The following is a 121,896-nucleotide window of genomic DNA, read 5'->3' on the forward strand; positions in this document are numbered from 1 at the left end:
AAGCATCACACCAGAAAGTATTTTGCACATATTACAAATATAATTGCAGAGCGAAAAAGTGAATGATGAACAGTAATAAATATATTACATCGAGACATCAAAATCTAAAAGAGTACAGGACTGAAAAGTAAAGCTAAAACTATCCTCACATTTAAATGAACTACTTATTAAAAATCCAAGTTAGCATAATATAGTATTTTCTCCCTTTTAGTTTCACAGCTGGCAACCTGATAACCAGGATGACTTCAGAGTGATGCATACACAATTGCTAGCTCCATGAAAACAAGTTCAGTGCTCAGTAATGTCCAAATTAAATGTAAGGAATGATTAGGAAGTAGAACATAAAGCATTGCTGTGCCACTGTATAAATCCATTCTGCATCTGACACCATTGAACACTGGCCGTGACTCTTGTTTCCCACCTTGAAATGATGTGGCACTGGGAAAAGTAGAAAGAAGCATCCAAATTATGGAATAGCTTCATATAAAGGATGACAGTAAGGAGTAGAAGTCCTCAGTCTAAATAACAGATAAATGAAGAAAGGCTTTGAACTCTTGCCAAATCACAGCTGGCACAGAGATGCTGAGTAGATTCAATGCTTCTCACTGTCCTGCAGCTCTGGCACAAGGTGTCATTAAATGCAGCAGGTTCCAGCCAAGCCGAGGGTGTACTTCTGAGTCCTGTCATACCTGTGCTGTGGAAACCTCTGCACCTGAACACATCATGGTCTTTTCAGTCACATACTGAGAGAGCAACTGGACAAATTCACAGACGAAACAACTTTCCGAGCCACCAATGCTGCTGCTACAATGTTTGAGCTAAGTGCAGCAGTGAAAGCACAGCTAACCTAAAACATGCATATACAGTCTCAAGAGAAACTAATGAGCCTGTTTTATTCTATGCTGTGTTTCCAGCAGAGTTATAAACAGCATCTGACATCTGAGCGATGACAGGCATTGCTCTGCAGAGATTAATGTACAGCAACTGAAAGGCAAGGCCATTATGCCTCCGCTTCTGCTGATTCACGAGAGGAAACAACATTCCTGCAAGTCCCCTTTTGGGATACCACTCACCATCGGCCCACATTAACCCCTGTGTGCTATGCTCCTGTAGTTAGATGGAGTTTTTTGGCAAAAGATTGGCTCGTCTGAGGTCAGCGGTAACACTGGGAGCACTCCCAGGGGCTGCACGTTGTGCTGCTTAGGCACAGCAGACTGCCAAAGGAGAAGGAAGAAAACTGCTGTGCCAGAGTAAGAGACAGACTGGATGAAGGCAGAGCCTCCATCCCCTTGGAGAAAGGGAAGGATAGATCCCAGAGAGATCAGAGCCACTCCTCTCAGATGCACAAGTGGTTGCCCACAAATAGCAGTGCTGTCATAATGCATTCAAGACTGAGCATTTTGACTAAGTTATTTTGAGAACTGTCTTACTGCCTTGACAATGTGAACAGCACATATTTGGATTCAATACAGGTAAGAGATTTGCTTCATTAAAAGACATATGGTGACAAGACTACTTAATTAGAAGCCTCGGTGTATGACATGCGTAATATTTGATGACATTTTCATCAAGTAGGTTAAGGCTAAAAATAAAAATTTGACAGCTACTAAAAGTGTACATACTTCTCTTTAGAATAATTTAAAGATGATCTCAGAAGTTCTTACAAGGAAAAAAAATCTACCATTTCGTATTAATTCTGAAATAGGAAAAACAACCTCTCTATATAAATTATACCAGATTTCTTTCCTGTTCTTTTGCAGGCACATTAGTAGAGGTGCAGACATTTCAGTCTCTATGACAAACTTTCATTCATGTTGCCAAAGGCATTTTTTACCATTTTTAAAGTACTGACCAATTTAAATCACTGGAATATTTTGTCACGAAAGATATTAACTACGCGCATTTTGAAGTCTTCTCCTAACTTTTTTTAATCCATAGCTTTTGTGGACTGACGTCAGTTGACCTTTTCAGGACAGGCCTACAGGGCAACTAACCTTGCTTGATCATCAGAGCTGGCCAGGAAAGACCAGGCAATGCTGAAAGCAGGCTCAAATAATCCCTGTGGAAAGAGAACTGCAGGAAAGAGTTCGGCTCTTTCTGTCCACTTCTGGAACAAACAAGGACACGAGGTTCAACACAGCAAAGCTGTTATAGAATATCCTGGAAATAGTTTTTATTTGTAGGTTCTTGTTTGAATAGTACAAAAATATATTTAGAGATAAATTCAGATGGGTGTTATTGCTTGTTATTTCTTGGACCTGAAATTCATTTCCTCACTCTGAGTGAGGAAGAGTTTCTGTATAATATGCTTTTTTTGTGCAAGAAAAATGTATTTTGAGTCATAAATTGCTTGCTAGCCTAGAAGTTATGATTTAAACAGCATACATAGAATTTTCTGAGTCATCAAAATACAACTGAAGAATTATTATCATAATTTATGGAGAATTATGAAAAATATTGTTGCAGTTATCAGAAAATCTGCTAAGCTTTTCATTTCAATGAAAAAGAATGTCAGTTATTAAGTCTGTGGATAAAAGACCCATTTCAGTGGGCATATAGCTGCATAAGCTCTTCCAAATATATTAATTGCTCTGTTGATTCATATTGTTGGAACTATTTTTGAGTGTACCTGAATCAAAACCAAAGCGTTATCAAACCTTCATCAGTGGATATACAGAGATTTGAGACAGATTGGTGAAGAGTCACAAATAAGCAGGTTAAAAATTTCCCCCTATGAAAGAGTCATCACAGATAGGAAGTAACAGCGTGGCACAGAAATAAAGCCATGAGACCACTAATGGATCCCATTTCCTTACCACTGACATTGTTGTCATATTAAATTAATGACTAGACAAAGTATTACCTTCTTACTTATGCATTTATATGCCATAAATATTTTACAATGAGTGCTTATATGTAGATCCCGCAATAAAATGTTCACAATATTTTTGCCACATCTACTGGTGCCAAAAACTTCTGCTTGAAAAATGGAAAGACATTCACATAGAGAAACAAATTTTCCAGAGGATATTAAACTAAAATTAAAAAAAAAAAATTAACAAAAAATAAAGAGACAGAGTGAAAAGGCCAAAGACCCTAGGAATGACGTACTATCCATGGCAAAGCATTAAGGATTTATGTGACACTTCTCTTTACAGGCATTTCCAAATTCTGTGGGAGAGTTAAACATTGTAATAGTCAGTTACTGTTTAGGCAATGGTTCTGGTATTTGTAGACCACGTTTTTTAAAAAGTGACTCAGCCTATTCTTACTCTGGATTCAGTTTTTGATTAGGAAAGACAACAATAGAGAATTAATATGCAGGAAAAATAGATGTTTGAGTAGGCTTTAGTCTTAAAAATCCTGCTGTCATCAGCCAGTTTTATTTTTTTTAACTTTTTGCCAAGCTCCCAATTTTGCTACATGGATTTTAACAACTTTGCTGTCGTGCATATCCCAGCTTTCATAGAACAAATTTTGTTTGGCACTGTCACCCTCATTGCATGTATTTCTAAACTAGCAACAATGCAAGCAGAAATTTAAGCCTGTCCTGACAAATGTGAGAGAGCTTCTGGCACTGCTGTGTCCGTTGTCTGCAATAATTCTGACAGATCACAGAGCTCAGACACTGCATCACACATGCTTAAATTATGGAAAAATTCCATTGATGTAAGGATAATTCTAAAGCCAGAGTATTTGGCACAACCCTTGCCTTCTATGCCAGGTCCTTGGGAGGATTCAGTGATGGGCCAAAAGGGCTCTAAATTAATTCCAGACCACCTTGATGTAACCCTGCCTTGAATGTAGTGAATGAGTATCTAAAAAGGTCTGCATTAGTTATTAGTATATCACTATAGAGTCACACATCTGCACATCTGCTTTTGATTTTAAGAAGTATGTATCAAATAAATTTGTGACTACAAATGTCTCATTCACAACAGATTCCATGGCATGAAAATATTTTTAAGCTGTGTTTATCACATCATTAAGCAAATGGGAATAATGATTATTCAGACAAAAGTTGTTACCAAGTGAAAGGTTTCATACTTAGAGCGCAGATATGAAAAAAAATAAAAAAATAATTGACTGTAAAATCAGAAGACTATTCCTGCATTTATATAGACCCTTTCAACTGTGTTTTAATACTTAATAAACACAGGAAGATGTTTTCCAGATTGGAAATTGAATACATGCCTTAGGATTTTGAAGGGACCAGTGATAGACACTATCAATTTTTTGTTATGCAATTCAAAATGCATTACAGCAATACAATTACCTGGACACCTTCTTGCCTCACAGTGAGCAGTGAATATGACTGGATTTGTATTTCTTTTTGTATTACACAAAATCACATGGGTGAAAGTTATAAAATAATCTCTTCTCAAATAGAACACTCCTTTTATTGAATTCTGTATTCTCACTATTACCTTTACGCAATACTCAGCACGTTATCTAGATTAGTTTCAGACAAAAATACTCTTCTTACCACTAAAGCAAAACATTAAGTTAATTTGTTTAGGATCTTATTTAGAAAATCACTAATTCAATGTAATTTGAAGAATTCCCTGGTGCTGCTTCCCTATCAATAATAACCAAGCTTCATTGTGTATGTAGCTTGCCCTTTCATATTGAAGACTCATGAATCATTTCTTCAGAATATATTGAACCTGGGTTTTAAAATCCAGTTTCTGGGTTACACTGGTTAGGGCATTACCAATTTTTTTTTTCAATGACATACTTCAGTATAGCCACAGTTTTACTGAGATCTTGAACATGTAGTTGATACTGCCAAATTTAAAACAAATTAGGAAAGTATATTAAATATTTTTTAAATCTGCTTTTATTGAAAGCTGACAGTTACATGATTAAATCTCCAAATTCCATGTCATAACATCTGCCTAATGAATTTAAAGGATTAATCTAGATACTGAGTATCACCCTCCAGCAACATATTTGTGAATGATCTTCTGGGTTTTGGCCTAAATCTGATTAGCCACAAAGAAGGAAAGAAATTTAAAAATATGTCAGGAATTGGTATAACAACTTCACTATGCATATTTATATTTCCACAAAGTTTTTAGTAACACAGCATTGTACAATTGTAGTATACCAGTAAAATGACAGCAGTACTTCATTCTTAAGGGCGGTTTATCTCTCCTTTAGCAGACTTTTGAGCATTGGTTAGAAATTCATCAACTTTCTCTGGTTTCCAGCCAGGGATGAACTCATTATACACTCAATTCTGCAAGGTGAAGCGAATGTGAATTTCAGAGAATGTTTCTCAGCTTTTAATCTGCACTGCTGCATAAGCATTATCACTGTTTTAAGGTCTTTTCTTGAAATAGTTGATAACCTTTTTAACATGTATCTGTCTTTGCATGTGTGCTTCCATACTTTTTCTTTCTTAATGCATACTCTTCTAAGTTAGGCTGGGTGATGAGGGATCTGTGATCAACATTCACAGATACTTCTAAGTTCAAGTGACATTTCTGACCACTCCAAATTGTTGAGAAACAGAAGAAACAACTATGATATTCCAAACCTACTTGAAAACTAGCAGATATATGAGAAAAATGTATTAACAAACCCTTCAAGATACAATTACTATTGTAGCAACAAAACCAAGGAGAGTACTAGCCTGGAAGAGTAGTACTAGAAGAGCAGTCAAATAGATTGGGCTGATAGAGGAATCCAGCACCATCCAGGAAAAAGAGCAGAATTCCTGAAAAGGAGAACAAGGAAAAAACAGTCTTTCCTGTGCGTCTACTTGGCCAAATACATTTGGTTTTTACTTGTTCTTCTATTAATTATGGTATTTCTCTGAAGAGAAAAACAATCACTCTGGGCAGTTTAAAAGGAAAAGGGACACGAATAAATTTGTCTCCTTTAACAATTCATTACAAAAGAATCTGGAAGCCACTCTGGAGTAAAAAGACTGGCATATCCATGGGAAGAGTAGGTCTTGGTTAACCACATTCCTTGTAGAAAAGTCTCAAGAACATTGGCAAGGACTTCCTGCATGTGATATGGATGCTTGACTGACCTGATCTGTTTCCCGGCTCATTCAAGAACCCGGGCAGATCGCTAGCAAATGTGTCTGATACCTGATATATTTACTTCTGGAGAGGACAGCATTCATTCCTTTCCATCTCAAGTCTCTCAGGCATAGTTTCTAGCCAAGGAAGCAAGAGTCTACCACAAAGACCTGGGAGAATGGGTAGTTAGAAGATTAAAATAATAAAGTTCCTCAGACTCATCCATGGAAAAGTCTATGCTTTAAAAAAAGACAAAACCTGACTAAACAACCAGTAGAGGAGTAAGTAATTTCCTATCACTTCTGCTTACTTCTGGTGTGATGTTCTGGCTCACCCCCCTTGGTGGACTGCAGTGCATCTTTGGAAAGGATGCTCAAGAAACTTCCTTTATAATGGCTTTATTCTTCCTGGAAACACAGAAGCCAAGAAAATTGCCTAGGAAATAAGGGGGCATTGAAAGCACAGACTGCTGTCCCTCCTGCGTCAAGTGAGGCTTGCAGGATTGTTCTAGATGATATATGACCCTCAATAATTGGAGTGTCAAACTTCTGGCAAAAATCTTTAGGCAGTAATCTGATAAAGGTCACCAGATGGTCAAAGATCGTGTGGATATAGTTTGAGAAGCACACAAGGTGGTTCCAAATGTGGAACTGAGATGAGGCTGAAGAGTCCAGTCTTTTATGGAGCACAAGTAACTCCCGAGTTTTTAGAGAAGTAGCCTTGGAAAGTACTTCTGATACACTGAGGGGAGCTAAAGATGTTGGTCACAGGGAAATCTTTTCCATAAACTGCATAATAACTGGCAATAGGCTGTTTTAGGGCTCTCTGGAAAACAGGTAGTGTGATGTTGCAGGTCTTACAGACTTCTCCAGTTGCCACAATGGTCATGGAACTCACACACTACTATGGTCTCCTACTAAATTCTCCTACAGGAAAATGCTGTTTTCCTTCTTCCCTCCACTCCTTTCAGAACTCCCATAATAAAATGCATCAATCATGGCAAGGGGACACAGTAATAAATAAAAACAAAACTAAATGTTTGTGTAGCTGTTTTAGGGCTCTCTGGAAAACAGGTAGTGTGATGTTGCAGGTCTTACAGACTTCTCCAGTTGCCACAATGGTCATGGAACTCACACACTACTATGGTCTCCTTCAGGAATCAGAGTCCCAGGTATGGGGTTTTGTCTTTGGAGTACTGCTCTTTCTCAATCTGATTGAAACAAAATGCTCAGAAGCAATTCTCTAGTTGTGTTGGTGGGATAATAAGGTATTTTAGTCCTATATATATATTATATATCCTATAATAAGATATTTGGTCCTGAAGAACCCAAAAACCTAATTAACAAATGCTCCTGACACTAGTGCTAATGATCACAGTGGGTATAAAGAGGAAGTTGCCAAGGAGTATTGGCTATCATTGTAAAGGGAATGATCATCTGAGATTACAAAACAATTGCCAAGATCAATACACCTCTCAGGACCCCAGAGCAGAACACAAACAATATAGACTAAAAAACCCACTAAGCTGTAAGAAAACTGAGAAACTTTCCAGGTTGGGAGCCAGAATTCCACAGTGTATGACATGAGGAATCATTTTGATTCAGTGGACAAATCAATTCAACTCAATTTGTAGAAATAGGTTTGTGCTTATTGTCCCATTGTCATTAAGCAGGGGGCTGATACTTGTGCCTTCCCCTGCTGCCATCAGTAAGATTGTCTGGCCTGGTACAGAAAAGGCCCTCAGGGTGAACAGAAACAGATCAGCTGACAAGGAGAGTATGGAATATTTGCCTTATTCAAAAAAAGTGTCTTTAGTTTATTCCTAATCATCAAGAAAGCTTTTTAAGGTGTGAGCTCTTCAAGCTGTATAGCCTATGTATGAAATAACGAGGTGAAAAGGAGGGGAGAAAAAGAAGAAATGAAGAAAATGAAGAATGAAGAAAAACAGATGGCAGGTTTCTTATCAGAACAAAGAGCTTTTGACTCTTGGAACATATTGTTTGTATTCCATATCTAAAAATTTTACATTTGCATTTGTGAACTATTCCTGGTGATTTAGCAATCAAAAATACATGGGAAGTATCCCATTCTACTGGTTAAGGTTTGCATAAGTTAAACTTCTGCATGTAATTTTGTCACTTAATACAAACTTTTCAAGTAACTTGAAAAGCTTGGCCTGACTTCACAAACATCTTCAAAACCATCTAAATTATAAAAGTAGTTTATCCGTGTTTCAGGTTAATACAAACCAAAAACCTAATGTGTTTGTGGATGCTGCTGTGGCAACTGGAACCTTATTACCTTCCACATAGTAATCAATTATATACTCATTTCACCTATGTCCCAGGTCAATATATTCCTGTATCTACTATAAAAACAAAGGCTTTTAGCTAGGCCTCTCAGAAGCATGTTTATAGATAATTATTGTCCAAAGCCTGAGTATAAAATATGTATATATACATATTAAAGCAGTAGTCCTGCCTAGCTTCTCTAAGGCATTTTTACTTTGCTAGGCAGTAAAGAATCAGGCCTCTCAACTCAAAAAGCTGAAAATTACTTGGTTATTTTAATTTACATGCCAGATTAATGTATTTTACAGCTATTCTAAGTTTTTCTGTTCAGAAATATGGTAATGTCACCATTAGATTTGGTACAGACCTGTTTGTGGAGGAGATCCTACTGAGGAGGTAACTAAATAGGTTACATCTCAGGATTTCAATTAACACCATAACTGTCTTATGTACCTTTTAACAAATCCTAAACTACTGAGTCTGGAAAATTGTCTTTTTTCTTCTAATATATCAGAAAGCACTGAAAATTTAACTGAACTTTTCCTTTAAACCAGAATGCTGTTTTCCTTCTTCCCTCCACTCCTTTCAGAACTCCCATAATAAAATGCATCAATCATGGCAAGGGGACACAGTAATAAATAAAAACAAAACTAAATGTTTGTGTAGCTGATGTATTCCTTGCTTTCAGCATTAAAAACAACAAGTATTTAATATTTAAATGATCAGTACTACTTAAACAACTTCACAGTAAAAAATCAAGGCCAAAACTGAAGATCATAAAACCTTGTTTAGACCCAAATGTTAACAGCACCACCTGACATGTGATGATCTCTTTTTAATACAAAAGTGCTTTAGAATTAACAGCAGCAATTTGAATATATGATGTACAGAACTTCAGCTGAAGTGTTTCACTCAGCTGTTTTGGTATCTGGGAAACCTCCTGGTACATAGCTATTTTGTAATTTTCAGATATCAAATAATGAAAGTAGTGTGTAGTATTTAAAATCCCAAAGATTGCATACATCTCGGAGATTTACATTTAGGAAACTGCTACATTGCAATAAGCCCTACAATAATTAAGTACTAAATACCAAAGTGGCCAGGAATCACAAACTTTCAAACTGTTACTAAGCACAGACTGGTACTAAGCAGTAATTATTACGAATTTTAGTCTTTGTAATTAGCAGCAGTCACAGAGAAACAGATTACAAACCAGCAACTTTTACAAATCAGTAAGTAAACAATAATAAAGGGTAATACAGGTTCATGTTCCCTTCATTTACTAATTGTATTGTTTGTTCACTATGCTTTTCTCTCTAGCAATATATTGGCATAATACAGTATTCATGTTTAATAAACATTCTAATTGTAGTAAATATGACATTTTTAATGTAGCAATAAAAATACCCAAATAAACATAGCACTGCGGTTTGTTGGTCAGTGCTACTGAACACTGTAGCAGTGAAACTTACTATGCAAAGTTGATTGCTCTGGAAAAAATATTTGAATGTTGACTAAATAAAAACCTCTGTAACTCAGTTCATTGTCAGTGTTGTGCTAATAGTTATAAGAAAATAAGATACATGTGTTTCATATAACTTTCAATTGATATTATATTTTTTCCAAATGTAAATGAAATACCATCAAGGTTGAAGCAGACAGATTTTCAAAAAAACCCTTGAGATTGTTTTTTTCCACAGTTTCATATAATCTTACATAATTACAGAATAATTTAGATTGGAAAGGACCTGTGAGACCTTGAAGTCCAACCTTTGACTTATCACCATTGTGTCCACTAGCCCATGGCACTGGGTGCCACATGCAATCATTTCTTCACCTCCAGGGATGGTGACTCCACCATCTCCCTGGACAGCCCCTTGCAATGTTTGACAGCCCTTTCAGTGAAGAAATTTCTCCAGATTCAGGTCCATCCCAAACCTCCCCTAGCACAGTTTAAGGCTTGTCCTCTCATCCTGTCACTGGTTGCCTGGGAGAAGAGGCTGACCCCACCTGGCTACAACCTCCTTTTAGGGAGATGGAGAGAGCGATTACATCACACACAATTTAACAATCACAACAGGAAACATTATGGAATGGCATAAATGATATTGCAAGTGCGTGATAAATAGGAATTCAGTTAATGATGTAAACTGAAACACAGCTCTTGGCTTACACGGTGTTTGAGTTTCTTATATTAAGCATCAGTCATTGCTATCTCGTTACTACTAATTGAGCATAAGTGCAAAGGTATCATAATATCAACTTCTGGGTTTCCCTAATCAGCTCTGGTAAAAAACCTATTGATGTGTCCAGTTTGCTTCTTTTCAAGGTCCTTTCCTCAAAGGTTGTTGTAAATTCAAACTCAAAAACTCCAAAGCAAGGGAAGAACCCTTGTAAATGTGTTGCTTTTGCTGTTGCAGGTCAACTGTTACTCTTTCATTACAAAAAGGTCTAGCAGGTGCACATGGCTGATTGTTTCTACACCATTACTTTGTATACCAGCATGCTGGGCTCATTTTAGCTATAAATAAGCACATAAAATTTAATCAACAGAAGTTAATAACATGCATTATCTAGATTTAGAATTGTAAAATTTCCATAGCATACCCTCATTTTTATCTATGTAGTCAGTTCAGACATGTTGTTAACAATTTTCTACAAGATCCTACTTATTAAAAATATCAACTGATAAAAACACACATCTTAGAAATGTTTAAACACATTTCCACATCCAGTTCTTCCTCCTCTTACTGTAAAATCATGCATTAGGGTGATAAGCACTAGTTTTGAGTACAAAAATAACTGGGTTAAATGATCCAGTCACTTATGTGTTACTTGATCTTGTGACACTGCTTTACCTCCATTTGCTTGCCTTTGACAGCTAAATACATTAGGATTATTTACAAACATTGAAGGTTGTATCATTGTGCTGTACAGAGGTGACAAAAGCAGCAGCCCCATCAGAATTACAAAAACATTTCACTTCCTCATGTGGTAAATTCTGAGCTGTCTTAGTGGGTACTGCTTTTGATGCCTTGAGAAGGCTGACTTAGAACAGTGGCTAGACAGAATTAAGAATAAAGTAGTTATTTGTTGAAATGCCTTAAAGGATGCACCTTGGGCAGAGCCTGGCCAGGGCTACACCCAAGATGGACCTAGAAATGGTCACAAAATGGACAACTGGTCATGAGGTCTCACATTTTTAGAAGTTTAGTTCCATCTGCATATTGGGGTTAGTTGTCCAATCACAGCTTCAGATTATGAAGTCTCATCCTTGCTTTCTCTCTTCAGTCCACCCTTGTTTCTGCTTTTGGGCCTAAAACTTGTAACGATTGTCCTTGGTATCAAGCTAGAAAAGGAAATTTTGTGTCTACCTACTCTGTGAAAAGAGCTCACTAACACTTAATATGAAGCTCAAAGCTACACACCTGGGCAGCGGAGAATATGAGAAATATGAAAGCTAAAGCTTAAGACATCGCTTTCAATAAACTGTGGTTCAAAGAATTGGAAGGGACCCACAAGTATCAACGTCCAGCTCCTGGCCCTACACAGGCCAACCCCAAGAGTCACACCCTGTGCCTCAGAGCATTGTCCAAATGCTTCTTGAGCTCTGTCAGCCTTGGAGCTGTGACCACTGCCCTGGGGAGCTCTTCGAGTGCCCAGCCACCCTCTGGGTGAGGAACCTTTTCCAGATATCCCCTGGCACACCTCTTGAATGAATGGCCAACAGGACTTTCAGCTAAGATGCTAAGAGCAGGCTGATAAATTACTGCAATTTTACACAGTATTGATTACAAATGCTAAGCAATCCTATTGTATTATATGAGGAACAAAAGGGACTTTTAGCTAGAAAAGTAGACTTAAATGGGAAAGATTATTGAACCAAGTTGTTTGAAACTGGAACACTTTCACTGTGTGTGATGGCTTCCTGAACAACATAGAAGGCTCAGGTTATGTGTGATGAGGAAATTCCTCTTAACAAGTAATAAAAATAAAATTAACCTAAGAAATGCAGGTGCCATGCTTAGGTTTTAGAGGACAGACATAAACCACATAAATGTATAATTTTAAAACCAGACAATTTCTGTCTCCTACCACAATTTATTCCTGTCTGCTTTTTTACTCAGATGAATTCCTTCTGTGATTAGAATGACAAAATACTTCCACATTAATGAGCTGATTAGCTTAATTGCATAATTTTGCTGTTTTTTTAATCTCATGTGGAATCTCTAGCAGATATAATTACTAAGTCACAATTACAGGATTCTGTTACATTTCTCCTTCTTTGGAACATGTTTTGTTCTGAAGATTTGCTTACATAGGCTGTCTTGTTAGACCTTTGTTGCTTTGAATGCTAAAAAAAATATTAATCTCCAAGACCAGAAGGTTTAAGAGTCCAGATTTTTTTTATTCAAGAGGTAAGATACTGTACATATTTCCATTATCATTCAGACATCTGCAGCCTGATACTTCAAGATGAAGGTTCCAGTTTTATTGAACTATGAACAAAAGAATTAGTGACTCTGTTTATGCTACTTTCTTCACAGTCCAAGCTTGTCCAAGTAGGATAAGAAAGCATTAAAGTCTGATGAATTTCTAAATACATTAAGGTTTGTAAGATTTTCATGCACAAAACTGAATGGAATAATACAGCCAAGCAAAACAGCTGAGATTATATTCAAGCATGTGCTGAAACAGGCCAGACCCTGAAGAGGTATAATTCAGCAAATTTCTTTACTGGGTTGTTTTATGCCTGCTGACAATATAATGCAATTTTAGCAATTTAACAGAATTTAAACGAATGTTAATTAACAAGGACCTGTCTTACTGATTTAAGGTCAATAAAATGGTTATCTGAAACACCTGGAAATGAGAGCTCACTGAAATACTCAGCTCATTTTTTTCTCCCCTTTCCCTCCCAATAAATGACCTGATTCAGACTGATTTTGATCTTTTTCAAAATATATTTATGCATCTGATGCTCATGCATTAAGTCAGACTTCTCTGAAAAATCAAACCAGCTCCCTAGTTAGATTTAATCTTTATTAATAAGCAGAGTCTATAAAATGCTTCTATTCCCATTCAAGACAGAAATTTCAATTAGCAAGTTAAGGACTGAATTGACATTGAAATATTAGTATGTATTCTTAAGTTTAATGCTATTTCACTGAAGGTGCAGATTTTATAATAAAACACGATTCAGCATAAAATAAACTTTTTATAGAAATGCTACATATGAAGAAAGTCACTTACCTTCTGTTTTATTATTAACCTCCAATTTCACTTATAGTATAGGATGACAAATTGTACTTGAGTAATTGGGTGAAAAAGTGAAATCTGGGAATATTTGATGAATTTCTACATTTTTACTATTAAATCCTCCCCCAAACTATACCACTATTCTCTAAATAAGCTCATGTAAAAAAATTAGTACCATATATAATTACATAATTCTCAAGTATCTTAAAGCTAGAACTTTAACAGCTTTGTTGAATGTGATACACCATTATCTTTATTTTTGCTAGGATATAAACATTCAAATTCATGGTGCCTTGGAAAAAACAATTGCCAAAGACATCCCAATTTACTTAAATGTGTAATTTCTGAAAGTTTCTAATTTTTTTTCTTAATTTATGCATTATATATCACATAAAAATGATGTTTTCAAAGGTTATGCAAATTCATTAAATTTTTCCATAAATCCAATATGAATTGTTAGACAATTAATTTTATTTGAAGGAACATGCAGATTATATGTGCTGAAATCACATCAGCATTAATAGATTCTGTTTGTAAAACATTAAAAATCATTGTTGTAATTTTCACCCTCAAAGTGAGAGCCTGGGTACGATTAGAACATATTTCAGCTGTAGAGGTGCACATCATTATGTGCTTATCTGGACTTGCACATGCTGGTCCCTGTCCAAAGGGTCCCAGTTTGTTCAGATGAGAAGGATGATCCCTTAGATTTAAAAAATAAAATAGTGGAAGCATCTGGATAGCACCTGGAAGTACCAAAAGCCAACACGCTGCTGCTTTGTCTCATAAAAATAAAAACGTGGGCACAGGAAAGATTTTTGTCCTTGTAGTTTCTAAAGTGAATTAGTGTTTAATTAACTTGGTACAATATTTCTGATATTCACTGATTTTTTTATTTGTCAAAGATCATCTCATGGATATTTTCCTTCACTAGAAATGGGAAAGCTCATCTAACAATGGCCTTCCACAGTGACTCCATCTTTCCAGTGCTTTCCAGTGCATTGCCCATTCTTTTTCAACTGACAAGCACTACATCCATTAAAGACACCTTATCATACAAGAAACAACTTACTTTTCACTACTCTTTTCCAGTTTTCATTCCCATGGGCCTGTTTTTTGACAAATTCAACCAGAAGATGTAATTTGTAGTAACTCGGTCTGTGCTGCCCCATGATGAGGATCACAGCCTTGTGACTTACCTTGAAAGTGACTGCTTTGCTTGATGTGGAATGCAACCGAATCTCTCTTTGCCACCCTTAGACATGACAGACCAACAACACCTAATGGCAGGAATACTGACACCATGCTTGTGAATACACTTGCACAAGAAGCCTCTTTCACCAGTGCATATTTTTAATTCCTCCAATAACTGCATTTTGCCATCTCCTTCAGGACCTCGTTCCCATTATGTCTGGTTGCCTACAAACCACCGCAGCTCTCTCTCTGTCTTCACACTGCAGACATAGAAACACCTTAGCAGCTGATTAGGCTGCATTTAAGAGAGAGCACGTAGCACATGGAAAAACAGGAGATGATCCAAGCAGCTGCAGTTGCTGGCTGCAGCACATTTCTACAGAGTAACCGCAGTGATTGCCACCACACAAGCTTAGAAAGATAAGGCACAATCCTGGTGTTTCTCCCAGCACTGAGCTTTGGTCAAAACTTTTGATTTCCCTAAGTGAGCCACACTTGCATGGCTTTTCTGGAGGCATAATGTTTCTTTAGTTTGTTGTTTGCTTGGGGTTTTCTTGCTAACTGGTTATGTTGTAATAATGCCATTTCTCTGTTTATTCAAGCATCTGATGCACAACTGATAAAAAAGTTGAGGCACACCCAGACAATTATTCCCTATGTAATCCTAACTGTCTTTAAATTAATTGACAAATTAGTTTCTCAAACTCTAATATTCAAAGAAAAGCTAATTCAAAACATGGTATTTGGCCATCAAACTCCTAATGGATATGAATGAAAGGAAAGCAACAAAGGCAGTAACTTATTAACTCAGAGCTTGAACACAAAGTACTCTCTTCCCACCTTTTCTTTCCCATGCTCTTCTCACCAGTAGAATATTATTCCCATCAATTTACTGATTCTTCAATCATACACAAGATTTTCTACACAAATGATCCCAGATTATGATGAGAAAGCCAAAAAGGAGACTCTAGAAAGCACTGATGTGTCTCATAATTTCCTGGACCATTACTCAGTGAAAGTTTCCAAATTAGGTACCAAACAAATTATTTCTTTCCCGATGAAAAAAAGGGCAAGGACTACAGTCTGGGCACATTTACATGCAAGAAAAATTAGATCTGATTTTTATTAATTGGATGGTTAACAGTACAAAATGCTTGAAGAGAAACTTTAAAGGGGACTTTAAGTAGAATTTAACTAAAAATTCTGTGCTGATTCAAAAGAAAGCACAAGAAAGTTTTATGAAGTGAGCAGATGGGGAACTATGCCTAAAGATATTAAACAGATGCAAAAGCTGTCCACACAGTGAGAAAATGACTGGAATGGCAGCACTGCATTAAGAAGGAATAATCAAATGTCTGTATTTCATGTGTCTGAAGAACAGGAGAAAAAGGTGTTTTGAGGTGAAAACAACAGTAATTTTCAACAGAGCATACCAAGACTACAGAGCATTGTCAAAAAAGAAATAAAAATGTGCAGTGCAAACAGAGGGCAATTATTAAAACAAAAAAATTAAAATGGATGTGGTAAGATTTAGACAGGTTCTGGATGTGTGGGTCAAAAGAAATAGGCCAAAATGGGTACCAAGATTACAGCCTTGAGTGAAAAGAGGCATTGTTATGTTATCTGTTCTTTTTAGTTATCCTACACTAGAACAGAGAACAGACAATGCAAAAACAAGTCAGTATTTTGAAATATAGACAGATTTTGGTTTAGAAATTATGAAATAGAAAATGAAGACATTTGTTTGTGTATGGAGACCATGATACCATTAGCCTGTTAAACAGGTGCAGGTATTCTATCCTATGGTGCCTTAAGTACTAACCAGTTCCAGCAGAGGCAGGGGGTTCAACAGGGCCAGGGGTCCTGCCCCTTACACCACAAGAACCCCCTGCAGCTCCCGGCCTCTCCATCCTTCCTGCAGGGCTCAGTGTGAGGCTCCAGCTTCCTCCTGTGCCAGGGGCACTTGCTCCAGCTGGCACTGCCACCAAGGCCTGGGGCACATCCCTGCCATTGCAGCCTCAAGCAGGGCCCCCCTCCACTGAGCACCATTGCTGCTTCTTGGCCCCCACTGCTCTCCAACTCCCAAGATCCCTGGAACATCAAAGAATAAGGATAAGCAGCCCCTTGGAATGGGCAGAAAGTCGAGCAGCACTCCTGGGCAAAGCCTCTGGTCCTTCCCAGAGGCACCTTACTGATGAGGCAGTGCCAGCCTTTCCAGAGATGGCGAGGACAAGAGAGAGCAAATGCCAACAAGCATTGCAAGCTATGCCAAGGGACATTTGGGTTGGACATTAGGAGGAGTGTTTGCCCAGAAAGGGGCCCTTGGGGGTGGTGGTGGGGCAGTTTCTTGGGCCAGCTTAGTCCTGGAGCTGCTGCTGCTGCTGCTGGCAATTGTCCTCAGATGGTGCCTTGGCAGAAGGCTCTGGAGATGCTGGGGAGAGGTGAGGGAGTGGGATGGGTCAGGGGCCAGGATGAAACAAGTTCTTGAACCAAGCTGGTGTCAGGCAAAGCACAAGAGCCCCCATGGAGGAGGAAATCCTGGCAGATCCTGGGAGTCCTGGGCCTCTTGGGCAGCACTTTGCCCAAGGCCCCAAAGCAGAGGGGCTGTTTCAGGCCCAGGGAGAGAATTTGGATGAGGGGCTGAGCCCTGATGAAGTTTTTCTTAGCATTAGCATTCTAAGAAGTTGAGAGTTTTTCAGGTAAAGGTTCTACCCATGTATTCCTCTCACTGCCTCATTATAGATTTTTCAAGTAGTCCAGTTTAGTAAAGTCCAGCTTTTCTACACATTGCTGTTTTATTTTCTTGATATTCCATCCTTTATTAAAATCAAGTTCCTTCATTGGAAGAAGGAGTATGCTGCTGTTTTCTAGGAAATGTTAACTTCGATGGCTTACTCATTCCTACAAGCCCAATAGGACAAAAGACTACAAATCAGCTTTACAATTTCAAAAACTACTCCTTCAACTCTTACACATTAATTTTATTATTGGCAATGGTCTGAAGCAATACCAAACCCGCACATAAAACAAGGAGAAGATAATCAGCAGTTGACATCACCTTCTAAACTACATTTTAAATTTAGTTTAAGGTCTCTAGATGCAAGTTTGAGTGTGTAAATGGAGACATTCACACAGTGGCACTACCAGTTGGTAGTTTTGGCCTTTCCAATGAGTTTCCTTTTTAGTTTTTCTTTCACCAAATTAAGGAAAAAAACAAACAAAAGCAATTTTTTAGGCGGAGAAAAGACATGGTCGGTTTTCAAGCATTTTATTCTGCCCTTATTATAACCTAATGGGAAAAATGTGAGCTTTTAGTAAAACCTCACTGTGATATTGCAGTTGTTCTAGTACTGTGATGAATAACAGGCAGGTCTGCAAGACTCCTGTAGCTCATCCCATGAGAGGGTCATTGACCACTTATCACTGTAGGGATCACTGGGAATAAGGACAGTGGAAAATGTGGAGGTAGCTGGATAAATAAGTACTTACAATTTACTTAGCCAAAAAAAACACCAAAAACAACCCAAAGCTATAAAAATAGTTATCCTCTGAATTAGGAGAATTTAAATTAACTGTTTTATGACTGTTTTTTGTTCATATTCTTAGGTTAAATATTGTCATTTCTATCTGAAATATTAATCATTATGTTTTTCAGAAATGAATGACAAAGTGATATACACCTATCTTCCCAAAATCTGATTTTAAGTGTTTGCAAGTTTAATCACTTAGGAAGCAAAAGGAACCCCACATGTCTCAGGATCAATAGAAACCAACCAACAAAATTTGACAAAGTATATTAAATTATCAATAAAGTCAGTAAATATTTTCCACTGCAGAGATAGATGCCACCAGCTTATGAATTTTTCTAGTACAGATTTAGTGAAGAAAAAAACAGTGTTTACTGCCAAATCAGTCATGAGTTGTTCTATTCCACTGCCAGTATGCTGTGGGTATAAACACCATATTCTTCATAGTCTTATCCACAAAAAATCCCACTTTAAAATTAAGTCTGGTTTTGAGTTTGACCAAAATAATGAAAATACTCTATTAAAACACAATGATGGCAGCAGGGTCAGTCTTTGCAATGAAAATCTAAGATTTAACAGTATATTTCTGATCAGATCTCCGGGGCTGAGTATACATGGTTATTGTGGTGGCTTGGCCCTTGCTGGCAGGCAAACTTCCACCCAGACACTGGCTCATTTCCTCTACTCAGGAGGAAAGGGAGAAAACAAGAAAAGCAGAAACAAGAAAGCTGCCTCAAAAATAGGGAGGTCACTGATGAAACCTGCAAAATCTTATTTATCACCATTTGAAATGAATATTTAATTATATTAGTATTTATTATTATTAGATAGAGACAGCCAACCTGACTCAAACCACTAAGCCAGTCATCTTGTTTTGGTAGTGAGACTGGAGGATGACAAAAAATATGACATTCCCCTGACATAAATGTCTTCACACCAATTTTAAAAAAACAATATATTTTTCTGTATTTCTTTAAGAAATAGCTAATGAAAAGTCATTTCTTTATTCTAAAAATTATTCTGTTACAAGGAGCAATTTAGTTAATGCTCTTCTAATTTACAAAAGGCACTAAAGTACTCCAAGTTTTCTTTATACTGAAATTCTTCATGAGATTGGAAACTCCTCAAGATGGGGTCCTGTAATGTGGTAGGCAGAGTGTTAATAGACAACCAAAATATTACTAAAGACTAACTATATTCCATTTATATATTACATTTTGGAATGTATACATTTCTTCAGCACACATATCACTGAAATTAAGCTAATTAATTAACGATAAATGATCTGAAAAAGGATGGAAAGCTGGTAAAGTATGCTGTTAATACCAAGTTATGAGAGTAAAGATAGAACTGACTGAGGGAATGTGCTTACAACCTCACAATGCTGAGTTCATAGGCAGGTGAAATGTACTGTAGATAACTGTAATGTAAACACAGAAAAAAAAATCCTAATCTTACCTATAAAATTATCTAGTGGATGTAGATGTTAACAATCAGAACACAAAGTCTGGGATCTATATACTTAACATTGTGAAAACAGTGTTCAATGTTCAGCAGAACCACTTTCAACAGAACCACTTTCAACAATGCTCAGTTTATCTGCCGTCTCACTTCCCTAGCAAAGCAAAACAAATGAGAGACAGGAATTACAAGGAAAAACCCCATTATTTGGACTGTGTTTCTGTCTTGAATACTGGGTGTAACTCCTGATCTTCTCTACTCCAAAAGCATATAGTAGTGCTCAAAAAAAGAAAAAACCCAGTAACATGAAAATAATCTGAAAAAAAAATATGTTCAAACTCTTCAGTTTAGAAAATAAATGCAAGACTGAGGAAAGATGTAATATCATGAATTGAAGAGACATGGTGACTAGAGAGCAACTGTTCATTGTTTCTATCAAAATGAGAAGAATATCAATTAAGACAAATAGGAAACTTTAAAAAAAAACTTATTTCACATTTGTGTAGTCATGCTGCATTGAGTAATGACCTTCTCTTGTACTACTCTGCCAATGCTAAAAAAACCTATGTGGACTTAAAAAAAAAAACTGGGCAAATTTTTGGATTAAAAACCCACTAAGAACTGTCAAGAATAAGACACCACTTCTGATCCAGGAAGTGTTGAAGCCACAGATGGTTGCATCCTTGGCATTTAGGGATCATATGATGTCCTATCTCTGTGCCCTTCCTCAGGCACTTCCTAGTTCCACTGCTACAAGTATCCCCAAATGTGTTTTAAAGAAGATTACACCAGCGAATTATTTCTGGAATGCATTTATTTACAGCTGAATTCAAGATAATTAAAAAATAAATAAAGAATATGCATAAAAGCAAGGTATTTCTCAGCCTTAAGAGCATTTACAGGTATACTTGATTGTGGTCCAATTGATATCACTAGCATATAAACACAAGAAAATGTAAGAATATAATCCCAAAGGAACTACACATTTTCCTTTTTCTAAAACTTTTTAGAACCAGTATGATGGCACAGAACCTTTGTTAAGTGTACCAAGCCAGGAGAGAATTTTTTTCTTGTTTTTGGAAAAAGAGTGTAATTTCTAAGAGAGGAAGATGCATTATGGTATCAAAATTCCACCAGATTGATCTGCCTTTTAAAAAAATAAGTCATTACCTACTTCCCTCCCACGTACAGGAGTTACTCGATTTGCCATTGCATGCTGCATTTTGTGTCAGGAATCACGCTTGATGATTTCTGTTCACGGCCAGGCCCGTGTCCTGTGGCAGCACTTCCTGCCACCCCACAGCTTCCAAACCAGCTGCAACTCGGGGGCTGCTCAAAGGGAGGCAATCACATGCAATGGGACCAAATCATTTCAACAGTTCCTTGTTTCAGTAAAAAAAGGGAAAAAGTGCAGCCACTGCCTTACCCGAACTGTTTTCTGAACCAGTGTAAGTAAAGCAGTACAACATTATGTGGAAACATGGCTCAAAGGACCTTTGTTCTAAGTAACAAGGTAAACACGCACAATTATAATAAATTTCAGAAGTGCTTAGCAGTTACTTTTCCAGAAACAAACAAAGAGAATGAATGAGCAAAGGCATTACTCAAAATCCCATTAGCTGCCTATTTTCCTTTACAGCAGTCTAAACACTTCCACCGATCCTTTCCAAAATTATTGTTTTGATCCATTCCAAAGGTATTAGCTGTGCAAATAAACCTGGTCGTGCGACGCGGTCTGGTCTGTAACGTGGTTAACGAAGGCGGAAAAAAGAAATAAAAATAAAAAAGTAGATAATTAGTCTAATCCATACTTACTTCTCGGGTGCTAAAAAAAAAAAAAAAAAAAAAAAAGGGATAAAAAGGAAAAATTGATGCTCCTCAGAGGGAAAACACTTGGATACTCTGCGCGTGCTTTAGAGCCCGTAGGAACAACTTTTCCGCGGCATTTCGAAGCGAAATGACAGATAGAGCACAAAGCCGCTCCGGTTCAGCGCTCCTGCCCCTCCATCGCTTCCCCCCGCGTCCCTCGCTGCGGCTCGGCCCGAACCCCGCACGCTGCCCTGGGGGGGCGGCCGGGCAGACACACACGTACAGATTTGTATTTTGGGAGAAAGCTGGCGGGCAGCGCGGTTCCCGGCCCGGGGGAGGAGGGAAGGCGGGCGGGGAGGCGGGGGCTGTTCCCCGCCTCGCTCCCACCCCCGCAGGCTCCGCCGCTGCCGCCGCTGGGCGCTGGGAGGCGGCAGCGAGTGCCCTCCGCCGGAGCCGTTTGAGGAACGCGAGCGGGCGAGCCAGACTTTTACCTTTTCCTCTCTTTTTTCCCCGTCCTCACCCACCATGCCGCGGGCGCCGCTGCCCGCGGGGGACGAGCGGCGGCTCAGCCCGGCGCCCTTCTCTTGAGGGGATGCGGGAGGCGCGGCCGGGGCACAGCTAGCGCGACCCGCGCCTCTCCGCCGTCCTCCCCCTGCCGCGTCCCCGACCACCATGAGGGAAGAGCGAGAAGCTGCGGCGGCGGCCGCCTCCCCCGGCGGGGCCGGCAGGGCCCCGCAGCCCTGCCCGCAGCCGGACGGCGGCGGGGCGGCCGCCCCCGCGGCGCTGCCCGGCGGCAGCAGCGCCGAGAGCCTGCGGAACGGATACGTGAAGAGCTGCGCGACCCCGCTGCGGCAGGACCCCCCGAAGAGCTTCCTCTCCCTGCTGCTCTTTCCTACCGCCTCCTCCTCCCGGGCTCGGCTCGCCCTGGGCGTCCTGGCCGCCGCTGTCCTCTCGCTCCTGGCCTTTCCCGGCCGGGGCAGCGCCCGGGAGCAGCGGGACGGGAGCAGCTGGCGGAGCCCGCGGCCGCTGCACGCCTTGCTGTGCCTGACCCGCTGCCTCAGCCCCCTCTTCAGCATCGCCTGTGCCTTCTTCTTCCTCACCTGCTACCTGCTCGGCGGCCGGCGCGGGGAGCACGGCGGCGGCACGACCCGCTGGTGGCTGCTGGCGCTGCCCCTGTGCTGCTTCTCGGGGGACTTCGTGGCGCTGCAGTGGCTGCTGCCCGCGGAAGGGCGTGAAGAGGAGCCGCAGATGTTCCTAGGAAGGCTCCTGACGGTGCTGGTCTCGGTGGCGGCGCTGACCGTGCCGCAGAGCTCCCTGAAGTTGCGCCGGAGCCTCCTCGTCCTGGTGTTGTGCAGCCTGGTGTGGCTGGTGTCGCTGAGCAGCCTCCAGGCGCTGCCCCCGGCGCTCGGGCCGCTGCTGGCCGGCACGGTCGGGGTGGCAGGCTGCCTCCTGGCACTCTGCGGCGGGGAGCACGGCATCTTCTCGGCACAGAGCCGAGGAGCGCACCACCAGCATCACCGCCACCCACGGCTCCCCAGCGTGGAGGAAAAAGTGCCTGTGATCAGACCCAGGAGGAGATCCAGCTGCGTGTCCCTAGGGGAAACTTCGGTCAGCTACTACGGCAGCTGCAAAATGTTTAGGAGACCCTCGTTGCCTTGCATTTCCAGAGAGCAGGTAGGTTTCTCCGAAACTTGCAGGAGAAACTTTCGGAGGAATGAGCGCCGCTCCATAAGCTTTTCCTCACCGCTATGTGTGTCTGTGCTGGATGTCTGCTCGCTAACAAACTCCTGCTAGAGGAATGGAGGAGAATGTTAGTCCCTTAGCGGGTTTCTCAGCTCGGTTCTGCAGAATCGATACAACCCTCTCTTTCTGCGTGGGTGCTAAATCATAATAATGTGTTTGCTGTAGGACAGAAGGCTCGCTCGCTTTTTATGCAATCTCAATTATTAAACAGCAGTTCTTATTGATTAGAGCAAAACCTCAAACCAGTCAGTTTCAGCTATCGGTTACCTTGTTATTTTGTTTCTTTTCCGAAGCCCCCACCTCCTCCGCGTCTGGCAGCCTTTCCGGGCGAAAGAAACCACAGCTTTCTAAGCTGCTCGGCGCTTCTGGTTCTTCCCGCTTTCTATCGACAAAATCATTGTCTAGTGCTAAAGAAATACCAGGTTTTGAGGGATATTATTTATGGAATGTTGGCGTTGTTTGAGTGGCAGCTGTCCTTCTGCCCTGCAGATTGCTGTCGTTCGTTCCTCTCTCTCCCTTTCTCTCCCCCGCTGCTCCTCGCTCCAGCTAAGTTAACGTTAGTTTTGGGTTGATGGGTTTTAAGAAACTTTTTACTGAAGAGAGAGCTGTTCAGTAGGGGCTGGAGGGATGCCCGAAACGCTCAGTTTTCTTGAATGGAACTCTGTTGGTTTCTACCTCCCGGAAAACTTTTCAATGAGTCTTGTTTTTTTGTAGCGTAAAACCCCCGTGCGTGTGGGGGAGTTTGTTTTTATTTGGGCACTTGCACGTCAACTGCGGGAACATCGAGTTGTGTTGGAACCGGCCCGAGGCTGCTGCGAGTGGATTGTCAGCCCCTTGTAGCAGGGAGAATGAGGGGAGTGTATTTAATGAACGTGCAAGTGAGCAGTTTCTGCGAAGTGATTGTTGCTGCAGAATCCCCCGTCTGTTCCTGTCCTGGCTGAACCTCACCGGTGCCAAATGAAATTCTCTAATTTTTCCCTTGACGTTTGTTCTATAATGCAGGACTTGTGTGAATTAGGTCTGAGGAAATACGAGGTGAATCTGAAACGGTGGAGTAGTTTTCGAGCATTTCCCCCTCCCTGAGTTTGCACAACAGAATTAATACAGTAATTGTTTACAGTGATTAATACAGTAATTGTTTCTGCATAAAAGGTTAAAATGCAAGTATGCTGTGACGGTCTTCAAAAATAACAGTAAGTTGCAGATTATCTAATGCATACAATGAAAGAAACATTAAAATGTTTTACTAGCAGTTAAGATATATAGGAACTATCATATAATAATTTATTTTCTCTGTTCCCTTCTGGATAGTAAATGCTCTCTTTTGCTGTCACTTCGGTGTGTAGCACAGAAACCTCAGAAAATGTGATTTCATTAACCTTTCTAGATGATAGAAGATATTTGTTCATATGCAAGTTACTAAAAGCTTCCTTTGACATTCAGCTCACTTCTTTAAAGGCATGTGCATATTTCAAGTTAGGGCATTCATTATTCTTCAAGTAACATCATAAATGTCAGCTATAACTAAATATGTAGAATTTATTTGTAATGCTTAAATCATACATGCTCATAATAAAATGTAACTTTTTGGTAGACTTCCAGAAATTGATATCTTTGTTATCACTAGATGTGAACAACAAAGAGATATGGAGTTCATAATTTTCCTAATAATCTATTATGCTTTACAATAAATATTTGTGCTTTGTTAAGCACAGTTTAAATGAGATTCATAGATACATGTTCTCTGCTGTATTTTATATGCAATTTTACAAGGATAACACAGGTTAAATCCTCTGATCTCCTGTCTGACTTGGAGAAAGATCAGACATTGCAGAGCTGATAAAACATCAATTGTTTGGGCAGGAGTAGGGAGAAGTAAGCTTGTAATGTGTGACTTTATTTGAATAAAGAGTAAAAGGTTTTTATATTGCTTCCTTGAAACTGAAGGAATGTGTGTACTTAATGCTTTTCAGAGAGCATCTGTTTTGTGGCTTTTCTTTAAGGGATGATTACACATTTTCCAAATCTTTATAAAGCAATGCAGTGTTTCTTTTCCAATATTAATATTTCAAGGAGTTTAATGAAGATTGTTAGGAAGGTGTTGCTAATCCACCATGACAGAAATACTTTGATGAACGAGAGATAAGCTATTATTGTGATTCTGTTAGATCTATTTTGTGTGATTGTCACAAACCTCTTATATGGAGAAGAAGTTTATGTAAAATACAGAATAGCAGGTCAGTAGGGTACCCCAAGGATCATCTGGTCCTACCTTTCTTGGCAAAATCACTGTCTAGACAAGTTGGCCCAGCGCCCTGTCCAGCTAAATCTTACTTGTCCAGTGTTGGGGAATCCATTGCCTCTCTGGGGAGATCATTCCAGTGGCTGATTGTTCACATTATTAAAAAAAAAATTTAAAAATCTCATTTTGTGTAGATTTTAGTCATTATTTGATGAAAATAGAGAGTGTTAGTATTGACTTAAATTTTCAGTAACATGTTGATTTGAAGTTATATGTGCTCTCTGTCTACTTAAGTATACAAGAAAATAATTATATTTATTTGATTGTTTGGTTGGTTTTTTTTTTGTTCAGCCAGCAATTCCAAGGGGTCTGTGAGCATGGAGATGAAATACTAACACAGAGGGGAATGTGCAACCAGCAGCACATGCACACATAAATTGGATGGAACTATCATTTTTTCCTGGGGTACAAGTGGAAAGAGGCCCTGTAAACATGATCCTGTAAAAGCTTGCAAATTTGAGTAAACCTCATGACAAAGATATTGCTTTCTGGACTTCAACAACTGTGGGAACTATAAGGCTGGAAGTTGATAAAATTAGATTATTCTTATTAGATTATTCTTACTTCAATATTCATCTCAGACCTAGAGAGGAGTTGCAGTAAGACTGAAGTATTGATTGGTTTTTCAAATTTTGTGCAGGTCTTATTTTGACTGCATGTATTAATTGGATGGTAATCTGTTAGCTCCACCTATTGCTGCTGATATCAAAGGATTTATCTTTATTGACTGTTGCACATTTAGCACTTAATTAGTGGGGGTTTTTCTGCCCAAAAGCCAAATCAGGGTATCTAAAAGGTGCTTGTCAGTATTGCAGACCTTGTAAACACTGTCCTAAAAAATATACTAGTAAGACTTGTTTTTTCTTTAACTTGATAGTTGACATATATATGACAGCTATGTGTATGAAATCTTACATAGGAGCTTCTCAGATCCAGAAAGAATATTCATATTTTTCCTTCAGTAAAGAATAGGCCTTCCTAATTAAAGACACATGATACATGTCCCAAACAGTCTGCAAACAGAGCTGATACACACTTTTCTGGTTATCTGACTAGATTCAAACACGTAGGAAAGCTGGGATATTTTGTGGACAAAGACTGCTTTCATGTTGCACTCTGTTAATTACAGGAAGAATTGTCTTGTGGTTAGGGTTCGATTGACCACCACCTCTCCCCAGTTTCTGTTCCAAGCTATCTCGTACCTTTGATGTATAACCTTAGAAAAGTGAGGACTTGATTTCAGGAGTCTGAAGTATTTGTGTAACTTGAAATTAATGCAGTTCCTTATTTGCTCATGAAATTTACATCTATGTCTGTTACCGATTTGTGAAACAAATTACACTTTGTCCTAAAGTTTTCAGGGTATAACTTCCTAGTGCAGAAACTGTCTGTTAATGTGTATTTTAGAATGTCTTAAATTTGTTACACTCAGATACTGTTTGCAGCCCAGAAACAGGTGAACCTGTACCTGTTGAGTGCAGCCAGTAACAAAACATAATTCTGCTTGCTGTGTGTTTGACAAAACAGCTCTTTGCTATTTGAAGTTTTCCCTTCACGACTCCAAGCTGTTACCACAGCTGTACCTGCATGGCAAGATGTGTTTCTGTTGCTCACCCAATCTTCCTGTCTCTGGGGTCTGTCTTATGGGGAAAAAATCAAGGTAGCAGTGTGTGTTGAGCTGTGGGTGGAATCAATTCCAATGGGATGCAGCTGAGTGCAAGGAATGTGCAAAGAGAAGGATTATATGATGAAAGCAACACAGTTGGAAAACTGTTTCTGCAATCATATTTTGGATGAGCAGGATTCTATTGTTTTGTCTGGTTCTCTCTGACATTGACAAAATAGTTTGAGCTACATGAAATGTGAAATGAGAAGGCTCTTGGTAAAAGTTCCATATCTCGCCTTCCCTCTCGCCTTCCCTCTCGCCTTCCCTCTCGCCTTCCCTCTCGCCTTCCCTCTCGCCTTCCCTCTCGCCTTCCCTCTCGCCTTCCCTCTCGCCTTCCCTCTCGCCTTCCCTCTCGCCTTCCCTCTCGCCTTCCCTCTCGCCTTCCCTCTCGCCTTCCCTCTTGCCTTCCCTCTCTCCTTCTTTCCCCCCTTCTCCCTCTCCCCTCTTTCTTTCTCTCTTGTAGGATTATAGCCCAAAGAAAGGATGATTGAATCATGGTTTGTCAGAGTTTAAGATGTTATCCTCTGGCAAAGCTTCACCTGGGACTGGCTGAGAATAGCAGAGAAGGATTTTAGGGAGACTGAGTGCACTTAAGAACACTCTTAGCTAAATTTACCTTAATCTGGCTTTTAGAAACCCAAAACTTGGTGGCAGTTTATGTTTATATTCTGCATAAGTAAAAGCAGGCAGGAGTCCCTGAGCTGTCCGTGTAGCAAAGGAGGTTGACTGTTGCTTCAGGTGTGTTTTCCTGGAAAGAAAACAAGTAGAGAAAGGAAGGAGATCAAAGATCACTGCTGTGGAAATGCTGGAGAAATTGGTTGGAAGGTGAGGGAAGCATGTTACAGAGCACCAGTAGGAAAGAAATGAAAGAAACTGTGAAAGGAGGTTCCAACAACTGCATGATTGACTGTGTTGAAGAAAAATAGCAGAATAAACTGCATAAAGTATTAATATTCAGCTTGGACCTGGGAGATGTTTTAAATTTATGAAAGAAACTACTAGAGATGAGAAACAAAAGGTGCACAGGAAGGTCTCTAGGATGAAAAAGAGGGGGCAGCCTCCATGCTGGGGTTTGTGAACAGTGTATTCTGGGTTGTTAAATATGAAAGTGAAGAGAATGGCAAGAAATCTGATATATTTTCCTGAGAAAAAGACTCATCTTTTGACACAATGTCTGTGTGTGTATCTGCTTGATAGTACAATTCTAAAAATTGAACTTGAGCAATGAAACTGACTGTAGTATATTTACCTTACAAGACCAAATCCCAGCAAATTTTATGCAAAAAACACATGAGTGGGAAGTGAAGGAACCCCCTGGAATATGTCCCAACACAGGGCAGGTCTGCAGAGTGAGCTGAGCTCTCAGAATTTCCACGACAGTGTCTCATGCCAGGAGTGAACACCAGAATGATGCTGGTGGGGTGGGCAGGCTGGCACAGCCTGGGCCCTATGTGACATTTGATTGAAAAATTATATTTCTAGAAGAAGCTTTTTTTATTCCTGTTTTGCTCTTCTGATATTTTAAAATGAGAACTTCGTTCAGTCTTGCCACTCTCACAAGAAATCACTGAACAAAGCTAAATACAACTATTAGGTTATACCAGTTGCTGAAGATGGGAAAGAGTAACTCTTGTACTTTTGTGCAAAGACTGAGGATTACAGAAGGGGAAATTGGGGGATGTAGTCTGTTCTATTGTTGATGTAAATGTTCTGGAGGAAAACAGATGAGAAACTTGTATCTGCCAAACCAGAAAAGAGAGGACAGACCACAGGAGGCTACAGATGGCTACAAAATATGGAATATTTTGCTGGCATTTCACTGATTTTTTTTTCCAGGATAAATCTAGGTGGAGAGCAAGCTGAAAGAATAGTTGAAGATCAGAATAAAAGATTGAAAGGAAATGTTGAATTTCAACATGTCCTTTCCAGTGGCTGAAAACAATACTCAACAAGATGCAATGACACTACAGAATAAATGTTAATGGTGGAAAACAAAAAAGAAAAAAAAGGGGGGGGATGACTTTCCTTCAACTCAGTAGCAGAAATAAAAATTTGAGGTTAAGGGTAGGGCTTGGATTGTTCAGGGCAGACTGTGCAATAGTTACTGAAGCATAAAAAGGATCAATAACTAAGAATCCAGTGGCAGTAAAATTGTGCTAGAGCCTTCAAAACAGGAGCCATGGATGTTAATAAATGAGAGTTCACAGGGTAACAAGTCAACTGGCAGATGATGATATTTGGGGAAGGGAAGTGTTACCGATATTTGTGAAAGAAATAGGTCAGGGAACTCTGTGCTTAAGGAAGAGCAGTTAAGTGAATGGCCTTATTGATGAGTGTGGCAAAACAAACTGTTCCAGGAACTAGAAGGGCCATAACAAGGCATGACTGCAGAAACAAAATGTCAGCTTCCAGAGCAGTTTTGTATTTGAAAATGGATCATTCAGCTGTGGGGAAGGACATCATTCATATCAATACGGGCAGCTGGTGAGGAGTAAGTTTTGATGTGTTGGGCCTCACTTTTTCACACAGAGCTTTTGTATGTAGCACGTTCCTTTGAAACAAGTGCAAATTTACTGGGAGAGGGACAGACCAGGGCACAGATACCCAAGCAGTTTTTTTAATGTCCCTCTATTTGTCTGATAGGTCAACATTTATGAAAAACGGTGCTGTTGTGCAGAACATGAGTGACCACCAGTGCTCACTTCAGTTTGTACAGGGGTGGGTGAGAAAACCTGGCATATTTCCAATTCAATGCCTGATCAAATGGTAATGTTGACAAGTTTTGTTACCCAGTATTGAGTTGCCAACCTTAATGTCCCATTATGCAAACCCAAATACCTTCACTAAGTTAAAGGCATGTTCTATTTGTTGTTCATTTGATAAATAAAAGTTTGTTTTATGGAATATGAAAATTATATTTTCCCTCTATAATTTGCTGGCTTTAAGTTATTCAAGATACTGTAGAAAAGCTCCCATATGAGGCTATATTTGAGTGCTTTGGATTTGGTTTTGAGAGATCTTCCCTCTTTTATGAGAAAAATCCCAGGCTTTTTGGTGTGAATTAGCATTACAGGTATGTTGGTTTAGCTGTGTCCATGCTGATGATGGTCACAGAAATAGGAATGGGGTTTAATTTGGGGTGAGTTCATTCATTGTCCCCAAAGCAGCCAGTGCTCCCACCCCAGAGGAGCTGTACCTCTGAGGGGTGCTGATACAGCAAGCCTGTGTCACACCTGCCTCTTAATATCTACTGTCACAATGGTTTTATCATCAAAGCTCATAATACAGAATGAACTTTTCTAAAAGTGTGTGAAAGCTTAAGTTACAAGAGGGAAATTTCATCAGTTTTACTGAAATAACAGCTAAATTATGACTCCCTGCATAGGCACTATGGTATTAGTGTGCCTCTTTAACCTTCATTACAGGTCATGCTTCATTTGTTTTTGGTTAATTAATGCCCTTTAACAAGATAGGAGCTAAATTAAAGGGTAAAAAAGACATTCTTATACTAGGCTTAATGTCTGCATGACTTTTTTTTCTACTGTGACTTAGACCGAAAGGCCTGTGTTTCCATTTAGGGTATTTTTATTTTTCTTAGAGTCAGTTCATATTCCATATTCAATCACAACATATTTTTAAGGGGTTTGAATTTATTTTTTTTTTCCTCCTAAATATTGTTGTGTGATACCTGTTTGCCACTTCAGGAATATAATTTTGTTCTTTTTGCCTAGTAGATTCTCTTAAAAGAATTCTAAGTTTCTGAGTACTCTAAGTTATTCATTCAAGAAGTACAAGGTTTTTAAAGGAGATTTTCTTAGTACCTTCTGACTGTCCAGAAGATTTTCCATCCTTTCTCAGAAGCTGTTGATACATTTTCTGGTTTTGGATCTTTGATGACTGCTCAGCAGTGGCCCTTGGATTTCTCATTATCTCCTGTGTGAGGGCTGTGTGGTGGCCAAGGAACCTCACACCGTGTGTGCTCTACAGGCAGGGATGGCCTCTCAGCTGGGCTCGTACCTCTGGAAGTGAGCTGACTTCTTGTGAGCTTTCTCCAAGGCAGGGAGAGATCTCTGGATTCATAGGATGCTCTTAGTAGTTAATAAAAACCAGTGTCATGTGTGGCTTAACGATGCTAACTTAAAAAAAAAAAAATTCAAAAAAAGGAATGTGCTTTGAGAGAACTCGTGATTATTATGTTGATTATCATTCACTGTGGCCATAATTTAATTTGATTTGCCACCTAGACAGTGTAATGTGTAAATACACTCTTCCATATCTGCTCTTGTAATTCCATAGTTCCCTACACATTCTCCCTCCCCCATGGCGTATGAAATTAAATTTCAGTTTATTTAAACTGCATTTCTGTGGATACAAGCAGTTATGTTCTGATGTGTGAGTAGAAAGGGTGGGAAATTTGTGTTGACACCTGAAGGTGTGATTAGCAGGCTGAAAAAGTTTAGATCCTGCTGTGCCTGTGAAACACCATCTGCTCTGGCAGCGACTGCCCTGAAGGAATTGGCTCAGACTGGAAGGAGTAAAAGGCACACGAGTACAGTTTTCCTCTTGGCCAGTCGGATCTGCAAGAAGCAGACTTCATTCTGCTCAGGGAAAGATGAATATTGGTACAGGTTTTACTCTTTCCACTGAGATTGTCCATACAAAATGGCACTGAGACAGAGATGTAAATAAATCATTAATGATGACATGATTATTCCTAACATGTTAGTTTAGGATGGAACAGTATATTTCATATCTCAACTGGAAAACACAAACAACCTTGTCTTGTCCCCCCTGCATGCATCCTCCTTCTGTCCTTGTTTCAGCTAAACAACAAGCATTTTTGGGGCAGCAGAGTATCCTTTTGGGGGTCACTGGAACATTCTCACAAGCAGATTTCAAATGAACCTTGCAGTGAGAGGATTTCCATAGATTATTCCCACAGATGTTTAGGCATCTTCTAGTTTTTCTTTTTTGTTTTGTTTTGGTTTTTTGTTTAAAGAGTAAAAAAGCCGTGTAATGTTACTTAGGATCTTTCTAATGATCAAAGAACTGTAATATGTGTGTCTGAAGTTAAAATGAGTTATTACCATGATGTAAATGACAGCTTTTTGCTGTTATGGCAAAGCACAGTTGAAAGTATTTTGATTATAAATATCTGTTAGCTTATTTTTAGGCAGTTGTAGAAAGCATTAATTAGAATTTTTATCAGCATTTCTTACTATTTTTTATTCAGCTCAGCAGAGTATTTGCAGGCTCCCATAATCCAGAAAGTCTAATTTTTCCTTCTGTTTGGAGTCTCTGCTTGAACAGGTTGAATTGAGAAGGGAGAGTTTGGGGCAGCTTTTGTGTTAATGACCAGTGTTTTTTTGTCACTGCTGTTACTTAATTTGTTTTTCATAACTGGCAGCCTGTTCATTATATGCTAGAGAATTTCAAAGAAGTTTGAAAATAATAAGTTTGCAAGTGATTTTCTGTGATGTCAAGATGAAAATAAGAAAGTGGGAGCAGATGAGCAGAGGCAGATGTGATGCTGGCTATTGCTTTAAGTGTGATCTGTGTTTTCAAATCCTCTGAGGTAGTGACTGTCCTATCAGAGACATCTGAAGAATGGTCTGATGAAGAAAACAGTACTTTATTCTATGTGTGATGGAAAAGAAGTTTTTATGAAGAGCAAAAATCAGAACTAGGTAAGAGACCCTCAGCTTCAAACAGTCTTGTTAAAACTGAGTAAAACTCAGTACTTACATGTAAAATTTGCACAACTCATGATTAGGCATAACATTTCAGGACAAATTAAGTTAGAAATTGATATTACACCTGTAAACATGCAATTGATATCTTGTTTAAGAAAGCATCTCTCAACTTCAGGAAATTTTTGAACTGTGTTTCACGAAATAAAGAGATGCCAGTTCAGGTATCTGCAAAAGTCAGTACAGCTTCAATAATGGACCTCTAAAGGTATATTAAGCCCTATGTAATTTGTCTTTTATGAGAGTAGTTGCTGTTAAAATCTCCTTTCTAAAGATTTGTAAGTCTTCCATGCTTGCCTTAACACTTGTTCTAGTAGGAAGCTCCCTAGAGTCAGCAGAGCACTTAAGCTCTCAAGTGGAAAAGAACATGTGTTTTGCAGTGTTTAAGGATTGAGATTATAGTCCTTACTTGTTTAAAAATTCACAGAGCTTAATGTAATTTATAACTTTAACAAGCATTAACAGTCTTGAATACATTCCTAGAGCTGTGTTTCTTTCACCTGTCTGGTGATGGATAGGTTTGGTGTGCCTTCGGGAGCCACTTTTTAATTTTTAACTATTTGGGTCTTTGAAAGTACAAGGAAAATAATTTTCCAGGAGATTAACGTTCAAAAGTAAATTGCTTATTTGCTTGTAATTTTTTTAAATATAATTTTTCTTTCTTTGTCCTTGTCTTTACCTTTTCTTCATTTACAATAATTTGAATGCCTCTTCCTACTAGTGTGTTCTTTCTTTGTTGTAAGATCAGTACCATAATTTGGTCCAAAATTACAAGTGTCTGTTTCAGAAGAGAAATGAAAATGTTCTGACTCAAAATACTTTACTTTTTTTGCTTAGAAACCTAGCAATGAAATTATTGTTTAAAAAAATTGTGGAATATTTTGGAGTTAAATATTTATTTGGAGTCACAGCATTAAAATGTTTCTACAATCTATTACTTGCAACTGTCCATTACTGAGAAGTTATACACAATTCAACTACATTCAAGATGCTGCATACATTTATTTTTTACAGTCATGCATGCCTTCTCTTTTACCTTGATACTGTGTTTTATTGTGCAGTTCTTTGTTCATTTTGCTATTTTAGTTCTGCAAGGCACTCACTGATCTGCTTCCTTCTCTGTAAGTGCAACTGCAAATTTATTTGTCAGATCTGAGCTCTCAAGATGTGGCCTTTGATGGCTGGGAGCTTATTCCTTGCTGCCCAAAGAGCATCTGCATGTGTTCAGTCATTTCAGAACTCAAAACAATCCCCTGTTTGTTTAATTCTTGGATGGAGGGGACAAAGGTTTTCTAGCTTGGTTTGGTGGTTTTGGGTGCTTTTTTTTTTTGTTTTTTTTAAGAAGACTAAACCTTTAGACATCTTGTTTATGATTTGCCTCACTCTCTCCTATTGTAAGCGAGCAAGGAGGGAGAAATAGGGGTAATACTGACCCAAGGGCTGCAGTTGTAGCAAGAGAAGCTGGCTGACTAATGATAATATGGAGTGAGCCGTGCCTCAAAAAATAAATACTGAACATCTTCCTCCCTTCACTTCACCGTTAAAAACGGAGATAAAGACTCAGAGGATTTGTGTTTGTCATTGTACTTCCCTGCAGGGTTTGAGAGCTACAGGAAAGCTTGGCCTGATCTGCATGGTACTGACAATGAATTTAGTTGAAGTGTTTCGTTCTGATTACAGCTTGGCTTGTAACAGGATCAGTGGGAGCAGAGGAATATTTTTTGTCCTGATACCTTGAGCTTTATTTACCTCCATTAGGCTAACACATTGAAGTGGATTTTCACAGAACTTTTCTTTCTTTTTAAAGAAATTTTTAACTTTATCTCCAGTATCTGAGTAATACTTTTGTTCAGCATATCTGTTAGATTTCCAGCTGTGTCCCAGGTCTGTCTTTTTCTTCCCATCAGCTCTGATTCACTCCCTAAAATGTTCTGCAGTGGTACCCCTGCAGACTTCAGTAAGAGGGGTAAGCCAAGAAAAAACTGAGTTGAAAAGAACAGCTAGTTCCCTGCCTTTCTCTTGTTATGAGCATCATTTGGGATGTCACCTAGCTTGGTGACCAGAGCTGTATTTTTCTTCTTGTGTCCCAGAGTGCAGAGCTGAGAGAAAACTACACTGTGATGGCAGATTCCATAGTCAGTGGATTGTTATAAGCAATTCTGAGGATTGTAAAAGTAACTAAGTCAGTAGTATTTGGATAGATTTCCAACCCTTGTAGAGGCTTTTGTTCACATTTGTATATAAATGTCTTTTAGTGCCCTCTGACAGAACTTGAACGTGGATGTTCTTCCACCTGGTTCCAATCCACTCACCTAAAAACTCATTTTATCAAAGGTATCCTCAGTGACCATTTTATGTTTTAGTTTTGGAGAACTTGTCTAAACCTTGGATCCCATGAGCTGAAGCCATCATGTGGCTCATCACTTTTCTCAGGGCTCCATAATCCACTGCTGAATACAGTTAGGGTGGGAATCTTCTGTAGCTTGCTAGCCAGTGCTGGTTTGCTTCCTTCCCCTGTAGAGACATTAGGGTTCCTCAACATGCCTTGTGCCATCCCAGGTTTTCTGCTTATCATTGCCTCCTCATCCCTGAGGCTGCTTGGTCTCATTCTGGAGTTTCCATAATCGCATACCACACTACTTCCTTTATGTTTTTCCTGAGCTGGCTTTCCGTTCAGTTGAGGAAAATTATCTATGGGTAAAGAAAACATTTATTTCTGTTTTTCTTCTGCCTTCCTACAAACCATGTGGGTACTGTAGCACAGAGGAATAACATAAGAGGAATGCAGGTGAACGGGAAGAAGCTAAGAAGTGATGCAGAGAAAAATCTCTGTTAATAGAGTAGAAAAGCCATGGGTATGATTTCCATCCATACAGATGGAAACATCTGTATTTTGAGAAATACACCACTGAGATTCTAGACAATAGTTAATTGCTGACTAAACCAGAACATTGATCATGTTGTGTTAACTTTTTTGGTTTCTTCTTTTCTACAGAAGTACAGGTGACAGTACATAAATCCATGTCCCTCTTGGGAGGTTTATTTCAGGCTGCTCTCTTTCCCTGGGCTTTTTAGCCCAAAACTCGTTATTTTATATTTTGGAATATTGTTACATTATGATACTGGATTCGAGCAGGAGGGCTTCCCAAGGAAAAGGAGAAATATAGTGTATTAGAAAGAGTGAGAGTGCCAGTTAGGGAATTCAGGATGTTTTCCATCTCCTTGCAGAGCGGTCCTGGCGTGATGCAGACTGGCCCCTGAGTGAGTAAGCTTTGAGGAAAGGAATTCTGAGAAGCCCCTGCCATTGCCTCCTGCCTGCACCTTCACATTTTTGATGGCCAGCTCTCTTTGGTGCTCAGGAAGCTGCTGTGACAGGTTGTTCTGGCTGGCTGTCATCCATTTCAGAATGCTCGAGGGGGATTTCCCATTTGCAAGTACAAGGAGGAAATCACTCCGTGAAAGGGGGAGACTTTTTCACCACTAAATTTCATGTGCATTTTTCCTTGGCAAAGAATTGCCCAGAACTTTTAACATCAACAACAACAATAATTAATTTTGTCTCACCTTTTTGCTTGCTTTGTGGCCCACAAGCATTCCCACAGTACAGAGAAACAGCCGGGTTTTACACCGGATAAGCACTGATGTCAGCACAGAAAAGGTCTGTGCTGAAAATAGTTTGTTTCATGTTTATTCATGTCCTGAAATGACCAAATTCAAGTTCGCATGTAAGAAGTAAACTGTAAAATAATCTAATTTTTGTGTGTTCAATATATTGCCAGAAAGGCCAGCATTTATTCTTTTTTATAATTTTTTTTCCCCAGGATCTGCAATTTCTCTGCACACTGATGAGATCCATGCTCTCTATATTTTTTCAGATCAGACTGTGATTATTTTTTTATTATTATTCCTTGGTATATATACTGTTTTTTAATACATATTTAAAATAAGTTGGTTGCTTACACATGAGCATACAGCTACTTATAAATGAGTCTACATCTAGGGGAATTGAAGGAGAAGCAGATTGATAGATAATCTTGATATTTGTATTTAGTTTACTTTAAGTATAGTGTAATATCAGGAAAATTCTGTAGCTATTAAGATCAGAAATATGAAATGTTTCAAAAAATAAGAAAATGCATAACTCATTGTTTTATGTAAAGTCTGCAGGCGACTAATTTTTTTTAAATTTAATTAGCGGCCGAAACTTTCAGTGGTGCAAGTAGAAATTACGAATTAAAAGATAATTTAAAATTAAAATAATACAAATTTTTTTTAAAGTTTCTTTCTCATCTTTTCCTTCCCAATTAAGAGTAGAAAAGGCAGCGTTGCCAAGCTTTGAGAAAAATTCAAAGGTCTGCGCAAAGCCTGGCTGTACAAAGTTATTCGGAGCCGGGCTGGGTGGAGAGATGGAAGTGAAGGGTTAAGCTGAGCGTTTCTCTGGCTGCTGAGTGAAACAGGATGCAGTGAGTGCATTGTCAGACTGCTGGTGTGAGTGCAAACAGATGAGGAAATGCTGGATCAGGCACTTCAGCAACTCGGGCTGTTTCCACGGAAACCGCTTGCGTCACACTCGCCAGCAATTAGCTTACAGTTCTTTTATTTTTGATAGTGTTGCAAGCCGAGCTCGCCTCTCACAAAGGGAAACACTGGCTCCATCTCAATCCCTCTCCGCTTCTGGCTGCGGCCACGGCGCTCCGGAGAATCTGCGGAGCGCTGCTTGCGGGAGTTTTTCAATTTATTTTCCACTTTCCGTGCTGCTCCTGTTTCAGCTGAGCTCGGTTCTCAAAAATGTAAAATCACGTTTTTGTGATCTGCGTGAAAGGGACCTTCCCTAGCCGCCAAAATTAAGCGCTCTGCAAGTTTCACCAACATTTTGGGTACCTTTTGCAGCAATTAACCTGAAGTGCGCTGCATATTAAAATATACTTTTCAAAATTAATGTTACCAGAGGCTTAACCTCTAAAGCAAGGGATTTTTTTCCTAAATCCTTTTTTCCTTTGTTGATTAAAATTCAGTTATCTCCAGTGGTTACCTAGCCACTGATATAAAACAGTTAGTGTTGAAAGCAGTGTGTGTTTTATCTCAGAAAATCATCCTATCTTCTGTATTTCACTTAAAAACTGTAAACAAATTTACACTAACTGGCTTAATATTGATGTATATTGTTAGTATGGGTATTGCCTCGTGGCTAGCTATGGCTGGGTTTTTTAGGGAAAAAATCACACAGTGACCAACAGGTTAAACCAGAAATATTTGTGTTTTTATTTTTCCATGGATTTGTTGCATAGGCAAACACACAAATTAACTTAGATTTTAACAAAATGGAATTATAGTACATAGCTGAAGGCCAGAGTTGTTAAAACATACAGGTTAATAGAGAATACACATGTTCCTCAGTTGGTGCAATGCTTTAAAAGTCAATATAATTTGAATGTTTGAATATTTGGATTTTTAAATTATTTTCGGAGATTTTAATCCTTATTAAAAGCATAAAGGAAAAAAGAGAAACCAAACAAACCACTGAACCTTCCCAGTTTTGAGCCCTCTTTTCCTCTCTCCTTCCCCCCCAAACCCTTGGATACAAGGTTTAGAATGAGTATCTTCATTTCTGCACACTTATGATAAATTGCCTTGGCTGTAAGAGTCTGGCAGCCCATATTCTTGGGGCATTTTTTGGACTTCAGGCCAGTGTCATTTATGGTTAGCTGGTCACTGGGGTTGCATTCCAAATGGTGATCACTGTCTGTGTGGCCTGGGACCTTTGTACAGGTTTTTCTCCAGTTGCATTTTACTTAAATTAAAAATAAATAAATAAAATTGTGTGGAGGCGGCTAAAACACCAGGGGTTTATTGGCCATTAAAAAGGAAGAGCACCTTTTTTTGCTGATATTTCAGAGTAGTTTGGCTGCCTTGCCCAGCCTCACTAAGACATTGCATGTGGTCACTGCTTGGTAAGGGCTCTATTTGGTGCGTGTTTGTATTGGCTCTGCTGCAAGATGTGAAGTTTTACTGCTGAAGTCAGTGGGTATTGGGACTTAAATCTGGGTGATCAATAAAGAGCTCATGTAGGTGTTAACAAAGCAAGATGTGGAAATCACAATTTTGAATTTTGTCCTTCACTTTCTTTGCCCCTTGAATTCTGGACAGTAAAATGGAGGCTTTGGTGTCATCACGTGTCATCCCTGTTGGGTTCGATTACGTCCTGTAATTCTGCCAATTTTTAAGGGCAATTCCTGCAAATTATGCAGTACATCAGGCATATTGGATATTTAGTTTAGTTTAGTATTTTAGCCCTGTAAGCCTCGTCAGTTTTCCTTCGATGAAGGAAATGGGAGTTACATGATCACATACTTATGTTTCTGCATAACTTTTAATATTATTTAATTATCCGTATTTGATCTTCATTCTGGCACTTGTTAGCTGTTTTCAAAGTGCTTTTATGAGCTGACAATACTCAGTTGTTGTTTTGTGGATTCTCAGCCAGACTGTTTGGTATACATGCATGTTTCAAAAGATAAGTCTGTAATAACAGATGGAACTGGATGCTACTTGGCTATTTCATCTTTCAGGCATTGCAGTAAGAGACTGCATGTTTTTCAGCAAAATCAGTGATGTTTTGTCCAATTCCTGGGGAAACATTTGGTTTATATCTGTCAGTGTCATGACAAGTCAACTTGTCTCATACTGTTTGTTCTGTAACAGAACCAGAGAAGTGGGTGCTATGAAAGAAAAGGGATTAAGGTCTCTAACATCTCCTTCTGATTGTGATTTTTACAAATCAACAAAGTGGTTTTGCAACTCTTATGCACTATTTTGTAGAAAATTCCACTGAAAACATGAAGAAAGTGACTGACAGTCTTCTGGGGGTTTTTTGGGTTTTTTTGAAGTGTGTGAAGCTAAAATGGCCAGCAGTCAGATCACCTTGCATGGAAAGTTCTGTGCATCAGGAATGTTTCCGTGCTTTCCTGAGCAGCACAAAGGGATGTTTTCTTTGTTTAGTGTCCTCATCTTATTCCTAAATGGCTATCAGAATCCCTTAAATGGGCTTTTAAAAATTATTAGTATTAGTATTCCCATTGTCTAATTTAATAACTTTCTTCCAGGTCTTTTTATTTTCAAACTATCTTTGCCAGGAATATTTTTTTGTTTCCATGTAATCATTAAGACCAACAGAGGAAATTATGTAGATATATTTCTGTTCTCCAGCCCCTTTCTCCTGATATTAAATCTTCCTCTTTCTTATGAATAAGAAGTTTCTCTACGTCTGCACCCTTGAACATCACAACTTCAGCCTGTGGTAAACCTGTCATTGGGCTTCTTTGTTTGGTTTGGATTTTCAGAGGTTAAAAGCTAGGGGGAATAACAGAGGCATGCCACAGCCATCTCTAAGTTTTCTTGGCATGTCACAGGTTTTCCTTTACTATTTTGTGATTTTCACAGTTTATTTATTTGCTGTGTCCAAGTAACTAACTTGTTCCCAGTTTCTTCAGTGTTAGGCTTCCTCCCAATGTCTTTGGTGTCCACACAGAATTTGAGTCCTTAACAAATCCATAGAATGTGACAGTTAGCTCTGTGTTCCACAGGATTTTAGCACGTTTCTATTTCTCATTGCTCTAGATTACAGTTGCAGATGATTTTTCTCAGTCTTCATATTGCTCTACAGTTTCCTTCTGGGATAGTAATTTTATAAGCATTTTTCACTTAAGTGTTATCCTTTGTCTATTTTGCTCATTTAGAGGAAATGTTTTTGTTAAGATGCACACTGGAGGCCAAGACTTCAATGACTTTTAAAATCAAGTGATTTAGTGCTATCAGTAACTTTTCTGTACCTTCTTCCTTTCTTCCCACCCTCCTCCATTTATTTACTTTTTAAAAATTGGAATGCTGACCTCCTGTATTTGCTATATTCTATTTTCCCACCCAAGTCTTCCTCATTGTTCCTTCACATACTGGTGGGATTTTTCTTTGGGTGGGTTTATTTTTGGTTGTTTGTTTTTTTTTTTCTCGTAATAGCAGCAGCACCAAGTAAAATGTGTGGTGCAACAGCAGGTTTTGTTGGCTGGGAGGTACAATTGCAGCACAAGTCTTGATTAAAATTATGAGTTCTGAGGTCAAAGCATATTTTTTTTGATGCTGAGAACTATGTCCAATTTAGATTTAGTTTCTATATAGCCACAAAAAGTGAGTTTTTTTATATTGACCTTTGGACATACAGTTTCTAATCTGAACACCTCTACCCAAATATTCCAATTCCCTGAATGCTTTATGGCACTAACAGGGAGAGGAGTGGTCCTTCCCAGCCCTGTCTGCTCATTCCTGCCCTGGCACCATCCCCCATTGTGCTGACACAAGCATTCATGAGACTACACAGCGAACTAAATTGGGGAACTAATCCGTGTTAAAAGTAATCAGTTCTTTTTTGTAGCTCCTTGCCACGTGTCTGTGTAGAGGCTTTTGCTGCAGAAGGGAGGGAGTGACCCAGGGATGGGAAGGAGCAGCAGAGGGAGGGCAGGGCTGCAGCTTTATTGTGGCCATGCCAAGTTGTGCTGATTTAGGAGAACTAATGGCACTGCCGTGTAAAATGTGGATGTGTTTAGAACTTCCCAATAAATCAGTCAAAAGAGCATCCCCTCGTGCACAAAAGCCTCTATATTCTTTTTCCACATCTTCAGTGAGCCATATATTCTGTGCTGTTTGTTTGATGTAAAGGAACAAAGCACTTCAGAGTTGGATGGCTGAAATGTGGCAAACAGGTAGTTAAAATGAAGCAGGCAGATATGGTACCATGCTTGCAACACACACCAAGTTTCCACAAAGGCTTTGAATGGAAAGGTGCAATTTAGATATTTAAGTGGGACTTGTCCATAAATGGAGCAGAGGGTTTGTCTGAAGAACAATTTAAGATTATATGGTCACAGACAGAATCATACTGCATTGGTGCATCAGTACAGAATGAGCTGGTAAAGGGCACTTGTGAATTAGGCTCTTCCAAACACCAGAATATTTGGCACCCTTTTAAAACAGTGCTTTAATACTGTTCTGTTTATGTGAAAATTCTTCACTGATGTTGGAGCGAAATAAAACGAAAACTTTATAAAACTGTAACAACACTTCTGTGAGTCACCTTCTGCGTCTTGGCCTCTCGTCAGTTCATCATGCTTCCATCTACGGGACTGAATGTGTAACGTGGTAGTGAAGAAAAGCTCTTACCTGGGAGTGCAGAAGTGGAAATCCTCTCATGCTGAGGCAGCAAGTGTCTGTCCCTCTGATGTTTCTGGGTGATGATTTTTCTGACATTTGTGGGTACCTGAAGTTCCAGTAAGTTGCTGCTTCAGGAAGTCAGGAAGCTTCTATCCAGCTCGTTGTAGTAATCCTCCAGCTCCTAATTTTCACATTGCCAAAAATTCCCATCCGTGACAGCAGGAAATAGGAAAATATGATGAAAATGTCAGTTTCTCATTAATATTTCAAGCCCAGACTGAATTTCATGGGACAAATAGTTCCTATGACTTTGTCCCTTCCAGTTCCTTTGTTCCCTCCAGTTTGCAATTTTCCATGATGTGGAACTGGGCAATCCAATTGTGTATCTCTTACTGCTTCTATAATAACTCCTAGTATGTTCATTTTGTAGTGTTATCTGCTTATCTGTTCAGTCTGCCACCCCTTCAGTAGAATCACCAGTGTAAGATTCATTAAACCACCAAGACAATCTTTTGCAGAAGGGATTGGGAGCAGAGATAGAAGCACCATGTGTCTCATTTCAGCTTTTGAACAAGTTCAGCTGCTGAGGACTAGACAGAAATGACTTTAGGTATCTGTTTCTTTTGTGAACTTTTTGTGTTTTCTTCTACTGTCTGTTCAAGGTTTGTGATCAAAGAGAAAATCGTGTGAAAACATCTGTGGCCCTGCTGTTTGGAGCTGTTAGCCCTATTCCTTTATGAAATCTGAAACATTAAATCTTGCATTGTGCAACTAATGATGCATTCCTAGCACAAGGACTGTTACTTATCACCTTATTATTATTATTATTATCTTTTAAAATAATTCTCAGGAAGATAAGGAAGAAATTTGCTCTTGATTAAATTCCCATTTTTTAAACAAAAGCACTAACAAAAATGTTGATTACATAAATGAAGACAAAGATCAAACTCAAACCTGTGAGAACTGAGAGGGAAGTGAAAAATAAACTGGAAAGAAAGCTTTAATCACATAAAGAGGAAACTTTAGAAGCCTGAGGTTTGTAAGTAAAGCCTAATGTCAAGCTGAATTCAGTCAATCATTTTTGATCTTCCATATAAATTATTCTTAGCCAGAAGATGGAGTTAGAACACTTTAATTTTATAATGTCAAATAAGCAATTTTTAGGGCTTTATCTATTTGATAGTGATTATTCATGGTGATGTATTCTAGACAACGTGGTGTGAAGTATGAAGGATGTGCAGGGTCCTCTGTCACCAGAATTCCCAGAATATCAGAGAACCATGGAATGGAAGATCATCTCATTCTATCCCCCCACCATGGGCAGGGACATCTTCCACTAGACCAGGGTACCCAGAGCCCCATCCAGCCTGGCACTGAGCACTGCCAGGGATGTGTTCTCTAAGACCTTAGTATGGCTTGTTGGCAGAAATACACCGAGGAGCTGAAATAGAAAAAAGACTTTTCAACTGAAAACATGATTAGAAATATTTTGTAAGAAATAGTTGAGCAGAATTATTCACTGACTGAGGCAGTTTGGCAAGAGTCATCCACAATAATGACTGTAAAGATCTATAAATGACCCTATAATATCTCAAGGAAAGGGGCACAGTGGCTCCTCTTTGAGGTGGCCCTAAACCAGCTGTATGTAATGCTGCTAATGGCACACTATACTGTGAAATCTGCTCAGGAGACTGGGTGGGCATGGGTGGATATTTTATGCTGAATTCCATTCTGCCATTAATCTTTCTGATAAATTAAATATTTGGAAAAGTAGCCCACAAGACTTTAAATATTTTGCCAAATCTCCTCGTTGTGGCTGACAAACTATCAAAAGTTGGATGCTCTGTGAATTTAGCCGATGTTTCCTGTAAATGCTCAGTGCCATCAGGGATAAAACCCCAGGCCAGACCAGGCAATTGTAATCTGATTTCCCTGCTTTATTTTTTAAACCTTACTGTCTGGCGGCCTCAAGTAAAAAATCTGTCTTTCTTATATATTACAGGCTTGGTTCTCAATGCAAGTGTCCTGTGTGCAGATTTTAAGTAATTAATTAGCTTGGTTACAGCCCTGTGTGAGTTGAGGAGAAGTAAATCTTTTATCTATTGATCAGAAACAAGCACCAAACAGAAATGATTTCAGAGTACCTTAAGTGTTTGCTTTGGTATTTAATATATAGCTTGATTTATGAGATGACTACAGATTTATTTGTTTTGTTAAAATGCTAAAGAAAAGCTATCATAGATTTGTATTTTAAGGTTTCATTATGTAAAGAAGAGTTTTAGTCTCTCTTGGAACACTTGTAAAGGATTCATATTTTGACAAAATGCTTAAAGACAATACTTTCAGAAGGCAATATTTTGTCAGAAAATTTCAACTAAGTATTCAAAATGTTTCAAATTTTCAATATGCAAATTAAGAATAGTGACATGATAATTAATGCCGTTCATTCTACAGCTTCTTTAAGTTCTTTGTGTAGCTTGATTTGTTTTATTTGACTGAAGAATTGCTGCATTCTGCTGTGCTGGTTACTTGGTAATGATTGTTAGAACATTTACTTTGAAGCTTGATTTAGAAAAATCTCCTTATGCCCCAAAATTTAAAAATTTTGTAAAAGGAAAAAAATAAAATTAGAATGTCCAACATTCACAGAAGATGCCTGCCTTCCCCACCCCATTTTCAGATCTGTTTGTTTAATGACTGAACCATTTTGATGCTTAAATATTGTAAAGTTCCCTATATATTCACACTGCATTCTCAGTGAGGTCTCTTGAACTTCAAGAGAGCTACACAACTTTTTATGTTATTAAAATTGCAAATGTCAAAAATATAATTAAAAATTATTGAAATGAGATAACAGCTTTTGCATTTTGACATTTAAACCATGCTGCTTAGTATTCTTCCTAGTTTGATAACAGATGTGAACTGTACAGAATGTCTTTCTTTAAGCAGTTGTAATCACTTTTAGTAACCATTTATACACACTGAGAAACTGCATTTTCTAGTTTGCAAAGTAGTTGCTTATTTTCTGTGGCCTGAGGCAATTAATTAAACTGTTTCAGTGTGAAAGTGGGAGTCAACATTGTTTAAACATAGTAACGTGACTCAGTCTTATGGCGTTAATAAACCTGAAGTTTTCTGCATCAGTGTTTTCAACCACCAATATAGATTTTTTTTTTCATTGAAGAGAAATTATTTGAATGGTTTTATTCAGCACTTCTTTTATAGGTAGTTTTTTCTAGTCTTAACCAACTTGTTTTTGGGAGCTCTTAAGTTTCCTCTGAACATCTTTCAAGATTGAATCTTCTGAACTTGCACTGGTTCTCTCAAGAAGCTAAATCATAAATATGCCGCCATAAAATTAATGATACAAGACAAAAAGTCTTGAAGAAATAATTTCCTATTTCCTACTTTATTTTCCTGTTAAATTCCAATATAAGACATTGTCCTGTCAGGTTACAACAACCCCCTGCAGCACTACAGGCTGGGGGAAGAGTGTCTGGAGAAGTGTCTGTCAGAAAAGGAGCTGGGGGTGCTGCTGACAGCAGCTGGACATGAGCCAGCAGTGCCCAGGTGGCCAAGACAGCCAAGGGCTGGCCAGGATCAGCAATAGTGTGGCCAGCAGGGCCAGGGTAGGGATTGTCCCCTGTGCTGGGCACTGGTGAGGCCACACCTGGAGTGCTGTGCCCAGCTCTGGGCCCCTCAGTTTAGGAAGGACATTGAGGGGCTGCAGTGAGTCCAGAGAAGGGAACAGAGCTGGGGAAGGGTCTGGAGCACAAGTCCTGTGAGGAGCAGCTGAGGGAGCTGGGGGTGTTCAGCCTGGAGAAAAGGAGGCTCAGGATCACTCTGTATCTGCCTAAAAGGACATGGTAGCCAGGTGGGGCTCCATCTCTTCTTCTGGCAGCCAGCAATGAGAGGAGATGGCCAAGTTGCCCCAGGAAAGTTTTAGATTGGACATTAGGAAAAATATTTTCATGAGCAGGGTTGTAAAGTTTTGGAACAGGCTGCCCAGGGGAACAGTGTAGTCATCATCCCTGGAAGTGTTCAAAAACCTGTGGGTAGGCTACTTGAGGACATGGTTTAATGGTGAACATGGTGGTAGTGCTAAACCTAGTTGGACTTGATGATCCTAAAGTTCTTTCCCATCCTCAAAAATTCTATGATTCTGTAATTGTATCTGGACTTGCTAAAGAATTTTTGTTCCCTTACCACAGATGTTTGTTTCCCAGGTTGTCTCTGAAGTAGCTGTTCTGACCTTTTTGTATATACTTCTCTAGGGTAATTTATTTGGGATATAGCCCTCGATTTAATCGAGACCTTAATGTAAATGTAAACAAATGTATATATCAACACATAGTGTATGTGTGCATGCATTGTAGTTTAATTCAAATACCTCTCTGTCATGCAGTCATTCATAAAATCATAAAAGGGTTTGGGTTTGGAAGGGACCTTAATGTTTTACTTCCACCTGCCTGCCATGGGCAGGGATGCCTTCCACTGGACCAGGCTGCTCAGGGCCCCATCCAGTGTGGCCTTGAATGCTTCCAGCTTCTCTGGGCAACCTGTTCCAGTGCCTCATCACCCTCACAGTAAAGAATTTCTTCCAAATATCTAATCTAAACCTGCTCTCTCTCACTTTGAAACCATTTTCCCCTGTCCTGTCACTACAGTGCCTGGTGGAGTCCTTCCCTGGCTTTCCTGTAGGTCCCTTTCAGGTACTGGAAAGTTGCTATGAGGTCTTCATGCAGCCTTGTCTTATCCAGGCTGAACAGCCTCAACTTTGTCAGCCTGAAGTATTCATCCTTAGAATCTTTGAAATCGTTACTTATTTCAGTGAAATTTGACAGAGGATAAACATCTGGCTCCAAGTTGCCAGGTAATCCAGTTGTAAGACAAAACTTCTAAGGATTTCATCATTTGTGGTCCTCACAGAGGCACTTACCCTTTTACTGAAAAAGTGTTTATTGTCCCAGTACTCCTAGTTGAGATGTTTATTCAAATTTTGGGAAGATGCTCTTTTATGTAGTGCAACATGACAGTGTATTTCCTTTTATGTTTTAAGGACTTAATTTGTTGCTCCTCAGTCTTTACCAGTTATGGAAACGAGCTGTCAAGCAATGACAGCACCAATATAAATGAAATGTTGACTTATTTTTTGGCTAATTTTTTTTTTATGCTCTGTGCCTTTGTTGCAGAGACTACAAGTTTTTCAGTGCAGTAGGCTACTGGATAGAAATGGCAATGGCCCTTCTTTGGAGGATGAGCTTGAACAAGTTTTGATCTGCCATGATTCACTGCTGCTGCTGGGATGTGAGGGAAAATTGTCCCACTGGTATTTTATTTTGTGTTGTACCTATTCAGAAATTAGAGGATAAGTCACAGTCTGTTCTTGTGGAGCCCTGAGTAGTGAAATGGACAGCAGGTAAAAGGAGGAAGCAAAGAAGCTTGCTTTTCAAGCAAAAGATGAGTTTCCATAGAACTTTTTTCACTAAATGACCAGAAAACATGAAGATTTATTAGCATTGATTATCACTCATTTTCCTCAATCTTTTCTGATGCTCAGAGTTATTTTTGCCCCACATTAAGACATGGAACTTATGTGCTTGTGAAGAATGTTTCTCATTATAGCTCCAAGTTCACATTTTGCTTGCAGATAAGACATTTTTTGTTTATAGTTTATTACATTGCTCATAGGCATGTGTCATCTGTTTAGGCAGTGAGGTGATGTTTTTGTTTGTTTTAAAATTAACTAGCTAACATTTACAAAGGAGAGGGTGAAGAAGGGGAAAAGACACGTACTTAAAACTTGGCCATTTCCAAGACCAGTTATTAGAACAACAAAATAATTCCTCCAGTAAGTCTTACCTCTTTGTGGGTCACAAAGCTGCCATTGTGGGAGCATAATTCTGACTAGAATTTTGTGTAGTGTGTGCTTAGTGCACAGGCTGCATTTTTTGGTAACAACTGGACATTTGTTTCTCGCTCTTTCCTTCCTATCCCAAGTCATATTGAAAAGATTATCCAGGTGGCTTCTGAAAGTTTCTATTTGGGAGGTTTCCCAGCAGTGGGACTTGGGGGAACAGAATCTCCTGCTGCCACTGTCCATGGAAGCACGGTTGGAACTGTGCTCTAGCCCCTGAAAATTCTCACAGGACAGTTTGAACAGCAAGTTGTTCCCTTCAGCGCCCTGATTGGTTCCAGACACAGCAGCAGAAAAGTGATGCTTTGTTCTCCAAGGGTGGCAATGGCAATGCCATTTTCAGCTGTCATGATGAGAGGTGTGATGGGAAGTAAATTCAGAATTCTGGAAAAGTTGACTTTAGAGCCCAGGTACAGGCATATAAATCACAAAGCAAGCTGAGGCGATTTCAGAATTATATCTGAATCAATAAGGTATTCCTGAGTTTAGCAGAGCAGTTTTTTTTCTTCAGATCTTTCTGCTTCCAGTTAAACTACTTAGACCTTTGGATGGTGTTGAAATGTTTCAGTTTGGGATCATAATGATATATTCTTGGTCCAAATTACCTCTGGGCTTTATCCAGAGACAATATTCTTTAGGGGTACGTTGGAATCACCCCTAAACTGGAATCAGAGCTTTCTCCCATTCCTGATAGAATACCAAAAAATACTGAGATGAATAAAATCAGTCATTATCTACTTCAGATCAAGTTGGTTTTACTTGCTCCTTTTGCTTATCTTGGTTTTAGAGAGTTGTTAAAACTCTTTGCATGCCAGGAACTAACTATTTAAAAAGAGAGGTTTACCCCTGTTTATTGCCTTTTCTATAGTTTTTCCACTTTCTATATGGATGGTGGGGTTTATTTTTTTGAGAAGTGAAGGGGGAATGTCCCTGGTTTTGATCACTTCCATTTGATATAACATATATTCCACTTAGCCTTCCTAAATTTAAGGTAATGATTATATTAGGCAGACTGTGTTCTCTTTCTGTACATTTTTTTTGTTTTGCTTTGTTTTTGTTTGGGTTTTTTTGTTTAGTTTTTATTTTCTTTATTGGAGCTCTCAGGTCTGAGTAAATAATTACAGTTCAGGGGTTGAGAAGGACTGTTGAATGTGGGGTTTCATATTGGATATCTGTCAAAAGAATATGAAAATAAGCATTCTGGGTTTTGTGATATTGACTCAAATTATTCCGTGTTCCTCTCTGCAGTGTCCTTTTTTTGACCACTCAAGTTTTAGCTTCTTCCTTCATGTTTTCTCAGAGCCAGCAGGAGGACTGTGAGGACACAGGATACAGACTCCCTCTGTAATGATGTCTAACATTACAGTACATTCCTATTAGGCCCAGCTCTGATGAGAAAACTGCTTCATTTCCATGGACTGGAGCTGGAGGGTGCTTTACTAGAGGTATCATATTTCTATCTAGCACTTTAAATGCCATTTTTTAAACTTGTATAGAGGATGCAATTTTTTTTTCCTTTATTCAATAGATTTTCAGAAGTGATTAGAAACTTTATAGAATGTTGTTATAGAGTGGAAGGTATCAGGCTACTTGTAAATGACACTGGACTAATAAGTAAGCCTGTTCATAGAGTTTTCACACATATTTATTCAAAATTAAAATTCCATAATTGTAAAGATTGGATCTTTGCATCTGTGTAATTTTATGTTGTTTATTCTTCAGGGTGATCTAAATATTTTTTCTACTGAACTATTTAAAATACACCACTTCTGAGTTCCTTAAATACTAGACTTCCTAAACAGCTGACTACTTAGAAAATAGTGATGGGATGATTATTTCTATTGGTACAGGTTGTTTTGTGACATCTTTTGTTTTCTTGCTGTGGGAACAACAGGGCTTTGTCCCTGTAAACAGTTACCCAATAAAGTTGTTACTGGATTTGAATTTTCATTTACAGATTATACAGAAGTCAAAGAAGCTCAAAGCTTACATTTCAAACTGACAAAAATGACAACTACTTTTTTTTTTTTTTTTTTCTTTTTCTTTTTTTTTCTGGGCAGAGTGAAAACCTTACCATTGAAAATATAAAAAATAAATCTATTGCTCTAGGTATTCACCAAAAGATATTTGAGCAGATAAAACGTCTCTGAAAGCCCCGTGAGTTTTTCAAGGAGCTCTTTTGCAGTTTACATTTATAAATTTGTATCTCCTTTTCCCAGAGCTCTGGTGAGCCCTGCAGACTTCATTCTTTTTCAATTGTAAACATAGTTTCGGTACTACCACTTTTGCACCAAACGCGGTTCCTAAGCGACTGCTGACGTCAGTTGGTGCAGCACAAGAAGGTTTGTGTGTTTATCTGCTGTGGGCAGACTCTTAGAAAAGACGAAAGTATGTAACTAGATTAGACCAAAGAGATTACTGCTTTAAATAAGCATACATACTGTTTGCAATGCCTTGCTCCCCTTTTTTTTTTTTTTTAATGTATTTTATTTTGATTAGCAGTTGTATCTCCTGTTGCATATGCCACAGTATCTCGTTTGCAGGGGATGATAAGGAGGGTATATATTCTCTTTGCTATTGCTTTAAAGGGGCAGCTGCTTTCCTTCTTTTCTGCAGCACAGTTACAGTGAGAATTTAAAAGGAGAGTGTGTCATAGCATGAAGCTTTCACATACCTGATCTCGAGGTTAGAAACAGAGCTGTTAGAAATGAAAGCAGGCTTACAATTTCCAGTTTAAGTGAAACATATTTACTTAGAGATTTTTGGCCAGAGTCTATACATTTGGAAAAACTGGAATGATACTCTTGGAATGTTTTACTGCATGCCTTTGTGTCAAATAGAGTTGGAGTGGAGCTGGCTAAAATACCTTGCTGTATTTTTTTTTTTGTACTTGAATATACTTGCAGCACACCCACAATGAATCAAAATTACCTGTAGCAAAAACTCTTTGTCTGAAAATATTTTTATTAAAGTAGTAGGACTGCAGTCATGCTAGGTCAAAAAGTGTTTTTGTCGTAGTAGTACTGAATGGCATAATAGGGCAGGAAGAAAAACAATAAGCATAGAATCTCCTCTTCAGGTAGAATAAAAGGAAGAATAGAAGCAGCAACTTTCAGAACTAAATAAAAGACAAGTGCAAGTGCTCCAAATAAACTTAAATCAGATTAAAATAATAATAAAAAAAAGTGCCTGTGGGACATAGGATCTTAGCAAGCATAAAGGTGAAAAGGTCAGGCTAAAAAAAGGTCTGGTTTGAATGTGTCTGTGGTGATAGTCCTGCCCATCTTGAAGTTCCCATCCATCTTTTACTTGTCCTGTACTGTTATATTGTGCTATCCTCTTGCCTTGAGGACTCCATGGCTGGAGACTGCACAGCTTCTCTGGGCATTCTGCTGCACCTTGTCTCCCTGCTTGTGTGCCCTCATAGTGAGACCTTTTTTCCCTGGCCTCTAGACTGAGCTCTTGTTTCAGCATTGCCTCACAACTTCACCCTCTGCACCACAGAGTACAGCCTGGCTTTGTTGTTGTGATGGCCTCCTGGTAGACACTAGCAGAACTTTTGTCCCCAAAGCCAAAAATCCATTGATTCTCCAGCCTGGAGGAGCCCAGCTCCCGCAGCCTCTCCTCACAGGGTAGGTTCTCTGCTCCCTTTAACCACATTCTTAATACCAGATATTTTTTCAGCTTTCAATAGCAAGGGCAGACTTAGAAAAAGACATTTGATTCAGTAAACTGCTCTTAAACAAATGGTGATGTTACTTGTGATTTTCATTAGTATTAAAACATAAAAATACCTCAGACTAAGAGTTCATTTATCTTAATATTCTGTCTCTAATCTCTGATCCTTGTCTAAGGTCAAGTTTAACATCTGTTCATAACAGTTAAATATCTTCTACATCCTTGACTTGAAGATGTCATATTAAACAGACTTTTGGGGCCAAAGGGTGTATTAGAACTTTTTCTGTCTGTCCAATGCATCTGCCTGCTACTGCAGTGTCTCTAGAAGCAGCACACCAAGGGAAAAATCAATAAAAACTATAATCACAAGTTGCTGCTTATCATCTTCCCGTCCATTGCAAGGGCTAATGTGCAATTAAGTGCATTAAAAGTCATGGGGGAAAAGAAAGTAGCTGTAATCAGAAGCCAATGGAAGGATAAAAATATGATCACATATGATACTCTTCTTTCTTTTCTCCCATAGCACCTTCCTACACTCTCCCAGCTTTCACCTGTTTTCAGCTCAGGGGACTTTCTGGTGTGGTTTAGTTCTTTAGTTGTGAGTGCTGTTCAGTCTCCTTTTCAATGTATGGACCTTTCCTCCTTTGTCCAGTTTTCCTTGAACTTATTTGAACTCTTTGCATCCTTTGATAAAGCAGGTTACTTCCTACCTGCTGGGGAAGAACTGTCCCTTTCTGGTTTGGGCTGGCTAGTTTCTAGCCCATGCTAGTGGAATCTGGTTCCTGTGCTGTAAAAAAGTGCTCTAAATGTGTTTAACTTTCTGCTGACCAGTTCCTTGGGCAGAACTTGCAACAATCACGAGTTCACTGTAGTAATGTGCACGACAGCTAGCAGTGGTAATAACTGATTGATTTAAAAATTGCTTTAAGGTGCTTCAGAAGCCCTCTTGACACTGCAAAACTCATGAGATTTTATATTTGGAGTATAATTATTGCAGTAATACACAGGTTTTCTGTTTCCTGGAGGTTGGGAACTATTTGCCATTAGGATTTTTTTATTGCAGGCTGATGCAACTCAAAGTTCTGCCCAATGATAGCAGATATTCTTGTGGAAAACCCCTGGACACAAAAGAAGAGCAGAAAAATCCACCCACAGAGCTAACCATGCTGTTACATTGGTTTCCTTTTGCAGGGGAATGTTGTTGATTTGGTGTTGTGAGATCAGTTGGAATTACCTCAACTGTCTTTACATAATTCCTGAGAAGTGGGTGCACCTTGGACATAGAGTCTTGAGTTTTTGCAAGCATTTATTCTGCTCTTGTTCACAGACAGCAAATTTTTGAAGATTTTGTGATGAAATGGATTATTCAAAAAGTTATGCTTTCATTGTCACTGAGTTCAAAAAGCAGTTGCAGCAGATCCCAAGATACAGGTCTATAGACAGAAAAGGTCACTGGTGCCTTGTTCATTTTTATGACTTGTGATCTTTTAATACTCCAGTTTCAAAATGTTGCTCTGGGATACTGTACAAAACAAATTTAAATTCTAAAATGATTTTTTTAAAATGAAGCTCTTTAATTTGTTAAACAGTTCAGGCAGTTACTGTAACCTCTTCTTGAATTAAGGGTATAAAATAGTAAAATTAAATTTTCAAAACACCTGTGACTTAACTGTAATTATTTTAAAATGAGACAAAGCAACAGGCTTTTATTATATTTCTTAATTGCAGTACAGCCTATAACGACCATTCTGGTCTCAGATTTCATAGTTACCATCCTGTATATTCTGTTAATTTGTGAAACTGTAACTGGGCTCCAATCCATAACCTGCTCTTTGTAGATTTATAATAGACAGACTGAGAAGTATTTGTTTCTAGATTTGCAAGAATACCCATGCTGACTCTTTATAACTTATTGATGACTTATTTGCTGGATTTTTATAATAAGGAAATAGAATAATTTGGGAAGATGTGTATGCTAGTATGAGATGCTGGAAATGAAATAATCTCCCACTGATAATTGGCTATCAGTGAGACTTTATTTTTGTTTGTATGAAGATTAAGAAAATACATATTTGTTCTCTGATCCTGTAAATGTCTTCTTCCTAGATTTCATATGACTTTTGCTTTTATTCCAGGTATAAGGTTGGGCAGCTATAAAGCTTTTGTCTTCAGAAACACCTTGAAAGGCTAGGAGACCTCAGCAGATACACCTTGGGTTTGGTTAGCATGTGTTGGACAATTAACAGAAAAGTTGGCTAATAGCGTGCATTTATAAAGTTACAAATCAAATATATTTGTACACAAGCACTGAAGATGATTTTGTTTTTCTCTGTATCCCAGAATAAACACTTCTGTGAGGGATAGATCACATATGGCCGCCAAAAATAGGGAAAGGTTTGTACCTACGCTAGATATGGCTGAAAGAATTAGTTTCAGCTCAGTGTGTTAGTGCCCAGTGTAGTCTTTGAGGTAAATCTGGACATGTAGGCTTTATTTTGTGATTTCCTTTTGTTGTATTCTTTTTTGGATCCAGCAGTTTTATGTGGTGTTTCTAGAGTGGATTCACAGCATATTTTCTGAAGTATTAGTTATTCTCTCTCTGCTCTTGGTAGCTTTGCCTCATTGCCTTATTCCAGAAACCGACTGTTCATCTTGGCCAAAAATTATTGGTTGTCTTCCGTGTTGTGTACATCAGCTGGTCCTGAACTATTTGGGATAACCAGTGGTTGTCTTCCTACTTTGGGTAACAGCAGTTGCAAAGGGAATTCCACCCCTGGTGTAAGAGCTTAACTGCTCATTAACATTTGGAGTTCTAACCCTGAGAGAAATGAGGCTTGAAATGGAACTTATCACAAGGGAAATAAAATTGGCAACTGCTCCAAGGTGAGACGGGGACACGGGATAACGTTTGTTCTTTCATAGAAAACATCTGCTATTGACACACGACGACTCTGTGACCCCTTGAGGTTCCTTTCAAGCAGAATTATCCTAGAAGACTATACCTGTTGGTGTGAAGTTTTGTGTAGACACAGCTAACTCGTGCAGGTACTGCTGAGGGCATGTTTGCAGTAGCACATAATTCTTCTCAGGCTGTGAATCCTGGGAAAGGAGCTGAGCAAATATTTAAGTATTGAGTCAATGTTGAACTCCAGCCACTCAGTGGCTACTGAGCTAGTACTGCCTGAGCGTTTTAGCTTACAGTTCTCTAGTTTTCTAGCATGCTCCTGCTAGCTTTATGAACGAACTGGAAACATCTCAGTACCTTTGATGACTGCTCATAACTCTCCTGTCACTGTAGAAATAGGCCATATTTCATTACATATCCCATCTTTCTGTTCATGGAATTAAAGTGGCAAAAATCAAGACTTATTTCTATTACCAGGACCTGGAACAGTCTGTTGTCTCATTGTGTTAGTGTAAACTTACCAGCACATATTAAATCTGTATTTTAGAAGGTGGTGGGAACAGAATAAATGTTTAGAGTTCTGAAAGAGGCATTTAAGGTGCCTATAACATTTTCTCGTTCTGTAGCACAGCAGTCACAGCAACTGTGTGTTCAAGTCACATTGTGCCTTTAAATGTCATTGAAACCTGAATACTTCTGATAACACAGCACAAACTTCTAGTTGCTCTGATGTTTACCTCAGCATTTTGATTAAATCTTGTGAATTTTGGAGGAAAATGTTCGTTCATATGCTTTAACTCTGTTGCAATGCCCTCTGACTGCAGTACTAGTTACCTTTAATGTCAATCACTGAATTCTTCAAAATTAAACCTCTTGTGGATGTTTTAAATTTAGTTCTCTTATCCCTATCCTGGTTTGAAACTTCTGTTGATTTTGGATGCTGCTCTTAAAGGTTGCTGAAGGAAGTCATGATAGAATGAGCTTTGAAGTATATTTTGCTGAGCAGCATAAATCTGTGCCTTCCTTTAAATGTCCCACATAGAACTATCAGAAATTTGCATCTCTTAAACTGGAGAAATAAGTGAGACCATATGATTCTTGTCCCTCACTACAGGGTATGTAATATAGAATGAATAAACTGCACACATGCAGCTTTTCACGGAAACCACCCCTGTGGCCCCCCTGCTTGCCACAAAACCTTGCCACACAAACAAAGGTCCTTGCTAGGTGTCATTCTCCTCCATCAGAAGGGGTTACTGACATCTCTTTGGGGCTTTTCATCAAAAAAATCAAAAAAGTTTTTTTGATGCTTGTTAATATCTTCATTATTATAAGGGTTGAAGCAGCTGTTTGATGGACTGGACCACTAAGAGATCATTACTAAACACTGCAACAGAAAATATATGCTTCTAAGGTCTGTAACAATTCCTCATTGCATCAGTAGTACACTAGATTCATGTTACAGGATTTAAAAAGTTGGATAGTCCTTTATGCCAGGCTTTATTCAGAAAGTTAGAAATTAAGTGTGATATTATGGGAAGAAATAACACTCTAGCATAGTTTGAGTCTGAACAAAACAAAGAACACTATTGCCATTTTTTACAAGTTGGCTTTCATGTGGGATTAAGAATAGCGAAAATCTCACAAGTCTCAAGAATCCAGATAATTATAAAATGTTGGAGGTTGAATGAGTTTGAGGTAATATCAATATTAATTTTACCTGAAGTTTTTTCTCCCCTCTGAGGTCTTGCATTTTGTGGTACCTTAAAAATTCTAAGACTACATGAATTAAACATGTATTTATGTAGATTGTGCAGATTTTGCATGAAGGTGGGGTGCTTGGATGAAATGTTTAGATAACATCAATGATTGTTTATTGGAGCAGCCAACCAGAAAAGGAAACACAACTGATAGCTTCTTCCTGAGGAATATATTTAGGATCTCCTTCAAAATAGTGATCAGAGAATATTTCTCTGATAGTAATGATTGTAGTGTCAATGATCATTCAGAATTCATGTTGGAGCAGTGGAAGGCAAAATATCTGTTACATCTGGGCTCAGAAACACTTTTAAAATAAAAGGGGAAAGTAAATGAAATAGAATCCCTGCAGGCAATATCTGGACTATTCCAACACATCATACTGGAAACTTGAGGCAGATGCATGCCATTTATCAGAACAAGATGTAAAGATAAAAAGACAAATGCCATGATTAAAGAGGATGCTAAAAAGGGCTCATAGGAAAAAGTAAGTATTCTTAAAATAATTGCATTAAGAACAGACAAAATAAATGTAATAGTTCAAGGCAGATCAAAAATAATCTGGCAATCAACTTGTAGAAAATATATTTAAAAATATATATTTTTATATATATTTTATAAAATATTATATATAAAATATATTATATATAAAAATATTAATGTACAATAGTATTTGTACAAATACTATTAGAAACTTGGAGCCTCCTAGAATGCCTATGGGACTAGCAGGCTCACATAAAGAGAAGGAGCCATCCACACAAGATGAGGCCAGAGCAGGTAAAGAAAATATTCTTTTTGAAGAAGTTCATGGTGGGAGAATCTGGAGAAAATGCCTATGCTGGAAGCTTACAGGCAATGTTTTAGAGGCTTTAAGTCAAATGTAAGTGTTGCAAAATACATTTGCCAGCAGAAGAGCAGCAAACTCTCAGATCCAGATAATGCAAGTCCAAGGTTCTCAAGACACTTGAGGAAAAACCACCCAAACTTATGAATGTAATGTTCAGCTTTTTACTTAAATTTGATTAGGTCCCTGTTGACTGCAAGTTGGCCAATGCAAGCAATTTAATGAAAGTTTCCAAGAAAGCTCTAAAGAGCTGTTGGCCAATAATTATGACTTTCATAGCAGGGAAACTGGTAGAAATCATAACAAATGTTAAATGACTCACTTCAGAGAAAGATGTTTTGGGGCAGAGTCAACACTGCTTTTGTAAGTCTTGCATCAAACAAGCTTGTGAGAATTTTTTGAAGGAAGTGCAAGTTTGTAGATAATGAAGATCCATCTGCTACAGTCTGCTTGGATTTCTAAAAGATTGTGCACCTTCCACTTTGTCACCTGAATTACCAGTTATCAGGAATTTGAGGAGCTGGAAGAATGTGGTTTGATTGGAATGCCAAAAACAGGGGCAAGAATTACAGGATATACAGTAGGTACAGGAGTTGCTTTCACTTTATGCATTTTGTTAATAGGAATGCATGGAGTCCCTCTTGAACAACTCAAAACACAAGCTTGTAAAGCTCATTTTTAAATAATGCCATGGATCACGGAAACATAAAACCTGGGCTGAACATAGATGTACTTGAGTAAATGTTTGTATGGTTTGTTTTTTAGCTCTGCACATAGGAGATCACATTTGTTGGATTAGATAAAGGATTCTGAAGTGAAGTCAAGCTTCTGTTAAGCCTGTCTAGCCAAAATTGATTAGTAAATTGATTTCTAAATTACAATCTAATTTGTCTTTGCCTCCCTTTTCCAAACAGAAAGCTACTAAATTGACACACAGGCTAAACTTACCTTTCTATTTCTTTCTTTTACCTTCATTGGTTTGAATATTATCTCAAAGTCTTCTGTTGTAGGACAAGACTGGAAGTTGAAGAGAAATGGCCTTTAAGGCAAGGATGTGTGGGGTGTTGTCTTTCTGAAATTCTGCTCTCAGCTCTATTTTTTAAAATGGGTTTTTTTTTTGCATATGATCCATTTTCTTTTATCTTTATAGCAGAGTACCTGGGGACTTAATCACAATGTGTATGATCTGATCTGAAGTGGACTTGGCCTGCAGTTTCTTCTCTGAGCTTGGGCTGTGCCCCAGAACTGAACAGTTTCCTCTGTGCTTTGTCTCTCCCTTGCCTTGTCTTGCCTGATTTGATTGCAGTAGGGATAAGAACGGGATGTGGGTGTGGAGAAGAAAATAAGTCCAAAGTTTTGGCAAGCAGAGGGGAAGAAGTTGGGATTGAAGGAGAGGAGTCTCAAATGGTGGTTTGAGCTTGAATGAGGGTGGGATAATTTTATGTCTGGAGTAATGAGATTGACATACTAGACAAGGTGGTTTTGGTGAGAGGCTCGGGAAGTAAACAGCTGGAGATATCTGAAGAATGAAAGCGGAATAAGGAGGGATGGGGTGGGTCTGGGTTAATGCTGAATGGATGAGGCTATAAAATCTTATATTTGAGCCTGTTGAGGAACATTAGGAACCTGGATGACACCATCTCCCTCTGAGAAAGGCTCTCGGTGCTCTCCAATACTCATCCGAAAAAGAAGCCCTAACCTGACTTCTGCCATTCCCTGCTCCAATGGGACAAATCTGTTGGCTTGTCACTCTATCAGTGTGATGACAAATGGTGGAATTCTAGAGTTTTGGTGTGCTTTGAGAACAATTAGGAAATTGCAATAAAAAAAGTTAAAATAGGCTGTGTTTCTGAAAGATGAAAAAAATTAAATAATGCTGGAAATAAAAATGTCTATTATTTTGCCACTTCTAAATATATAATTCCACACACCTCTTCTGTCCCCCTTTTCCCTCCAAATACTGAAATTTGTGGTACATCATGGTAAGCAATGAAAGATTTTATTTTGTTTTGTTTTGTTTTCTTGCTGTAGTTCCCAGTTCTGTGACCACAAGTAAGTGTAAAGAATTGAGTTAGAGATCAGAAAAAAAAGAAGAGATGGACTTCATCGTGAAACAGTTAAACATTGGAGAACTGAATTTTATTCTGACTTTGTCACCAAAATTTCTTTGTGTGTGTGAGATCCTTGGCCTTCCTCTAAAATGTTGTTATTCCCAAGTGGTTCCTAGTTGTCTGTGTGTGTTTCAGTTTTGTTATTTGTTAGGTTTGAGCTTTGTGACTGTGGATCTGTTTTGCAGTAACAGGAACCATTCCTTGCTGTAACTGAAGTCCATCAATCCTACTTTGAGTGGCTGAAGTCTAAGTTGTGGTGAAAGAAACTGAACATTCAGTTAGGCATCCAAATTTAGCAAGATTTCTTTTTTAATCTGAGGTACTGATGAGTAAAGTGCTGCAATATTTGGCAAGCATTTTGTTACTTACTTTGTAAGAATGTGTGTGACTATTCAGGTGTTATCAGGGGAGGCACTATACCAAAAGCAGAGGAAGTGAAAAGAAAAATGGCTGAGCAGCTTTCAAGTGTAGTCAGCAATTTCGGGGCTGTACCCTGAACAATCAAGCAGCAGAGTACCCTGCTCTTTCTGTGGGCCTGATCTCTTGTTTTTCAAGTGTGACAACTCACACTTGCTATAATCCTTGCGGGCAGACAAAATTCCTGTCCCATTTGCCCGTCTGCAAGTCCCTTAGAACAAAGTCTGAATGTTCTGACACTGAGAGTGCTCGTTTCTTCTTCTATTTGGACACACACATTAGCATGATGTTTCCCAAACATAATCAGTGCATCGAAGTGGAGGCTACCTTCTGTGACTGAGAACTTCAGAGATGCATTTTCTCCATGGGATTTTGACAAACGCTTTCCAGTTGCTGGAGTAAGTGATGATGAGCTACTCGCACGCATCACCAAAAAGGAATGTGACAGCTCATTAATTGTTCTGCTGCAACAGAACAAGTTCTGTCAGTCATGAATCGAAATCTTTGTTAATAACACATCAGCCAGCACGTGGCAGTGGTACTGTGATTCTAAAACATTAACTGTAACATTTTTAGTGTCTAGAGCAAAGTCAGTGCTGCTAATATAATTTTATTTATTAAACTTTATTAAATACACACACATATATATATATATATATTTTATGCCATCTAGATTGGACTGTATAGGGGATTTTTATATATTTCAATTCAAATATTGGAGTTTTAAGTGCAGTAAAGCATGTGATGCATTTAAGAAACCTGCATCTATGCTTTGCAGCTTTGCCTGAAATGTTACCATACTAAAAGCCCTCAAATCTCTTCCATTGCACAGGATTATCATAAAACCTTTCCTTTTCCAGCAATCATTTTTCTCTTTTTCAGGTACAACCTGGATGTGTTTGGTGAAAATAATCAGTGGTGGTAATGAGAGATATGCAATAAATTCTATAGTTGATGAGACTTCAAGGGCTATGCCTTGTTTTGTTTCAGAGTTGAAAATATGGTTAGAGAGGGTCATTTTGTAGTTGTAGAAACCCAATAACAAAGATTCTTTGCCTGACACAGCATTGCTATTGCTGATAACCGATCTATTTAAATTTTCTTTCTGTCTTTGTCTTTAAAGTATTTCTCATAATGCTTTTATCTGTCTTGGAGAAGATATTGTTTTAAATATCATCATAAAAAACACATTAGAAAATTAATCTGCATCACAGCTTGGAAGGTTTACAGTAAGGAACATATGAGGTCACACTGAAAGTGTGGAATAGAAAGAAATACTAATTGTTTCCTTACTCTAAAATGGTCTAAGTTAACCTTTTATCCCATGATCGTGTAGCTGTGTGGGTGGCTGTGTTGCCATGGCTTGGCTGGTTTATGGTACATCAGCTGTTCTGCAGTAATTGCCCGTGGATTTGCTTTTATTTCCAGTCCAGTTAGACATTCCCTGTGTATTATCTCTGAGGGGTGATAACCTGAAGTTATTTTGGTTTTTAAAAAGAGTAAGATGCTTCTGTAGGAGCATTTGTGAAGCAGCAGCTCAAGCCACACTAATTGTCTAAGAGTTGTGTCTGAGGGGCCCTAATGCTTAGGAAAATGTCCCAGAGAGCTGGGGTAGAGTCACCTCCATGTGAAACTGCAGCAATCCTCATATCTTGAGTCAGGCACTATCACCCTGTTTCTGCCATTTGAGGAACCTGGTAATTCACTTTTCCTAGAATTACAAGGGATATATGTTGAGAGTTTGGGATTCATCCTGCTGCTTCAAAAGTTTATTTTAATTTTAGGGCTTTTATTACTTTATTCATAACTTCCAAATGCTTACTTTGCATTTTCTTGTCAATATTCCAAAAAAATTTGGACTACTGCTTGCACAGCACATATAAGAAAGTTAAATGGGTTGATTCGATTTATTACAACATTAATGTAAGGAATCTCAGCATTTCTCTTTGGTTTGATTAAAGGTTGAGTTAGCAATTTCTATCCTGTTGATTTGATCCATTAGTTTCACAGTGTCACAGGTGACTGACAGATTTACACAGATGATAAAAGTCTCTTGAGATATGTATATTTTTTTTTTTAAGATTTCATCATTTGACATATATTCTGAAGGTTTAGGTCTGAACTGATGAAGTCCAATGAGTATCTAGTTGTAAAGCTGTTTCTACTTCTGTGGCAAGCAATTTCTGTCATTTACTACATTGTCCTCTTCAAGTTTTTTAAACTGTGAGAAACCATCTCACAGCTTTTCCTGCCTTCATCAGTGCAAACTCTGCTCTTCAGAATGACAGCTTGTGTCTGCTCACTCTGTAAGATGCTGATTTCTCAGCAGTTTGACTTCTTTTCCTTTCCTACCAGCCTGTAGAGATTTGGTTCAACATTTGCATGTTAATAATATCAGAAAAGTCAAATTTGCATCTTTTACCCCCAGTAATCGTTTTGTATAGGGGCTGAGGATGCAGTAATGAGCCAGTTCTGAGAGGGCAACTCATGAATATAAATAGTCCCATTTTACAAGTATTTTGCCAAGGTCAGTGGGAGAGAGGAGGGGGGTCAGAAGTAGATCCTTAGTCACAATCACATCTGGAGCTGAAACAGACTCTTTCTTTGTCTGTAGAAATTTGGCAATGTCTTAGGGTTGCCAGAGTTTAGATGCTAAAATCTGGGACGCTGTCAGAGAACTAAACTGTGCATACATAGATTAACTGTGCATGGAAAGTACAATTTATCTGCATAATAACCACTTTTTCTGGGTGCCTTGATTCCTGTGTGTTCAGAAAAACAACAGTTACTTCAGAAATGAAGGAAAAGCCATATCATAAAGGCTTTTCATAAGGCTTTAGATCTGGCCACTAGAACATAACTTCTTAATTATACAGGACATCTGGCAATCCTATGAGGTTCAGTCTGCATTTTTTCTTCATCACAGAAGAAATATTAATGCAGCAGCAAAGGCATTCGTTGGATACAGTGATTATTCAAGATAGCAATACTGGCACTAGGTTTTGACCTCTAAACTTGTTTCTGCTTGGCAGGGGCTTTTGGTATTGTCTAAGTGCAGACTGGTGTCTTCTCAAAGGAAAAATATTTTTGTTTTCTCTTATCTGTCAATCTGTCCACTTAAGTAGCCTTTGCTATCATAATATTATAAAAGGCAACTCACAAGTTGTCTCTGAGTGGAGAAAGAAAAGCCTGTCTGAAAGTTCCAAAAAGGGTGGTGTTTATGTGATTCTTTCTGCACTTTCTCCGTTGAATCTCAGATTTTAAATAATGTTTTGGGAATTTAAGGTCTGCAGGGGAAGAAGGTACAGGTTGTCCTAAAAAAATAAAAAAAATAAAAAAAATAACAAATCAAGATGACCATAAGTTTATATTATTGCCACAAAAGCCACCACAGTCAATTGGCATAGTGGGTGGCACTCCATAGAGAGTATCTTCCAAACAAAATAATCGCCTTTAATTTTTTTTTTTTTTTTCTGTATACAATGTGTCAGACTGATGGAGTGCATAAACTTTTTCTGTTTTTTTCTTGTTGTTTCACTGAGCAAATATTTTGTGTTTGACAGTCTTTGTACATAATCAGCCTGGAATGATGCCATAAAGAGGAATCTCTGAAGGTGTGCTTGAGGAACGAGATCATCAGCCCTTAGTTTTCAAGTGCTGAATAATCCAAGCATTTTGTCCTCATGTCATCATGCCCCCTGAAACATTTCCACAGGTTGTGTGAGTATGGAGCTCACTGCTTTCCAAATTCAGGGCCTTTTATGCTACAGCTCAGCACAAAACCATGGCTCCATTTTAATCTAAAGCCATGTAGATTTGGGAAACTTGGAGCACTCTGGAATTCCCTAATGGCCATAATGACGTATGGAATGATAGAGCTGTGGTAAAAGGTTTTCAATGAGTTTGGTTCTCCCTGCTGCAGCAGTGCTGTTTACCTGAGCTGATTGAAGGCAGGAGCTGCCTTAGCATCCTCTGCCCAGTGCCTCAGAGCCCTGGGAGGAGCCCAGAGAGAGCATTAAGCTTCTTGAGTTATCTGATTTATGATGTCTTATGTGGTTTGTCAGAGCGGTAACTTGAAAATAGGCTGCATCCTTAGACCTTCCAAAGTTTCAAATGACACTGTTTGAATTCAACAATTCAAACAGTTGTATTGTGTATAAAACTATAACCAGCATGGTGTTATCTTTGGTATCATCAGGAGCCCTGATCGTTTTAAAGTTAGAAGGTTTTTCAGGAGCTTTTTTGGGAAAGACATTTATTAGCCTGCTTCCAGAAAGGTTCATTCAAGGATGAGAAAACTGTGGTGTGAACCACGAAAAATTAAATAACTATAAGCCATCAAGTAATATTTTAAATCTCTGTTTTAGATCAGTGCCACAAAGGAAGAGGAACTGTGGCAGGAGGTATTAGAATTTTAATAAAAATTAGGAAATTGATGATGTGAAAATCAGCTGTAGGATTTTTCTCTTTACTTTCATACCCCTGGAAATACCTACTGATTACATTTGGTTTGTGTTTTGATAGTGAGTATTGATATTCTCTCATTTTTTGTTTCAAAATGTAATAATTAATATAGAAAAGCAAAAAAGTAAAAAAGTTCCTATTTAAGCATAATTAAGAAATCAACTCCTATCCCAATTCTAGAGTTATTCAACATGTCTAGATATGGATGTACAAGCACATTTGTATGTTTTCTTTCACAAAGTGATATGATGATGGGAAAAAAAAAAAAAATTCTTGAAATTTAAAAAATCTGATTGATGTAATTTGGGACTCTAGACTTGCTGTGCTCCCATCACAGTGGTTGAGGTTGAAGAGGACCCTGGAGGTCTGTAGACTCTTAAAAACAATCAGGTATTACACTGAAAAATTAACTGGTAAAATATATTCAACCAGTTTGTTGAAACATGATAGTGAGGCTTAAAACCTGTCATTGTAGAGTAAAGTTCAGTTCTGACGTCACACTTTTGACCTTCCTCGGTTTGTAGCACTTTGATTTTCCTGCAAATGTCTTTGTCATTGTTTTAACTTCTTTAAACACACACGTGCTTATAGCAGAGGAGGTGGAATAAAGAAGGAAAAAAATAAATAAGAAAAAAAGAGTTTGGTATTATTATGGATAAAACATTGAAGGAAATAGATCTTTAGCCATTTTATACAATTTAGTCTTATTGTTATGTGGGAATCATGTAACTTTCGTTTCACTTTTCAAGTTAAGCCTGATCCTCACTCAAACGGACTGCATTACAAAAAACTGAAATCTTACTCTTTTTACAGATTACACAAACCACATTTATATTGCATAAAGATGCGTTTTGTTTTCTTTTCTTATTATGCAAAGTGATTATTTTGGGATTTAAACTTCCCATAAAATCAGGAGTATTGTGAAGTGGAACGGAAAATTTCACAACTGTGCAAGCCCTGCTGTGGCTGGCTAGAGATGCCCATAAGCACTTGCAGGATGCTGGTGTGTACAGATGGCTCCTGGATTTAAAAGTGGTCAATCCTTGGCTTGAACCTCATGCCATGACTTTATTAAAGCAGATGGCAGGCCCCAAATAGGCATTTCTGTCAGCTTTATCCTCTCTGTATAAATAATGAGGTAATAGGCTGCCTGTAGGAGCTTTTTCTAAAGCCAGTTATTAGTTGGGTAAATGCTGTGTCATAAAAGTTTGTGGAGTTATTATCTATCTAAATATTTTTGTAAAGGTTTTGATTGTTTTTGTTTCACTCCTTAAAGGTGACAAACGCATTTGTAAGTATTGACAGTGCACTTTGTATTGAGGCTTACAAAGCTAAATTTAGGGTGGTGCAAGAAACGAAACTGCGCCAGGGCTGAGGTCAGAGATAAATATTGACCTTATCTGAGTCTGAGGGGCAAATGCATGGCCTCAGCATTTCTGTGTGATGTGGGAATGGAGAGACTGTGCAGTGGCAGGAGGGTGACACAGCTCCTTCGCATCCCTTCAGGGCTCTGGGGAGGTTGCCTGGCACTTTTTCATGCCCTTCACAATTCTGTCATTCTAGATTCATGCAACCGATAGATTTGAACTATTATATTTCCTTTATTAGAAGTTAGTAGAGCAGAAAGAACAATGCCTTTGGAGGAAGAGGTATGTTTATTCAGTAAATAGTGTTGGTGGTATAATATGTATTTTAGCTCAGTTTCCAAAAGAAGTGAAGCTTATATGATTCTGCCTTGCAGGAAGGAAGGTGCAGGATGGTGTCTGTGCTGTCTGTATTTACCTGCACATCTGTTCTCTCTTCCTAGCTAGCTTTTGAATGTGTTGCATCATATAAAAAAACTGATAGAGGAGTAGATATTTTACTGATGATCCACTTCCTTTAAGTTCTGGGCTTGCAAGTATTAATGATTTCATGGCAAGCTCCTGTCTGTGCTCTAGCAGGTAGAGATTACTGTGGGAGAAAGATCTCACAAACATTGTGAATGCATGGCAATCTCAATTTCAACTCAGTATTTTGGTGTATTGTTTTTGACTGTCCCCTTTTGCTCTTCTACCATCCAATGTTCCATGACATGAATTTTGAGACATCAGTCTTGAATTTTTGATTCTTAGTTTTCTCACTAGAAGTGAAACCTTTCCGAGAGATTTGCTAAAATTACAAGGAACAGAGTTTCTGTCAGTAAATCTTTAACTACACTGCAGGTGCTAGGTAATCAAGCAGGAGTTTCCCTGTTGCCTTGTTATCCTGCGGTTTCTAAAGATGAGAAATTCTTTATGGTTCTGTCTTCCTCCAGCTGCTCCCTGTCTACTCTGAAAGTGTCTTGTTGAACCAAGCAGCTTGGTTGAGTAAGCATGTGACTGTTATGTACCTCTTACAAGATGTCTACACTTTTGGAGTCAAAATTTGCCAAATTGAGTTTGATCTCATGATTTCTAATGTTCTGCTTTATTGAACGTAATGAATAATTTTTGATTTTTGCACAAGTGTGAACAAATTGCTTTGTTTTATGAATAATTTGATATATTTTGCAGGGGGGAGAGGAAGTAAGAGAGATGGCTGATTTAGGCATCTTCTCAGTTTGTCTACATTTGAAACTAATATACTTTATACCCTTATTTGGGGAAGTAATGTTGGGGTAGAGTTTGTATCAGAGGTATAGTTGTATTCTTCATTTTAGACTGTCTCCTGTTGTAGTGATGGGTGCCAAGCAGCGGTATTGTAATAACATTTTGACAAACAAGTATCCCTGCTGTGTCAGGAAACAAAACAGAAAACTGCTACCAAACAAAGCATATTTACATGTTTAATCACGTTTCTGGTTTGATTTTTATATTATGCCTATGGACAGTCTGTGTTATTCTTAATAAACCTGGGGACAATCTCGTAACACGCAGCTCCTCCAGTTAATCTGACAAAACACAAAGTGTAGACTAATCTTTTTTTGCTCTAACATGGCCTGATTTCTTCCTGATGAAGGCCCCCAGAGACTGAAACATGTGTAGACCTTAATTTTCCTATATTTTGGCAATTAGTGAAACTTGCTGTGAACAAAAGAGCATTGAAAAATTAATTTGATATGACACAACTGTCAAAACTTACTCAGATGTGCTCAGCTTGAATCTTGCTTTCTACCTGCCAAAAAAATAACCCTGGCTGCATTTCAGTTTGTGTCTAGAGAGGATTTCTTTATTAAATTTTAAATTATTCATTCTTTTTCTAAACAAAACACACAAAACTCAGATGGTGATATTTGAAAGAAGACAATAGAAATAATGTTCTAATTTGCTCAGATAAGTAGGGTAAAATGATGTCACTTGTGTAAATCATTATTGACTCATTTTTCATGAATAAGTACCCCGTGATTTTTGAATGAAAAGTAGCATTGTGTGAGTCCTGGGGCTTAAGCAATTATTTAAGATATTTCCTGCAATTTAGATATTGGCATCTTGGTTCATATTTTTTGAAGAAACTTACTAGGAAGGAAAGATCAGGTGGTGCTGGAGCATCCATGAAGTGGAGTTGAACACTGAGAGTTCCTTCAGGCCCTCTCATGCTCCTTCAACCCTGTTCTGAGCCCCAAGATTCAGAAATGCTTGCATAATTGGGTGCTGCTTTGTGATTTATTAATTGCTCTCTTGGGTATCTAGTTGCACGTGAGCCAGGTTGGCCACTCTCCCAGCTTGCATCACTGGCAGCTGTTTTGCTCCAGGCAGATGGCTTGTGAGAGAAGCACCCATAAATTAGGGCATTGCTACTTTGTTCAGACTATTCTGAGAGCGCCAGCCTGATGAGATGACGTTTCAAAGTGGGTTTGGCACACCCTCCTAAATTTCTTTGAAGGTGTCTAAAGAGCACGTTGGACAGTCATCTCTATTTATCTCAATCTCCAAGAATTGTGGGACGGTGCTGACACTACAATGTAAGCAGCATGAAAATGTTAAATTATATTAAAAACCATTGGTGATGCTGTCTATATGAAAGAAGGTGGTGAGAAAAAAGTTTTATCAGAAAGAGGAAATAGCCTTTATGTAATGAAAGTAAGAGCATTTTTAAGGGGTGTAGCAAGAGAAGAAATGGAATAGCATACAATAGGAAAACTTCAGTGGTCTACCCAAGTGATTTAGACGTTTGTATAACATTTTTCTTCTGGACTTAATGCTCACAGGTAGAATTTCAAAAGCTAGAAACCTAGAAAACTACTTCCAAAGAGTAGTATGAGACTCGTGTCACTTCCTTTTGATTAAGAATTCTGTTATCGTGCTTCTTCATCCATGGTTAAATTCCATAGGTGTACACATATCACTGCTTTGGAGACTGGAAAAAATTCTTCCCCTATCAGGACCCATAGACACTCACATAAACCTTGCCTTTCTATGTGTCTTCTTACTGGCAGAAACCAGCCTAATCCTAAAAGTTTAATCCTAGAATCACCATTTCTTAAAACTATAAAACTATCAGCAATTTTAAGCCTGAGCAACTTACTACTTTTGCTGTCTGATTAATCTTTTGTTCCCATATTGTAACATCTGTTAAAACAAATTGCTTTTTTGCAAGACCAAAAAACTGGTCTTTTCCAGTTTGTGCCTCAAAGATTCTCATTTTCACTTAAACATGTCTTAGAATCACCTTTATTATGGAGTCTGCTTCAGAGCTGGATGTCTCTGTGTAACACCTTTGCAATTAGGCTTGTGTTTGAGAAATGGGATGTTTGAGCTGAACTCATCCCCAGGAATTAAAGGATTTTTTTGGGAAACATCAATATTTTCCTCTAGTGAAGTCCTAAACTTCTATGCTCTGGTGGCAAGTTGGGAAGGTTTCTAAATCTACTTCAGGCTCAGTTAGGACCTGCTATAAAGGAGGGGGAGTGTGTTCTGAGAAAGAACTGGTCTCTCACCAAATTTATCTTGGAGAAAATAGTTTTTGCTTCTTCCTTAAGGAAGAATTCTCTTAAGTTAAGCTGTCAGAGCTTTTGATCAGTAATATTGGTCCAATTTTGGTACATGGACTGCTGTTAAATCTGTGTTTTCCTGCCTTGAGGTGAAGCACTTGGGAGCAGTTCTGATTACAAACTGCCCACAGAGCCAGTCCGTCTGTCTTTATTGCGATTTTATTTATAAATTGCTTTTTAGTTGATAACACATTTAAATAGTTCAGCTTTTGTGGTTATGGCAGATGCTGATCCCTCAGCCCCTCCCAGTATTTGTGATGGTCTTGAAATGCAAGTTTTGTTTCTTTTACTCCTGAGAGAAAAAGCTGAAGTGTAACACTGATCTTGCTGCTCTGCTGAACTTGCCATAGGACTCCTCCTTGTACATGCCAAAGTTCCTGCAGGAAGTTAGAATCTGGACAGAGATATAAACTGGCTCTGTAATTGTTCAACACAGAATTAGTTTTTAAAATGACATTAATTTTTGGAGGAAGTCTTCTGTGCTCCCATGTAGTCTGGAGAGGTGAGGTGATTTAGTGCAATAATGCCCCATATGACACAATCTAGAGCAAATATTTAAAGCATTCATTCACACAAACTGTCTTTCAACTAAAATTAACTTCTGTGATAAGACCCAGACATTATCATTACAAATAGGTTCTAGAGTAAACCAGTTGGTAGTTATGGGATGGGTGCAGAAATTACTATGTTCTGCTCTGTTTTACGTAATTAAAGAATAAAATTAGTCCCTCTGGGCTTAATATTTCATAAGTGTTTGTGTATCCTGTTTTGTCATCTGCTGTTAAAGCTGCTGTGGCTGCTTTTCCTCACTTGTTAAAAGATACTTTCAGCAGTCAGTGGCATAATTGAAGCACAGGGGAACAGAGGCAGCTGCCAGCACAGAGCTCCAAAGAAAGAAGGGTGTCCTCCCTGTTCCATTTAACCTGGAGTTAGTAATGGGTCTTTAATGAGCATTTCTGACTGATAGCTGCTTAACAGAGGAGACAGGGCAGACCTTGTTGAAATCTGCAGCTTCTTCAAGAGGGCAAGTGCAGGAGCAGACACCGATCTCTTCTCTGTGGTGACCAGTGACAGGACCCGAGGGAACTGCCTGAAACTGTGCCAGAGGCTGGATATCTGGAGAAGGTTTGGATTTCACCCCGAGGGTGGTTGGCCACTGGAACAGCTCCCCAGGGCAGTGGTCACAGCTCCAAGCCTGACAGAGCTCAGGAGGCTTTTGGACGATGCTCTCAGGCACAGGGGTGACTCCTGGGGTGTCCTGTGCAGGGCTTTGATGACCCTTGTGGGTCCCTTCCAGTTTAGGCTCTTCTGTGATGCCATGGTAACTGTCTTCTCTGAGCAAGAAAGAACCACTGCATGTGTAGGCCTGGGAAGATTGAAATTGTAATGGCCTGATGGAGAGAAGGGGTTGAAATAAGGGCAAACTCTAATGGGTTTTTGTTGCAAAAGTGTGTAAGCAGAGGAAAAAAAAAGAAGCAGCAAATGCAGCGGGAAATTTTCAGGTGAACTGGGCTTGGGTTTTTTTGTTTGCTTGCCTATTTTTTTTTATTGTTTCTTTTTTATGAAGTGTGTCTTCCTTAAAAATTGAGAGATTTTTGGTAGTTTGTATTGTTTTTTCCCCCATCAGCTTCCTCCTGACTGACCTTTGGGTCAAAATCCCTGGCAATATGCATGGCGCTTCTCTGATGTCTTGCTGATCTAATTGTCCTTATTGGCCAGCTGACTGTCCTTGTCAGAAACAAATGCAAAAAAAGTTAGGCAGTATAGAAAGGCAGATTGAAAAAAAAGGAACTTAAAAAAAAAAATAAAGAAAATAAGAAAGTTACCACAAAATCAATAATTCTGTGTTTCCATGTATTTTAGACAAGGTTTTGTTCATCTGCTTTTACATTTCTGAGTTTCTGGCATCCTAATTTTAAACTTTTGTCTGCAAAGTATCTTTATTTACAATGGTATCCATGACGTATAAAATTATATGTCAGTGATTTTTTGTGATTTTTCTTTCCAATTTCATTAGCATAAATAGAACTTTTTCTATATACAGTTTGTTTATTACTCTCTTCTTTCTTATGGATCATGTGATCATCAACCATGACCATCAAATTAAAAAATAAGCAGTTGTGTAGATAGAGCAGATCATGCACCTTTGTATGAAAATCTGAGAAGTCTGTAAAATACTTTTAAAATATTAAATAATCCTTTTGAAAGAAAATAGCAAGTTTTGGAATAGTAATTTAGGATCTCACAATAATATTTTCCTTCCTTATTTCTCCTTTGCCCTCCTTTTCTCTTTTTGCTGCTGCTCATCTAAATTTGTTCCAAAGAGTAATATTAAAATTATCAGAGGATAAAGAATGCAGAAAGAACTAAACTTGTTTTCATTTGGAAATTCAATTAGTAATGAACACACTCAAATTTCAAATGCAGCTTCTGAAGGTCTCTAGCCAATTTTAAGGAAAGTGCTAATCTCCTCAAGAATACTTGCACATCTTTTCTGAATTGAGGTTCTTTTGAGCTGATCAGTGATGATGTTCAGAGATGTCTCTTCTGCCTGTTACTATAGCACTGCAGCTAGAGTTACAGTTGTGACAGTGCCTGTCATCTTCAGATTAGACCTGCAGTTTCCTCAGATCTTCAGAAAGCAGATTCTCATTGGATGTGTGATAACAGGTTGATCAATGTGTTTGATTAGTTTGGTGTAGTTGTAAGCAGGTTCTCTATTGGCTCGCTGTCTGCACTTGGTTCATTTTTGTGTTTGATGTTTGGTGCTGCATTTTGTTACTTGAGATTTCTGCTGCTGGAAGTGCTGCTCTTCCCCCTGTTTGTCTCTATTGAACCTTTCTGACTATTTTTAGTTGCCTGACAGATGTTCACATTTTGAAAGTGTGATGAAAAATAAAAGAGATGAGATGCATTGCATTAAAAAGCAAAAGTTCTGTAGCTTACTTTTTCCATGCATTTTCTGAACATTATGCAAGGCCATGTTTTAATGTCTCTTCATTTATTCTGTTACTTAATTTGCTGATGCTCTAGCATGACAGAGGTGATAATACTGTTAGTGCAATATGTTTTAAAGAGCTTTTATAATGTGATTAGATATTTTATATACTATTTCTGTGGAGTTTGTGTGCATATACATGTGTACATACACAGATGCATAGGCACATCCATGTATATAAAAATATAGACAGCCTGAAAAGTAATGTAATTAGGCTTTTCCAAGCTGTTTGATCTGTTCTGTATTTAAGTTTTGAAGAAGCCACATAGTTATTGCTGGAGGAGGGCTAGATCATTAATGTCACTTATTCTGCAAAAGGAGCAAATGGATTAAATAATACCTGTACCTTGTAAACAAATCAGGTGGGTAATGTATATTTTATAAAAGTATATTTCTTTTAAAGTGGATGACTGTGTCATGTGGAGCTGTCTGGGTGGAGCAGGAGACTGCTGCTGCCCTTGGCAGCATATTGGGTGGGAAGAAGAACATTCCAAACTACAAAAGTGGAGGAATAAGAAGAGAATACTGAGAGGGGATCACACCAAGGCATATAAATATCTCCAAGATGGATGGCAAGAGGACGGTGCCAGACACTTTTCAGTGGTGCCCAGGGATGGGACAAGGAGCAGTGGCCACAAACTGAAACATGAGAAGCTCTACCTCAAAATGAAGAGCTTTACACCGAGGGTGTCAGAGCACAGGATCAGCTCCCAGGGAGATCATGGAGTCTCCCTCTCTGGAGACATTCAGACCCACCTGAATGTGTTCCTGTGTCACTGCTCCTGTGACCCTGCCATGGTGGGGAGCTGGACTGGATGATCTCCAGAGGTCCCTTCCAACCCGAACCATTCTGTGGTTCTGTGAGATTTACAGAACCTCTAATTCAGACAGAAATGGATGAGAGGAGCAATTCTATAAGCAGGCCTCATTAGGAAACTTCCCAAGGATATAAGAAACAGTACAGCTTCATGCAACTAGGAAGACTTCTAAGAAGGGCCCACTTTTATAATTACTTTACTTTCTTTACATTAATTGGAGATAATATCACACTAGCCCGCTCAGCCCAGGCTTTTTATCTTTAGCAATAGTCAGTAGTGGCTTTTCTTTCAGAAGTGGCTCTTTCCCTTCTGAGGTTCTCTACCATGTTTTGGCAAATCACAATTTGGGCCATCCTTAGCTAGAGGATATATCTGGGCTGTGGTGAGTAGCCATGGATTGATGAGTCTGTGTGAAGTTTTTTAACTTCTTTGGCTACATGTTTTTTCTGTAAAAAAACAGCAGCAATTACTGCAATAACTTATTTATGTAGTGTGTGAGAAATACCTCCTTAGGCTTGTTTTAGGCCTGCTGCCAGATGGTCTCATTGCATGGCCCCCATCCTAGTGCTTGTGAACAGCTCAAAAACCCATTCCATGACACAACAGAGCGTTACAATAATCCCTGTTTTCCTCACACTTGAGGGGTCCCAGTCTCACAGTCTGTGCAGCTCCTCACAGTAGAAACTGCTTCATCCCTTTGATTTCTCTCACTAGCCTGCCCTTTTTTGTCCCCTCAGTACTTCTGTCTCTGCAGCTCAGACTGTGGGTGTTGCTCAGATCTACGTGTTCCTTTTCAAATATTTCATTTAGCATCTTTGAGAATTGGGCTGAAGCGATTGACTCCAAGATCTCTTTTCTGGTTGTTATTGCTGTAATATAAGCCCAGCTTCCTATATAAATAGTTTAAAATTAATTTTTGTCCTCAGCATTTACTCATTAGTGCAGAATTTCAGCAATGTTTTATTCCTATTTAATCACTATATTAAGCCTATTGCTGTTTTTTCACAATCAACTCTATTTCTGAATATCCTCAGGAATTTTGTGTTGTCAGTGCATATTGACACTTCAGACATCTATTGCTCTTTCAATTCATTTTGAGTGGGCTGATTAGGATAGAACCCAATCTGAATCTTTGAGGAAGTCCCTATTGGCAATTTTTTAAATTATTATTTTATTTTTTTTTTTTATTTGTGGTGAACATTCTACTCTCATTCTTTATTTTTCACGTTTTAACAAATTGTGACTCCTGAGGAGAGCCATTCCTTCCTTCCCATGTAAATGTGATTTCTTCAGGATCATTAAGGGGAGACCATATCAGAGATGTTCATTGTGCTTTGTTTGTGTTTGTTTTTTAAAATCAAAGCACAATGACTGGCTGCTCCACTTTTATTGGTGTGTGCAGTCTCTTTCAGAAAGTCCAGTAGATTTGTTTGGCAAGGTATTCCCTTCTGATTTCTGTCAATATTACATTTACATGGTGCAGCTATAAATTAGTTTTGTGGGGTTCTGCCCCTATCTCATCCCCCCAGTTTCTGTCCAGTTTTTCTGACATTTTCCTCACATTTTTCTGGATCCTTTTGAAAGCTGATGGTGTAGCAGCTGTTTCTGGTCCTATGGTACAAGACATAGTTTGTGATTGGTTTTAACACAATATATTCCTTCAAAGGTTCCTAGAATAAAATCTTATCTTACATTAATGACTAAATACCTGATTATTTGTTTTGTCCAGACATTCTTCTACTTTAATTTGTATGTGATTTACAGGAGTGTTTGATTAGAATCAATTTTTGGTCATCATAAGTTAACTGATATGTTAAAAATACTCAGAGAAAAAATTCTAATTGTTTCATATCAGTTTAAATTTAGTAATGAAATGCTGTAGAAGTAATTTTTGTGTGTATTAATTTGAGAGTAAAATTATAATTCCTGAAATGGGTAAAATGTTTGTTTTTAGAGCATGAGGTGCCTATCTTTCAGTTTAAAACCTTCAACCTATATAAATATTTACCTTTTTAATAAAGATTATGAGGTTTTGGGGATTTTTTATTTTTTATTAAATGGCAAATTACAGTGGTCTGATAAGTTTTGTCAAAGCTTTCCTGCTTGTCTCTCTGGGACAGTATTTCTCTAGTCAGATATTGCTGGGAGTTTTGGCATCCCATTGTTTTTCTATGGTTAAAATCCTTGGTATTTTCCCCTTTTCTGCTTTAGAGAAAGTAAATCAAAACATATGCAAGTTCTATGAGATTCTAGTCGAGAGATGAATTGGTTGATAAGAAGATAGAATTAATTGCAGATGAGTGTAGGCTCTTTTTTTTTTTAGGTTCATCTTACTAGTAACTATTTTGAAAGCACAGTCTGAAAGAGATTTCATAGCAAACACATGAAACTGTTAAAAAAAGGCTGAGAAATGAAAAAATTAGTGTTGTTCCCCAAGGAAAAGTTCCTTTGCATGCATTTATAAAATTTGATGGATTTATTGGGCATGCTACGCTGCCACTTTATTGTAAGTAATACTTGTCCCAAATGGCAAATTATATTCTCACTGGCAATGTTACTCTCTGTAGATGTTTATGTAACTTTCACTATTGTGATGACTTTGCTAAAAATGTCTTGCAGTTTAAAAGAAGATTCCAATGCTTTTCTGCCTGTATAGAAAAAACTGGCAAGCTCTCCTTGTTATCTTACAGTCACTGGAAGACACTTGACCCATCTTGACCTCTTTCTTTCTTATTAGTTTCTCCATCATGAATCATGCTACCAAAATGAAAGAAAAAAAAAAAGAAGGATTTTGTTGAGTCTGGGTATTCATAAGATGTTTATTCTTTTGGAGGGGAGTGGGAGGTTTGGGTAATGATTTTACTCATCAAAATCATAAGATACATTATAGAAATAAAAGTTTGATTTTTTTTTTAAATTTCCTTTTAATGGAGGGGAGGTTGGATTAGGATTTCACTCATCAAAATTGTGGGCAAACTTACAGAAACAAAACTAGGGAACAAGTCAGCATCACTATTTTTCACAGCTTTTTTTGTGCTAGGCTTTGATTTGATGGTATTTAGAAACTTTTGCAAAAAGAATGCTGTAGGTAACTGTAACTTGTGCCCTGCAAATAGGGTAGCAAAGTAGCTTAGAGAGTAAATCAAAACAATGGAATGGAAATAGGCTTTTGGATGCAATATTCCACTACCTCTGTGTATAGTAGGTTGCACAGTTATGTCTTCAAGTGTGTCAGAGTCCTGTGATAGTTGAAACAGCAGAACAGAACATAATACATAAAAAACCAGTGAAGAAAAGAACCTCTGATTAAGGAAATTTTGATTGTGGGACAGAGATGATTTTTCTTTCCTGGAAGTGCACCTTTAGTTACCACATTAGCAGAATGTGAAATTCAGTTTACACCTACGTAAAGGGGATTGCATTAAGAAGGATGTGCTACTAAAACTTATTAAACCCACAGTATTTCACAATGACTTCTGGAGTTTGAGGCTGGTGGGATTCTTTTCCCCTTTTTTAGCTGAAATCTGAGCCTGTTCATCCCTCAGTCTTTTCACAGAGAACACCCTCACCAGATTAGTAAATGGTAACCAGGACCAGAGGGGTCTGACTGCCTTTTTTATGTGATGAACTGATCATGAGGCAAGGTGCAATGATGCTTGTGACCCTCCCACACCACTGGTGGTAATCCCTTTGTTCACTCTGCACATGCAAGATAAACAAATATCTGTGCAAGACTTGTATTTTGGGCAAAAAATGGATTTTCCCAAGTCATTTTTTTTTTTAGTTAGTCCTCACCTAATCCTACAAGAAGTGGGAAAGCATCATGGTTGTTTATTTTTCATTTAGAACAGCATCACAATGTTACTATGCAGAAAAAAAGAATCTGCTTTTTTTCAGATCTGCTGTCATTTGATTCTTTTCTCAGCTGCTTACAAAGCTGCCAATTAAAGTACTACTTACCATGAATACATTAGAGAAAAGTAAATTGGCACTTTCTGTAGAATGCAGCAATTTGCATTCCCCTCTCTTTCTGAGAGCAATCTGTATTACATTCTTCAGAGTTTCAATATATTTCTCCCCCTAAGAGATATCATCTTGTATTTCCTGGCACTTCAACCAGAAGCTTGTCCATTAAGATAATTTTCCTTAATACTGATTTAACTTTCATTAATGTATTTGCTCTTGTAATCAGCCTCATAATTATATTCTCATCTGTTTTTAAATTGTTGCTTTTCAGTCTTTAGCTTGAGCAACTGAGAATGGAGTCAGTTCAGCCCCAGTGTATAACTTCCAACCAAAGCACTGCAGCAATATTTGCTTTCCTTTATGACATAATATCTTCTTTGGCGTCTTGACCAGCTTCTTTCAGCTTACTTCTCTAACTCCAGTCCCTGTAAAATTTCTTTTTGGGTCACCCTCAAGTCACTGAAAGAAAACAACGCTCATTTGTGTAAAGCCTGTACCCTGTGGCAATTTTGTAAATAAAACCCCCTAAGACGGCGATTAACACAATCAAATGAAAATTTGTTGTGCTGAAGGTGCTGTGTCTCTGAAGTAGCCTGAGGGATATGAAAATGCAGCTTCATAGTCTGAAAAAATTTGTCTTGTGCCTGAAGTCAGCTGTGGAACAGCTCAAAGCTTTTGCAAAAACAAATTGTTCAGTGGGTGAACTGCATGAAAGTGCTGCTGGTTGTTGGCTTCCTCGCCGTACAACAGACCCAGAATGAAAGGGAACTTTGCAAAATCTGCAGTTGGCTAGTGAAATGCCTTTGTGTGTGGTGTTGGATCTGTCAGGATGTTATGTTAGGTCTGAGAAAGACAAAGGCAAAAAATCCACTGACTTCTGTAATATACATGCAATATGTGCTGTAACATATGGCTTCTCTGTGTTGATGTTTACTTGAGAACATCCTTGAGGTGGCTGCCGTGGCTAATGACAGGATACTGGACTAGATGATCATTTGGTTTAATCCATCTGATGCTAACCGTTCTCAGATTCATGGTAATTTTTGACTGAGAGAGTTGAATGGTTTCATTTCATGCTTCTTGTTTTAGAGAGGGAGTGGGGAGAGAGGAAAATATAAGTATTTTTATACATATCTATGAGACTTTAAAGAGAAAACTTAAGAGAAATTAAAGAGAAATTAAGAGAATTAGAGAAATAAATTATTAGAGATAATTTAAAGATAGATAAATTAGAGATAAATTATAAACTAGAGAATTAGAGAATAAAGATAATTAAAGACAAAACTTTGTGAAAAATTCAGTCTGCTTCTTTTTCAGCTCAATTCTGAAAAAACTCACTTGTGTTCATATGGAATAGTTTCACTTTGTTGAAAAGAAAAAATCCAAGATTCATACCTGTACTTCAGGGCAATAGGTGGAAAAACAGCAATTGATTGAATAAATGTAAGTCATAAGAAGGAGAAATCAGTTCATCTCTAAGTGTTTTTAGTTAAGTTTCGTTAAGATGCATTAAGAATACATCACCATGCAGTGAAATATTTCAGCATAAGATTTTTGCACATCCTTCTATTGAAGGAAGATAAAATGTGAGGTTGTTCCCTGTGTCTCTTCCAACATGATGCATTAACAGTATGTCAACACAGCAGTAAAGGCTTTTACTGTGTATAATTGTGAAATAATGCCAATAGGTAAATGGGAAAAGGATGTTTGGGGAGCAATTTCTAGATCTTGCTTTCTGCAAAATAAACACCACTTTAGAAAAAAAAAAAGAAAAAAGAAAAAGGAACGGCTTTGGGTTTTGGATGACAGTAAAAGTGGTGCAGAATGCCAGAACACCAAAGCACCGGAGCAGAGCAGTAATCCACCTAGCACTATTGCTTTCCTTTGATGCTGATTAGAACCACATGCTCCAAAGGAAAATGCTTATAATGGGCAATTAAAGAATCTGCACATAGCAGCCTTTTTCTTTTTTTTGTTTTTTGCCTCTGCCCTCCCTCCCCCAGTTGCCATAAATTACTGGTTGGCCTTTACTCTGACGTGCAAGTCTGACAAAACCTAGAAGGAACAGGAAATGACCTAAGTGTGGTTTTAGACAGTTTTTTTTTTTTTTCATTACCTACATAATAAGAAAAAAACCCTCTACTTTCTACTTTTTAGAACCTTTTTGAAACATTTAAAGATCTTAAAAATATATATATAAAAGAAGATCACATCAAATAAAACAGGCAATAAGAACTGAGAACTTTTTGCAGCACACAAAGTAGATGCTGTCCTGCTGATAGTCCTGGGTACAAAAGCAGAAGTAGCATGTCTTGTTAAAAACAACCAAATGAAACAAACATGTAAAAAAAGAAACAAAACCCCAGCCAAACAAAAAAAAATATTTTTCTGCTTGCAAGGAGTAGTATTAGTTGTAAGAATAAGCTTGCTGAAGGCTTCTTTGAAACTTTAGCATACACTGGAGCATTTTTGCTCTGTTTTTGTATTGGTGCTGAGGGCAAAGTCACTGAAAATAGTAACTAAGCTTGTGAAAACTCTAAAGTGACTTATTAAAGTTTACTTAGGTACAGTTCTTGTCAAAGATTTGTATTTTCAGGGAAGATCAGGATACTGTGGAGTCTGCTGGAAACGTTTTGGTGGCGAGACACCTGCACATTCCAGTCTTGTTCTTACGCGTCCAGCCAAATATATTGCAGGTACTCTTCAGTGTAGAGAAGAGTGCTAATTAAAGCAATTAAGAAGAAGCAAATCTCTTTTCATTGAAGGAAGATTTTAGGGCTCTTAGAAAAAGCAAAAGTAATGTCTTTCATAAAAGAGTGCAGCAGAGTCAACAACTGAGTCGTTGGATAGGGGATGTGACTGTTTCCATCAGGATGTGTGTCCAAACCTCAGAACCATGAAAGCACACACAGCTTCTGTTCAAAGATTGTGGCTATCTGCAGGCTTCACAACCCATTGGCCATTTTACAACCTTGGATAAATAAATTGTGTATAGAGTCAGGAAGTGATAAGTATTCGGGTTCCAAAAATACCCTGGGTTTTTTTTTTTTTTTCCTCCTCCATTTATTTTCATGGGAAGGTTTAGGGAGTGGAGAAATACCATCATGATTCTGAATGCCCAGGGTATGGTACCAAGGGCTGTATTTTGCCTTGATCACAACAATCTACTCAAGTGGCTGCTGTTTTGGCCTGCAAGATTTCACAACACTACGTTGTCTTTGTTATCTAAATAATGCTGCCTCTACCTGGAGAGTCATTCTTTGGTTGCATCACCGTTAGTTCATACTGAATACAACTTTACTTAATAACATAATGATTTTCAACATCTGCCTTTCCTACAGAGAGGGAAAAGACGTCTAATAATAAATAAGATCCCTAAGACTAGGAGGTTGTATACTGCTCTGGATTTGGGGTTTTTTTTGTTGTTGTTATTAAATTACATGAATAAAAAATGGTAATTGATTGTAAGCTGCTACAAAAGACTAATCTAGAAATAAAAGCAATGGATCAATCTTGTTTGAAAGGCAGTCATGAAAAGAAATGGGTATGTAATGCAACCTTTTTCATATTTTACAATAAATTTATTTCTCATCTAGTTGTAGAATTTGGCTTTTGAATGAGGTGATTTTTTCGCAGAGTTGATTTCTGAATCAAGTTGCTGTGGTGTTGGTTTCATTGTTTAGTTAATTCTATGCTTGGTTGCTATGGAAATACTTATTTACGGAGCTAATGCCTAATGGTGTCAACCAGATGCTACTGGCAACTAGGAATCCTTTATATTTGATCAGTGAAAGACTCAGTCAGAAGTAGAAACTCAATTTTGTGCTCATTTTTCTCCATTAAAATTTTGGAGCGTGGAATGGATGTTCTCAAATAGGACAAGTTTTCTTTTCTTTACAAGCATGAGAGCACACATTGAATCCCCTAAAAAGTATCAGTGAAACTAAATCCTATTTTAGGTTTAGGGAGTCATATAACAGTGATACAAATTTTAACATTGTGCGTGGCCTTAGACAGTGAGCACGTTTCAGCTTGGGGAATGGAGAATACTGTTGGTTATATTCAACTTTTGAAATTGATTTTTAGATTTCTAAAGCTCTGAAGTACTTTGTTGTTGTTGTTGTTTGTTTTGTAGCTGTGTATTTTAAATCTCTGCATAAGCCTTAGTATTGTTCTTACTATAACTTTTCACAAACAATTGTGGAGCTAATAACTAAGCTGATACAATTTGATATTTTATAAGTTAAATTATTGAGAAAACATCATTGCACAGTTATCTAGTCAAATGTATTTTGAGTTTAAGATGAAATTTTTTTTAAAAGGCTTAAAAATGCTTAGTATACTTTCATGGTAGTTTCAGTGGTAATAATAGTATAGTAATTTTCAGCTTGACAAAAATACAGTCTATAATCTTTTATCATGCTTAAGCCTTTGGAAGTTGAAAATACTCATCTGACAGGTCTTTAGACAAATGGAGTTGTGGTATTTGTATAAAGAAGATCTAAAAAACCTCCACCTTCCATGGCATCAACTCTTCTGAGAGACTCATCCATTCCAGGCCCTGGGACTGCTGGGTGCCCTGCCATAGGAAAGATAACCTTCTCTATGGAAAAGTAATTAAAAACAAAACAAAGCAAAACCCCCTGAAGCCCTGCTGCTTTGCTTTGATTCTCTTCTGCCATTTCTCATCTGGTTTTAGTTTACTTAGACTATAAACTTCTCAGAGGAGCACTTATTGCCTCTTATTTTGTGAAAAGTCAGCGTTGCCTTGCTGCTGGAGCTAGAAGCTGCTTTAGGGGAGGCCTCTGTTACTGTTACCTCATTATTTTTTAAACATGGTTCTGATGTTGCTAACAATGTGTGCTTTGGCCAAGTGATGGTTGGGTTGGTATTCTTGAGTTCAGGTAGCGTGGGAACTCCTCTGAAGTACATGGAAATATTGTTTTTATTGTTGGAGAAAGCATAGGACTGATGCCCACTGTCAATTTTTCTGCAAATATCCACTAAGTGATGGGTATTTAAGGTCTCCTGATCTGACTGAACACACCACAGAATACGATGTTCATTTTTAGCCCTTTAATAAACTTATTTTCAGTGAGGCAAATTCCTTCTCTTGAGGCTCTTAGTCTGTTTTGAGTGACAAGTTTCAGCTTGACCTTTGCTGGCTGATGATGGCCAAATTGGGAAAAGTCACTTGTACTTAAAGGGGTTCTGTAAACTGGCTTGTCTTCTTTTAACCATGTTGAAATTTATTTCAGAGGCTAAATAGATTCAATTATTGTAGTTAAAAGTAATACAGATCCTGACTGTTACAGAACAAGGCATGGTATATGTGTGGGTTTTTGGTTTAGTTAGGTTTTTTTTCCTATTTGAAGCTGTTTTCTGTTGAAGCTGTCCTTCAAACCCCTGGTCAGCTTGTCAGGCAATTCCATAAAGCCAGGAAAGGTGTTCATGGCTCTCTGGATAAACTGGGAAGATTCTGGGGTTGGAGCCAGGCTGGTATGAGAACTTCTCTTCCAGTGTGACTGGTAATTTCCTACACACTTTTCTGCTGGGAGTGGCTATAAATTTGCCACCTTTCAGAAGTTCATCTGCAATATTAGAGCCCACTGAAGTTTGATTTTCCCTGAGGAGCTCTGAAATGTGTGATTGCTGCGATGTTGCAGCTGACGATGGACGCTCAAAGCCAAAGTGTGTGAGTTACTAAGCAGAGGAATAAGTTGCAGCTTGGAACTTTTATGACTCAAGCCCATCCTAGATAAGGTGTTTCTTGATGGAGGAGGTGAGGGAAGAACGTTATGTGCAGTGGATTACAAAATCTTAGTATTACAGAGTACAGATCTTTCTGCAACAAGTCTCATGGTTGCAAAATCAGAAATTGCTGAGGCTCTGCTGAAGACCTATTTTAAGGTCTCTTGGTCTGCTCGCAGTAGGTCAAAATAACCGGTGTCATTTCACTCCTGTTGTAAGATTAGCAAGACTCTGGCAATACTGTGTAACTTTTGTTGATGCGCAGCAATGAAATAAAAGTTCGACTGCTACGCTCTCAACAAAAAAATAATGCCAGAAATTCAGCTTGTTTAGCATTCCAGATTTAACTTGCAAGGCATGGATTTAAGCTACTAAAACTAAGTCTGGTAGGTAGTGAGAAAAAGTAAAATTTTCTTAGTGCTAAGGAGAAAATTCTTGTTTAAACGGAGAAATGAAATTTATCAGCTGACAACCTTTAAAATCGTCACCCTCCTTGTCTTGCAAACCGTGGCAATTCTGCAGAAGGTGTGTTAAGGAATATCCTGCTGCTTTCTCCCGAAATTGTTTTTGTTGGGGGAGGCTTTCTGGATTTTGAGTGCCATCTTGTGGTGCATTTTAAGGAGAGGTAACCCCCCTGTCACTGCTCATCTGCCAGGGTTTGCTCAGTGGAGAGATGTACCGAGTAGGATTTACCATGGAAAAACATTCATTGCTTACAGATCTGCATTTTATTTTTTTTTTTTCCAGTCGTGCTTAACAGCAGAGATTGCTACTTTTCATCAGTTGATTTTAATTACTTGGTCATGTGGCAGGTGGAATGACCCCTGAAAATGTGACAGGCTGTGGTAGCTTGCCAGCTGCGTTAATATACTGCCTTGTCTTATCTCAGGAGACAGGGCTTCTAATTAATGGTGATATATAATGAATTAAAGAAAAATCTGATAGCAAAGTACATGTCAACTGATGTTCTATTCATTTCAAAACTGCTTTAGTTCCTTTGCTGTAAAATTGGTATCAGTGGAGAAGCTTAAATCTTCTGGTTTAAATGACAACAGAAAATTTTCAGTGACAAGTCCAAGCTGTGAAATTTTTCATTTAAATAAAACTCTGCATAAAATGATGCCCCACCATTCAAAATATCAAACAATTATTTGCACTGAAAGTAAGATTGGAATATTTTTTCTGCCTTGTGTTTACTGGGTGAGCATGGATCACAAGAACCTATTTACCATAGCAGGGCTAAAACCAAAAGGAAGGGTTTGAACCTTTTTAGTCACAAAGATTGGCCCTCAAAATTATAGCTTATGTGAGCATGTGTATGTGCCTTAAAGGATGAATAAAGGAGTTGAATAAATGGTTTGGTTCAGAAGTTTTCTAGAGTAAGACATTTATTGGTTTGGTTTCTTGTTTGTTAGTTGCAGGGTTTTTTAAATTATTATTGTGAGCCCATTTATAGCAAATAAATAAAATTAGCTAACATGCCCAAATATTTAAAATAAAAATAAAATGCTCTAAGAGGGAAACCTCTTTTCTGTCCCCCAATGGAGGCTGCAAGATTAGGAGGGAGCTGACGCAACTGTGTGGCCCATTAGTATCAAAGGTTACTAACACAACTAACAAAACCCATGTGGACAGCTGATCTTTGCTGCTGATTGAGGCAAAAGTTAATGAAGCAGATTAATGTGGTCTCTGTGTGCGAGGACAGAATGAAAGCAAAAGATTTTCTGATGTTCAATACAGTAAAGAAACGTCAATCTAGGAAGAGAAGCTTCACAATGAAGAAAATTTAATAAAACCGCTCAAACAAACAAACAAATGAAAAAAAACCCAATGCAATCTGGCAAGATATTGCTAAAAACAAGTGCATCATGGCAAAATGGGTATGGCCAGAGAAGCTTGGTCATTATCTTACTGTTTTTCAGTTAAAAAAAAAGACATGGTACCTAGATTATTCATTTTAAAAATCCCCCAAACTCTCAAATACCTAAATTCTTAATTCTTGGTTTTGATCTGCTTGCTTTACCCAGTGTGATTTTCTGATAGAGCACATGCTCATGAGTAGAACTCCTCACTTTCCTTGCAGGTGGATGTCACAGCTATTAACTTTAAACATGGTTTAGTGACATCTCTGTGAAGATAACTGAGAGAAAAGGAGCCTTCAAGCGCCTCCCTTGCCTGAGAGCTGCTGACACGACCCCGCCTGTGTTTCTTTTTGGACACTTTCTGCACCTTCCTCTGGACAAGAGCCAGACTGGAACATTGAGTTTTCTCCATGGAGGTGCTGTTAGTCCCAGAGGAACAAAAACATACCTAGTTCTCACCTATAAAAATAAGCAGAAGAGTTTCCAGGATTGCAAAACGTGAATTATCGAGTGGGGTATTGGCATGTTATTTGTGCACTGTGTCAGAGAGTGAATAGCTACGTTTAATTTGTGAATACACATTTTGCAAATGGATTAATTTATCAGAGAATAATTAGAATCTGTCGAGAAGTCATGAAGGCTGAAAGCTTTTGAAACAGAGCAGACATCTGAATTTCATTCCTTGTATGTTGTTTTCATTTTTTTGTCAGTATAGAAGACAAATTAAGTGAGTGTTGTTGACGTACTTGAAGCTGATAGCATCTTCAGATTGTGTTGCTGACGTTCTTTTGTGGGTTTGGTGGGTTTAGTGAGGTTATTCAGAACGTGGGGCTTTGTAGCCACGTTCAAGGAAAGCCTAACAAAACCTCCTGCAAGAAAATGTTCTTTTAAATACCAATTCTTAACCCCTATTTGGACAGAATTTTTCCCCCTTTAGAAGTACATGATTTAATATAATACTTTCTTCACTGCATTTACAAAAATTGCTTCTGTTTGAATGATTCTGGAAAAAAAATTATATATTTTGGAGGTTTTAGGCTAGATTTGCTTTTGTAGGTTGAAGTGACCAGGAGCAGGAAGGCACCATCAGCACCACATTTAATGTGCATGTTGAATGATTTATAAGCAATCTAAAAATATTGAGATAAGGCCATATTATTCTGTCATCACAATATCTCTGTTACATGCAATTTCTTTAAACTTTTCTTTAGGGCTCTTGCTGGGTAGCATTAACTTAGAATATGGCCCAAATTATATATGAAAAAATGAAAGGAGAAACATTTCTTATTGCATTACATAATCAAAATTTAAGCCATTGCTGTTTTTCAACGTTAGCACATCGCCTATTAATATTTTCTTTTTTTTTTTTTAATCTTTACAGATGATACTTTGGGATTGGGATTTGAAGCAATGGTGCAAGCCCTATTATCAGGTCAGTATATTATGAATTTAATAGGGGGGTTTTTGTGAGATGTGGCTGAGTACAGAGTTCAAAACTGTCAAGTTGTTCAAAACTGTTCAAACTGTCAAATTTCAGTTTTTCTGTTGATGCTATATTTGCCTAATTTCCCCTCTTTCTTTTATATTGTAGCAAGCTCTTCTTATTCCTGCTCAGAGAATTATGCAAAATTAAAATTAATCACTTTTGTTTGGACAACTTTTTTTATTATTTCTTTCAGTAGAATCAGGGTTAATAAAAATTATGAGGTTGTGGAAATTGTGCCTGTGTCAGGGGCTCTAACATTTTGACTGCCAAAATTTGTTGATATTGTTGGAAGAGAAAGAATACTAAGTTTAATGCTGAGACAAAGTATTGAAAATAGAGATTAAAAAAATTGCCAACAGATTTCAAATAGAGACAAACTGAAAGCTAGTGTTGAATTGTGAATTACTTTTTACTGTGTGACAAAAACCTGCAGACACTGCTGTCTGAAAACACATTTTCTTTGAAAGAAATTATGTCACACTGATTTTTAAAACTTATTTTTGTTAAATTTGCAGTGCATAAGATATTTAAAAGAAAGAACACCATGAAGTGTTTTGACAGGTTAATGAGTTTGCAACATTTCCATCTATTCCAGGGTGCTGGCAGTGGGAATGGAGTTGATCTCTCGGTTCTGAACGAGGCTCGGAACATGCTCACGGAGCTCCTGAGCGACCCATGTCTCCCACCACATGTGATCTCTTCCCTTCGAAGCATTAACAGCCTCATTGGTGCTTTCTCAGGAGCATGCAGGCCAAAGGCCAGCCCATTCACACCATTTCCTGGCTTCTTCCCCTGTCCTGAAATAGAGGATCCTGCTGAGAAAGACCGCAAGCTGCTCAAGGTCAAATGGCTTTTATTTTCATTCATGTGTGTGTGTCGCCATTCAAAAAACAAACAAACAAACAAAAAAGCAAAAAAAAAACCCCAAAAAACCAAAACAAACAAAAAAAAACACAAGAAAAAGATAGATAAAGGAAAGTTAATCTAGTGAGACTCTCCTGCATCCATAGCAGGTTCTCTACTGAGTACCCATGGACGATGTTTAAGGTCAAAAGGGAGTAGCTGTGAAAACTCGTTGAAGGCAATGGAGATAGGAAATAAATGCAAATTCAAGTGGTTGATGGACAGACAGGTACAAGCACTGGTCTGCACCCTGACCACATCATTCCTCACAGTAACAGCAAATATAAACTGAAGATGTCATAGTCTCATGACACGGGACAAACAAGGCTGTTCTTGATTCTTCCACATTCTTTATCTAACCATTACTGTCAGCGTGGCTTTTTCACTGACCTTTTTTCCCCAAGAAATTTACTCTTGTGGACCACAAGCCAGCCATCATACAGAAGCAAATCAGCTATGTAAAAGGAAAAATATCCCTTCTTTGTCTTCAGCAAATCACTTTGTGAGACCAGTGTAAAATCTACTGTCACTTCTCCATTACTCAGGGTTAATAAGTGAAAGCAAGAGTGTAGTTACTATATGAAATGCTGAGAAATATGGTGGGGAAAAAAATTAAATTTACAATGTAGAAACTCAGCTGCAGAGCACCAGAACCAATAATTCCAGCCCAGTATTGACAGCTTGAGGCTGCTCTGGCACATGCCCTGTAGTTGTTTACATTTCCAGGAAGTGGGCAACCTGGCCCAAACTGATCATCCTGCTGGCTTAGGATTCTGGAGCCTGTTTCAGCCTGTGAAATGTCTGTTGGGAACCATATTTTGGGGGGAAAAACTCGGTGTCTGCAGGTCATTCTAGGGAAGATCCTGCAGAACCACTGAGGTATGAAATTCCTTGTGATGTCACATGGATACCTGCAGAAATACTGGCAGGAATCTCAGTCATTCAGCGTGTTTTTCTTTGGGGATTTCTTTAAAAGCTGCTAAGGATAGGCATACCTTTTGATTTTTAAAATTTCTTTATAGCTAGTCAAAATAGTGTGAAATGAAAAATATTAATTGCCAGAGACCAGTTATAAAGAGTATGTGAGATTGAAATATTACGGTTTTTCACAGCTATTCTCTTTTTCTCCTTCCTAAAAAGTAGCTTTTTCCTCAAGTTTTGGGGATTTTCTGTATAGAAATTTGCCTAGTGCTTGCCACAAGCATTCAATAATTGTTTGGCTTTGGTATATGTTTAAGAGTAAGCCCACATATTTCCCCTTATGTATGTGACTACAAGAGAAAGATTTCTTTTGTTTTAAAAACCAGGTAAGTGAGCAAAAATTCCAGGTTACAACACAGCAGAGAAAATATTATGAAAGTATTTCTTCAAAATGGATGATCTTGAAAGGTTCCCATTCTCTCTTGCCCCGATTTTCAATATAAAAGGTCTCCTCCAAATTTTTTTTCTTGTGGATTATGTACATCTTTATGACTGGCTTCCAAAGTGTGTTTAATTATAATTTTGAAGTGGATTAGGGAGAACTGAAAGAGGGCAGGGTTAGATTGGGTATTAGGCCAGCCTGGAAGGGGCTGTGAGCAATCTGTTCCAGGGAAAGGTGTCCCTGTCCACAGCAGGGTGGGTTGGGACTGGAGGATCCTTCAGGTCCCTTCCAACACAAACCATTCTATGATTCAGTGACGAGCTGCCTGCTCTTCCTTTCCTAGGAAAGGAATTAACAACAAGGAACAGAATGTAACTGAAACTGGGCTTCAGACCATGGGCTAGTCATAACTGGTTATCTGATGCTAGTCCTTCCCCTTGGGTTTCTTGGAAGTGTGAATTGCCCAGTATTCAGGAAGAAAAATAATTAAATATGAGACAGAAATCATTGCGAGGCTGCTCTGCAACAGAAACACTCTCCACTTCCACCAGGACTGTCCTGAGAACTGTCCCAGATTTCCTTGTGTGTGACAGTAGAATGTTGGCCAGCTGGGTGGATTTCTGCTGTTATTAACAGCCATGATTTTATCAGATTTCACAGTCTGGGCAACTAAAAGTTGTCAAGGCAAACCCCTGTGTATGCACAACTCTTACCTCCTGCCTTTGTCCTTGGAAATCCCCAGCTGGTGTAAGATACCATACCTGTAGTGAGGTACCACATCACATTTTGCTAGAAATATTAGCAATAAATAATAATTATTATTATTGTATTACTACTATTTTTAATATTTAAATTTAAAAATAAAATATTTTAATTATGTTAACTCATCATATAAGAATAAACAATATTTATATGAAATAGAATTTTATATCATATTAATACCTATCTATTATTATTATTTTATATAATATATAAATATATAATATATAATAATGACAATAATGTTAATGATAATATTGTTAATAATGTTAATAATAATAATGATAATAATGATAAGAATGATAATAATGATGATAGTAATAATAATAATAATAATAATAATAATAATAATAATAATAATAATAATAATCCCTTCTTTATAAAATTTTAACATCTGCTTTCACTTCCATGGATTTTAATCATGGTGAAATTACTCAACAGGGATTGGGTAGCAGGAGCAGCCTGCCAACCCCACAGCTGAGGCGACCCTCAGGAGTTTCTGGCTTGTCACCTATAGAATCAACATCATCTAGATGGGAGCGCAGTAACGCCGGCAAGAGATCCCATCAGGAATACAACACACCAAGGTAAGCACTGAGCAGCATTTTTTAAGGGCAATAATAAGGCTGGAACTTGGCAGCAGAAGCATTTCATGTGAGGTCTTGTGAACTAAGTCTCCAAAATTCTGCCAGCATAAACTGGAGAAGTTAATTATGCACTATGGTTTGTAACTCTGGTTGATCTTAAGTAGAAATCAGGTCGTTCTGAGGCAAAACAGTGTGCTCTGTCATAAAAAGTAGGCCTTGATATAAGCTTGGGGAGGAAATGAAAAAAGTCCAACATAAATGATTGCAAAACAAACTAGTTTTGTCTCTAAACTTGTACTGATTTCCTCCTTCTTTTTTATTTAATATATGTATCACTTGCCAACTTCCACATACCCACACATAAATAAAAAGGTGAGACAATTTTCTTGTGGTTGGCAGCCACTGTTGTGTGTATTATAAGGCTTATTATTCCTCCAGTCATCAAGCAAGGTGTAAGATACATTAAGGTAGTAATCTCTTCTCCACTTGTTAGTAAATATGGTGCAAATAGAGCTTTTATTTCTAGAATTAAGATGTCATTCTGATTTAGGATTAAAATTATTTTTTTTCTTTTTGTGTAATGTTTTATATTAGTGAAAATTCACACTTTTAATTTTACTTAAATGTATGAATGCCTTTGCTTCTGAAATCTGTAAAAACTGTGTGTGGTTTTTGTTTCCTTGTTTTGTTGGGTTTGTTTGTTTGGGGTTTTTGTTTGTTTGTTTGTTCTGGTTTTTTGTTTTGTTTGGGTTGGTTTTCTTTTAAATGGTTCTACATGGGTAATAAGGAAAGTATAACAGATGCATTTTTAAAAAAGAAAACATGGGTTATGCTCATAACTGGTAACTAGTAATAGTGGATGGAAATTTATATACACACATCCAAGAATTTACTTATCAGTATTATATTTAATATTAAAGTGAACCACTTAAATAATTTGGCCCTTTCAGTGGTCTTCCCCCCTTGAATAAAATATGATCTCTAAGTGTTTACATTGTAAAACTTAATTGTGGCTTGTGCATGAAGTAGAATTGAAGACTCTAACCTGAGCAGTAGTAGTCCTTAGAAGATTATATTTTCATGCTGATTTGGTGTCTGGTGTCCCCTATTGCATCCACTGGAAATAACCAGGGACCAGAGAAATTGCTTTAACCTTAGCAACCGTGGGATTTCTGTTTGAGGCTCAGCCCTCCTGCTGCAGTCTCAAATTTCCGTTTACAGAGGGTTTCCTCACTTTCCTTACTACTCAAAAGCAGCTCTTGGGAACTTCTGTTTTATTTGTATGCAGGTTTTTGATTTGGTTTCTCATTCAAACACAAGCTCAAAATGTAAAATTCTTCCTCACGTTGAGGTGAAGCTTCTCGTGTTTTAGTTTATGGCCATTGCTCCTCCTCCTCCTCCTTCTGTGCACCACAGAAGAGTGTCTGGCACCATCCTCTTAGCCCTCCTTTGAGATATTTATATACATTAATGAGATCCTCTCAGCCTTCTCTCGACTAACCAGGCCTAGCTCCTGCAGCCTCTCCTTGTATGGGAGATGCTCCAGACCTCTCTTATCATCTTTATGGCTTCCACTGGACCCTTTCCAGTAGTTGAAGATACACAGAAATAAATCCGTGTTTATTCTTGAGCTCTTTTTTCGCATTCATGTGTTTAAACTAGTGATGGGAGATCAAGTATTATTTCTGTGCTGGAATTTTTTTTGCAATCGGCTTAAAAAAGATTAAATCTCTCTTGGTAAGCACTGTTTTCCCCTCCTGAAGAGAAATAGTTTCACATTAACTATTTTCACTTTGAAGAAAGCATACACAGGTATTTTTAATTGGATATTGCATTTCTGTTCACTGAAGGAAATGGAATTTTAAATTGTGGAGTGAAATTTTGTCCCTGCAACAGCAGATGGCAGGATTGAGTAACTGAGCTTAAGGACGCGCTTTGATGTCAAAAAACAGCTTCAGTTATAAGTTTATAATAAATAAAACAATTAATTGAACACGCAAAATTTATGTGTCTGTGTAAGGTTTTCATTGTCTTTCCAATGTAATCAATCCTCAGGTCTGTTAGGAAACAGCCTGCTTCAAATGTTCAAGGAAAGAAGCGTGTTAGAAAGTAAAACCTCTCACACAAGGTGTATTTACTGCATCATTTTAGCACTGTGTTAAGGTTTTTGTTGCTTTCAATCAATGCACAGCAGTTTTTATTTCATGTAATTGAATTATTTTCTAGCTGGTTTTGAATGTGACTGCTTTGTCGTATTCTCTCTTTCTTGAATGGTGGTGGACCCGTCACAGGGCAGTGTAGCTATTTTAAAAGCATTTTATTTAATAAAAGTGGAAGACAAACTAGGAAACAAAGAAAAAAAAAAATCCTTACTGTTTTTTTTTTCAGCCAAGGATCTCACTCAAATGGGTCTTTTGGTGCAAACTTGCTGACAATACCAAAGCAAAGATCATCTTCTGTGACCTTGACTCATCACATGGGTCCCAGACGAGCAGGTAGGACCACGCAGTTTGTGCAGTAGCAGGATGGGACCTCACGGGGCTTTTTCCATGTAAACACAGCACTAAAATAACATCAGCATGTCCCTCGTTGTTTAAATCCAGCCTTTGTAAACAGCAACCTCTTTGTTGTCACCTGAACCCCGTGCAATGTTTGTTTTGGAAGGTGCTTCTCCCGGCCTGAGCCCCGTGGGGTCACCGAGCCATGGGTCTGTCTCCAGCGGGGCTTTCAGCAACTGGTCACCTGTGGAGTTCCCTGACACCGCTGATTTCCTCACCAAACCAAGCATTAATATACACAAGGCTCCAGGACACACACCTAGCTCTCCAGATTTTCAGCAGCCAGTTAAAACAACTCTAGGTTATATGTGTAGCAGGTACTGTGAACTCTGTTATCATTTCAGTCACTTCATATCGGTCGAAAAGAACGCAATTAAAATCAAAACAAAATTTAAAAAATCAAGACCTGTGCCCCTACTAGGATTGGAAAAGGGCATAAATCTCATAATGATCTGTAACTGTGTTATCCAGGGGAGAATAAAGGATGCTGAGTGTATGTCACTGCTTTGACACAGCCCATCCTCAGCAGCTGTTATGGCAGAGGAACAATATTCTATGGAATTTTAGAAAAGGAGGGTTTCTTACTTGGGGATTGGATTCTGTTTTTCTGAATACTTTCTTAATTATGAGCTCTACTTTAATAATTCAGGGGTCTAAGTCTCAGGGAGGTGATGGTTGATTATTATCTATTATCTATTATTATTATCTAAGGACAGACTAAATCTATGTCTGCCAAATTTAGAAGAAAATACTCAGGTCAATTGTTGAAGGAGCCTTCACAAACTTTTTTTTAAAAAAGTAATCTGCAGATATTTTTCAGTAGAAGACAGAAGTAGAAAAAGAAGAAAATTACTGAATATTGTAAATATTTTTCATGTGTTCTGTAAGCTGTGGACGTCAGATACTCAAGCCTGTTCCAATACCAGAACCAGATTTTGCAGAATACAGAGACAGAAAATCAGGTGGGATTTCAAAATAGACAAATACTTCATATCAGTTTCTTGCCTTTTTTTTTTAAGCCGGTTAAATTAAAATTTTACTGTTTCTACATAATGTTTTTTCCTATATTTTAGCCTACATATGTATTGTAGTTTGTTTTGTGTTTTAGAATAATCAGAATAAGACAAAATATTGCCTGCTTCATAGTAAGGATTTTAAAACAGGCTTCCACTAATGCCTTTATAGTTCTGTACTCCATGTATGAAACCAGAGCTCTACCAACTAAGCTAAACTAATCACTGAACAATTTTTTTCAAATAAAAGCTATGCTTTTTGCTTTTCTTAATCTTCAAATAGTTTTTGTCTAATCAATTTTGTCCTTTATGACTTTTTTTGCAAATTTCTTAAATAAAATGGTTTAGAAATGAGCTGTTATTTATATTTCTGTGACAAATCCATATGATCAGTTACAAAATTATTAGACAGTAGTAATTCAAAAATCAGTTATTGATTTAGTATTTCTGAATGTGTTTTCTTTAAGGTGAAATTGCAAGTGCTAATGCCTCCAAAGAATCTTTCCACCATACGGAGAAGAGGAAAGATGAAAGGAAGGAAATGATTGATCAAGCACAAAACAAACTGTTTGTAAGCATGTAATTGCAAAAAAAAACCCAAAACAACAAACTTGCAATAATTTTTCTCAATTCAGTGTTTCTTTATCATTTCTAACTTGCTGTGAAGAGGCCTTTATGTCACTAAAATAGCAATTTCTAAAGGGTTATGGTGCATGGGTGGAATTCAAATTTTCGTTGAACAGTTGTTTATCTTGCATAAATGTCACTAGCAAATGACAGCAAGGGTTGTGATTGTATTAATTTTTGTTGATCAATATTGATTTCTGTGGATTTAATGTTGAGAGGGTATGCTCAAACACCGACTGGCTAATGTTGTCTTTTGGAAGTTTATGAAAGATGCAGCAGTTGCAGTGAGACTTACAAATGAGTGTTCAATACAGTGCTATTAACTTTTTGGGTTTATACATCAGGTGTTTTTAAAGCTTGTCCAATTAACCTATTTTTAAAGCTCAGTAAATCTTTAGTTAGCTTTTGCATATTTTTGCTTTGTTTTATTAATTCATCTTGTTTAAAAATAAATAAGAAGGAAAATTTAGCACCTTCTCAGAAAGCCCTGGAATCTGCTGCCCAAAACAGGAAAGCTCAAGCCTTCAAGTGAGCTATTTGTGATATTGATTTATGATTTTCTCATAGCCATAGTTGCAGCACCATTCAATAAATTCACTAATGATTTATCATTTTCAAGGCTTTTTTTGCCAACACAACTGATAAATTGGTTTTCATTGTTATTTTAGAGATGATAAAGTATCTTAATCTCATACAGGTGGAACAGAGTTCTACATTAGAAACAATGTTATTAGCCCATGATTCACTAATGGAGAAGATGAACAATTGGAACTTCCAAGTTTTTGACCTTGTAAAAGAAATGGGAGATCAGTCTGGAAGGATCCTTAGCCAGGTTTGTTGTCCTTTATTTTATGAGGGAGGGTATGTAAAGCTGTCCTTTATTTAAACCATAAAGAAGTTTTGCAGTCAATATTTATGTGAATGCTATCTTGAGAAGCAGAAATATGACTTTTCATACACTCCATGTCATTGTAAACCATGAAAAATGGTTTATCTATAGAGAATGTGCTTTGTTTTTTCTGAATTTTATCCTCAGGGTGGATAGGTTAGACTCACACTGACTAGCTTTTGCCATAATCTGCCATTTCCCGTGCAAAATTATCTCCTGCTTTCAGAATTACTACTCTGTTTGCCAGCCATTGCTTTTTTCTTTACTCCAGTAAAATATTTCTGCCAACACCACACTTGTGGGGGAAAGGAGGTGATTTTTTGGGCAGTCTTTTGCCTCTTGATCCTACAAACAGTGAGATTTTTTTTCCATTCTGCTTTCTGCGTGTCCCTTTTATCTCTTCCTGACTTACCCCTAAGCTCTTCCGTGCAGTTTTGTGTTTGCTGAAGCCAAAACTGCTGGCAGGTGCAGGAGTAGGATTCTGTTTGCTCTTACCCAGCTTTTCCCACCCATCAAGGTCATCTGGAAGCTTCTGTCCCTTCTTTAGAGTGGATTCAGCAGTTCTGATCTGACCACTGAACAGTTTTATTTCCAGTATCTTGGTTTTCCACTCTGCAGTGATGTCCCCTAATTTTGCAGCTCCTGTTCCTCTGAGCACCTCCCATGCTTCAGAACTTCTTGTTCCTCTCCTGTGTCTAGGAAAAAAAGTTATAAAAATGAGTAGAAGCGACTTGTTTTTATTTTTTAATTTTTTTATTTTTAATATTTGCAGCTTTTGGGGGGATTAGGCTTTGCTAAGTTCTACATGTAACCCATAATATACGATTTTTATACATACATGGATATTCTGAGTACCTTTTGGAGATACTTCTTTATTTACCAGCTCATTTTGTTAAAAACACTCAAGATAAATCATAATAAATACACAAAATAGGGCCTTTTTGCCAAAGTCTCAAAAACAACCACAGCACTGAGGGGTTGGTGTTGTTTGTTTCTCTTTGTTTTGTTTTATTATTAATGACTCTGCTGTTATAATTAAATAATTAGAAGTTTTGAATAAGTCAGAATATAAATTTCTTCTTTTTGGGTCACTAATGGAATAAAGTGCGACTTATTTAGCCTCATGAAAAATTTTGGGGTATATTATTAAAAATCATAATTGTTGTGCAAAAAGCTGCGCATAGAATTATCAGTAATGAAATAAAATCTTTTATTATTATTTATTGAGAGGATCATATAAATCCACATTTATGTGCTAAAAAATTATTAAATAGATCTCTATGACAATAGAATTCTGATAATCTTTAGTGGAATATCAGCGATTTCCATGCCTGTCAGCAGAGAAAATTCTAAAAACAAGAATATTTTTAAAGCTGAAAAAGCAGAACACGCATCGGTACACCTTTCAGACTTAAATTAATTTTGATCTTTGTTTAGGTAACTTACACCTTGTTTCAAGACACTGGCTTGTTTGAGATCTTCAAAATCCCCACTCAAGAATTCATGAATTACTTCCGTGCGCTAGAAAACGGCTACCGGGATATTCCCTGTAGGTACTCCCTGGTTACACACGGAATTTGCTGGGTGCTTTTGTATTTGTAGGCTGCTCATTTAATTCATTTGATGAATGCACTTGGCAGAGCTTAGGACGGGTCTGATGCATAGCTGGACAAAGCGGGTGGGCTCTAAAACTGGGTTTGTTCATTTGGAGTTTGACGGTAATCTTAAAGAATTCGAATCAGGAGTTGAATCAAACGCACTGAGCTCAGTGGGAGGAGAGCTGCTGATTTAACAGAAATTTGGGTGAGGTCCTTAATAAAATGAGAAGGAAATAGAGAATTTTGATGGTATTCACCTTGCTGTGCAGGGCAGCCAAATTTATTGGAAAACAAAACAAAAAACCACACTTCTCCACTCCACAGATGTTTGCCCAGGTGCTTGTAGGTATCAGATTGCAGGCTATGCTTGTTTCTCACCATTATTGATTTAAAAGGCCATTTAATCTCTTCCTGAGGCCCAAGTAGGATGAAGTGTGTATAGACAACATTTGATGTTTATCTAACTGCCTTCTTAAAAATGTTCAGTGATACACATATCTACTACTAACACTTAAAATTCTGCTTTTCCTTTCATATTTCATAAAATCTCACTTACAAAGCATTCTGTACGTTTCTCTTTTTTTTGGTTGTTTTTATTTCTCCTTTTGATGGCATTTCAGATAATGGGGTTTTTTTTAATTGTATCTTTCTGATTTTCAGATCACAATCGTATCCATGCCACGGATGTGCTCCATGCAGTCTGGTACCTGACCACACGGCCCATTCCTGGCTTCCAGCAAATCCGTAATGAGCGTATAATGGAGGCTGAGATAGGTATGTACCCACACAGGTTATTTTTGTTCTGCTGGAGAATGTTATCATGAAACTACAGCAGGTAAACCAAATTACTCTGGAAGAAAATATCTAATTATTCTTATGACTCGGTTCTTTTTTTTTTGTTGTTCTTTTTTTTCTTTTTTTTTTTTTTTGTACTTTAATATGAGGCAGTAGAAAAAAGAATCACAAAGCACACACCGTTCAGAAATATCATGCAATTGACTTTTAGAAAAATTATTAGATGAGTAATGGTTAGTTTGTTAGCCAAGAAAACTGGTTCACTTAATAAATTTTCTATGCTGAATGAAACCTCTGTATTCTGCCATAGTCAGGGTATTTTTAGCATTTGAAATACATTAGGCTAATATTTCTTAACTTTATTGGAAAGTTAAATAGACCAAGGAGAAAATACCAAGGTATTTAACTTAATTGAAGTTCCCCTTAATGGCTTTAGTAGAAAAATTAATATTTTAGAATTCTCTGTTAGGTATCAGATGCAGATTTTGAAATACTGAAGTGACTACCCCAACAGTAACTGCATAAGAGTGTCCCTGAAAAGGAAATAATACCTCCAAATTCAAAATTTGTGTGAAGTTACTGCCAATGAAACTTGCTTTTGTACTGTCTGTGACTTCATAAAACTAACTGTTAAATTTAGAATTTGTCATTTTTACCAAATTGTATCCTGTAAGTAAAGGATAAAAAAAAATTGCTGCAAACATAGGCTTTGATGCTAAATGGTTTGTTTTTCAGAAAAATGAAGAGGGGAAATCAAGCACTCTCCAAGAACTCTGTTTTATATGTGTAGTAGAAAAAGACAAGACAGAAGTCATGTGGCTTTTAAAAAGCTGGAATTTTCTCTTTTTTCCAAGTGTGTCCATATCTATTGATTGCACCCTATTGTCTTTTCTTTCTCCAAGTGTTAAATGGGTTGGGACTGGACACTTAAATGGAGAAAAATGATAAAAATAATTTTATTCTTCTCTACAAAAAAAGAAAAATTATTATAAGAAATTATAATCTTACTGCTTGGTAACTCTTCCAGTATAAATATTTTCAGGCTTTTAATCCTTGCTTAATCTATTAAGGCAAAGGAGATGCTTTTATATTATGCATTGATGAAATAAATGCTATTCCTTTTCCTTTCTTTTAAAGTAGTGACTTTGTCCATGGGAAAGAGGATAATAAAACTGAATCTTCTTATCATGCAAATATTTCTAAATTAATGGAGTTAATTCCTTTTGCAGTAGTTTCCACTGTTCCCCTCCAGGTTTTCCCGTAGGTATGCAAGTTCAAGGAATGGGAAAATTATAGAAATATTAAGGAATGTGCTGAGTAATCTTTTCTTGGACTAATTCAGGTTGGAGACAAACAGTAGAGTGCTCTGTTAGTACCACAAATTTGCAACTCAATGGCACTTCAACTTTTTTTTCAGAATTGTTAGTTTATCTGTAAGCATTATTATGACATTTTCTTTTTTAAAATGTAATTCTTTGCCAATTATTCAGCTTCATGACAGGAAGGATAACTACACCATGTTTGCAACAACATCTGGCTGTTTATATGTATTTACAACATAGTTACAAATATGAATGTAATACTGTTCTAAAAAAAATTTAATCAAATGTTTGGTTTTTTTTAGATGAAGCTAGTGGAATCGCCCCAGTTCAGGTCAGCTACACTTCTTCAAAAAGCTGTCCTATTTCTGATGACAGTTATGGTTGTCTGGCATCAAACATTCCTGCTTTGGAATTGATGGCTTTGTATGTAGCAGCTGCCATGCACGACTATGATCATCCTGGACGTACAAATGCTTTTCTAGTGGCCACAAATGCACCTCAGGTAAGAACCTCTTCACACAGAAAATTACTTGGTTTTGCCTGAAATCAGTAGAAAGATTTTTTTTCCTAAAGTATCCCTAAGTAAATTGTTTAGGATTTAAGTATTTAAGGCCCAATTTAAGAAATGGGGAAATCAATGTGTACTATACTTGTGTAATATTTTTGGTTTTCTTTCCTGTTAAATTCTGATGTGTTTTGTATGTACTGGTTGTGCATGCATGTAGAAACAACTTTCAGTTTGCAAAATTGAAAACAACAACATAAACCAGAGCAGGGTAAAGGATTATTTCACAGAGAGCTGGCCCTAGGTCTGTTTAAGCAGTTATGATGGCTGTTTGTAAGTTACAGACAAGAAACTTAAATAATAAGAACATCAACAACAACAATAGATGAGAAACTAGTACAGCTTCTTAGGAGATAAAGACTTTGAAAGTGAACTTTCCAATCAGTTTTCAACAACTCATTATTACAAAGAGAATTTAGGATGTAGGCACTTACGTATTTCTGCTGAAAAAATCATACAAGGAGGAACAAAACCAAGCAACACAGACATCCATCACCAAGGTTCAAAATTACAAGCATTCTTTGAAAAACTGAAAAAAGCATTGGCAAAATGAAGTTTTTTTTCAAGTTCTGTTTAACCTGTATTGGATTCATTATTTTCTAGGGTGTTCTATATAACCATGGAAACTGTGAATAAAGTCTGCTACTGTTTTTATGTTTCAGTTAGCTCATTTTCAGTTAAAATTTCTGCATCAGTGTTAAACATAGCCCTTTGAAAACCAGTGATACTTTGCACCGTTTTCCATTATGACAGCTCTTGTGTGTTTTGGAGTCGTTTTTGTGGTGGGATTTTTAGTTTGTTCTGGTTTTATGTTTATTTCTTTGTTTTTGTTGGTTTGGGTTTTTGTTGTTTTAGTTTTTCGAGCACAATTATGAGGGATTAAAAGCACATACTTAGATTTATTTTTTTACCTTGTTTTCCTTTTTTCATCACTGTGTGATGTGAAACACAGTGCTCCACACATACACTGTGCAAAATCTCAAGTGATTTATGCATGAGCGCCTCCAGTCTGAATGTAGCTGTCACTAAGACATTGTTAAGAACTTTTAAAGAAATAAAGAATTTTGCTAATTATTAAGTCTGGTGGGGGTGTTTCCCTCATCTGTCTTTTTTGTGTCACTTTAATCCCAAAATTAAAAGATGAAACATAATTAAGTTTTTTTTTATTTTTACCTAATGTTGTTTCTGATTAACCCTTAAACTTCAGAATATTTAATTACAACTTTAAAACTGTGTCATTTATGATTCATTGTTTGTTTCATTCCTGTAGGCTGTTCTCTACAATGACAGATCAGTCTTAGAAAATCACCATGCTGCATCTGCCTGGAATCTTTTCTTATCACGACCAGAATACAACTTTTTATCGAACCTTGATCACGTAGAATTCAAGCGCTTTCGTTTCTTGGTGATTGAAGCAATCCTTGCCACAGACCTCAAGAAGCATTTTGATTTTCTTGCAGAATTTAATGCCAAGGTTTGTTCCACTTTAGTCTCTGCACTGATCTGGTCTTGATACACCGATGTCATCATCGCTTCTCAGTAACTGTTAGTTTTAATTATCGGCATTTAAAGTTTTATATTATTGAAATTTAAGCTGTTAAAATGCAAATAGAGTATTTCCTTTGTACAAACCAGCTGTAGATTGTTTGTAGATTGCCTAATAAGCCCATGGCTGAAGAGTTTTAACTGGATGTCTGTGCCTGCCCCAGGTCAATGACATGAACAGCAATGGCATAGAATGGAGCAATGAGAACGATCGCCTGCTGGCCTGTCAAATATGCATCAAACTGGCTGATATTAATGGCCCAGCCAAAGTCAGAGACCTGCACCTGAAATGGACTGAAGGCATTGTCAATGAATTTTATGAACAGGTGGGTATGGAAAGAGCAATTTTCTCTTTTTAATGATGGGCAGATAATTGTTTCTTTGTTTTGCCAGTGGTTTAAGTAAATTGAGCTTTGTTCCTCGTTTTAAATCTTCAGGTAAGGTATATCCATTTTCTCATTCTGAATACTGAAATATATTTTCACAGGTAGCTTACTAGCATGATCTTTTAGTTTCTAATAATTGTGTTAGAAAACAAGCTTCCAGCCAATATTCTCCATTTTTCAGATATTAGGGGATTTTTGAGGGGGAGAGCTTCTTTCCTTAGGATGATGCTGATAAATCAAAATAACATCTTTTACTTTTGGAAGTTAAGTTCACAGATGTGTTTCTAGGTGAAAGAATATGTACAAAATCCACAAGACTGAAAATGTTCAGCTCTAAAACTATCAGGTCCATGGAAGTGCTGAAATCGTAGCTCACATTTTTCAATGAGCAGCTGTTCAGTGTTTTTCTCCTCCAGTTTATAAAATGGGGGAAAAAACCAAAACAACAAAACAAACCACTTTACTCTGGATGTTAGAGCTCATTTCATTGTTCTGTGGCATTGCAGGGGATGCCATTACCAGCAGGCCTTGCTGTGGCTGGTGACTCTGACACTTTCTCTGTTCAGCAGCTCAGCAGCTGAAGTTGAATCTCCGCCTCCTCTGAAGCCATCCTGTAAAGGCAAAGGAATAGAAGCACCAGCAGAACTAGTTCTCCATCCAGACACAAACTGGAGGGAGGATTATGGACTGTGCAAGTCTGAGCCATAATGTGTCTTTATTTTAAACTGGCTTAATTTCAGTTCACTTAGTCTGTATCCTCCCCAGTAAAGAGATACAATCCATGTGATGGTTTATGGAATCACAGAATATCCTGAGTTGGAAGGGGCCACAGGGGTCATCAAAGCCAAACTCCTGGCTCGGCACAGGACACCCCAAGAGTCTCACCCTGTGCCTGAGTGCACCCTCCAAACGCTCCTTGAGCTCTGTCAGGCTGTGACCACTGCCCTGGGGAGATATTCCAGTGCCATTCTCTGGGAAAGAACCTTTTCCTGAGATCCAGCCTAAACCTCCCCTGGCACGGTTTCATGCCTTTCCCTTGGGTGCTGCCACCTCTGACTGGAGACATCGGTGCCTCTCCACGCGATTCCCCTCGTGAGGAAGCTGGAGGTTACTCGCTTCATTAAAAGCAATTTTTAAAATAACAATTTAAAGCTAATTTTGTGAGAAATTCTGATAAGTTTTTTCTCATTTCTTTTTCAGGGTGATGAGGAGGCAAGTCTTGGACTACCTATAAGCCCCTTCATGGATCGTTCTTCTCCACAGCTTGCGAAACTGCAGGAATCTTTCATCACTCACATAGTTGGCCCCCTTTGTAATTCCTACAATGCAGCTGGGTTGCTTCCAGGGCAGTGGGTTGATGAGGAGGAGGAGGATGCAGAAAGCACTGAAGATGATGATGGTGCACAGTTAGAGAGTGATGATGAAGAAATGGAAGATGATCTTATTTTAAGTAAGTTCCTGTGTTTGACTCGGTGCTTAGTTGTCCTCCAGTAGCTTCAGACATAACAGTGAGAGTTGAGGTTGTGCAGTACAAATCTTGTAGATTTTGCTTTTATGCTGCTTCATACATTTTTCTTCTCTTAATAAAAATTTAGTTGCTACCAGGAGACTTGCAGTTTAAAACAGAAACTTGTTGATATCTTTTGCCATGCCACTGTTTAAATATTCAGAATAATCATCCATGTGCTTTGCTCAAATTTACATCTCTCTTGCAATGTGCCACTGGTTTTGTATGTGTAAAATACAATTACTCAGAATGTCAAACAATCCAATATGCTTATCCTTTTTTACAGAAGCTCAAAGGAAAAAAGGTAGACGGATATTTTGCCAGCTAATACACCACCTCAGTGAAAATCACAAAATATGGAAGAAGGTGATCGAAGAGGAAGAAAAAAACAAAGCAGAAGGAGCCAACCTGCTGACTGAAATCTCATCTTTACCTCAAGCAGATGACATTCAGGTTATTGAGGAAGCTGATGAAGACGATGAACGACAACTAGGAGAAGACAAGACATGCTAAGGGAACTCCGGTGGTGTCCAGTTTGTATTTCTGCTGAAAAAACAGAAATTTAAAAAAAACAGCCTAAGTTTTTTTCCACTGTGCTGACTTCAGCCCGACGCAGTTCACATAAAATCGAAAGGCCTTAATACTGTGAGAGGATTCTTTTTACTCTGGTGGAATCCCACTCCTATGCACTTTCGCCACACAGAATATGGAACTTTATTCAGAGATCGAGTATTGTACGCCCTGATGCAAAGTTCTTTATGCCTTAGTTGGTATAAAATATCCTGATATAATGCTGCCTTGCTGAATATGGAACTCTTCTTTTCCTTGAGGTACCTGCAGTTTTTAAAAATAAAACAAAACAAACATTCAGTGACTTTGATTACCAAAGTGGCAAGAACTTTTCGCTAACAAGGAACCGCGGGATGAATCCTAATGTTGTCTTGAGTTGCTTATTTCATGTTGTTTTTGAACATGAATGAGAAAAAAAAGTCTGTGCCTACATGAAAACGATGTTACTGCTGCAGTGCAAGCCTGTTGTGGGGTGTCTACTTAGTGCAGTAGTGTGCTTCATGTAGTCATCTCAGAGCAACCGTTCAAGGACTGTGACATAAATGCTGAATTCTGATATTTGTGGTTTAAAAGGAGGAAAGAAAATCCAGGTGCATCTATTTCTGATGCTTTTTATTATTGTGCATAATCTGATGTTTTATTTTTGCAGAAAATATTCAGGTTTGCAGTGGATGTTTATGATAATTCATTGAATACAAGGCCATTCTCATCTGTTGCCTTGCCTGTTTTGTGGTAGAACATTAAAAACCTGTTCAGCTACTTAAATTATGAAGGAATTTTATTCTTTTAGTCATAAGTAATGTTGTATTTCCTGCCCTTACTCAGGTTCATGTTTAAAAACAAGTCAACCACATCATAGATTTTTATCTTGCACCCATTTCCCATATTAAATTTTAAGGAAACAAGATCATATCTCATTTATTCTTTGTATGTAAAGCTTTAGGAGAATTAAAGATTTTTTTTTTTTAAAAATACATAAACTACTGTTTCAAAAAGGCTATTTTAATTTGCCCCACACTTTTTTCTTCCATCACAAACACAGCTTTTATTACCTTCAAGTTTGATCTACATCCTGAAATACACATATGGAAATCAGAAGGTGGAAACTTTGTGTAAAGCCTGATACAAGATAAAAATCACTGTACTGTACTGCATTTTAGATTGTTGAGTTTTAAAATAACAAACTTACACATTCCACCCCAATGTATTTTTAGAAACACTACCATTGTAGGTCTAATTTGTAAACAAACAAACAAAAACCAAAAAAGTCATAAATAAGGCTACAGGTAAGCAAGCCACAGGTAAGCCTAGTTTTAAAAGTGCTCCTTTTAGTACTAAACCTTTAAATGCTGTGTAGTAGAACTGAATAAAACCCAAATGCACGTGTGCTATTTCTAAATGTGTCTCAGCATATTTGTGTTTGCATCAATTGTCTTGGAAAAAAAAAAAAAGATAACCTTGTGTAAACTGTATTACACTATTTTACATAGAAGTTCATTCTGTTTCATTGGCCAGTTAGTTTAAATAACTGAGAGGTTTGGGGTTGGTTTTTTTTGCATTTTTCACTAATAAGCCTTTTGTTGATGCACTTAAAAGACCACTGAAATGTGCTTTTGCAATATCTTCAGTGCCAAACTCCCCTTTGCTGCCATTATCACTATCACTGCAGTTTTTTTGTAACATGAGCAGTGTTAAACCAGATGTTTCTGTCATTAATAAAATGTTGCACTATTGAAGCTGGCACTTACTGATCCTACACCTGTATTTTACATTTCTTTGATCATATATTCTTCTTACAGATAATGTGAAGAATGGAAAAATTCTGATTCTTTCAGTTTGCTGTATTCTCAGCATTTTGTGTTTAGATAGTGTGTTTGCGTACATAAAACGTCATTTTAATATTGTTTAATATCATTTTGCTTTATCTGAAAAAATGATACTAATTAGTTTGTCTGAAGTTACTGTTCTATTATTTTACATGACAAGTTTCCATTTTTAATTTCCCTTAAAATGTCATTATTTAAAAAATAGCAAAAGTGTAACAGGGTAAAAATTAAGATTTTATATTTTACTAGAGCATTGGCAGGACTTAGATGTGGTGACTTTCTTATCTCAGGTTTCTTTTAAACTCTTCAGGGATATTGAAGGAATTTTAAAATCCAGTAACAAGCAGCAAACCTCAGTGTTTAATAAACTATAATGCCAATATGTATTTCCAATTAGATATTTCCAAGTTACAACAGCTTGCTTCAAAGATACATTTTAATTATGGATGTGTTCTAAATCCACTCTAAAGTGCCTGTTTTTTATGTGTGCACAGTGACCAATTGTTACTCTAGGAGCAAAGGGAAAAGACTGGAAAAAGGCAGGTTCAGGGAATGTTTGCAGAAGTGGGTGTGGCTAAAGGTGTCTTAATTCTGTCAAAAATGGTAATGGAGGGTCCTCTGAATGTTGATTGAGCTGTTGTCCAAAATAACGTCTCTCCATGTAAGGCACATCATTCTTAAATCTGTGATCACACTTCAGTAATTCACAGCTGCCAGGGGATGCCAAGTGGTGCTGAAATCCACACAAAGGAACGCACTTAAAACACTTTCTAACACAACACTACCTCTTGTTTTTTGCTTTTTCTTCTTTTTTTTTCCAAGAAGTGGACTAAATTAGCCTACACTGAAGTTTATGCCACACAGAAACACAACTTTTATGTGTAATTTTCTCAGGTTTGTGTTTCCCCTCTTATTGCCTTATTTTACAACGTGTGTTGGATTACTTGTGCCCATACATACAGAACTAGAACCTACCAAGTTTTCTATAAGGACAAAATTCTCTCTGAGCTTGTGGAGTCCTCTGGATGTGAAGGAGATGCTAAACCACTCAAAATGAAAAACCTGGTACCTCCTCCTGTGACTTCTTCCTCCATGACTTCCTCCAAAGTTAACAGTGAGTGCAAGGTTCAGAATGAAAGGAATGGTGTGGCATTGCTTAAGGTAAGTCCAGACTAATGAAGCTTGTGTAAAACCTGATTTGCTCTGTGCATAGAAGCATTTCTTTGTATTTACATCCAGTCTTAACCATGACCAGTGGCAGGTGACTCAGCAAAAGGAGTTAGCAGAATTCAAGAGCTCAAAGCTTTAGCTTTGGTGCTGGCTCCTTGTGTAGATGTAGTTGAATCTTGGCTTCTGGATCCTTTGGAAACATAGACAGAATCTGAGGTAATCCAGAGCATGTTATTGCCCATGGAGGGTGTGGGGTCCCCCTCACAGGAGATACTCCAGCACCATCTGGGCACAATCCTGTGCCATCTGCTCTGGGATGACCCTGCTGGAGCAGGGATGACCCTGGTGGTCCCTCCCAGCCTGACCCATCCTGTGATTCTCTGTGGCACCAACATTCACATGGCAGCACTTCCTCTTTTGTCCAAAAAATCATTTGAGATGTGCAGAATTGTTAAGTGTCTCATACTTACAATGGTGAGAGCAGGAATCCCAGTCTGAGAGATGTTTTGGGCTAATAGGATGGAATTAGCTCGGATGATGAGGACTAGAAAGAGGCAAGGATGGCACAGACACACAAACATACTGAAGATATTCAGAAGAGAGACACTGTTTATTGCCTCAGGCCAGTTGGTATTCAAAATACTATATAGACAGTATGTCTTTTTCAGTTCAGAATACAAGGGTTTTTAGAAATGAAATGAAAATGGTAATGGAAATAATGATGCAATTATCACAACTCAAGCTGTGATACAAGGTTTAGGAAATTGATCCTTCAGTGGCCAATAAAGATTAGATGAGATAAAACTAATATAAGAAGTTGATTAAATGAGGTACAAAAAGTATAATCAAGATAGTATCTATTTTGCTTTCTTCCTCCAGCTCTCTTCAGAACTGTGTCTCTGGACAATGTGCTGCTTCATTCGTGTCTATGTTAAGGCAAATGAGGAAATTAATTACTTTCACTTTTCCAAAGAGGAATTTTCCCTTTGATATCTTCTGAAGTGAGCCTTTAATTTGCCATTAAATTATACTGTGGATTCCCTGAGATGAAGCTGAGAAAAGAACACAATTTGTAACTGCTCCCTATCTGATCTTAGTTTAATAGGGCTATATGCAATCAGTTTATTTGTCCTCTGCTTAATGAGAAGGAACAACACATTTCTAGAAGAAAGAGGAAAGAAAGCTGCTACAGGATAAACATTCCATTGCCCTTGGCTTTAGGTATGTGATTCACACTTACTTGGTTCTGTGTGACACTTCAGACACCCTTCAAAAAGGGCACAACACATCCAGAAGTGTGTGACAGGAAGGTTTCTTTTGGAATCTCTGCACCAGGAGTCATCTTTTGATTTCTGGACTTGCAGAGATCACAGCTGGTAGCAACTGGTGTCTGTGGTAGCTTGCACTACACAGACCGTGCTACCTGGCAGAGTGTTGTCCTCTGGAATCTCATGGAGTGAAAATCTCCTAGTGAGGTGAAACCTTCTGTCTGCTGGTTTATCTGTGGGGTTTCAAAAGGAGGGGGAAAAAAAGTAACATTTAACCAGTCCAGCCTTCAAGTACTGGTGAGAGACCGCGGTGTTTCAAATGATCCCCACCATTCACCTTGTGATTTGTCCATGTTCTAAACATCCTGCCAAAAAACAGGTGATGAGTCACTTCTGACTCATCTCTCTGGATCAGCAGAACCCTTTGCACCTTGAATGAGATCAAAATATCTTCATTTTAATTGCATATAAAACAAAAGGTAATGCTTAGCTTAAAATGCAGGTATCATACCAAAAATACTGAGGATAGAGTTGACATTAATTATTGCACAAGAGTGCAGATTTTGTCCCCTGTGCCAGTCAGATGTGAAAACTTGCTCCTATATATAGTCATTCAAATGGGCTTAGCATGCCCCTTTCTTTTATCATGACATTCATCCTACTAGAATTTATTATTCTGTAGTATTGCCAGTTTATCTGACTCATATTAACAAAGCTTTCTTTCAGTCAAAAAAGTGGAGAAGTAATAGTAAAACTCTATCTTTTGACAGTGGGTTTGTAATAATTTAATTCAGTCATTACCAAAATCCTGGTTCTCATTTCAGATGCCACCCCCCAGGTTGCAGAATTACAGTACAGACCAGTCAGACTGATGATGTGGCCTGAAGAGAAGGAGAAAGACAAAATTAATCAAAAAGATTTTTTCCTAGTCTAGAGAAAATGAGACTTGAGTGAGATATTCTAAGGTTACCTAATGAGACTGTTTCAAAGAGTAATCAGAATAATGCTTTCAGTGTTTATAGTGTTTAGGACAAGAAGTAACACCTTTAGGTTTCAAGGCTCAAACATGACTGATTGTCTGAGGATTGAGGGGGCTGTGACTCACTGAAATAGATTGTCTTGGGCTATTAAGAAAGTCTCTGCAAATAAAAAAGAAGTCTGAAAAACAGCTTTTAGTAAAACTGTTAGTGGACCAGATGAGTGAACTGCATAACTTACTGAGATCCTTTCTGAACCTATTTTTTAAACACTAGGGCAAGAGTAGAGGTCTGATATGTAAACTTTAAATACCAAGAAGAAAATGTGCACATTTATAGAAATAATAACATTCAAACAACAAGAACTGGAGACATCAACTCCTTTATTTCAGTAAATATTAAAACCTTTTTATTTTAAATATGTTTGACCCATAATTCATCTCTGACCAGGAAGAGTCTTTTTATTTATTGAGAGAGCTAGAATCCTCTTGAAAAAATAGACCAGATTTGAACCTTAGCCAGAGATAAGAATCTGTCTAATTGTCAGATTGTGAATAAATGGAGAGGCAGTAGCCAAAATGTTTTTTTTTAAAAAAATATGATTATCTAAAGTTAGTTTGCTAAAGCTAGTTGTATTTTAAATATTTGTCAAGCTGTGTGGGCCTTTCTAGATCTTAGGAAAGTGCATACTTAAGACATTGGGAGGTGCTGGATGCTTTAGAAGATGATGTCATTCATATACTTAGCAAAAGAATTAGTTTAAGTGAGTAGGGAGTTTTAGACAAATTTCAGCTCTTAGCACTAAATTTTATTCCAATCAAAAATGAATTATTCTTACAGTCTCTATATAATCATGAAGTTCATTATGGCACAAAGAGCTTGAACATTTTATAGATTATACCTACAATTTGTGGTGAAGTAAATGCAATATTAATCTACGTTGCATTTTTCTCTATAGTGTGGCAGTTTAGACTGTACATTCTTTGAGAGAGAAATGGTGTGTCTTTAAAGAATGTAAAATAAAATGGAACAAGATTTGAAAATGCCCTGAAGTTCCTTTATGAAGCAATTTTTATCCTTCCAAAAAAGAGCAATTAAATTAAGTTCCTAAACTATATCAGCTAAAGAGCGGTCCTAAGTACCAATATTTTTCCTGAAAAAATTAGGCTTATAAAGTCCTACTGTTATTATTATTATTATCATCATTAGCATTATCGTTGTTGTTATTGTTATTTTAGTGTTATTATTATTAATTCTTTTAAATTGAACTTATTGTGTAAATTAAAGAGAACCAAAACAGCATTTTGACCCCTTAAAGGGGGATGCCTGTGCAGAAAGGAAACCTAATTACCTGAGAATAACTGGAATTCTTTTAAATGTTTTATCCACAGTGATTCTATTCCCTAACTTCCATTTCTTACTGGTTTGAAGCTGTACCTGTATTACCTGTATTAGTGAAGGATCTGAGTAATGAGGCATCCTTTATCCCCATGTTTTGGTGAGGGTATAAAAGTCCATGAGACATGGATGGGTGGATCCTGTTCTCTGAATGCTGATGGGCCTAATGTGGATTAGCATCTTGAACAAATTATCTGTAATGTAAAAAGCTTTTTAATACATAATGGGGTTTTTTCATGCTTCTGATAAACCATAGTTTACAAAAAATTAAAAATATTTCCTTTAATATTTTTGGCATGAGTGTAGAAAAGGAAGTCAGCAATTGAAAACAGCAGTAGAATAAACAGCAAGTTTACTCTGTTTTCTAGAATATTGCTACAGGCTGGTCTACATCACATGTAAAATTTCTGGCTAGCAGCCATCTGCTGCAGTAATAGCAAGATATTGGATTAGATTGCACATTCCTGATATACTCCCATTATTTTAATGTGTTTAATCTATTTGGAATGTTACTTATTCGGAAGAATGTAACAAATGTAACATCTCCTGAAGCCTGGCAGTCTTCTGAAGGAATGACCACTCTGAGTGTGGGCTCTGCCTAATTCTAATGACATGGAGAGAGTTGACAGCCTTCAAAAATGCCTGAAGGGATAATCTAGAATGGGGAGAATCTGCTGATGCCCAATTTACATTGTTATTAAAGGACAGAAGAAGGGAGAAGATTTCCAGAGCTGTAGTTTAATTCCTGAATTTTTATGTTTTCATATCCCATGCACTATTACAAAATTTTCACAGTCTAATTTTCACTCAATTTTCAAAGGGATTTTGCTATTTTTTACTGTGTTTTTCTCTGAGCTTTCTACTTTTCTCATGAATTTGCTGTCTTCATGATGACATAATCTGCCTCATCTACTCCCTAGTGCTTGCACAAAACCTTAAGTTCAATGCAGGCTCAACCCACTCTGGATATATATGAAAAGATATCACAGTAAGTTTAAACTATTTACATTCAGAGAAGCAGCAATGTTTTTTGAACTTTTATCAAATCTTCCTTTGTATAGTTAATTTCTGAATTAATTAACTAATGAACCTTCCTGCATTTATTAGGTTCATACTAAGGATGTGTTCATCAGCATCACTGAAACTGCTGGAAGTTCAGGAAATTAAGTGGTAATGAGTGAGATTTTTCTTCAGCATTTTTTCAGTGTCATATATGACATGCTTGCAGTGTTCCCTTTCCAGACTCTGGGGATGCTGACATGGCCAAAAACAACCCAAAAAAATTAAATGTAGGGATAGAGATTTGGAAAGAAGGATTTAAGACACTACAATGGTTCTGACTGCAGTTCTTGCACCAGTGTTATGAAGATACGCTGGTTAATACATCAACCTTTAATCCAAAACAATGTTAAATGGCAGCCAGCTGCTATCTATCCTAGATATTTCAGCTGGAATTCTCTGAACATCCCACCAGGAAATTCTGAACATCTGGCTGGCTGCTGTAATCAGTGTCGATACAGTGGAGAAATTCCAGAGGACTAGAAAAAACTACTGTTATGTCAATATTTCAAATTATTAAATTGGATCATTAGGATAATTCTAAGTCAGAGGGAAAGTAATGAAAAAGTTGATAGAGAATGAAACATGTAAATATGACTAATACTGATACACATTTAGAGAAAAGACAGTTTGTCAAATGTATTTGATTGCTCAAATGAGACCATAAGCTGGCAGATAATGGTTAGAGTTTGGATTGATATTCTGAGGCTTTTATAAGGCATTTTGATTTAGAAACCAGAATGACATATAATCAATATGGTTCTCATTAAATGGATTAAAGACTAGCCAGGAGTTAGATCTCAAAATACCTCAGCCAATAACTGGTCAGCTGCATTTTGAGCATGGATCCCTGTAAGAACTGGTTCTTGATGATTTTTAATCCTCCCCCCACTTCAATTAGCATTATTTGAGCCATGTTGTAACCAGAAGGATGGCCTAGAACTCTTGCAAGCCAGAAAGCAAGACCAGGTACTGAACAAACTCTGATGTCTGCTCTAAGAGCACAGGGTTGGGAACAGGAAGAATTGCCATGAGTCCAAAACCAGTGCTGAGCTCCTCAGGGCTGCTTCATACTGAAGGCACCTGAGCTCAGCAGATTACACAATTCCTCCTTAGGCATTTCACAAGCACACAGCATCTGCTTGGTACCCAGAGAAAACTTGATCATGACTCCTAACCCCACCACTTGCCAATGGCTTAGAAGTTTATTCAGTTTTCATGCTGTGCCCAATGCACAGCAATCAGGTTTGCCTCCTTCCTCTCTTTTTTTGAGTTTTAAATCTTCTCCACAAAAGGCACTTTCTCAGGAAGTGGAGCAGCCTGCCCAGCCTCTCTTCAGAGAAACAGGAACTTGTGTTAGAGCTGCTCTCTGTGAGACTTGTGGGTAAAATAATCCAGACCTGCTGCAATCTGAAGTCAACAGGCTGTTACGTGAGTGGACTGGTGTTAGCTCGCTTTGCTTTTTCTCTTTTGCTCTTTCAAAAGAAAGGAAGTATTTCTCCTGAGTATGAGCTGAAAATATCAGGTCAGCAGATGAACACCAATTCCTGCCTTTCAGCCTTCCTGCAGCTCCAAGTTGCAGCACTGTCTGTGTAAAAAGCCAGGTCAAACACTCACTCCTCAAATAGCTGCTTGCTTGTTTTGTTCTGAACCCTGTCCTGAGGCCCTCTCTCCTAAATTCTGAATACTGTGTTTGGAGTTCAGCTGCTCCTGCAAAGTCTGCAGACACAGGGCTTTATCTACCAATAACCACAAAGCAAGAGCTGGCAAGAATAATAAATGAAGGTGGCAGAAGTGTAGCCCTTACACCTAAAATTTGTGCTTAAAATTAATTTAAAAATCTGGTTTTCCCCATCCTATTGCACTTGCCCTCCTCAAAAGGTCTCTCCTCTGGTCAGAAGGGCGAGCAGTCTATTTTCTTTACTCATAGTATAGTTGCATGTGACTCTGGTAACACAAATACTGGCTTTTTCAGACTATTTAAGCAGAGATTAATCATTACACAGTACTTTTTATTGGGAGGCAGTGGAGGACGGGTGTCTGGAAAGGCAATATACTGGAGAAAAAAAGCCCTGTGATTGTCAGGAGTATGGCAATAATTGAACACTTTGTGTATGATGCTAAGTGAGAAGCAAGACATAAAAGATCTTGGAAGTGAATTCACGGTTATCTGATTAGCTAGAAAATTATGACCAAGTGGGAAGACAGGGAAAGGAGAAAGAAGGATTAAAATGCTTTAAAGACAATTTATTTTTTTAAGGCTGGAAAATATAGTCCATTCTTGGTTACAGATATTTAAATAGACACCTTTTAAAGCCCTTTTAGCTATGAAAATTTAATGGATTATTATAAAGAACGGCTTAGCTGGAATAATGTAAATGATATTTCCATGGATGAATTCAAGCATAAACATTTTGAACCATATTCTCCATGCTTATGAAAGTGTCCTCTCAAAGTAAAATGTCTTGCTAAGTAATTAAATATTTAAAACCTGTATCAGAAGTTAGATTCAATATAGTCTTCTGGAGTGAAAACATCACTTTCACACAGGATGTGTTCCACACTTTTAGTTCGCGTTTGTTTTTTTTTTCTGTGAAAACCAAGTAAAAGAGAAACTATTAGTTCTTTAAATCTTTGTTTTTCTGGCTTGAACACGTTTAGGAATAGAAGGCAAAGTGGATCCTGAGCCGTAGGTGGGAGCACTGTGCTCACCCTGCCCATCTCAGCCCTGCCCTTCACCGCCTTTCGGCGCAGACGAGGTACGGCTGTGGTTGTAAGGTCATCCCAAATCTCGGCTTGAGCTCTGGGATCACCCCATGAGGAAAATGCAGGTGAAACCGTTGTAGCAAGGAGGTGAAAAACAGAAACATTTCCATTCGAGCCAGCTGTTCTCCAAGACAATGCCTTCTTCCTGAATTGAAAAAAAAAGGTTTTAAAAAGATTTAAGATACCTCCAGTCACATTTTTGCTCTTATGATGAACAGAAATGGTCATTTCTGTGTTCCAGGAGTGCTGTGTGAAGCTGGTGGCAGTATTTTGTAAGAAGGGTAGGTGATAACTTACACTAAGAAACTGATTTTAGAGAATTTGTTGCTCACAAATGCCTTTGAAACCAGTTCTGTTTAATTTATTTAGATGCACTTGGTACTCACTGTATCTTTTCTTGAAGTGCCAGTCTAGATAGAAGATGCTTTAAAAAATGACATTGTGAATTTTAGCCTTTTCCCCCTACTATTTTCTTAATTACATCTATTGTCAGTCATTATTAACTGGCAATTATTAGAACTTTGAAAGGAGAATTCTTATTAGTTTATATATAATAATGAGCTCATCTGTATAAAAGATATTATGCTAAAATTTGTTATCTCCAGAGCGCATTATATTGAATATCTTTAAATTGAATTATATTGGATATCTTTAAATCAGAACTGAGGATATCATTCTATCCATTCACTGTCATTCCTTACACTTTACACATGTCTGGATTTGTGAAAAGGAACAGTGGAAGGAATTGCTCTTACCTAGGGAAAAAGGAATAAACGCATCTTTCTTGACAAACTGCCCATTACTGTCCAAAAACCTCTCAGGAAAAAACACCTCTGGATTGCTCCAGTACTTTTCATCAAAGTGAACAGAGTAGAGGTTTGTGATGACCGTGGTGCCTCCAGGAATGGTGTAACCACGCACAACAGTGTCTTTGGAAGTGGCATGGAAAATCCCTAGAGGGACTATGTTACAGAACCTCAGGACCTCGTGGAGAACAGCCTCAGTGTAGGGCATCTTGCACTTCTCTTCCAAGGTGGGCATTTTGGTCGGGCCAATGACAAGATCAATTTCTTTTTGAACTTGCCCTGTTAGGAATAAAAGCTGAGGTTTATTTTGTAACAGCCTCTACATTTTAATTTAAGCTAAAGTATTTGTGCATGTAAACAACTTTCTAAAAGAATATTGAAATATGATGTACCTTATATAAAAAAAAAGTAGCTTAGAAGCTTTTAAATTTAGACTCTATATTCCTATCCATGGTTAGTGCTGTTATTCCCACTCTGAACCAACAGTGAAATTGATATTAGAGAGATACTTTTTGGTCAAAGTACCAGTAGTAACTTCCCAAATTATCTGGGCCTCTCTTCCTCCAAATCCTGGAAGCCCCAGCTGAACCAAGCACTGGTTCAGGTTTTGGCAGGAGAAATGGAGGCAGTGAAAGCAGAAACGTGACTGTTCACCTCTAGAATCCAAACTTCTCCTCAAAATGTCTGGGCTAACACTCAGACATCTATGGCTGTCTTACTTAATGACTGTAACACATCTTCTTAAATGCCATTTCTGTTCTTCCTAAAGTCTAAGTATTCCCATCTATCCCATGTAAATCTGTTGTGAACTGCGGCATTTAAGTTAAAAAGAATTGTACCTAAATTGTTAACCATAACCTGATTTACATTTTTGCTGACACTCGTATGTTTTTAATTTAGTTTATTACTTTCACATTTAATTACATTTTCTTATTATTTATTAACTACATAGATTAGTATATCTGCCAACAACAGATCATGCATCAAAATGCTGAGCTTAAATATACTAGAAATACTTAAGAGTATTAAAGCTTCATAAAAATGTATTCACAAAATAATATGTTAAAATTTTATCACGACACTTGACTTTTGATATCCTTTTTGTCTGCATTTAAAATAATCTTTCCACCTCTGCCCATAGCATATCTGGTAAATGATACAATAGAATAATATATACAAAGTTTTTGGGTTTTTTTGGTGATGATTATGGATCAATGCACCACTTTGAAAAAGCATTTTAACTTTGTAATAGGAAAGCAAATCAGTTCCTCAAAATGTCAAATTTCTTACCTTGAATATTGGGATAAAGAGCCATAAATAACACTGCCCATCTTAAAACATTTGTTGTGGTTTCTGTCCCAGCTATGATGAGTTCTCCAACGGAGAAAATTAGATTTTCTCTTGAATATGTAGATTCTGGGTCATTTCCATTGCAGTCCATCTCATCTAAATATGCATCTACGAAATGTCGAGGTGACTGAGGCTTCCTATTTTCAGAGACACGTTCAATAAGCTCATGAAGAAACTCATAGACTTCAGCTGCATTTTTAAACAGCTGCTGGTGTTTCCCAAATGGCAAGATACCAATCCAAGGAAAAGCATTATATAAAAATACAGAAGCACTAGCAGCTAATTCAATGTTTTCACTAAAAATCTCAATCATGTGCTGAAATTCAGTATCTTCGTATGTGAAACGTTCTCCAAAAATAATCAAATTAGTAATGTTTGAAACAGCATTTGTTATCAAGTGCTTAAGATCAAAGGGTCTGCCTTTGTATGTATCAATGGCATCAAGAAAAAACAGAGATTCTTCTGAAATTTTGTGTTCAAAGGACCTTTGACCATATCCAAAAATTCGAAAGGTATTTACAGCTAATTTGCGGTGTTCTGTCCATCCTCTGCCATATTTACTGTTCAGTAAGCCTGAAAAAATATTTTGACAGTATTTTATGCAATGCTTTATTTTTCTTCCCCCATAAGATAATAAAATTATTTAACAAGACTAAAAATGAGACAAAATATTTCAGACATCTTGCTGTGGAACACAGTCCACAATCCTTTCCAAATAATATCTTTAAAGAAGCATCAAGCACTTTACGAAAGGACATCAAGTAGAGAAAATGGCTAAAGCAGATGCTTCACGTGATTTGTTCATCTATGGGACAAAAATTACTCTTTTGTACAGAAGGCATTAGCACTCACCTCCCATGTTTGTCAGCTTCTTGAACAAGGGAAGAGACGGCCTGTCTGCAAAAATTTCACTTTGATGGACGAGGCATTCCTTCACTGCATCATAGCCATTCAGCACAACAGCAGATATACCCCCGAGATCAAGGCTGAAGATCTTTGGGAGGGGGAAAAGAAGGGAATAAAAGGTGTCAAATGCTATTAAACCCAGTCTGGAGAACAAGGAAGGGAAAACTGAAATAACACTAAGCATCAATGTGAAATGAAGAGTTGAATAACCTTCAGCAGGGCACACAGTGACCAGAGGTGGGACAGCTGTGACGTTACACACATCTGTGATGAGCTAATTTGCTTTGTTAAAATATAAAATTAATTATAGCCCACACAACATTCTGTGCTTTGCTGTGCACCTAAAGAAACCAGTTCTCCAAATTAAGGACCAGGGATGCTTTCATTTAGTCCTTAGAGAGGAGTGAGAGCCAAAGTGACAGCCGACAACTGAGAGCAGAGCCCAGCGAGGCCCAGCTCCTGTTTCACAAGTGGTTAGCACAAGGTGCTCTGGAGAAAGGTACAATACAGCCTGCAGAAGACACATACAGGAGAAAAAAAAATAAGATAAATCTGAATCTACATTTTAAAAATTAAATCTGAGTCTAAACTCAAGAGTGAAACCCTAGATCCCTTTCCATACATTCCCTTAGTGTTAGAAATCTGTAATTTTGCCATTACAAATCTTTAGATTTTTCTCCATGTCAAAGCTGGTGACCTCCATAATACGAAATTGTGTTAGCCTAATTATACATTCTGTGACAACTGGGTTGCCACCCAAAGGGCTGTCAGGCACTGCAACAGGCTGCCTGGGGAAGTGGTGGAGTCGTCATCCCTGGAGACATTTAAAAGCTGCATGGATGTGGCATTTGGGGACAGGAGTTAGTGGCAGATTTGGCAATGCTGGGTTAACAGCTGGGCTCGATGATCTTAAGGGTCTTTTCTGACTTAAGTTGTTCTATGAGTCTATGGCTATTTTATTTTAGCAGACTTGGTATTTTCACTGTTATAACAGCTCTTCTTTTTTATGTGTCCAAGAAGACACTCCCAGTATATTTCTGCAAACCATTTGTGAGTTTTGTATACTACGGTCTAGCTTATTTATTTTTATTCCTGCATCATACATGTTTGCTTTTTTTATTAAAACCTTTGGATTATATTTTTCCAAAGTCTCCCAAATCCTAATGTGCTGTTTCCAAGTTCCCCCAAGTTCTGCAGGATCCTTTTGGACAGCAGATGACTAAAACTCCATACAGCATTCCAGGCAAGTAAAAAACTTGCTTAACATATTGGACAGCACATTCCCCTTCCTATTTCCGTTCTTCTTGTCCTAGTATTTTGCTTGAAAAGCATTTCCTTGTTTGGTTTTTTTTTTGTTGTTTGTTTTGTTTTTAATTACCAAAATGCGTGTTAGAGCTAGCTCGGAGTTAACTTTTACGAAGCTCGTAAGAGGAGATTGGCTGCTTCAAACGGGCTGATGGAAAGAAACGCCCGAGAGAGAAGAAAGTAAAAAAAACAAAAAAATAAAAAAATTTTAAAAAAAAATTAAAAAAAAAAAAAAGAGAGAAGGATCTGTTTTCACATGGTTACGCTAGTGGGCTGTAAGTATCTGGAACATCTCTCTGAAGGTACTCGGAAGCGCGGTTCCGCCGGAGCCCTGCGCTCCCGCTCCGGCCGGGCCGCTCCGCCCGCCGCATCCGCCCCGGGCCGGGCCGGGCGGCAGCTCCGGCGGGTCCCCCGAGCCCGGGCCGGCCCTCCCCGCTCCCGCGGGGCCCCGGGGCGGCGGTACCTGCCCGTGGATCTGGCTCTGCCGCCGCAGGTAGACGTGCGGCTGCTCGGCGCCCAGCGCGGGGATGTTGCCGAGCAGCGGCAGCCCCGCGGGGCCGGGAGGGAAGCCGGGCGGCCGCCGCTGCTTCAGCAGCTGCCGCACCACCAGCGAGAGGAGCAGGGCCAGCGCCGCCGCCAGCAGCAGGAGCCAGGTGCCGCTGCCCGCTGTCGCTGTCGCTGTCGCCGCGCCCGGGCGCGCCCCCGGCCCCGCCGCCGCCGCCCGCATCGGCCCCGCCGCCGCTTCCTCCCGTGCCCCGGCCCGCCGGCCCGCATTGGCCCGCGGAGGCTCCTCCCGCCGCGCCCGGAGCGCTCCCGCTTTCCTGCCGCTTTGCTGTGGGCTGGGGTGAGGTTTTCCCCGGCATAGTGCGCGGGGTCGGTCCCTCGGGGCTTGTGCGCGCTGGAACGCGGCCGGCCGCGGCAGCTGAGGGGAGGAACCGGCGGCTCTTTGCTCCTTGTTAGGTCTCTGTGGAATGTCAAACGCACGGTTTCGAGGTGTCTTTCCCAGACAGAGACACTTCAGGCTTGGGGGGCCTCGGGCCGATGAAGCCCGCTGTGATTCCCGCCGCCACATGTGTACCTGACAGATTTCTGGGGGGCGGGGGTGGGCGGCGGCCCCAGGTGCGATGCCCGTGATTCCCCCTGGTTCCCCCGGTTCCCCCCGGTTCCCCCTGGTTCCCCTGGTTCCCCCCGGTTCCCCCTGGTTCCCCTGGTTCCCCCGGTTCCCCCGGTTCCCCCCGGTTCCCCCGGTTCCCCCCGGTTCCCCCCGGTTCCCCGTGCTGCACAGCCTGGCCTGGCAGCACTGAGCAGCCCCGGCCAGGCCGGACAGCAGCAGGAAAGGCCCCGGAGTCCCCCGCGGGCAGCAGGGAGGGGAATGTCCCCTGCCCGTGTGACCAAGCAGCGCGGAGATCACACACAAAAGGTGCGAAGGTTGTTGTTACTCGGTGGGATGACGGCTCAGGAACGAGGGCTTGAGCTGCAGAAGAGGTCAAGATCGGTAGGGCAGAGGTGAAAGAGCAGCGTTGCTCTGCCGTGTGACATTCTTGGCAAAACACTTCAGAAACAAACCCAGATTTGTTTCCATTCACACTGGTTTTGTTATTACGTTAATACTGTTTTACAAGCAATGTTAGGAATAACAGGAACATTCCTGGCCGATTACAATTTCTGTGCTGTGTGTTTTGAACTTGAGATGTCTTTCTTGTTGAATTCATCTTAATAGGTGTACATAGATTTTTAAGAATATTGATAAGATCTAAACAGATGAGGAATTTATGCTGATGGAGGCCATTAAGAACCAGTGTCAATGCCAGCATCCTGTATCAAAACCTTACCAAGTTTGTCAGAATACAAAAAAGTAGCTTGAGCCCTGCTGGAGGTTTATTTTTTTCATTCTTCTTCCAAGTTATTTGTTCATCCTTTATTTCAGTGTGATACTGTCTTAATTATTTGGGTCACATCTGCAAAAAATATCAGTATTTTCAATGTCAGTGCCTAAAGTATGCTCACCAAAGGGCAGGAGATTCAGGACCTCAGCTTGGCTCCAGTCAGAGGAAGAATGAAGAGAAATTGCCAAGGAGTAAATTAAGATGTGCATGTGCTTAAGTATCTGAGAGAACATAGGAAGAGGTACTATTGCTTTGATTTATTTTTGCATCCTGTCTTCAATGCTCTGTTATTTAAGTGTTTAATACCCAAAGTTTTAGATGACCATGATTTCCACTGCATCTGTGTAAGAAAAGAAAGGTGATTAACAGTTCCGGCAGCAAGCATTTTGAAGGGGGGAAAAAAAGGGAAAAAATAGTATAGGAAAGACCCAAGAAGCAGGGGGGTGGGAGGGGAAAATTCAGAAGAAAAGTCCAAATATTTGACTAAAAAGGAAGGAATAGAAGAGAACAGTCAAAACTGACCCTGCTGTAGTGTTTGAGCCGTGAGGGTGGAGAAGAGACGCTGATGTTACCCACTGTAACAGAGGAAGGGAAACTGAAGAGGGTGATTGCAGAAAAATAAAATCCATTTTGGTCAAGCCAAAAGCTAAAAAAGATGGTGAATCAACCAAGATTAAAGGTCTGAAAACCTTTAAAAGATGTGTGATTAAATGGAGGTAAAAAGCACCAATATGGAAAAAGAGGACTGAAACTTGTCAAAAGGAAGTGATAAATAAACCCTTGTAGACAGATAAAATCACTTAGGGATGCAGGTTTAGGGATGCAAGGCTCCAGTTGCTGTCCAAGCACAGGATTCCTTGCCAGGTTCTGATTGATCTTTTTATTATTTTTTTTTCCATCCATTCGTTCATTCATTCATTCATTCATTCATTCTTTCATTCATTCATTCACTCATTCATTCATTCCTTCAGAAGTGTGTGGGCAGCTTGTGCTGAATTGCTTCTTTGGAAATGTTTTATTCATCTTAATCATGGATGGTCAAATGAGCAAACTTATAGGATGAATAAAGGCTTTTTTATTTCAATTAGAAAAATGATGGCTGAGTAAAGAAACCCATTAAAGTATGTATCTTTATTAAATTAAATTCTAAAACATTCTAGTCATCAAGTTTTAGAGTTACTTTGCACTGGAAATTCTGTAAGCAGAAGTTGGAGTAACAGGAAATGATTGTGTTCCTGTCCTCTCAAGAAAATCAGAAAGCAATTATTTGGCTTTGTAATATTTGACTACACATAATTATATATAGCTTTGACTTTTGAAGAAATAAACTGCCAGGTGTGGCTGTTCTCTGAGTAGCAATGTTAAGACCTTGATGATAACTCTGGGGAGAAAGATTAAGTTGTTTCCAAGTTACATTAAAGATTTCCCAAACTTGCATTTAGCTACAACTTTGAAAGTTTTCTGGTTTTCTTATTCTTCAGAGTTGACACTGTAGCTGGAAAACAAGGTAAACCTTTATCAGGTTAAAGTGTTTTCCATTCCTATAGTAATGTTTCTTTGAAATCATGATGTGATTTATAAAATGCAGAAAAAGAATTCTTTGTAGACAGGTGTGTAAAGATTTTGCTCCTTGCCTTTGATGGTGGATTGGGGAAAAGAGATCTTTACAGATGTATGTAAAACAGGCATGCTTGTCATGAAAGAAATTCATTTCATAAGCCCACTGACAAGTTTAGAGTCATGTGCAGATGTTATCTATTACACTCACAAAGCTTTTTAACCTATGTCATCATAGTGAATGATCAACTTCCATGGTGCAGTTATCTCCTGAGCCAAGCCTGTAATGATGCTGGTGCTTTACAGATTATCTAAAACAGAAAGACACATCTGATGTTTTCCCTTGTGAATTTGGTGACTGATTGCTGAGAAAACCCCCACCTTTTCCTTCAGTCACATCCTTTTCCTTCATCACAGTCCTACTCTGCCTAAACATTTCATGTCTGTCAAGACTCAGAAAGCTAAGAGACT

At 38.2% G+C, this 121,896-nt stretch overlaps 2 protein-coding genes, 1 long non-coding RNA gene and 1 other non-coding gene across 5 annotated transcripts; 2 read left to right on the plus strand and 2 right to left on the minus strand.

Moving 5' to 3' along the window:
• Positions 1 to 20,563: 20,563 nt before the first annotated feature.
• Positions 20,564 to 22,784, minus strand: LOC148183957 (uncharacterized). Its single transcript, XR_015772899.1, has 2 exons — positions 22,677 to 22,784; positions 20,564 to 21,507 (listed from the first exon to the last, which is right to left on the minus strand). It is a non-coding gene; the product is annotated as an uncharacterized LOC148183957 (long non-coding RNA).
• On the plus strand, positions 22,014 to 104,056 carry PDE3B (phosphodiesterase 3B). The gene is made up of 16 exons (XM_014257911.2): positions 22,014 to 23,250; positions 86,060 to 86,110; positions 86,760 to 87,005; positions 89,631 to 89,776; positions 92,165 to 92,271; positions 92,441 to 92,651; positions 93,223 to 93,296; positions 93,815 to 93,918; positions 94,672 to 94,806; positions 96,301 to 96,412; positions 97,122 to 97,235; positions 98,881 to 99,080; positions 100,414 to 100,617; positions 100,853 to 101,014; positions 102,275 to 102,524; positions 102,868 to 104,056. The coding sequence occupies exons 1-16, from the start codon at positions 22,249 to 22,251 to the stop codon at positions 103,092 to 103,094; spliced, it is 3,345 nt and encodes a 1,114-aa protein (XP_014113386.2). The 5' UTR covers positions 22,014 to 22,248; the 3' UTR covers positions 103,095 to 104,056.
• Positions 51,985 to 52,172, plus strand: LOC148183958 (U2 spliceosomal RNA). Its single transcript, XR_015773043.1, has one exon. It is a non-coding gene; the product is annotated as a U2 spliceosomal RNA (small nuclear RNA).
• Positions 104,057 to 112,937: 8,881 nt separating the features above from the next.
• CYP2R1 (cytochrome P450 family 2 subfamily R member 1) lies at positions 112,938 to 118,718 on the minus strand. 2 transcript variants are annotated; one of them, XM_088057627.1, is made up of 5 exons: positions 118,446 to 118,718; positions 116,624 to 116,765; positions 115,712 to 116,344; positions 114,371 to 114,700; positions 112,938 to 113,760 (listed from the first exon to the last, which is right to left on the minus strand). In XM_088057627.1, exons 1-5 carry the CDS (start codon positions 118,707 to 118,709, stop codon positions 113,585 to 113,587), a joined length of 1,545 nt encoding a protein of 514 aa, XP_087913753.1. In that variant the 5' UTR covers positions 118,710 to 118,718; the 3' UTR covers positions 112,938 to 113,584. The 2 variants fall into 2 exon arrangements, with proteins under 2 accessions (XP_087913753.1, XP_087913754.1); XM_088057628.1 differs by lacking the exon at positions 118,446 to 118,718 and having other exon boundaries at positions 115,712 to 115,908; positions 116,624 to 116,757.
• Between the last annotated feature and the right edge of the window lie 3,178 nt (positions 118,719 to 121,896).

Source organism: Pseudopodoces humilis, chromosome 7 (assembly GCF_049639895.1).
Source record: "Pseudopodoces humilis isolate 2021_Gansu_Grassland_sample_001 chromosome 7, ASM4963989v1, whole genome shotgun sequence".
Taxonomy (NCBI): Eukaryota; Metazoa; Chordata; class Aves; order Passeriformes; family Paridae; genus Pseudopodoces; species Pseudopodoces humilis.

What these genes read in the sequence shown, in the direction of transcription:
- PDE3B (XM_014257911.2), top strand. Translation starts at nt 22,249, where the DNA reads ATGAGGGAAGAGCGAGAAGCTGCGGCGGCGGCCGCCTCCCCCGGCGGG. An exon ending in TTGCAGAATTTAATGCCAAG is followed by an intron (nt 100,618 to 100,852) that starts GTTTGTTCCACT and finishes TGCCTGCCCCAG; the next exon opens with GTCAATGACATGAACAGCAA. An exon ending in TCAATGAATTTTATGAACAG is followed by an intron (nt 101,015 to 102,274) that starts GTGGGTATGGAA and finishes TTTCTTTTTCAG; the next exon opens with GGTGATGAGGAGGCAAGTCT.
- CYP2R1 (XM_088057627.1), bottom strand. Translation starts at nt 118,709, where the DNA reads ATGCGGGCGGCGGCGGCGGGGCCGGGGGCGCGCCCGGGCGCGGCGACA. An exon ending in AGAGCCAGATCCACGGGCAG is followed by an intron (nt 116,766 to 118,445) that starts GTACCGCCGCCC and finishes CCCCTCCCAAAG; the next exon opens with ATCTTCAGCCTTGATCTCGG. An exon ending in GAAGCTGACAAACATGGGAG is followed by an intron (nt 116,345 to 116,623) that starts GTGAGTGCTAAT and finishes ATATTTTTTCAG; the next exon opens with GCTTACTGAACAGTAAATAT.